The 144,179-nt window shown below is 46.1% G+C and overlaps 1 protein-coding gene across 1 annotated transcript; it reads right to left on the reverse strand.

Moving 5' to 3' along the window:
- Positions 1-26,194: 26,194 nt before the first annotated feature.
- Positions 26,195-116,767, reverse strand: PDIA5 (protein disulfide isomerase family A member 5). The gene is given in 20 exon segments (XM_030329931.1): positions 26,195-26,430; positions 26,803-26,903; positions 26,906-26,936; positions 33,235-33,305; positions 37,519-37,649; positions 41,756-41,916; positions 42,464-42,534; positions 54,266-54,402; positions 60,766-60,840; positions 60,929-61,023; positions 68,127-68,194; positions 74,692-74,704; positions 74,706-74,753; positions 79,119-79,165; positions 79,168-79,210; positions 83,224-83,269; positions 83,519-83,602; positions 91,850-91,937; positions 94,828-94,954; positions 116,623-116,767. Coding segments are annotated over 20 exon segments (1,566 nt in total). The 5' UTR covers positions 116,671-116,767; the 3' UTR covers positions 26,195-26,349.
- Between the last annotated feature and the right edge of the window lie 27,412 nt (positions 116,768-144,179).

Consider the following 144,179-nt stretch of genomic DNA (forward strand, 5'->3'; position numbering starts at 1 on the left):
TGTGTGCCAAATTTTTTAATTAAGAAAATGACCACACACACACACACACACACACACTCTGCATGCATGGAGGACATAATTCTACTTAAAAAAAATAGAATGCCATTGTATTCATGAACAGTGAGACAGTCCTTTCCAACAAGAACTTTTATGTCCAAATACATGGAAAATGGAATTCATAATCTTTGTGATCAGAGTGCCAGAGCCCAGAGTGTTGGGTCATCTTATAAGAAGTTTGGCTTTGGCCAAGGCAGCAGCTGGAGTGCGCTCCTTCCTGGAGAAGCAGAGGGAAATGAGCCATCTTTGAGCACCTACGAAGGGACCCTTGGATGTTACATAGAATTATATCCTTTAACTCTCACAGCCTTATTATTCAGTTACAGAAAGAATGTGAAGCTCCAAAAGGTTAACTAAACTGCTCAAGGTCACAAAACTAAGAACAAACATCAAATTTAGAGTCTGACTGGTTGCTGAGAATCAAAGTCAGGCCACTTTTCCTTGTGGGAACTCTGTCTCCCAAAGACCAACATCCTAACAGCCACCCATTACAGCCCCATCCTCCTTGGGCAGTGCAATGGTTAATATTATGTGTCGACCTGGCTGGGCCACAGTGTTTGGTGGTTGCTCAAACATTATTCTGGATGTTTCTGAGATGGTGTTTTTTGGATGAGATTTCATTTAAATCTGCAGACTTTTGAGAAAAACAACTTGTCCTGCATAATGTGAGTGAGACTCATCCAGATAGTAGAAGGTCTAAATAGAAGAAAGATACTGACCTCTCCCAAGCAAAAAGGAATTCTGCCAGCAGACAGCCTTCAGAATTGAACTGCAGCACTGGCTCTTCTTTGGGTCTCCAGCCTGCTGGCCCACCCTGCAGGTTTTAGCCTTATTAGCCTCTATAATCGTGTCAGCCAATTCCTTAAAATCAATCTCTCTCTCCCACTCTCTCTGTCTCTTTCTCTGTGCACACACACACACACACACACACACACATACACACACACACACACACACACATCCTCCTGCATCTCTAGACAACCCTGCTTATACAGGTAGTGATAGATAATTAATATTAGATTCTCTTTTTACTCTAGATAAGTTAGGGCTATTACTTCTAACATCTTAGGTTCATAGGAAAGCACACAAAACCACAAAACAGAATATGGTATAAAAACTCCCCTCCCTTGTATATTAAATCCCATTAGACTCCATTTTAGAGACTTACTTTCCTAACCTCGTCTTCAGATTCCAGCTTTAGCTCAGTGGGAATATATAAATTCACCAGGATATTACTTGTCATACTTTAACACCAGCAATAATAAGTACTGATTCTGGACCTATATTCTTCGGCACAATCACAAATCTCCGTAACCTCTATCCACACACAAATGTCATTGGTACCTGCAAGTGCCAGAGGGATGTTAATTTGAAAACTCTTACTGGCTGTAATTTGTTTGAAGATGGCGAACTGAATCACAAATCAACTAAAGGTGTGCTTCAATACTCTTCATTAGTATACAAAATTATCGGAAAGGTATGGGGACGGTGCATCAAAACTGAAACCTTTGATCATTCAGTCAATGACACATACGCTATTCTGAAACATTCTCCTCTTTCCAGGCAGCCAATGACTGTTTTACTGGGAAGAGCAAAGAGCAGATGGACAGTATTTATTAAAATTGTACTGTGAACCTTGTGCCAAATGGCAATTATATTATTTAGAGTATAAGAATGCCCATGTTGTAATAAGATAAAAATCATCATAATAAAAAATTACAGTTAAAAATTATATAAATTCCATGTTAAATTATATATTTAAAAATATAAATTTTATTTTTAAGTTATATAAAAATATATCCTATACATTTTGAAATAAAAGGCATACTTATAAATAACCCATGGGTTAAAGGAAAAATATTAATAGAAATTATGACTGTTAACATTGTACAACAATGGGGATACCTGGATGGCTCAGTCAGTTAAGTGTCCAACTCTTGATTTCGGCTCAGGTCATGATCTCACGGTTTATGGGTTTGAGCCCCACATCGGGCTCTGCACTGACAGCATGGAGCCTGCTTGAGATTCTCTCTCCCTCTCCCTCTGTCCCTCCCTTACTCACACATGTGTGCACTCTCTCTTTCAAAATAAATAAATAAACTTTAAAATAAAAAGATAAGCAGTAACAAGTGTTAGCCAGGATATGGAGAAAAAAGAACGCTTGTGGACTGTTTGTGGGAATGTAAATTGGTACAGCCAGTGTGGAAAACAGTATGAAGTTTCCTCAAACAATTAAAAATATGATACATATGATCCAGGAATGGATCATACCCACTAATGGGTATTTTCCCAAAGAAAATGAAAACACTAATTTGAAAAGATATATACACCCTATGTTTACTGCAGCATTATTTATAATAGCCAAGATATGGAAGCAGCCTGAGTGTCCATTGATAAATGAATAGATAAAGATGTGATACACACACACACACACACACACACACACACACACTGGAATATTACTCAGCTATAAAAAAGAATGAGATCTTGCCATTTGCATCAACATGGATAGATCTAGAGGATATTATGCTAGGTAAAATGTCAGACAGAGAAAGACAAATACTGTATCATTTCACTTATGTGTAGAATCTAAAACACAAGTGAATAAACAAAAAATGCAGAAACAGATCCATAAATACAGAGAACAAAAGGGTGCCGGAGGGGAGAAGTGAGGGTGGGTTGGGTAAAATGGGTGCAGGGGAACGGGAATACAGGCTTCCAGTTATGGAACAAACAAGTCACAGGAATAAAAAGCACAGACTGAGATGTATAGTCACTGGTGTTATGATAGCATCGTATGGTGACAGATGGTAACTGCACTATGGTGAGCAGAGCAGAACATACAGACTTGTCCAATCACTACATCATACACCTGAAACTAACATAACATTGTATGGAGACTATACTTCAATTAAAAAACAAAGTGTGTGGTTTCATGGAATTAAGTGATTTGGTGGTAGAGAGGTGCCCAGTGGTGAGGGTGAACAAAAGGAAAGAGAGAGGGTGATTGGGGCTGGTGGCAAAAGGGGCACTGGTGACAGAGAGGAGAAAGCTAGAGGGAGGCGGGTCTGGCAGTAGAGAGGATCCTGGTGGCAAAGATGAGAAAGCTAGGACAGGGGTGAAAAAAAGGTAAGTGAAAAATAAAATGAGCCTGGTGGCAAGGAGGGCTTTGAGGCAGAGGAAATAAGACATTGGTAGGAGGGGAGCAAAGGTTAGAGGATAGGGACCCAATGGCAAAGTGGTGGCAGGGAGGACAGTTCCAGGTGAAGGGAGTGAATGGAGTGTGAAGTCCAGATGAGGTGAGAGACGGGGAGAGACAGGGAGCGTTAAGAGGTCAGAGCCAAGGTCGGTACCTTGCCGGAAGCTGCTGATGGGCCACCATTACGAAGGACTCCTGCAGAGGGCTGCTAACTGCTCTCCCAGAGGGTATGGTGAGAGCCTGGATGCCAGAGTTAGAGAGGGTACAGCCACAGTCACTATGGAAGCCAAGTAGGACCAGAGGGAGCATCCCTTCCCACATACTCAGCCACCACTGATGAGTGGCTATCCTCATCAGAACACTTGCCCAGGTGGCTGCAAGACACAGAGGAGGGAGCTGCGTCAGAAGCCAGATGAGCAAGGAGGGCCAGGCAGGCTTGTCTGGTGCTCGGGGAAGGAGCACCAGAAGCTGTAACCCCCTCACTTCCAAGAATCCACTCTTGGAGAAGTTCCTTCGTGTACACAAGAGAACATGCTCAACAATGTTCACATCAGCATCATTTGTCATAGCAAAAATAAAGTTTAGTCATGCAAGAAAACAGGTGGCAATGGGATTGGAATGAATTAGAACCACACATATTAAGAAAACAAAAATCTCCAAAGAAGTTCAATAAAAAAGTAAGTTACAAAAGGATACTAAGAGTACAATATCATTTATATAAGATTTCAACTCTACCAAATAGTACTACTGTTTTGGATGCACATAGGAGTAGTAAACGCATAGACTTACATGGGAATCACAAACACAGAATTCAAGATAATGGTGATTTTAGAGGTGGAAGGATAGAGGGGAATTGGATCAGGAAGGTACTTTCAACTGTACTTGTAAGCTCTAAAGCTGAGGAATGGATACAGTGATGCTCTATATTCTTTTAGTGTCTTTTCTAAGTATCTGAAATAAATTAATTTTTAAAGAAGAAATTTGGAGGCACGTGGTTTATTATTCTCTCTACTTTTCTGGAATTTGAAGGGTTTTTCAAATCAATAAGATACCATATTTTAATATATACTCTACATGAATAACTCCCCCTCTCCTGTCACCTGTATTTTACCACTCAAATGAATTAACGGGAAGATGGAATGAGGTAGTGATATTATTATGAAAGTAGTGAGCCAAGGCCTTCTCTACTGAGAACCAGAACTTGAAATAAATTAAGTTTGGTTCAGTCTGGAGTATTAATAGGATTTAATTATTTATAAGCTAAGTGTCATAAGGGTCCATGATCCTTAAAAGAACTAATCACATTTCAAAGGGCATTGAAAACCGTATAAACGTAATAAAGTTGCATAGTCTAATCATCAGCTTGTTACCTGAAAGTCTGTGGAGGAAGGTACCTTACTTACTTACTTATATTCTAGAAACCAGCCTATACTTCCATCAGACTTTATAACAATGTTATTTAACATTTATGGAGAATAAACAAAGATTTTACACATAAACACACATACACACACACACACAAACGCACACACACTCACACCCAACCCATATTTTATAAGGATACATACATATTTAACAACATCAGATACATTGGGAGACGACTATCAGGGTGCATGGACTGATGATAATTTGCCATGCATCAAGGAGTAAGCTTAACTCAACTCTCAGCACTTGAGATTAAAAGCAAAAAAACAAACCAAACAAACAAAAACACAAACCTGGTCCCCTGACCTTATGGTGCTTATAAATTAGAGGGGAAAAGCAAATTTGTAATATGAATGTGATGGCTTGTAAAATGCTAAGAACTTCTGGATTCTTAGCAAAAGAGACAGTATGATAATCTCTCTAATGAATTAGTAATTTGGTTACCAATTTTTTTTTTCCAAGAGGGGAAAGAGCTATCATCTTGAGTTGAAAGGAAGGCATTTCATAGATGCACCCTTTGTCATGCTCTTAGTTCTCTTGAACTGTTGCACGTGGCTACAAGTGAAGAACCAAGAGAAGCCCATAGAGAGAAAAGAGAGCTCTGCTGAAGGATGTCGCATCCCCTGGCATGGGTAAACACAAGCCTTCTCTTATGTTGAAGTGAAAAGAACATAAAGGCAAATATCCAAGGGATGCCACGTGTAACATGTAAGGATACAGGCTTCGTGAACATCTGATCCTACTTCTATTACTAAAAGCAGAACCAAATATATACCAAAACTACTCACAGTTAGTATGATGTGACACCACCCCTGTGATGGGAGAATTCGGGGTTTTGGGTATTAAAAAGCAATTTGTTTTGATAAGACAGGATATAGGCTTAATACAGTAAAGGTTTTAGGGGCGCCTGGGTGGCTCAGTCGGTTAAGCGTCCAACTTCAGCTCAGGTCATGATCTTGCGGTTTGTGAGTTCAAGCCCCAAGTCGGGCTCTGTGCTGACAGCTCAGAGCCTGGAGCCTGCTTCAGATTCTGTGTCTCCTTCTCTCTCTGCCCCCTCCCCTGCTCATGCTCTGCCTCTCTCTGTCTCAAAAATAAATAAAACATTAAAAAATTTTTAAAAAATACAGTAAAGGTTTTTATTTACCGCTCACATCACCGTCTGGGGTAGCGTGGCTCCCTTGGCAGCTCCTCTCCAAAGAGGAAGTCAGGAATCTTGGTTCCTTCATCTCAAACACATGGAAAGTAGGGATGAGAGAGTTGGAGGATCACACAGGTCATTTTAAGACCAAACTGGGGGCACCTGTGTGGCTCAGTCGGTTAAGCATCCGACTTCAGCTCAGGTCATGGTCTCAAGGTTTGTGAGTTCAAGCCCCGCGTCAGGCTCTGTGCTGACAGCTCAGAGCCTGGAACCTGCTTCAGATTCTGTGTCTCCTCTCCTTCTGCCTCTCCCCCTACTCACGCTCTATCTCTCTCTCAAAAATAAGTAAACAGTAAAAGAAAAATTAAATGAAAAAGATGAAAAAAAAACAAAAAGAGCCAACTCAAGGTGGCTTACTTCACTCCCCTACATTTCATGGATAAAAGCAAAGCCTAGACTCCCGTACCTGCAAGGAACAGAATTTCTGAGGGCCCAAGAAAAGCAAACAGGATGAGAAAATGCATTGTGCTCCCTCTGCCAGAGGACTGGCTTAAGGAAAATTATTGAGGAAATAAAAAACTGCTAATTTTTGATTGCCTGTGACAATAGTATGTGGCCACTTATTTATAGAAACAACCAATCCTGACTTTTCACACTGATCTCAGCAGCAAATCTAAGCACAAAAAAGAGCAAAATAATCCATCCTACTCTCTCCCCAGTTGTGCAAAAGCTCAGTAAAACTGTAGAATTTATGCTGACAAGACAGGTCTGATAGTGATAAATAAACCTTCCATCCCATTAAGGTCCATTCCTTTATGTCTCTCAAAGTGTAGTTTTTTGAATCCTAGTTGAAAAAGAATTAAATTCAACCATTTATTGGATGTGAATTTCAAAAAGAAAAATGAAAGGGAACAAATTAATTGTACAGAGCAGCAAAAATAAATAAATATAAATATAAATATAAATATAAATATAAATATATACTCTGCCTCTGCCTGGCTTCCCTCTGGGATGCCAGAAACAAACAAAGCAAAACAAAGCTCAGAAACAAAACAAAACAAAAACAAAACAGTAGTAGGAATTCACATGCCCAGAAAAGCAAAAGAAGGCTTCTCTCAACATTTTCTGCAGAAACCCTGTGAGTTGCCTTCCTTGCCCTCCTCTCTTATAACAACTGACCAACCTGCAGAGAGAGGGCCTTACCACTGGAGGTGCCTGTACTTATCTCGTCTTTTCTGGCAATTCTGGGTCTCTTATCACTACTACCACCAGTACTCCTACCACTACTGTTATCCTGTGGTCACTCCTATCACTAACCTGCAGTTCGTGAGTTTGTCATAGGCCATGCACTGGGCTCTGTTGTTTCGCAACTTTCTGTTATTGCTTGAAACAACCCAGTATGAAGAAATAATCATGATGTCTTTTGTGCAAAAGAAGAAATTAAGGCACGGAGACATCAGGTAATGTTATCCAAGGTCGCACAAGTAGATGATAGCAGCCTGGAGCAAGGACTGTGACCTAAGTCCTAACTGAAGCATTTAGCACCTTTGCCTCACTGGCCCTCTGATAATATTTAACAGTAATTATTGATATTAATACTGACTAACACAAAAAAATGGCGGGGGGAGTCACCTGCCATTCTAGAGGCTACATTAAGAGGTAACAACTATTGGGGCGCCTGGGTAGCTCAGTCGGTTAAGCGGCCGACTTCAGCTCAGGTCACGATCTCGCGGTCCGTGAGTTCGAGCCCCGCGTCAGGCTCTGGGCTGATGGCCCAGAGCCTGGAGCCTGCTTCCGATTCTGTGTCTCCCTCTCTCTCTGCCCCTCCCCCATTCATGCTCTGTCTCTCTCTGTCTCAAAAATAAATAATAAAAAAAAAAAAGAGGTAACAACTATTAATTTATCGCTGTCTTTCCTTTAACACTTTTTTTTCACCCTTGGGTCAAAATAGAGGTGATGTTATTATTATTATTTATTATTATTATTATTATTATTATTTTAGAAATAGAGAGCAAGGGAGAGGGGTAGAGAGGGACAGAGAGAGAATCTTAAGCAGGCTCCATGCCCAGCATGGAGCCCAACATGGGGCTCAATCCTATGACCCTGGGCTCATGACCTGAGCCAAAATTAAGAGTCAGATGCTCAACCGGCTGAGCTCATTATTTCTTTTTTAACTGCTTTGTTGAAATATAATTCACATACCACATAATGACCACTTAAAGTACAGTGTATGGATTCATGGCTTCTAGTACCTGGAAAAAGTTGTGCCAACATCACTACCATCTAATTTTAGATTATTTTCATCACTCCAAAAAGAAGCTCCATATACACACCCCCACACTCTTACCTCCAACTCTGGGTAACCACTAATGTATTTTCTGTCCCTATAGGTGTGCCTACTCTGGACACTTCATATAAGTAGAATTATGCAACATACAACACGTGGTCTTTTTTGATGACTGGCTTCTTTCACTTAGCATGAAGCTTTCAAAGTTGATTCGTGCTGTAGCACTTATCAGAACTTCCTTCCGTTTGATAACATTCCATGGTATGTATATGCCACATTTCTTTATTCATCTGTTGATGGACATTTGGGTTATTTCTACTTTTGGGCTATTATATATAATATTGTTTTAAAGATTCACATATGAGTTTTTATATGGACACACATTTTCATTTTTCCTAGGAGTGGAATTGTTGGCTCACGTGGCAACCTGATGTTTTAATTTTTTTCTAAACTGTTCTTCAAAGTAGGTGCCCCACTACAGATTCCCATCACAGTGAATGAGAGTTTCTCTTGCTCCACATCCCGCCAACACTGGTCATCTTTTTGATTATAGCCATCCTAGTGAGGGTGAAGTTGTATCTCATTGTGCTTTTAATTTGCATTTCCCTAATGACTAGTGATGTTGCCCATCTTTCATGTGCTTCTTGGCCATTTGTATATCTTTGGAGAAATGTCTATTTAAATATTTTGTCCATTTGAAAAATTGGGTTACTTGTCTTTTTATTGTTATGAATTCCTTACATATTCTGGATATAAGTCCCTTATAAGATACCTGATTTGCAAATATTTTCTCCCACTCTACAGATTGTCTTTTCACTCTCCACTGGTGTCCTTTGAATCACAAAAGTTTTTAATTTTGATGAAATCCAACTTATCTATTTTTTCTTTTGTTGCTCGTTATTTTCATATCATATATAAGAAGGTCAAGGCTTATTTTTAATAAAAAATATTTAAAAATAAGAATCATATTAGATAAAACATTTTGTTCCCATATTTTTTTTCACATATTTCATCGTGAGCATTTTTACCTGTAATTTACCTAAAATTTTCCCCCAAAATTTTACTTTAAGGTTATACTATCTGGTTTATCAAGCCTTCAAAGAAATAGTAGAATTGGAGAAGATTCTGGGAAAACATTGCAAAAAAAAAAAAGTCCCCGACTAGCAAGTTAGCAAGTTCCCAACAAGAATTTAATAACCCATTCATTTCTATTTATTTATTCTTTAAACATATATTTATTTTTGAGAAGAAGTGCAAACAGGGGAAGGGCAGAGAGAAGGGGGTGTATGGAGGATCTGAAGTGGGCTCTGTGCTGACAGCAGCAAGCCCAATGCAGGGCTCGAGCTCACAAACTGCAAGATCATGACCTGAGCCAAGTCATACCCTCAACCAATGGAGCCACCCAAGCATCATCCATTTATTTTTAAAGTAATATAATCACATCACAAAATGCAGAAAGTAGAAAAAAGGTGTAAAGTGCCCACACTCTGATCACCCTGGTAGTCCCATCATTATCATCTTCATGTACTTACTTCTGGTACATTTTTTAGCTTATCTTTGCAGAATTGCAACCATACAGTATATATAAATTTGCATTCTACTGTTAAGTTTAACCCACCATAAGATTCTTGACATGTTTCTCCCTAGTTTTCATAACTAGCATTTTTACCAGCTGCAGGATATATCAAATGAATGTACTATAGTTTGCATAACTATTCTTTTATTCAATATTTGGCATTTTTTCCAGAAACTCTCGCCTTTTGTTTTGTTTCCTACTATGAGTAATGCATAGATGAACATTTTCTTGCTTATAGTGGCTGTTTCCACGCTTGGGATACATACCCAGAATTGTTAAACTGAAAGTTATAATTTTGTGTGTGTGCCTCTCAAGAGAGATTGCCAGATTACTTTCCAAAAGGTTTGATTTACTTCGAATTGCTGCTGGTGATGATTGATGATGATATTTTGGGCACGATCATTTAAAAAAATACTTCATTAATTTAAGTGAGAAAAAAAAGTTCCTTGTTTTAAGTTTCATTTCATTTTTTTTTTTTTTTTTTTAAGTAGGCTTCACACCCAGCACAGAGACCAACGCAGGGCTTGAACTCACAATCCTGAGATCAAGACCTGAGCTTAGATCAAGAGTAGAATGCTTAACTGACTGAGCCACTCAGGTGCCCCAAATTGGCATTTCATTTTATGACTACTTAAATTCAACATCCTTTGTAGGTAGGACATTCCAGTTTTATTTCTTCTAAATTAATTATCGTGATGAACATGGTCCGATCTGTCATGTATTATATATGTGGCTATCTACAGCTATAGATATATGAATTTGAATATATAGGTCTGGGGATCTATTACTTTCAAATGTTATTTCAATAGTAAATTTATGTTTATAACCTTGTCACAGAGATACAACTCCAGTAAATTTCTCCTATACCTGCTGAACCAGGGTCTGTATATAAGTAGATTTGGGTTTTTTTTTTTTCCTAGGCAGAAGGGCAAGTGAGGTGAACAGATAGATTAATAAAAAAAAAACATACTCATTTAGGTAAGGTATTATTATGTCTTGATATTGCTCAGGTTAACATTTTATAGCCAAGTTCCCATCATTTTGTAGACATCTTTTAGTATGTAATTATTTTAAATATAGCCTATTATTTTAATTATCTCTAATTAAAAGCACTTTCACAGATCAATGTGTATTCTAGTAAAAAGGAACTTTGAATTCTTCCCACTTTATAATACAGTCCCCTATTTCTCTCTTCAAAGTAATTTTATATGTAGGCAGTAAGTCCCAGGGAGCCCCTTTAGAGGAGCTATGAATTTTAAAACTAACCCACATTTTTATTTTATTGTGCTACAAAAATAATGTTACAGGATTTTTCACTAAGTGTTTTTGTGCCTTCACTAAGTACTTTCCTTTTATCTGATTATTCACATGCGGCTTTCCATGAATACCAACTACTTCTATTTGGCATTTTACTTCATAGTGAGAAGGTGGATTCACCTTATCTTAATTATCATTATTATTCCATCACCCAAGTAGTCTTTGGAGACCACAAGAATGTGTCCTGTTATTTGCAGTTATGGTCAGTCATCACCATTGGAATTAATGCACAATTAAGTCAAGTCATGAATACGTAGACTCAGGTGCCTCTCTTGAAAAACTGGAGTGAAGACTTTGGGGGGTAATTTCAATATGTATTTTTTTCTTCACTGCTTTTTAAAAGAGCCCATAAGAAGTTTACAAAATAATATCTATTTACTTCCCACTTAACTTTGGGACTTTTCCAAAATTTAGGATGTTCTGAGGTCAGGCATTTATCTGAATCAAATGAAGGAAAGTCCAACTTACTTAGTTTTAAGGCCGTTGTTCCACTTCTCCTTCTCCATTATTATATTCATCACTCCATGTGGTTGGTTTCTTCTTTCCCTATCACTATTTTATTTTAGTCTCATCAAGGGCCCCATTCCCATATTATTCCCTCCTTCTGGGTGCCCTTCTTTTTATCTTCTCCTGTTCTTTCTTTGAATACCACCAAATATCTGGCGGCATCTCTAGTTAAGGAGACCTCATTTTTTATAATTTCTGTTTTTTCATATTAATATTTGTCTTAATTTTCATAGGTAATCAAAGTAATTCATGCCCATTATAAAAACTGCAAAAGTACAACAAAGTAAGAAGGAATGAAAACTTCCTGTTATTCCAACTTCCAGAGGTAATCACTTTTAACTGATTGCTGTATTTCCTTCAAGTCTTTTTTTTTTTTTTAAGTTTACTTGCTTATTTTGAGAGAAAGAGAGAGACAGAGCATGCAAGCAGGGGAAGGGCAGAGAGAGAGGGAGAGAATCCCAGGCAAGCTCCATACTCAAACCCACAAACCATGAGCTCATGACCTAAGTCGCAGTCAAGAGTCGGACACTTAACTGACTGAGTCACCCAGATGTCCCAAGTCTTTTTTTTTTTTTTGTATACTAATACTAACACTAATACTAATACTAATACTAATACTAATACTAATACTAATACTAATACTAAACCTGAACAAATCAGGATCAGGATCTTATTAGATACATTTTGTAACTAGCTTTTCTCACTTTTGCTTCTAATTTATCTAAAATTTGTAATATGTCATTGAAAAGAAGTCAGAATATCTAGAAAGCAAGATAAAGAAAATGAAAATCAACCATAATTTTATCATCCAGAGATAATCACTTTTAATATTCTGACCTATATATTTCTGGTCTTTTTTCCTATGTATATTCCTATGCACATTATTGCGAAAATTGGATCATACTCTCTCTATATTTTGTAAAATATTCAAGTCTTTGTGAAAATTTCCAACATTTACTCAACACACTGCAAGCACTTACCATGTTCTTAGTGTTGGGGCAATATGGAAAAGCAGACAGAAAATTTCTTTGCTGTCCTAGACCTTATAGTCTAGTGAGGAAGAAAGACAATAAGCAAACAAATAATAATAAGACATCCAAAGAGACATGTGCTATGGAACAAAAGAAAGCAAGGTAAAGGTTAAAGACCAATGGAAATGGAGCTGCCTTTGCATGGGGAGGTGAGAGAAGGAGGGCTCCCTGGGGAGATGGTATTTGAGCAGATTCCAAACTAGCAAACAAACAGTATTATTTTCCTGGATTTTGTGGTATTTCTGGTATAGTGCATTTTTTAAGTGTTTTATTTGTGATTTCTCCTTTTCATTCTGAATAAATATTTGCCTTTGTCCCTAATTTTGTATTCCCTTTATTAAAGAGGGCCCCTAAATTGTGTAAGCATCAGTCCCCACTCATGATGGATCCATGGCTGGCAGCACTCTGTAAGGGAGGCTGGGAAATGGACCTCTTAACAATGATTTTGGGCATCAGTCCCTCATCTCTGTCAGGGGTGGGTGGTCACTGGCTCAGCAGATCAGAAGCCCAGCCTGGCAGTGGAAAAGCCCAGAAGCAGATTCATGTTACAGAATTCCGGGCAGGCTTAGGATTTGGGGGTCCCAAGTATACCCAAAAGTGAGGCTGAAAAAAAGAGGACAGGTATAATACATGCAGGGCAAAAGATACACTCCCAGATTCTACTGCCAACCTCCCTCCCCACCCTGGCCAATGGAGCTTGGTTTATTCCAATTCATTCTCTGAGTTCTTGCTATCATCAATTTACCTGCTTCAGACACCTCTTTATTTTCAACATGTCAAAGACTTCTGAAACCCAGTGTCTGCTTGCATTCAGATAAGCCCCTCTATGCTTCACATGTTAGTTTATTTCTTGATAGAAGAATTTTGAAACCCAGACCAATTTCTTTCCATGCTACAGAAAGTGGAAGGTTTGAAAGCAGTCAGATGATGACAGGAATTAAAGTCTTAGTCTGCTGAGGCTTTAACATCCTGTTAGAAGAGACATTTGCCTGGCAGACTCCCAGCCTAGATGCCAGGCTGATCACCCAGTGATGTGGCAGCATTTGAAATGTCATGTTCTGCGTGTCCTGCTCACTCTATGCTCTGCACAAATATAGTGGTGTTGTTACCATCACTTACTTGGCTGCTTTTGAGTCCTGGAGCCAAGATATTTTAGCTGCATGGATCCTGCATTGCATTGATAATGTGGACAGATTTATATATGTAGCTTCCTATTGAATGTTTCTGAAACAATTTTCAGAAGAGTTAAAGGTAGCAATAGATCACAGCAACTTAATCACTTAATCATAATGAAAAATTTCCACCTTTGGAGAATAATATTGGGAAAACATATTTCCCTTAATTTTTTTCAAATTCCTCTTGCCTTGCTTCCATCTGTATAAGTGAGCTCAGTATTGCACACTGGTGAAGACTGCAGGACTCAACCTGCTGGTTCTGAACTTCAGCAGCACATCAGAACAACCTGGGATCTTGTAATACATATCGATGCCAGGGATTCATTCCCTGAGATTCTGGTTCGGTGGTTTGGGGTGGGCCCCTGGCTCTGATTGTTTTTCAAGATCCCCAGGTGGTTAATCATGCAGCCAAGATTGAGAACCATTGTATCTGGGGAAAAACGGCAAAGAATGTCGATCTATTCCTTTCCCAAGGAGTGAAAGAGCAGAAAATCCTGGCAAGTGTACTGAATTCAGCCCTTAGGGCTAACAATTTCCAGTGACAAAATGCTGATGGCATCTCTTCCTTCCTTTTTCTCATTGTGAGGGACTTAGAGCTTGAGAGAGGAGGACATCTGGGCCCCATGGGGCATAACTCTGCGCTCAGGCTATAAGGTGCTGTGGTAGAAAGAACGCCTTCCCTCTAAGCTAAAATACTTGGAGTAGGAGATGTGATCCAAGAGGATGAAGAGGTTCTTGGAAATGTATTTTCTGACTTTACACTTGGAAGTGATCTTGGTGAAAAGAAAAGGAGGACACACAGAAAAAATATCCAGTGGAGACCAGCTCAGATGGGAAAGCAACAGGGAACAAGGAGGGCATATAAAGAGATCTGGAGGGTGTTCCTGGGAAACCCAATTGACTGAGGCTTGCAATGAAAAGCTATGGATGAGGGAAAGGGCCGCTGTAATGAAGTGAGAAGAGGTTCTTGGAAGGAGACATGGGCTCACTGCTTAAAGCCAACTACTTAATGTTGATGGATGATAAAAAAAAGTGAAATGCCATAACTGTTAATCTTTTTTTTTTTTACCATCTCTACATTATATTTAATTCGTTCAATCACTGCTTACCAAATCTTTTTTTTTATATAATCTATTGTCAAGTTAGCTAACATACAGTGTATACAGTGTGCTCTTGGTTTTGAGGGTAGATTCCTGTGATTCATCACTTACAACACCCAGTGCTCCTCCCAAGAAGTGCCCTCCTCAATGCCCATCACACATTTTCCCCTCTCTCCCACCCCCATCAACCCTCAGTTTGTTCTCTGTATTTAAGAGTCTCTTATGGCTTGCCTCCCTCCCTCGGTTTGTAACTATTTTTTCCCCTTTCCTTCCCCTATGTTCTGTTTACTCTGTCAAGGAGAATGATCACTGTACTGAAAAGTATAGAATGATCATTGATTATGAGGAACGGAGATCCAAGACAGAAAGTTTAACTAAAAAAAAATATGCAAAAACAGCCAGGGAAAATTCTAAAAATAAAAAAAAGTAGTTAGAATGGGATGTTTAAAAATAAAACGAAATGAAAATGGGTAAAGCAGTGGAACAGGGCAGGATGTACAGCACCCAAATAGATTTTGAAATTTGCTATGCAGTAATAGTGGCATTTCAGTGAGGAAAAAAAAGATAAATTATTCAAAATGTTGTTGGGGCAAGTGGCAAGCCATCTTAAAAAAAATCTGGATATTGATTCCTCAAATTGAAACAAATTTGAGAGGTATTTTAAATGCCAAGAAAAACACAAAGGAATGTATACAGTTGATCCCTGAACAACGTGGGTTTGAACTGTGCAAATCCATTTAATGTGGACTTTTTCAATAAATACAGTGCTGTGAATGTGTTTTCTCTTCTTTATGATTTTGAAAATGACATCTTTTCTAGCTTTTTTATAAGAATACAGCATATAATACATATAACATACAAAATGTTTGTTGATTGCGTTTTTAGTAATGCTTTTGGTCAACAGTAGGCTATTAGCAGTTAAGTTTTTGGGGAGTCAAAGTTATATGTAGAGTTTTGATTGCCTGGGAGAGGGAGGTTAGTGCCCCTCATTCCCATGTTGTCCAAGGGTCAACTATATTGTGGAAAAGAATTTTTTCTTTTTTTTTTTTTTTCAATATATGAAATTTATTGTCAAATTGGTTTCCATACAACACCCAGTGTTCATCCCAAAAGGTGCCCTCCTCAATACCCATCCCCCCCCCCTCCCCCCCCCCCCCCCCCCCCATCAACCCTCAGTTTGTTCTCAGTTTTTAAGAGGTCTCTTATGCTTTGGCTCTCTCCCACTCTAACTTCTGTTTTTTTTTTTCCCTCCCCCATGGTTTCTGTTAAGTTTCTCAGGATCCACATAAGAGTGAAAACCATATGGTGTCTGTCTTTCTCTGTATGGCTTATTTCACTTAGCATCACACTCTCCAGTTCCATCCACGTTGCTACAAAGGGCCATATTTCGTTCTTTCTCATTGCCACGTAGTACTCCATTGTATATATAACCACAATTTCTTTATCCATTCATCAATGATGGACATTTAGGCTCTTTCCATCATTTGGCTATTGTTGAGAGTGCTGCTATAAACGTTGGGGTACAAGTGCCCCTATGCATCAGTACTCCTGTATCCCTTGGGTAAATTCCTAGCAGTGCTATTGCTGGGCCATAGAGTAGGTCTATTTTAATTTTCTGAGGGAACCTCCACACTGTTTTTCCAGAGGGGCTACACCAGTTGCATTCCCACCAATAGTGCAAGAGGGTTCCCATTGCTCCACATCCTCTCTAGCATCTATAGTCCTCCGATTTGTTCATTTTGGCCACTCTGACTGCGTGAGTGAGGTGATATCTGAGTGTGGTTTTGATTTGTATTTCCTGATAAGGAGCGACGTTGAGCATCTTTTCATGTGCCTGTTGGCCATCCGGATGTCTCTTAGAGAAGTGTCTATTCATGTTTTCTGCCCATTTCTTCACTGGGTTCTTTGTTTTTTCGGGTGTGGAGTTTGGTGAGCTCTTTATAGATTTTGGATACTAGCCTTTTGGTCCGATATGTCATTGCAAATATCTTTTCTAAATCTGTGTATCTAAAAACACATGCATATATACATGTATACATACATATACACACAAACATACATACACACACAAAAGCATACTACATGTTTGTTCATAAACTAAAAGAAAGAAAAACAAAACAAATTCTTGGCAGGATGCACATCAAACTTGACAGCAGTTATTTCTGGGACATGAAACTAGAGACAATAAAGATAGTTTCTCTCTCTCTCTCTATATATATATAAATATATATTATTTGGTTATTAACTTAGTGTATATATATATTCTATATATAATATACATATACAGACATAAAACATATATGTATATGCATACATAAATATATGCATACTAAGTTAATAACTAATACATTATCTTATATATAATATAAATATCATATTACATATTTATGTATTAGCTAGGTATTAGTTGATTTAGTATTACAGAGAAGATATATAAAATAAAGACAAATTTGTAGAAAAACAGCATTGGGTTTAGAGTTTGAAGAAAGCACTTGCCTTGCTCTAAATAATTTCAAAATTTTTAGCTCAGAAAAATCTCCCCCCAGGGTCCTGAAAGAATGTGAGATGTGGCTGTGTCATAGCCCAGGAATGAAGATGTACTGAGCAGGCATTATGCTGGTTAGTTTCAGTCATGACTCATGGGGCTGGGGAGAGGAGGCAATGACCACTAGAAAGAAGCATCAGCAACTAAAAGTTCTGTTGGTCATGGAGGAGACAAAGGAACCCCTGTGTTGCATCTGGGGCTCAGCTACTCCCCAGCCCTGTGAACTTGGCCAACCTGCCTAACCTCACCTAACCTCCTAGAGCCTTGCCTCCCATCACACCACAGCTGGGTGGTGAGCACTGGCTGAAATGGAGCAGGCTAAAGATGCTTCCACACTGTAGGGGCTGTGCCAGCGTGAGGTGAAGCTTTAGTATTCTTTCACAGGGTTATAGATTGATTCAGCAGAGGAACATGATTAGATAAAGGATAGCCAGACCTCAACAAAACATCTGATAACATTTTTCATTGTATTCTTCAGCGAGGCTGGAAAATATGAGTTGGAGGCTGGGGCAACCGAATGGGTTAGGAACTTGCTGAATGACCGTGCCTCTGGATGCTGAACTAATTGACTGACAGGAAATTTCTGTTGGCCTGTCACAAACGTTCTAGGCTATACTCTATCTTTCACATTTTAATTCTTATCAAACTTGCAAAGCGACATGAAGTTAAAGATAGAAAGCTTGTCAGAGACAAAACAGAATCTAAAACACCCGTGTCAGGCTAAAACAAAGATGGATTTTTCAAGATAAAATGTAACTAAAATAATTTTGTCTCATAATTATATCAAAATATAATTTGCAAAGATCTTTAAAAATTATAAGTCCCAGAGTTAAAAAAAACAGGTAATCTCATATACTCTTGGTAAGAGTATAAATAGGTATAGCACAGAAGGAAAATTGACAGTAACTATCACATGCCTTAAAGTACGCAATTCTAGGGCTCCTGTGTGGTTCAGTTGGTTAAGCGTTGACTCTTGATTTCCTCTCAGGTCATGATCTCACGGTGGTGAGAGCGAGTCCCTCGTTGGGCTCCATGCTGGGCGTGCAGTCTGCTTAAGATTCTCTCTCTCTCCCTTTGCCCCTTCCCAGACCCACGCACATGGCACACACGCTCTCACTCTCACACAACAAAAGCTTATTTTTTGACACCAGAAAGCCGCTTCTGAAAATGTGTAAAATAGCAAAACCAAAGATATCCATCCCAGCATTACTTATGACCAAGAATAACTATAAATAACATACACATCTAATGATATAGATTTGTAAGTAAAAGGATGGTTTTCACATAGGATGAAGTACTATATAGCAGCAGTTCTCAACTGAGGGGTGATTTTGCCCCCCCAGGCGATTTTGGCAAAGTCTGGGAGTCTCTGGTTGTCACAACCTGTTGGGGAGGGGAGGTGGTACTGACATTAAGGGGGTACAGGCCAGAGATATTGCTAAAACTTTTCCAATGCACAGGAGAAAACGACAACAAAGAACGATCTGTCCCAAAATGTCAATAGTGCCAACAAATAGTGTTGAGAAACTCTGCTATATGATCTTTAAAATTATGTTGAGGAAGAATACCAGATGATACCAAAAAATATTTAAACATTTTAATAAAATTTTTTCAAAGTTATAAAATACTAAAAGATTTCATTTGTGTGATAAAAAAATTGAAAGACAATACACCACATACTGGATAATAACTGATGAGTAGCAAGTCTACAAGTGATTTAAATTTTCTTCTGCATGCTTTTCTGCAAAGTTTCTTATCACACCTTGAAGATCAGTGAAGAAAAAAATTCAATGAAGATGAACTATCAAGGGTTGGTCTTTTTCTGTAAACAGTGTGAAAAAGTTTTGATGGCTTTGGTTGACATTGGGCCTGCAGTCTTGGACTAGAGTTAGCCAAGATCTATCTTATAAGATCTGAAATGAGGGATTCATGGTCCTCTCCCACTGTGCTGTCCAGGTCTCACCTGGACTCTTGTGTTCAGTACTGGGCACTACATTTTATCAGAAAATGTAGGAGTTGTGTATTTACACGTGCCTATTTATCCAGAGAAAGATGCATGTGAGTGTGTTTTCCCATTAACTGATTTAGTAGAAGCAGTGATCTCAGTCTGACCCAATAACTGAAAATTCTCTTTAGGCAACTATAGGATGACTCCCTAGATAAATGCCCAGTCTTTCAGAACTCCCTTCCTCTACAAGGGAGAGGATTTAGATGCACAGCCAGGGAGGGACTTAGATGTACACCAGGTCCTGCAGGTCCTTGCACCCCCTGCTGGTCAACACTGCACGTGAAGTGGTGGCTGCTAAGGGCCAACTGGGTCTGCTCTGGGGTCTTCAGTGCCTGTCTGCCACTGAAACCAGGGGCTTCCTTCCTCCTTTAGTGCTGGCTGGGCACCACCTCATCCCTGCCGGTACCGCGGACCCCTGAGGTTGGCTGTGATCTCCCTGCCGTGATACCCCCTAGCAAACCCAGCCAGATTCGTCAACTTCCCTACCCTTCTGGGTGAGGGCACAGGAAAACTCTGGTTCCTGGCCACAATGGAAGCACGGCTGTCTAGAGAGAGGTTAAACTCAAGCCCTCCCTGCTAAACTGGGTCGCTGAGTTTATATATTGAGGGCAGGCTTTTTCTCCCCATAATAAAAATGTTTTTGTGGGAGATTGGAGGAAGGAAAGCACTTTTTATTTTGATGTAATTTTCAAACTTATAAAAAGTCATATATACCCTTTGCCTAAAATTCAGCATTTACATTTTGTGTATTTGGCTTTATCTTTCTCTCTGTGCGTATGCATGTGTATATAATGTATAATATACACATATATATATATATATATATATATATATAATATACAGAACTATCATACAGAAATATTTCTCCAGAATACAATATAAATGTATAAATAAATAAATACCATATATTTCTGTATATATACACGTATATGTGTACCTATATATTCTTTTCCTGAATCATCTGAAATGATGAAATCCCAGAAAAAATTTTGATATAGACAAGATTATTCTAAAATTTATGTGGAAAAGGAACTACAACAGCTAAAAACAATTTTGAAAAGAAAAGGTAATGGGAGAAATCAGTCTACTTGATTTGAAGACTTATAACAAGTACCTTATATAAGTATAATCTTATATAATCGTATATATCATGTATTATGTATCATATATATAATCAACAGAACAGAGAACCCAGAAATAGACCTCTGAAAGTACAGCCAACTGATTTTCTGCAAAGGCACAAAAACAATGCAGTGGAGGAAAGAGTCTACAACAAATGTTGCTGGAATAATTGGACATCCACGGGCCTGATCAAAGTTTCACACCTTGTACAAAAATTAACTCAAAATGTATCTTATGTTTAAATGTAAAACTTTAGAAAAAAAAACAGAAGAAAATCTTTAAGACCAAAGGCTTGGTCATGAGTTCTTAGATATGACACCAAAAGCATGATCCATGAAAAAAAAAAAAGTCGATATACTGGACTATGTCAAAATTAAAAATTTTTGCTCTGTAAAACACCCTACAGATGGGAGAAAATATTTACAAGCCATATATCTGACAAAGGACTAGTATCTAGAATAGATAAAGAACTTTTAAAATTCAACAATAAAATCTGAAAAATTAGAAAATGGGCAAAAGACATGAATAGACATTTCATTGAAGAGGATAAAGAGATGGCAAATAAACACATGAAAAAATATCCAACATCACTAATTGCTGGGGAAACATATGGTAAGACCATGATGATATCTTATTATATACCTATTAGAACAGCTAAAATTTATTTTTTTTATTTTATATATATGAAATTTATTGACAAATTGGTTTCCATACAACACCCAGTGCTCATCCCAAAAGGTGCCCTCCTCAATACCCATTCCCCCCCCTCCCCTCCCTCCCACCCCCCATCAACCCTCAGTTTGTTCTCAGTTTTTAACAGTTCTTATGCTTTGGCTCTCTCCCACTCTAACCTCTTTTTTTTTTTTTCCTTCCCCTCCCCCATGGGTTCCTGTTAAGTTTCTCAGGATCCACATAAGAGTGAAACCATATGGTATCTGTCTTTCTCTGTATGGCTTATTTCACTTAGCATCACACTCTCCAGTTCCATCCACGTTACTACAAAAGGCCATATTTCATTTTTTCTCATTGCCACGTAGTATTCCATTGTGTATATAAACCACAATTACCTTATCCATTCATCAGTTGATGGACATTTAGGTTCTTTCCATAATTTGGCTATTGTTGAGAGTGCTGCTATAAACATTGGGGTACAAGTGCCCCTATGCATCAGTACTCCTGTATCCCTTGGATAAATTCCTAGCAGTGCTATTGCTGGGTCATAGGGTAGGTCTATTTTTAATTTTCTGAGGAACCTCCACACTGCTTTCCAGAGCGGCTGCACCAATTTGCATTCCCACCAACAGTGCAAGAGGGTTCCCGTTTCTCCACATCCTCTCCAGCATCTATAGTCTCCTGATTTAGAACAGCTAAAATTTAAAAAATAATAATAATGACAATACCAAATGTCAGGAAGGATATGGAGAAACTGGATTTCTCATACATTGTTGGTGAGAAAGTAAATGATAAAGTCACTCTGGAAAAGTTTGGCAGTTTCCTTAAAAGCAAAATACACCCTTAACATATGATCCAGCATTTATATTCCTGGGTATTTAACCCAGAGCAATGAAAATTTACATCTAGATAAAAGGCCACTTTATTTGTAATGGCCCCAAACTGGAAACAACAAAAATGTTTCCTAATAGGTAAATAGTTAAACTGTGGTACTTCCATCTGTACCATGGAATACTGCTCAGCAATAAAAAGAAACAAAACATTGAACATAAATTCGGATGGATCTCAAGGACATTATGTAGAGTAAGAAAAGCCCATCTTAATAGATAACTTATTGTATGATTCCATTTATATAACATTCCCCAAATAAAAAAAGGATAGAGATGGAAAACAAGTTAGTGGTTGCCAGTGTTTGTGATCAGAGGGAGGGGAGAATAGGTGTGAACATAAAGGAACACAGCAGAAACCTTTAGAGTGATGGAGCAGTTCTACATTTTGATTGCAGGGTGGATTTTGCAAATTACACACGTGATTAATGGCATAGATGTGTGGAATTTTAAGGAACCCTGAATAGCCTAAATCATCTTTAAAAAGAATAGAGTTGGGGCACCTGGGCAGCTCAGTCGGTTGAGTGTCCAACTTCGGCTCAGGTCGTGATCTCACAGTCTGTGAGTTTGAGCCCCGCGTCGGGCTCTGTGCTGACAGCTCAGAGCCTGGAGCCTGTTTCGGATTCTGTGTCTCCCTCTCTCTCTGACCCTCCCGCGTTCATGCTCTGTCTCTCTCGGGCTCAAAAAAGTAAATAAAGGTTAAAAAAAAATTAAAAAGAATAGAGTTGGAGGAATCTCCCTTCTTGATTTCAAAATTTACTACAAATCTACAGTAATCCAAACAGTGTGGCACTGTCATAAAGACAGATAGACCAATGCCATAGAATAGAGAACCCAGAAATAACTCCTCACATCTATGGTCAAATGATTTTTGACTGTTCATTGAGGAAAGAACAGTCTTTTCCACAAATGGTGGTGGGGAAACTGGATAGCCATGTATAAAACAATAAAGCTGGACTCTTTACATTTAACTCAAAATGGATCAAAGTCCTAACATAAGACCTAAAGCTAGGGACACCTAGGTGGCTCAGTTGGTTAAGCATCGACTCTTGATTTTGGCTCAGGTCACGATCCCAGGGATATGGGATCAAGCCCCGTGTTGGTCTCTGTGCTGAGCATGGAGCCTGCTTGGGATTCTCTCTCCTCTCTCTCCCCCCTGCTCTCTCCCCCATCTGCTCCTCTCCCTCACTCATGTGCTCTCTCTTTCTCTAAAATAAAAAATAAAAGACCTAAAACTATAAAACTCTTAGATGGAAACATAGGACAAAAGCTTTGGATGTTGGGTTTGGTAATGATTTCTTGGATATCACACCAAAAGCACAGGCAACAAAAGAAAAAATACATAAACTAGACTTTATCAAAATTAAAAACTTTTGTGTATCAAAGCACATTATTAAGAAAGTGAAAAAGACAACCCACAGAATGGCAGAAAATATTTGCATATCATAGCTAAGGGATTAATATCTAGAAATATATAGAACTCCTATAAGACAGCAACAACGACAAAAAACAAACAACCCATTTGGCAAATGGGCAAGGACCTGAATAGGCATTTTTCCAAAGAAGATATAAAAATGTCCAAAAAGCAGTGAAAAGATGCTCAACAGCACTAATCACTAAGGAGATGCAAATCAAAACCACAAGGAGATACACCACAACCACACACACACACACCACACACACACTCATCATTCTTAAACCTAGAGCATCATCTTCCTGTACCTGGCACAGAGCTTTCTGGAAGCCAAGCACCTCTAGAAAGGGAGGCAGCAGCATGGGGAAGATGAGATGGGTTGGGGGGCTAGCTCTGAAAGCTCCAGTTAGGCAGTGATGGGAAATCACTGGTGTGTGAGAGGCATGGGGGGGGGGGTGCAGAGTAAGGTGGGAAACTAAGGCAAACCAGTGGGAGGGGTAAACAGAAACAGTAACCCAAAGGAGAGAAGCTGAGGTGAAGGTTATGTCAAAGCCTCAGAAAGAAGACTGGGAATCAGTTCTCTCCTATCACATATACTTCTGTAGAGACCTCAGTCTGCAAATGCAGGATCCAGAGGAATAGAGGCGGTGAGGTGACAGCAGGTCCTCAAGGGGTAGAGAGGGGTCTGCACGGAGGACCAAGGAACTCCAAATGAAACAAGTGTGGGCATGAGGAATGGAACTAACCAGATGCCATGGTACAGGCTCCATCTGCACAGAGCTCCAGAATTGAAGAATGAGGGTGAAGGGTGCAGAGACAGTGTACAAGCAGAGGGTGGGGGTGCGGAGTGGAGGAAAGGAGCTCTATCCACAGAGACCGTTGCCCAGAGCTGGGGTGAACTTGCTCAGGTCATGCCTGAAGTCATGGTAAACACTAGACATTCCAACAAAGCCTTTTAATGACAAAATCCTGCAAATAGAGAAGTGAAGAGGATGCCATTCCTTGGTGCTTTCAAGCCTTCACCAAGAAGCCAGACCAGGCAGATCTGACCTTGAGGCTATGAAATGGACAAAAAGAAAGCAAGCTCCATTGCCTTGAAGGTGGGTGCCAGTGGTCCCTCAGGCAGGAAGTGGCTCTTGGTCAGGTATTGTTCTAAAGATGCAGTTAAAAACAACTTTTTTTTTTTTTTTTAAGTAGGCTTTACATTCAGCACGGAGCCCAATGCGGGCCTTGAACTCAGAACCCTGAGATCAAAACTGAGCTGAGTTCAAGAGTCAGATGCTTAACTAACTGAACCACCCAGGTGCCTCAACAACTTTTTTTGAAGACACGAGCAAATCAGTTCCTCCACAAAGGCTCCACACCACCATTAAGGAAAAGCATGTCCATGTGCACACGTCCTCCCCAAATCCCCTTGTAGGAATGAGTATACTGCACAATGTCAGGATTACGTTGGCCCCTGTATGCCTGTGTACAGAACCCAGCAGGAGCTCAGTACATGTGTTTAAATGCATGCTTCTTTCTTTCATGCCCATTCACCTGGGGCAAGACCAGGGGCCACTGCTGAGAAAGTGCCTGCTTGGGATTAAAAAGGAAGGCTGAAGCGCAGGAGGTGGATTGGGAAGCTGGAACCCCCAATTTCCCCCCAGCAGAGCAGTGGCACCCGTCAGCACAGCCATGAGGAACTCTGTGGCTCTGTCTGCTCTGGTCCTCCTCTCAGCAGACTCGTCAGCAAGAAGGACAGAGGCCACAGGGCGGGGGCTGGTCTAGGAGACAAGAGTGTTTCCTGAAGGCCAAGCCACCAACAAAACCACCCTAGTAAGTAGCTAAGTGCTTAGGCAACCCCGCTTCTGAACTACCCAAATCTAAGGCTGGATGGCTGCAAGGCAGAGGGAGCAGGGCTGTTCTCCCCGTGGAAAAGTACCACTGGATGGACAAGACACGTCATAGGGTGCTTTGGCCCTGACAGCACCGCTGGGCAAACAGCTGGTGTTAGTCACCCAGCGATGCAGAAAGCATGACCAGCATGGGAAAGCCAGTCAGGAGAGAGACGTACGGAGGCAGGAGGCAGACTGAGATGTAGGGTAGAGCAGGGGCCTGGGTGGCGCCCATCTATGGAGAACACGGTCGGGGGAAGGTTTGGAGGTTACTATGGCAGGTGAGGGGATGCTGGACCCCAGCATCTGCATGCCTACAGAGAATATGCCACCCACGTCCCCTACCCTGCCCCTTCCTAGCCAGTGTGCAGAGCAAGCAGCAGCACAAAAGCACCTTCCCCACTCCATTCTAGATGGCCCTTTGAGCCCAGGCTTCACCACTATACTCGTCCCCGGAGACTTAGCTTTTCTGTAAAGGGGGAGCAGGGAGGGACTGCAGAGAGGAACAGAGAAGACAGAAATAGCTGAAGAAAGGGAAACATGTCAATGAGTTCCAGGAAAACGCACACACACTGAAACCACAATGATCCAGAAGAGGCTAGTACTTGGTTACCGTCAGCTTCAGCATCCCGTTTTCCCTGATTATCTTAATGCGTTTCCTGTCCGAAGCAGTCATTTCCAACAGGATATTCTGTGGTCTGATCTCCCTGTTCTGTTCTCCAATGGCTGATAGAGGCAGTGCCCTGCGCCACCCTCCACGTGCCCTATCCCCGCCCTCAAGAGTCTCTGCCCCGCTCCCAGAAGAGGACTTCACGAGTACCCACCTGTTACTACAGGCTCCGTGGAAACAACCCCACCACCAAACAATTGGTTTAATTTTATTTCAAAATTGTACAAAATGGCCATAAGCGGCTATAAAAAATTTTGTCTTCAGAACACGTGGAAATTCAGAAAGAACAACAAAACAGGTATTATTCACAGTGTAATGGAAAAGCTTTCTCTGAGGCAGAAATTACAACTCTTCCCTCTTCTTCCCTAGTCTCTCGTGGTCTCCTTCCCGGAGCGTTCGAATAAAATTGGTAAACCCCAATTCCTATAGGGAATGGGAAGAGAAAGAGAAAAAGGAAACTTTAACCCCTGATGCGGATGTGCACCCTCTCTCCCCCTTCCCTGATGCCCCACGTGCTCACTTCTCTGGACAGAGGAACGGCCAGTGGAAGCAACTGGCAATGCGGGGACGGTCTGCTGGCTACTGGGGAGCCCTTTCCGACACTCCGGAAACTGTCCCTGCTCCAGGAGCTGGACTCTGTTACAACCTCTTGGGGCACTCTTCCAGCCAGACTCACAGCCCTTGCTTCCCAGCAGAGTGCCAGCGCTGACCTCTGCCCTGCCCTGGAAGCCTCCCTTTGCTGCCCCCCTCGGTGGCTGTTTCCCTGCCCAGGGCAGATGCCTCTCCCCAGCTCACCGTGCGATCGCTGTCATACTTTTCTGCAAATTTCCCGTAGTGGTAGTAGTGGGAATGTGGGTAGGCCTTGATGGCCTCTTGCTGACACAGGTCCTGGTTTTGTCTCTGACGCAGTCAACAGCAGCACAGGCAATCTACAGGCCCAAAGAAAGGGTGGGTCAGCGCAGGAGGCCTCCCACGTGAGACCTGGGGCCTGGACCCTCTGCACACAGACGGCACTTCGGGCCTACGTCATGTGCTTTCTTTTTTTCTCCTCAATAGCAGGGATGAGCTGAACCAAACAGCCTCAGTCCAGAGCTCCACTGAGACTGGTGATGCCTGTTTCAATTCTCAAGGCAGCTGGGTAAGGTTAGGGGACTCAGCTTGCAGCACCCTCAGACTACCCTTTAAAATCAAGAGTATAATGGCCATAAAGGAAATTATGACTTGAAAGCATCTGTAAACACCACAGGTTTTGTGAGGCTCATTTCTATGAGGCATGGTAGGACTCATTCATTTATCAACTAACACTTCCTGAACATCTGTTTGCGGAGGGAGGATAGTACCAAGGTTAAGAACAAAAGCTTTGAAGTGAAGTTTCCCAAGTGCAAATCTTGGCTTGGTTGCATATTCAGACTTAAGGAAAATTACCTAGCCTCTAGCCTCAATTTCCTTATCTGTAAAATGGGGTAATAACAACATATAGGTTATCAGGAAATTATGAAGACTGAGTAAGAGAATTCAGGGGAGGTGAATCGGCCACAGGACCTGGCACATGGTTAGTGGTCAGTAATGTTAGCTGCTGTTATAGTCATGCCTACCGGCTCCAGACACAAGCCCTGTCTCCAGTAGGAGCTCAGCGTCGGGGTCAGGGGGAGTCAGATAAAGAGACAACTCCGAGGCACGATAGGGGGTGTGACGTGACGGAGGTGGTCCAGGGTGCCAAGGGAACTGGCACAAAGGTGCTCTGCCCTAGTTTGCCGTCTGAGTGGCGTCCTGAAGGAGGAGGAGAAAGAAGTTTCGGCCAGAGGAGCACATTCCAGGAACTGGAAGAGTTAGTTCAGCTGGACTACAGCAAACAGGGTTTTTGGTCAGAAGGAGGTTCCTAAATTGGCCACTGGCCTCTTCCTGCCCTTCTAACAAATTCCACATGCTGGGTAGTTTTTCCCAATTATTGTTCTTTCAAAATAAGAGGGTATCAAGCAGGCACGGGAGAACCTTTTTTTCTGTTGAGGGTCACAACGCAGAGAAGGGGGGAGAGGGTCGCTTAATGGGAATACACCATACACAAGCATTACAAAAGAAGGGAGGGCAGATTCTGAGGAAAGGCAGCATTTCACCCAAGTGCTGCTATGTGCCAAGCCTGTCCTAGATGTCAGGGGTACAGTGATGACCTTGAAAAAATCTAGTCATCAAGTGACTGCCATCCTTACTGCAGGAAAGCAGTTAACAGACACATAACAAGGGAGATCATTTTAGAGCCCAGGGAATGCTCTCAAGAAATTAAAAGAGGGTGATTCAAGAAAACGATAGCCGGAGGGGCTGCTTTCTGGCCAAGAAGGCCTTTCCGAGGAGGTAGCATTTGATCGGAGACCTGAGTCAGGAGGAAGCAGCAGGTGCACGAAGGCCTGAGCAGAGAGCACCCACCTAGAAACCAGCCCATGCCGGGACCAGGGAGAAAAATAAGCATGCTGCCTCAGAGAACCAGAGCCCATTAAGGCATTCAGACTGAACTCTTACCGTACTTGAAAGGAAGTTAAAATTGTTCAATAGCCACAATTCACATGGTTCTATGGCTACGGGTTATTCACATTGGGATGGGGGCCCCCTTTCCAGGCAGAAGAGCCCTGCAGGCCACCAACAGTCACATTTACTGGTCACTGACCTCGTGCCCGAGCGAGCAGGGCCACTGCTCTGGCAGGCAGCAGGACTGACAGAGTGAAGTGTGGCCTGCTCTCTCTCTGGTGACCAGCGTGCCACACTTGCCCCTCCCCCGCCTTCACGCTTCCCTCCCACTTCAGCTACATAACGTCTGTATAATAAGACTTCTCAGAGCAGAGTTTGCAAACTTGCTGCGCACAATCCATATCTGGCTTTCAGTCCTGTTCTATTTGGCCCACACAGAATAAAAAAAAATAAACCTGAATTAGCTGCCAACCTAGAAAAAGAGCCAGAAGATTTTATATAAAGTTTGGCTCTCCAGCTTCTCTTTAAAAGCCAGATTTGATGGCATTTGCCCTGCATTCCCACAGGCAACACGTGGCTGGAGCAGAGGGCAGCGGTCTCCTTCAGGTGGGTTCCCCCAGCCGTTTGCTGAGGTCTACACGGAGCCTGACTCGCCGGGCTAGCAGGTGGGCCCCTGCAGTCTCCTGAGAACCTCAGCTCACCCTGTAAAACACTTCCTGAATTATTTAGAAACACGAGGCAGGTGCTCCTCTGACTGTCCTCAGCATTCCACTTCTTGGGGCCCGGCCAGGGGAGCCCTCACACACCGGGCAGCCCTCTGCGTCCGGCCCTCAGTGAGCGGCCGATGCCCCTCTGCTACGCTGACAGAGTGTTTTGATGAGTGTTGCTCCAGGCTGCTGCTCTCCCCGCATCTGCTTTAAATTATGAATTAATTTGTATACATGCCCTGGAGCTGTGGGAAATATAGTTGTATGGTTTTATAAATTGACTAAATTAAAAATGTGTACTTATTTTGAATCCCCTCAACTAGCTGCCAGCCACGTACATAGAGTGCTACTTCTGTCTGCAAAGGCTCCTCTACCCTCCATTTCTACAGGAAGAGAGGAGTGAAGTGCGGCTCCTTCTAAAGGAAGTGGCTTAGGGGGCGCCTGGGTGGCTCAGTCTGTTAAGGGTCGACTTCGGCTCAGGTCATGATCTCACAGCTGTGAGTTCGAGCCCCACGTCAGGCTCTGTGCTGACAGCTCAGAGCCTGGAGCCTGCTTCAGATTCTGTGTCTCCCTCTCTCTCTCTGCCCTCCCCCTCTCATGCTCTGTCCCTCCTCTCTCTCTCTCAAAAATAACAGACATTAAAAAAAAATTTAAAGGAAGGGGCTTAGACTCTGGAAAAAAGACAGCAAATATTCCGCTTCTCATCTATCCCCATTTCTCCTGTCTAAATGCCTGCACCCCTTACACCTACTCCAGATTTGCACTGATCTGAACTACAGCACTGAATGTACACTATCACTTTGAGATCTGCTCCACAGTACTTGGTATCCTGCTGTGGCCCCTTGGCCAAATACTTGCTAACTGGCACCCATAACTCTTGGCTGCAGGGAACCACTGCGTAAAGCCAGTGATGGACGGGGCTTGAAAATGTGGTCCCCATGAGGTCTCCAGGGACTGAACCTAATCACCCATGCACTAATCTGCTCATCAACCCCCCTGCTCTGGCTCCTTCCCCACCTGCTCCCCGTTCCTCCATCCTTGAGGCTGTAGCCTAAGACCATCTCCCAAATAAACCCCCTACACACAAGGGCCAGAACCTGAGTTCACTTTGGGGAAACATCTGACAATGCCTGTTTATCTGGTTCTGAGATGCCCCTTTCCAGCTGGACAAGTTTGACAGAGTTTTTTTAACCTCTGTAAGATCCAATCTCCTCTTCTGTAAAATGGGAGATTAATAATATCTCCTTGGTTATGCTATGATGAGGACAACATGACATAATGCTCTCAAGTATCAGTGGAAGAGTTTTCAGAAAATATCAAATATATTATTGCTTCTTCATTCAGTCAACATTTACAGAGGCTTCAGGCATCAAGACTGGAGGGAATTCAAGGGCAAATGAGTCCCTGCCCTCAGGGAGCCTTCCTTTCTGAAGGACAGAGAGCCCTGTAAACACAAGGGACTAAACACACCAGGGCCAGGGTTCCATCAGCTCCTGCTGCCTAAGGGCACCTGTCCTGGGATGACCTTCACACCTCCCCAACAGCTGCCTTCAAGGCCAGCCCCACCCCCAGCCCCACACCTTGCCAGCCCAGTGGTCGCCTGACCCCTGCCTGCAATCCACCAGCCTTCCACCTCAGGTCCTTGTCCTCCATGGCCCCTTCCCTACGGTCATCTGTTCCAACATTAGCAGTATGCAGCCTTTTCTCCACCCAAGTGTGTCAACTGCTAAAGCTCCCTAGTAAGCTCCTGGGAGGGATGGAGGCTCCCCAGCTAAACTATGAGCTGCCTCATGCGGATTTATTGATTCAGTAAAATAAATCTCTGCAGGAGCTAATATTGACTTTGGCTATGAAAATGGAAGTGAACAACCAACTGCATATTGATTGGGGAAGGAACAGAGACTGGCTTCTGGGTAGAAAAAAATACAATTCCAGCTAAGAGGTGGCAGCATGGGTGTCCGGAAGAACTAGGAGTCAAGAGACTCTGTTCTGGCTGTCAGTGACCAGCCAGGTGTCCCTGGGCAAGAGACACGGTCCTCTCTGGGCCTTGATCCCTCATGAGTAGGAGAGGGCTGGATGGGCCACCACTCCCCAAATACCAGCCAGTAGCCAGTACAAGAGCTCTTAAAAATTATAAATTCCTGGAACAGTCTCTAGACCTCTGATGTGATAGTTCTAGGATGCACCCAGCAATCGTGGCACCAGTAACTTTAGTCCCCCAGGCCTGAGAGCGACACTTCCCTGGTGTACTGAGAGCCACCTCCAGGAACCCCAGGCCTGCCAACTGCCTGGCAGAGAGGGACAGAGAGAGTAAACATGTCCTGGAAATGAGCGAGGGTAATCTCTGTCTTAGAATAAGGGAAGCTGGAAGGACGAGAACAGAGGGAATGACACAGAGGAAATGACCCTGGAAAAGGCCAGTGACATTACTGGCTCAAGTTAAGACAATTAAGCAAGGGCATATCAGTGTCTCAGAGAAGGAGGGGGTCTCCATAGAAATGGCGTCCCTGTGCATCAGCAGATGGGAATGAGGAAGAGGAGGGCTGGCCCTCGGCTGCTCACTATGGGCATAGCCAGCCTGGCCCTGCTTGGACTGATGTGAATCCCTTCACAGATCATTGGAGCCATGGAGACCCGAGCAGCCGGAGGTCGGGGGGCAGGGGGTGCAGGGAGACCCCACACTTCAGCCACTCTTTTGTCTACCCAGAGTTCTCCCGGGTGAGGTGTGAAGGGAGTCAGTGTGGAGTGACTGACAGTCCTGGGCTGGCTCCAGGGAGTAAAGGCATCCCCACACCAACCAACCAACACCCAGATTGTGAGGGAGTCCTGCCGGGATGGACCTCCCCAGTCCCCCCAGGAGGAGCTCCTGTGTATGCACTGGCCCTGGGTGGCAGAAGGGGGCAGGTGGGGACAGAGATGAAGACGGGAAGCCCCTTCTTGCCACGCCCCTCTCAATGCAGGCCAAGTGGCAGGCAAAGGAGGAAAAGGAGAAGTGAGCCACAGGGGCACAGCCAGACCTTGTGGGTGATGACAGGACATCATGAGTCCAGGGAAGGGTCCTGGGGTCTGAGTCCTGAGTCTGCCCCCTCCCCACACACGTGCTCAGCCTGGCTCTGTCTGACCTGCTGGGCCCTGTATAGTTCTCACATGTCATCACAGGGCCAACCCCAGGAAATCCAGCCTGCCCTGGCTGCACCTGAGGAACTCACTCAAAAAAATGTAAGGCACCACAGCAGAGATGCGTGTGACTTTGAGTCTGGGTGTGTGTGAGCATGCTTCTGGGGCCTCTTGGGTGAAGAGAGTCCCAGGCTGGGAAGAGTCTTCGTGATCGTCTAGAGAAGCACCCCGATCTTAGAGAGAGGAGAATTCAAGGCCTGAAGAGCTGATGTGACTTCTCCAAGTCACACAGTTTAGCAGCAGCCAAAAGCTGCACCAGCCTGAGTTCCAGAGTCTTCTCTTGCCACACACCCTTTGGCCCCAAAGTCACACTTTGCTCTCACCTGGGAGGGACCCACACTGCCCTCACTGCTGGAGCTGCCTGGGGGACGTGCCTGGGGGGTCCCCTCTCCTCCCCTCTAATCCAATCCCGCAGCTCTAGCTTGTTAATTTTATGCTTCATCGGTTGGCAGCTACAGGAGCCTTTCCCTTAGGCAGGATGAGGCTCTGCACACAGCCTTGCTCTCCTCCACCTTGGCTGCCTCCAGTTGACTTTTGCTGATTTTTTTATTTGTAGTTTCAATTATATAAGTGATGCATGACTACAAATCCTACTGTAAAAAGATTGAAGCACTAAGAAAATATAAACAGATGACCCCTTTACCGCCCCCCTCTTCCAGTGAAGGGCTGTAACGGTTCAGTGTATCCCTTTTAGCTGACTTTACAGCAAACATTCAGCCTGCTCTATGCTGCCTTTATGAAAAGAATGTCCTGGTTCCCAGGAATCTCTGATCTCAGCAGAGCCTATTCAGGAAGGGGACCTGAACGGGAAGGGAGGAAGGTGTAGGAAATGGCGGCAGAGCAAAGTCAGAGGCAGGGCAAGAGACAAAGAGGGGTCTCTTACCTTTCGGTCATCTTTAAAGACGTTGGCAGTGGCCGTAAAGTGCGGGATGACCTTCTTACAGTGTGGGCACCCTGTGGGAAAGGAGGACAGAATGTTGCACGTGCAGGGAGGCTGCGGAGCCAGGTGTGCCTCCTGGAACTGATAGAAGAAACCTTTCCAGGAGCTTCCCTCCACCCAACAGACTGTGGTTGTGGTGGGGGGGGCGGGGTTCATCTGACTCCCACCCCTTGCACACCACACTGTCAGGGTCCTGTGTCAACTCTGCCCCTCAAACACTGCCCTGTGTTTTCTGCTGTCAGCACGAGGGCTTTGTAGGAGTCTGTGTGCAAACGTCAGGTCCGCTCCTGCCCAGGACCTCCCACCCCACATCCTCCTGCCATACACCGGGGTCTAACAGGCTGAGGGTGGAGGAGATGGTCACTGCAGTCTTGCTCTGCAAGCTCCTTCCACGGAGGGCTGCCTGGGAGCTATGGCACAGAGGGAGCTTTGGGCCTGGAAAAGGAGAACGTGTGCTCAGGACTCTCTGAGTCTGTTACAAAGCCCTGCTCTTGCCTTATGGACAATGATAAATCTGTCCATGTCACGACTGAGAAAACGGGACGGAGAAAGGTGGTGGCAGGAGCAACCGTCTGAGCCCCCACTGCTCATGTTTTGCTGCTAACGTCTACATTCCCAACAAATCCCCACCCCAGACCAAGCAGCCAGACCAGGCCCCAGGTCCTCATGCTATCCTTCTATCCTCTGCTCTACAATCAACCTGAGCCCTGGATCCAGGGACAGGAGACCCAAGGTCAGGTTAGGAGGAGAATAAGCCACTGGGTTATCAGGACCTGGGTTCCCGACTATGGAGAGAGGCCTATCACAATGGATGAGGACCCATAACTCCGGAGGCCCAGGGTGTGACAACAGTGCTAGTGTCAGCTGGGGTGACAGACCCCCTTTCTTGGCCCTTCCCTCAGCATGAGCAGATCCAAACCCAAGCCCACCTCTTTCTACCATTCCCCAGACACTGAACCACAACTGCCATGAGAACGGAACTGCTTTGAGGGAGGATTTCCTTGACTCTGGTAATTAATTCTGATCAAAGCACAGGTGGGAAAGGCCAAATGCCTATGGGGAGAGTTGGTGAACAGTCGGGCCGGCCAAGGCGAGGAACAGAAATGGCTCTGCCCATCTGCTTTCTCTCTTTTTTAAAATAAGATAATAACGACTGGCATTTCAAAGAGTTTTGTGAAACCAAATTAAAGCTGAGATACAACTTTAATGTGAATTTAGTGTTGGAGCCAGTTCCTGAGATGGGCAGGATCACCATATGGCCTGGCTGGTGGAGCTGCCAGCTGGCCCCAGAACAGTGTGGACAATGATGGGGAGGGGCAGGAAAAGGATTTTCCCAACATCCACTGCAGGTGTAGAGAAGAGAGCTGGGCTGGATGTGAGTTCTATCAGAACTGAATGCTGCAGAGTGCCTAACTTGTGGCAGATACTAACAGATGATTTTTTAACGGCCTCAATGGCAATTACAAGAACTCTTTACTAATCTGACCCAATGGAGGGAAGAATAGCTCAAATTCATGAAAATTTCACACTATAGAGGAATGATGGTTATAGATTCCAAAACATCTAGAGGGCACAATGTGCTGGTCGACAAGGCTCACCAGAGCAGCATCTTTGCAGCACCTAGCGGTCCCCTGTGAGCGGCACACGGATGCCCACTAATAGCATTAGGCTGGCTGGAAAGAAGTTATCCTCTCCCCCAAACCTGGTATCACTATTAATTTTTCCTTTCTAAGCTCTTTGCTTACTGAATGTATAAAGGTAATTGTCAGCCTAGTGCAAATTCCTATTACCATCAATTTAAAGTATCTAGATCTCAGATTAATCACCTTCTGGTGCATCTAATTTTATCATTATCCAAAGAAAGAGCATGGCAGATGAATAACTGGAGGGGAGGCTGTTTTAGGAAGGGCATGAAGATGTTCCCAAGAGGTGTCAGGTGGGCCAGAAGAGGCATGATCTTTTAATCTGGGCTCTTTAAAAAGGCACCACCTATGTGTAGCAAGGAAAGAAACTTCCCAGAGTGGGGAGACAGAAAGAAAGACCGAGGACAGGACAGAAAATTCCAATGCTAAAGACTCAGCATGCTGGCCTAAGAAGGGCAGTCACCATGACCAGACCACTGAGAGCAAAGTGGGGGCTTGGAACAGGAGAAAACAATGAAATAGCCAGAGGAAGATCTCTGTATAAACCGGGAGGAGGTGGGAGGAGGAGGTGGGAGGAGGAGGTGGGAGGTGGGGAACATAGGGAAGAAGTGGGAGGTGGGAGGGGGCAGGAGCTTGAGGACATGGGGGGAGCTGGGAAGTATGGGACATGTCGGGGAGGTGGGAAGTGGGTGGGAGACAGGAGGTGGGAGGTGGGGGACATGGGGGGAGGTGAGAAGCAGTAGAGATTGGGGAAGAATATGGGGATTGGCTTTTGCTTCTACTTTATACTTACCTTTATCAGGTGTGTGATCTTTCTTAGTATTAGGTTCTTTATATGTAAATAACCATAAGGATGTGTCATATACTATATATAAATAAGTATATATTATTTTCATAACTGAAAAATTTTTAAAGATTTGCCTTTGGATAGATCCACCTCCCTGATGAGCATCTCTGGAACAGGGTTCAGGCACAGGAACATGCAGTAGAGAAGGGAAACTCTAGGTGCCAGGCCCTTTGATGGAAGCCGAGTCGCCCAGTGGAGCAGCCCTGAACGGGCTGTTTCGAGTTGTTTCTTGCCAGCGTACATAGACTGTGAAGCCCTTGAGCTGTGGCAGGGACCATGCCTCCTCTGGTATCCTGGGCCCCAGATACCACCCAGCACACAGTGGTTCTGTGAGGGAGGTCGTTAGCACCCCAGTGGGGTAGGAGTCCTGACTCCAGAGGTCTGGGGGAAAGAGGGGAGCAATCCCAGGGGAAAGTTTGTAGTCTGGACTTTCTAAAGTCCACCCAGGGGTTGGTCAAGGACCTCTGCTTCTGTGGCCAGGGTTTCACTGCTGCTAAGAAAGCTCATACTCTCTGAATTATGTCTATGGCAGAAAGAGCACCAGCCCAGGCTGCAGGGAGGGCTCTGTCGCTTCAGTGCTCCGAAGCCTTGGGTAGGTCACACATCTTCTGGGTCTTAGTCCTGTGCCTGGCATTCTGCCCAGAAGGAAGACAACTTCTTAAAACCCACTCAGCCTTCTAGGCATATGCTAAGGACAGATGAGGACAGACAAAGACAGCGAGAGGCTCTGCAAGGAATGGAGAGAGCCCAAGTCCCGCTCTGACCTGGAGAAGAAAAGGCAAAAACAGAGGGACACTTTGCTGCCTGAGGGCAGGGGTCTGGGCTGGGAAAGGTGGGCAGGAGGCAAGCCCTCTCAGAAAGTGAGAGGGAGGAGTGACTTTACTGATTACTGACACTTGAAAAGTGGGGCAGGAGGGGAGGCAACAGGAGGGCTGGCTACAAGCAAGCAGGTTTATGACTAGATTGAGTTGCCTGGCTTCTCTGTAGAGCGAAGCTTTATTATCCCCACTCCATTAAGCTGAGCTGTAACCGGGGGGAGAGAGACAAGGGCAACAGAACAGTGGGAAATTCAAGAGCCTTCCCTTTTAAATATCAATTAACTTCAAGATGGAACAACACAAAATCCAAAGGTCACAATCACACATGTCACTTCCTCAACTTAAACTTTGATTAAAAGGGGGACAGAGGGGGAAGCTAGCTCAGAAAAATGTGGTGTGCTTTTCCCACAGATTCAAACCCGATGGCATCAAAGCCACGTGGAGGAGGTCAGGGAGGAGGACTGGGCTGGGGTACTCAGGAAGACCAGGAAAGCAGAGGCCAAATAGGTCGGCTAAATTCCAGGGTTTGAAGGTGAAGTCAGTGCTCGGTGGGACAGAAGGAGCCAAGGGGTAGGTGGAATTGGCAGGTGGGAAGCAAGCAGCCTAGAAGATTCCAGGGACATGAGGAGACTGAATAATTTTATGGCAGGCCCCTGCCACAAACAGAAGCAGAGGGCTTTACGACTGATGTGAGCAAGGCTCCCCAGAAACAGGGAGAGAGACCCTGACAGAGCTAACAGGAAGAGGCCTTGGATTTGGAAGGACCTCAGCCTGGGATGAAACTGAGGAGCCCTGACACAGCAGGGATGAGCCCAGGGTCCACCTGTGGCTGCACTGTTCCCTGGTGGAGGGATCTTCTTGGTTCAGTCTGGCCCACCCCTCCACCTTGCACCTTGGCGAGCACCCCCCAGCTACTTACAAGGGGCATAGAACATGACCAGGGTGTGCTTCTTCTTCTTCAGGGTCTCCCGGAAGTTGTCCCCTACGAGGTGCAACACGCTGGTCTGCTGCTCTTCCCACGTGGGCTCTGGGGGTGGAGGGGCCTCAGGGCTGCAGGAATGGCAGGGAGGGGAGACAGTCATAAAGGGAGGCCTGTGCAAGGGCATACACTTCCACCCCCACCTGCTCAGAGGAGCACCCAAGAAGAAATCACTTTGCATCCTTTCTAAAATTTGATTTAAAACCTGTGTTCCAACGTGAATAAATCTGTACCATCAACAAAGATGTTCTGATTTCCTCTGAGGAGCTTATTAAAAAGCCATTTTGTGATGGTGTGGAAGACCTGAACTCCTTTTAGGGCAGAGCAGTCTCTCCAGGTGTCAGCCATCATCTTGCCACGGGTACAGAAACTCCTTCGCCTGGGTTCCCCTCCCTCTCTCTCCCTCCCTCTTCCTACTGCCTCTTCTGGGATCCTGAAGGACCCTCCATTATGCTTTGCGCTGGTGGAGAGAGCATGGACCAAGGAGTGAGATGGGTCTGGATACAGATTGCTTATCACCTGTGTGAACTTAGGTAAATTACCAAGCCCCTCTGAGCTTCATTTTCTTTTCTGTTAAGTGAGTACAATGATACCTATTTCCTGGGATCCCTATGAAGAGCAGAGACAGTGTACCTAGGGCACCTAGTCAGGCCAGCAACTAACAGTTGCTAAGAGCCTATGTGCTCTAAGAAATACTAGGCATTCATTGTGTGTTTCTAATTTTTCAGTCTTTTTCTGTCCACTAGTTCCCTCCATTGTGCCTCACAAAAGGACAGATCTCAGCATGGCCCTGTGCAAGGATGACACACAAATTCATGAAACGTTCCGTATTTTTTCGTGATGAGCACTGGGTGTAATATATAAGTGATGAATCACTAAGTTCTACTCCTAAGCCAATATTATACTGTATGTTAACCAACTAGAATTTAAATAAAAACTTGAAAAAAAAACCCAGAAACAAAAAAGACAGATCTCAGGGTCTTTTAAAAGCCTTTGTTGCCTTGTCCCCCTTTCTACAACCACACTGCTCTGCTCCTTCTCTGAGAAGGGTCTCTGGGGAGTGGTCTACACCCAGTGCTGCCACATCATCCCCTGCATTCTCTCCTTCACCCATGCACCACTGGTTTCCACCCCTGGCCTCAGCCCTGGCCCCAGCCCCGAACCCAGCTGAGTGCAGCCCTGAGCCAGCCCAGGACCATTCCTCTTTCAAAAGTCCCCTCTATCGAGTGTTCACAGGGTCTCTCTCCTCTTCAGGTTCTATCTGAGCCCCTGCAATTCTCAAAAGATCCCATTCATCCACATGGCTTCCATAATTCCTGTGCCTGAGGAGGACCTGAGCCCAGACCTCTCAACAAGGCTCCCTAATTCCAGGTGTTTTTCAGATACTTCTGCTGGAAGGCCCCACTTGGAGGTCACCCCAATCCTAACAAAACAGAACAGATCACTCTTCCCCCTCCTCCACACCTCCCAAACCAGCTTTCCTCAGCTACCTCTCCATTTTGGTCAATGGCACTGCTGTTCCTGTGACCAAGACAGGCCCCTCCAGCCACCCTGTCTTCCTCCCTTTTCTTCCTCTAGGTCCTCTGCCCTAACCCTGGCTTGTGGCCGACACCTGACCTCCCTGCTCTACCTTATCCCTGAACCCTGCCTCCCCGGGCTGGCCTGCTGGTGGACCTGTCTCAGTCACTCACAGCACACTTGTGTACAAGCCTGGAAACACCATCGGCCTCACCCAAATTCCTCACCCTGCTCCTGCGTGACAGGCCTCGGTCCTTCATCTCAGAGCTATCTGCTGTTCATGCTCTGCCTGAGAATTCTTTCCGAGTTCCCAAAAGAACTACTATTTGTCTCTGGGCAAGGCCGCCAACCTCTCTGAACCTAAGTTCCTTCATCAAAGAAATAGGAATAAAAACTCTTGACCTCATAGGATCTGAGGATGAAATGGGCAACAGATACAAAAGCAATTGGCAAAGCCTGGGAAGGTATTGCCACTTATGTGGCAATACTGTCAGTTATAGATCCAAATAACAGCTGGCATCAATAATAAAAACAGCTTCCTTTCTCTGAGTATTGCCACACCACACACCGTGCTAAGCACAATAGTCTAATTTAATTCTCTAGATGAGTCTTTGGGAAAGTGTTGTCTCCGTTTTACAGATGGGAACAGGCTTAGTGAGGTCAAGTAAATGGCCCAGGGTCACAATCTAAGCACAGGTCTCTTAGACTCCAAAGTCCATGTTTTACCCTCAGTGCTTTTCAGGTGCTCAGCAGCAGAGAGACTCTGCAAAGAACAGACACAGCTCCTCTGTGCTCACTACCTGCAGCCAGGCCTCTCCTGATTCCCTCAGCTCTCCCACCACAAGTGTAAGCACCAAGAAACTGCCTGAACCCCACCCTGTTCAATCCTCCCAGGGTACCAGCTCTGGCACCGGAGGGAGGCTGGAGAGGCAGGTGTGAATGGCAACCTGCTTCTGATGCCAGAAAACCCAGAAGAGGGAGTACCTTGTCCCTTCTGGAAGTGAGCCACCACTCGCCTCTGATCCCTAAGAGGGAGGCCAGGCTATTCTGAGAACCTGCCCCCAGTGATGAGCAGGACAAAGTGGGAGAAGCTGAGACTAGGACCTCGCTAGTGCACCCACCTCTTCCCAGGGGTCTCTCCTGAACCTAGTGGAACCTTCGTTCCCATTCTATAAGTGGGTATTTCTCAAAACACTATGGCTGTGGGTTCCATTCCCACTTCCTGAATCAAAGCTTCAGGGACAGCAGCCCCAGGATCTGTACTTTAAACAAGCACCTCAATACAATGTGACACATATATACTCCTAAGTTTGAGCACAAATGTCCTAACAAAGTAACTCAATCTAGATGCTGGTATTTTGCTTGGTTCTCATGTCACATTTGACCCTAAAGTCTTGGTTTTCATATGGGAATATACTATGCTTTGTACCAGGGACCTCAGCAAAGGCTGGAATATGTCTTCTACTTTATCTCCCCTGCCTACCCAGTGCTGAAATGAGGAAATATTCCCAAATATTCAAGGGTGTGTGTGTGTGTGTGTGTGTGTGTATGCGTGCGCATCTTGGTGGAAGGGTGTAGATAGGAGAAAGTCTCCTTAACTACGTCCTAACAATTTCTGCCTCTCAAGCAAGGCCTGGGACTTCCTCCATTTCCCAGGGTACCTGTGTAATGGTTCTTCTTCCTCATAGGACAGGGAAATGCTAAGAACTGCAGGTTCCAAAGACCTTGGGTGAGGAGGAGGTCCTTGGGCTAGTAATTATGAGGCTACTCAGGTTCTCTGGACTTGCAGGCTGTTATGGGCTGAGTTGTGACCGTACCCACCCCTCAGCCCCCATTTACATGTTGAAGTCCCAGCCTCCAAGTACCTCAGAATGTGACTGTACTTGGAGATAGGGTCTTTAGAGAGACAATTAAGTTAAAATGAATTCACTGAGATGAGCCCTACCCTAATCTTACTGGTGCCCTTCCAAGAAGAGGAGATTAGGACACAGACATAGAGGGAAGACTGTGTGAAGACATGGAGAGGAAGAAGACAGTCAAGGAGAGAGGCCTCAGAAGAAACCAGCTCTGCTGACGTCTCATCTTGGACTTCTGGTCTGTGGAACTGCGAGAAAATAAACTTCTGCTGTTAAGCTCCCAAGTCTGTGTTACCTGTTGTGATAAATCAGCAAACTAATACATACACTGAGGGAGCTCTTCACAAACTGTATTGTCAGCCCCAGACCACCACAGGCTGCCTCGTGGACACATTACCGGAGGCCTGGTCAACCACCAGCAGACCTGGTCCTGAATGAGTTCAGCTCTGAGCGTGAAGAGCTATGTGTGTCCTCCAGCCATCAAAGCAGATGGAATAAAACGCCATGAGGAAGCCTGGGGCTAGGTCACGGGGAGAGGGGGTGGTCTAAGAAGACAGACATGCCACCCGCTGCACTGGTGCTGGTGAAACTGCATCCGGGAAGGCTACCAGTGACGTGCTGCGTGAGAACATGTGGCCAGCACCCCAGAGGTGGCTTTAGAATTGGAGAAATCCAGTCCGCCTTGGCTCTTGTGGCCCTCAGCCAGGGTTAGCAGCCTCTAAGGTTTATTCTGTCTCCTCCAGGCCTGTTCCAGTGGCCGCCAGCCAGGAGTCAGGATGTGCTACTGAGACCACAACACTTACTTTCGCATCCACTCAATAAAGTTCTTCTTTGTTCTGAGCGCAGGCACTGCATATTTCTCTCCGTTCTTAAAATACTTCAATGTAGGAAACTCGGAGATGTGGAATCTTTCTGCCAGGGCCTTGTTGACAGTGGCATCGACAGCTGCAAGGACACCAGAGCTCTGGGATGGGGGAGAGGCCAACCATGCATGACAGCCTCAGACACCGTGCTGGCAGAAGAGGAGCCCAGATGCCAGCCCCCAACCCGCCCGGGACCTGCCAGTGTTTCACAGGGAGTGGCTGTCTCCCTGGGCTCATATCTTCCAGGGAATGACTGCACACTAGAAAGTGCATTATTTCTCATTTGTGGGCTGAAATGAGACTTTTAAATCTGCCCTGCCAATTAGGCTGTGTAGACTGTGGCCGTTCCCAATAGCCAGGGTCCCAGAGCAAAGAGAGAGAACTTTGAGGCTTCACCCCAGAGCCATGACCTGGCGGAGGCCGCATGGACAGCGTGGGAACACGACCCCATCGTCTCTCTGCACCGCTCCATCCCTGCTACGGGCCCCACTGTCTACAACATGTGTACTCAGGGACAGTGACGTCCTGCAGACCTCAGGGATCAGGGAAGTGGCTGCGGAGCCTGCGCGGGAAAGTCACTGTGATGATTCAGGTCACTGATTCTTCAGAAGAAAATGGTGGTGGGGATGTTAAGAAAAGGAAGCTTACGTCTGCTTCTCCATGGAGGACTTCTGCTGCATTCTCAAACTCTGGCTTCATTTTCTTACAGTGACCACACCCTGTGGGAAGAAATCAAGAGAAAACATCCCCTTGGCATGGAGGCTCCAGTGATGCCCCTGCCTCTGTGCAACAGATGGGCCCTATTCACAGACACCAGGGGGACCTGAGAGAAAAGAAGCAGCACCAGCTCAGAGGCAAGAAATCTTTTCCCTAATCCACTTGGTAGAGAGGGGAAGGTGTGCAAGAGGCAAAAAATGAAGTCACTACATGAAAAAGACTGGCTATATGTATCTATAGGTCCTATACTGGATATATGCATATATAGGTCCTGTGTGCCAGGCACTGCTATAAGAGCTTTATATCCTCACAACAGCCCTGCAAGGTATAACCTGATTATCTCCATTTTATAGATGAGAAAACTAAGGCACCAAGAAGGTAGGGGACTGGCCAAGGCTACTTACACTGCCACAGGTCACAGAGCCAGGGTGCAAACCCAAGCAGTGTAGCTGGAGGCCACAGTCACAGGCAGTGTGTTCTTCCCAGCACCACTACCACTGCCATCCCCTTCCCCAGGGGCAAAGGGAGCCCGAGGCTTGAACCGGGAATAAGCATTCACAGAAGCAAAAATACATTCCAATTGTCCCCACAGGAGAGGATGTATGATATGACAGGCACAGGGATCAGGCCTGTCATTTCCAAATGCCTATTTCTTCATATAAAGATTGCTCTGCCCTCTCCTCCAACCACACACATGCAGTAACATCATGAATAATAAAATTTGATACATTAAAAAGTAAACAAACACTTTGATAGGTGATGTCAGGACATTTGTACATGGCTTTCATTTTAGTAGAGAGTACTTTCTGGCTTCTAACACTGCAGGGGCTGTGAAGCAAGGAGGTCCAGACTGGCTCAGGCTCGGGACAGCTGAAAGGTGAACCTGGCTGCGTGGGGGCCACGCTTGAAGCAGGCTAAGCAGAAGGCAGGGACAGAGCTCGGCCTTCTCGTGGGGGTACGGCTGTGTGGAAGCCAACAGCACTGCAATTCTGTAGCTAACTTGGGAGAAAGGGAGGCAGACAGACATACCAGTATTAGCAGAGGAGACCTCCCACAGCCTCCGGAAGCCACCAAGCCATGGGAAGGGCTTTCCTGCTTCCATCTGAGCACTTGGCTGGGGCAAAAGTTCCTGTCTTCTCCAAGGTCACTCCTGCAGAGCTCAGCCCCAGGGGGTACCAGAACACAAACATGTCCCCTCCACCCCTGTCTGTTCTCAGCTTCCTCAGTCCACGCTTACCCGTTCCTCCTAGGGACAAGGGGTTCCCACAAGGGGCTATGCTGCATCCCCCCCCCCCCCCCCACACACTGATAGTAGAAACTTTAAGTGATCATGCAGCATCCAGGCCAGAGCCATCAAGCCCCTCTTTGGACAGAGCACTCTGGGGAGCCATGAGATGACTCGGTGGATAGAACTGTCCCTGATGGAATTCAGCCCAGGGAGCAGCTACAATTCTCAGTGGCACCAGCATTTTGGTCTTTCTCAAATGGGCCCAAGGATAAGGGAAACCTGTGGGTTCATGGTCTGACTACAGCCCACTCAGGATGCCATGAACCATAGATCACCATGACATTGAAACATAAGAACATCATTTGCCAGAAATGAACATTTAGTGCTATCACAAGCCATTAGTCACTTTCTAAGCAATTAGGTTACAAAGGATTGTTTTGTTTTGTTTCGGTTAAGTTTATCTAGAACTGAAAACACGTTTTCCCCAAAGAAACAATTTCATACAGATTCTAGGCAGGTTCTCAGGAAAGACTATAAAAACCCATTTAACAGAATGTGCCTGAAGCATACAGAGCGTGCAGTGCTATTTCTACTTCACTGAACTGTCCCCCAGATGGAAAACACACGATCCAGCTCCGGACACCACACAGGCCTCTGCCTGCGGCGAGCAGCTACCCACAACAGCAAGAGAGAGCATCTTCCTCAGCTCAGGGTGGGACTCTGGGCCTTCTTGGGTCACTGAGACTCTTAAGAATTTAATAAAAGCTTCTCCTTCCCTTCTCCCAGACTGATGCGTATAAAGTCCAAATTTACGTATAACTTCATAGGGATCCGATCCCCTATCTGGCTCACAGTCCCCAGTTAAAAGCCAAGGCACACAAGGCCCAACTCCAAGGCATTCTCTCCCATGGGAGGTGGGGCAAAAGAGCACAGAGCTGTCCCTACAGGTGTCCAGGCTCAAGTGTCCATTCACACCAATCCATGTGTCAGGAGTAATGGAATATTCTGCAGAAGAGTCTACTGACTTGACGTGGAATATACTAAAATGAACTTTTTTTTCCTGGTTCTCACTAAGAGCAAAGGAGTAAGTCATTCTCTGGAGCTTATGGTCAGGATGAAGGGGTTCTAGAATTCTAAAAGTGGACCCCCACTCCTTCGGCCTGCCTCCAGGCTGACAGCTCCTGGCAGCCTGCCCCAAGGGATCACCCATTCTCCCATTCCCAGACTGGCCCTTCCTGACTGTGGTGGTGGCTCACCTTGCATGAAGAGAAGTCAGGAAAAGGAAGCTCAGAGGAACTCCTAATGCTGATCTGTCACCCAAGAATTCAGCCTGCCCTGGAGAAGAGGAAGTGAGTGGCCGGGGTCACCCACTCAGTCCAGTGGAGACCTGGGCTCAAGGCTCCAACTGGCCTCTAAAAAGGCAGGAGTGGCAGGGAGACTCACCCCTGACCACCCTCTCCCATAAACAAGATATGAATGGTATCGTCAGGCCAAGTGCCAGCAGGGCCCATGGTCAAGGTGGGCAGTGCGATGGACTGGGGACTGGGGGAGGGAAGACAAAGAAAAGCCAGCCATTGCCACTGACAGAAAACCACTATTTCTTTCCAAAATGTCCCAGTCAATGTGACAGGACCCCTGAAGATAAGAGAATTCACCTTCATACCTTTATCAAGTTCTGGCCCTTTGACGCCACTGTCCTGCTGGGGTAGCAAATAGACTTCCATATCACCTGCTAGCTTCTATCCGTGGTGGGCCAGAGATGGACTCTGAGCCTGAGAATTGGCTCACTGGGAGGAAGGGTCTATCACAGACATGGGAGGGACAAGTGGAAGATATGCCGGGAAATGTCCAGCCTCTTTAGTTTGCACTCATGCCTCTCTCCTGGACTTCTGGCCCGGTCTCCCAGGACTCTCCTTAAGATAATAAAAGTACTTGCTCACTGTACTGGGCTTTGCCAGCCCAATGAGACAGACGGGACAAGCTCATTAGAGCCAGAGATGGGCCCTGACATGGGATTGAGGTGGATCTTCTGGCTGGAGTTCCCATCACTGTGTCCACATGACACAAAATTCCCCCCAAATTCTTCTGTCCGTCAGCACCCACTCCTCATCACAGCCCCTGCCCTGATGGACCAGGCATCTCCACACAGTGCCTACCAGGCTCCGGCCCCTACCCTGAGTCTTTGGTTCATTCCATCCCCACCAAACCAACCATTTCTCTTCTACTCACAAAGTACTTATTCATATATTTCCATGGCATTTAATTTCGTACTGCCTTGTGACTGTTATATTGCTGTCTTCTGATATTTAGGAGCAGCCAGGACATCTTTTCAAGACATAAATCAGATCAAACTCTCTTGGTTATAACTTTGCAATGGCTGTCCATTACAGGTACATCAAAATCCAAACTCTACCATGGCCATAAACTGCACGCCATCTGACTCTCCCACCCACAGACCTCAGCTCCTGTCACCTCCCTCCTGTCCTCTGCTCTGCAACCTGTGGCCTTCTTTCTGTTCTATCAGACCAAGCTCACTTCTACTTCACGGGTCTTCATGTACTCTCACCTGGAACATGTCTTTTCCCCATGTCTGTGCACGGCTGACCACTTTCACATCATTCAGGTGTTAGCTCAGATGTCACTTCCACGGAGAAGTTCCCTGACCATCTAATCCAGAGGAGCCTCACACCATCATGTTCTCTTCCAATATCCTATTTATTTTCTTAACTGTACTCAAAACAACTGGAGTAATCAGGAGGTGCCTATGGTGGCTCAGCCAGTTAAGCATCTGAATCTTGATTTCGGCTTGGGTCACGATCTTGTAGTTTGTGAGTTCAAGCCCCGCTTCGTGCTTTGTGCTGACAGAGTGAAGCCTGCTTGGGATTCTCTCTCTCCCTCTCTCTGCGTCTCCCCCGCTCGTGCTCTCTCTCAAAATAAATAAATAAACTTTAGAAAAACAACAACTGGAGTCATCTTCTTACTTGAACCTGTCCATTCCAACTGGAATGCAAGCTCTGTACAGACTTGGCTGTGTGTCTAGCTCACCACCGTATCCCTGATACTGAGGATGGCAGTCAACACACATTTTGGATGAGTTAACTTCATGCCTATACTGTTCAGGTTTACACCTGTGCGCACAAGGTTTAACTGGACTAAATTCTTTTGGGGCAAGAGTCATGCTTGTATCCAAATAGTTGCTAGTTTGACTATTTAGTATAACTGGCAGCCAAGCCAGTTACTGGGTACATACCCACCCCCTGCCCACCATTTATTCACTTCTGCTCCTTACAAGGTCTGTAAAACATCTCTGGAAATCTCCAACATCTATAGATTTTGTTCTACAGCTTCTCCTTCATACCCTAGAGTACTCTTCCCCTTGCTTACAGCACCAGTTCCCTCTGCTTCCTGAACAAGATACGAAGGCTAGGCAATAAACCTCTGTAAAGAGAGTTATGACAAGGAGAATGACCAGGCCCCAAAGAAGAGAAAGGTCTGGCCAGACGAACATCTCCCTTGCTGGCACCCACCTGTTCTGGAGCTCTGTGGGTCCTGGGCAGTGCCTGCCTTGACCCCAGCCCCAGCCTTTTGGGCCTGGCCTTCAGGATGTCCTGGCCGTGGGGGCTGCGTGAGAGCCAGAGGAGGAGGTTACAGAGCAGAAGCAGGACTCCAGCCCACTGAGTTTTAGTGTCCTGATTGTGATTTGATAGGCCATTAAGTTTTACTGCCAAACTTCCTTGTTGGGTTTTTATCATCTGTGTAAGTGCACTTACGCTGATTTTCATGACCTGGCACAGGGGCTGCGTGTCAACTCCTCGAGCACATTCTTTTCTGGCTGTGGGAATGTTAGCCTCCCGTCAACCCCAAGCTTTCCAATTCCTCTGGATTACACCAACTTTAATTATACCTATGATTTTATTACAGATCAGCTATGGAGACTTCCCTGGATCCTGGAACCAGGATTTTCCAGGGGACCAGATTAATCTGGAAAGCTCCCATGTAACTGGGACCCTATAGGGAGCCTGGATTTTCCTATCCACATTCCTGCTGCCTTGCCTGGAACTTGGCTGAGAGCATGTTAGGGAAGTGGGGCTCCTACAGATGCTAGCAGACACACTCACATTTTAACACTGTGATGAGCTCCTCCAGGGACCGCAGGGCTCTTTCAAAGCTTCTAGCTGTATACACAACAAAGCTGACTCGTAGATACTCACAGACACTCTGGGGGCAGGCTCACACACTGACGGATGCCTCCATCCGTCACACAGCCCTCTTCTTGTGCAAAAAGAGAGTGGTTTTTTTTTTTTTTTCTCTTCCTTTACATTAGTGGAAAATGTAGATAACAAGCTTTTAAATTTTTTTCTTCCAGGCTTCTATCCTAAGGAAATAATCTGACATGTGGACAAATATTTATGCATGAAACTGTTCTCTGCAGTGTGATTTATCATGGGGAAATACGGTAAACAACTCGAACCTGCAACATTATGGTGCTGGCTAAGTAATTTATGGTGCCATTATACAATGGAATATTATGTGACCACAAAAAACATGTACAAAAAAGAATTTTTAATAACATAAGAAAACACAAGATAATTTTAAGAAAGATGTAAAGGAAAAACATGCATGGAAAAAAAGGACTTAAATAAAATTAAATCCTTTCTTCCCATCTGGTACAACAAGATGAAGAATACAGAGGAATTAAAGAACAAGATGAAAAAACAAAAATATTAGAACAAAATGCAGGGCACTGGTTTTATAACCTAGGGATGGATTTCCCAGGCAAGCCATGAATCCCAGAGGTCAAGATGGGGAAAGACAGGCTTGCAGAAGGCTCAGGGGTGCAGGTTTTAATCCTGGCTCTATCTTTTTGGCTAAGTGACCTTTGGCCAGTTTCTCAACCTTCTGGTGCCTTTCTGTCCCAACCTATAAATTAGGGATAATCATGATATCTACTTCTTAAGATCTGTTGTGAATATCAAATGAGTTAATAGATACAAACTGCTTAGAACAGGGGCGCCTGGGTGGCGCAGTCGGTTAAGCGTCCGACTTCAGCCAGGTCACGATCTCGCAGTCCGTGAGTTCGAGCCCCGCGTCAGGCTCTGGGCTGATGGCTCGGAGCCTGGAGCCTGTTTCGGATTCTGTGTCTCCCTCTCTCTCTGCCCCTCCCCCGTTCATGCTCTGTCTCTCTCTGTCCCAAAAATAAATAAACATTGAAAAAAAAAATTTAAAAAAAAAAATAAATAAATAAAAAATAAAAGTGATAGCATGAAGGACTTTTATGTCATGATAGTTACACAAATCCACACACGTCAGAAAAAAACTCTATTTACCTATATGTTGATTGAAAAAATTAAAAAAAAGGGGGGGGGATAAACTAGAAAGAATGACGCCAAAAAGTGACAAGTAGTTGCTTCTGGGTAACGGGATTGTAGGTGGTTTTTTTCCGCCTTGATCATTTATACTTCTCTGTACCTTCTAGATTTTATACGAAGATCATATTAATTGAGAATAAGACAGAAAGTAAGAAGCAGAAAATCTGGAGTCTGACAGGGCTCTGCTACCGAGCCGAGGGAGACAGCCCAGCTCCTGGAAGGCAGGCCAGGCCCAGCAGCCTCCAGCACACGTTTCCAAGAAAACCCCTGGACCTGTTGCCCAGGAATGCAGGTGGATGCGGCAGGGGTGCACGGGGGGGACAAGCTACTTCTCAGGGACACCCTCCCTGTGAGCCCTCCTTTGCTCCTTCTACCAGCCCCACGTAGGTGACGCTCCCTCAGGTAGTGTCCTTCCGTGGCCCAATGCAGGGCTGCAGGCACACAGACAGGGGGGAGCAGGTGGGTGTTCCTGCAGCCAAACACACAGTGACAAGAAGATGAGGACAATGCATTCTGACTTTTCTCCTTCAGGAAGTTGCAGAAAGAAACAAAAGGCTCCAGGAGCGGCAGTAGTCCGTGTTCGGCCACCACACCCTTTTTGGACACTGTCCTCTGTGGGGTCAGAGAGCTGGGCCTGGTGCTGCAGCCTCCCTCGTCCATGCCAGGCCCCACACTGAAGGCCAGATGGATGCAAAGGGGGAAGCGCTGAGCCATGGAGGGTTGCCCCAGGGCTACGAGTGAGGCCCCCACTCTATCCCTACACTGCACAGCACACACCCTCCTCTCAGAGCCCACTGCTCACACTCAGACTGTCCTCCCCAGGAGGCTCATCCCAATTCCGGAAGGCGAGGTCCACGGAGCAAACCTGCTTGTAAATCTCAGCCCCTGTCGTTCCCTCGGTGTGATCTGGGCCAGGACTGGAGCTAACGTACGTGGAGGGCCCTGCACTGTGCTGAGCCTGTGCTTATTTGCTCAGTGATGACTCAGGCATCAGATGTAGAGGCTGCAGAAGGATCTGTGTGAGGTTTCTAACCCACTCCAGCTAGAAGGCAAGGGTGAGGGAAAGAAGGTAATAAGGCAAGAGGAGAGGCTGAGGTGGAAAGTAAGTGGCAAGGAAGCTGGAAAAGACAGTAAAGAAGCAGGAGGCCACTGGAGGTTTGATAATAGGCAACAACAGGGGCTTTTCCTGCCAACAATCCAGGGGGTCAGCTCCATAGGTACCCTGTGAAAGTTCAAGCACAGAACCAAGTGATTTGCTTCTGGAACGTACAGATGCCAGGGAGCACCCACCTGGGGCAGGCATCAGTCAGGTGGAAAGCTGAAGATCCTTTCTCTTCCTGGCCTTTCAGAGTGGAACCGGGAAGCATCTGACATTGAGCAAGCACATACTCTCTGCATAGAAATAACACTGCAAAGAGGGACCATGACTCTTTCTGGGAGTCAGTGTCAGGAATGTTAATTTTCTTCTCTATATTTTCCTATATTATCCCTTTATAAAATGTACATGCGTCCCTTTTTAATTACCAGAAAGTCAGAAAAACAAATTCAGCTTTTTAGTTTGAGCCCTATTTCAGACTATTGGCATCTTTAAAAATCTTAAATGCAATTGTTCAGTATTTTAGCTAGCTATCCTTTTTCCAGCTCTAACCCTTGCAGATTTAGAAGTATGCCTTGTTTTTTAGAGTGTTAACAAAACTGTTGAATAAAAAACAAGTACCACCCTCTAGACAGAGCCAGGCCTGACTCACATTCATTCAGCACCAAGGAGGTGCTCCTGTCAGGGCGGCCCCATCCCGCCCCTCTTATCCATACAGTCCTAAGAGACAAATCAAGCACATCCAGCAATCCTTAGTAGAAACTATGGTCTCCTGTGTTGAAAGATCCCAACTTGTTCTTCTAAGCCTCCAAACGGTCTGCTTCTAAACCACTTCCTGTTTGCTCTGGGATGGAAGCCTGTAATACTACTGATTTCCAGCATTCACCTTTTATGCACTTGGGAAAACTAGGACAGCACTGCCAGTCTCTGGCCTCCTGCCGTTTGCCCTTTTCCCCAGGTCAAATGCCACAAAAGTGGTTTCCCAAGCACTGCAGGTTATGGGGAGCACTCCAGCATCAGACGCACAGCTAGGCAGCCAAAAGTTCGGTGCTTGCGGCTCTCCCCTCTTGGGTTCCGAATTCCCTCAAAACTGCGTGCATTCCCTCCCTTCTCAGATGACAGACCATGCTCCTGGATACGGAAGTACCGTGCAGAGAGATTATCCAATGGGAAGCCATTCCCCTCTGACGGGAACAGTAACAGGCAGCTCATCAGGAAGTTTCCCCTCATGCTATTGCCCTGATCCCTATCACTGCTGGTCCAGCAGAAATAAACCCACACATGTACACACGTGCACAGCCAGGGGGCTAGCAGGTACTTCGTCTGGGAACGCAGGGGCCCTCACAGGCAGACACCCACCAGCAGAAGCCGCAGACGTCTCCTGTTTGCTAAGTTTGAAATCAGAGCCCCCTCAACAGGGCTCTACACAGAGCGGGGTGGCTTTCAAAATATTTATTAATAACAATGACTAATGGGGAAAACAAGAGCCATCTGGTTTCTGGCTCTCTTTCTCTAATTTAGCTCTAAACAACTTTATTAGTTTGTTTTCTCATTCTTTAAGCCCTTATTCCATGCCCACAGATGACCTTGGGTGGGGGAGGGGTGAAGTAATGAACAAGATCCTTCTGGTTCAGGGAGGGAAGAGGGTAAGGGACAGACAGGTTCCAGGCCCCAGACCCTATAAGCATCAGCTACTACAATAGACTGCTCACAACCAAAGACTACAAGAAAGAACACAGACAAAAATTACCCAGTGTGCAACCCAGGTTCTTAAAAAGAAACGGCTTAATAAACAATTATTAAACAATTCCAATATGGGGCGCCTGTGAGGCTCAGTGGGTTAAGCACCTGACTTCGGCTCAGGTCATGATCTCGTGGTTCGTGAGCTCAAGCCCTGCTTCAGGTGAGCCCCGCTTCTTTCTCTCTCCCCCTCTCTCTGCCCCTCACTCACTTGTACCCCCCTTCTCAAAAAAAAAAAACAAACAAAACAATTCCAATGTATCTGGTACATATTGTTTTGGAATAAAATACAGGATTCATCAAAGGGGTCCATACTCTTCACGCTGAGATGCATAAACCACAAATCACTGCTCACACCATTCTGTACTGTGTCAGGAGCTGGGTAGGCTCTCTTGATGCAGGCTGCAAGGACCGACATGCAGGGGTGACATTCCCAGGGAGGAACTGATCACAGTCAGCCAGTACTGCTGGGACAGGGATGCAGGCGGGGTGATCCCAATTCTAGACGCAATGTAACTTGCTGCCAGACTGGCTTCCATCAGCAGCTCTGACATGGGTGGGGAGAGCACATCTCAGCCAGGAAGACGCTGCAGGGCCCACTGGCAGGCAGCTTTTCTGTTCCTGCCAACCACAGGGACACGCTCACTAAGGCCCTGGCAGGGCTGGGGGTGAAGTGCTCCCAAGGCCCCATCATCACCCTTAAGCAGGAAGCTCTTTGAAACTTAGTTGTTTGCGTGTTTTGTCAGTTTTCTAGAAATTCAGAAAAAAGGGTATAGGAATACTTTCCTTTGGATTCTCTTAAAAATCTGGCACTTATTAGAAAGAAAGGAGCTGAAGAAATCCCCAATGGTGATCTGCTTGTGAACAGCTCCCAACTAATCAAACCCATGCGATACAGCAGAGAAAGGGGAGAGTGGGGAGACCAGGGCTCAGCAGTATAGGACTTATACAGCAATGTACAATTTGTGCCATTTCTCTGTGAGACAGTCTCCTTGTCTGTAAAATGGGCTAATCATACTTGCCTTTTGGCGCTGTGGGTAAGGTGAAAGGTGACCCTAGGGGGAGCCACTTTATCACCACAGGGTGATACACAGCTGTTAGCATAAAGATCCCTACACATGCGATGATTAATACTGCATTCTCCTCACTGAATATACCTCTATGGACAGGACGGTTTATGGCACTGATCTACAAAGTAGTTATTTATAGGGGTGTCTGGGTGGCTCAGTCGGTGAAGCATCCAACCCTTGGTTTTGGCTCACGTCATGATCTCATGGTTTCGTGGGTTCGAGCCCCATGTCAGGCTCCATGCTGATAGTACGGAGGCTGCTTGGGATTCTCTGTCTCCCTCTCTCTCTGCCCCTCCCCTGCTCGTGCTGTCTCTCTCAAAATAAACAAATAAACTTTAAAAACTAAAATAAAATAAACCCAAAGTGGTTATTTCTTGCTTGTTTTTCTTCACAATCTCTTTCCTGCCATCACTGGACCAAAGAGCTGGCAAGAAGCTCTAAGAGAAGAGCATGCCCCGCCTCCCATCTGTCCCAGGGTGCCGAGGACCCTGGGCACCCATGGCAGTGGGCCTGACTTTCCTAGGAACTCTGTGTCCCAGGGCTGTCATCCCCTTGCTCACCCCTCCAGGTGCAACCTTCTCCCTCTTGGGAACAAATTATAGTCAATTTCTCCATTCTCCAAGAGGATGGGGAGGACACTCGCCTAGAAAACTCCTGAGGCCTCCCAGTCATTATTGCAGACACCTTTTACAGCACTCACACATTTCCCTTCCTTGATCCACTGTGGCCACTTCAGGGCATGAAACTTTCAGGTGAAGCAGAAGGAAGGCATTTTACATGCTGGGGGATCTGAGGCTCCAGACCTGGCCTCGCTGGGCCGTCTCAGCTGCTGGGCAAGATACAGGCTCTGTTGGGGCCTCAATTTCCCCCACCTAGATTAGAGGTGATTACTGTTCTAGGTAGAATCTCAGGACCCCTCCAGTCCTAATTCCTCCAATTCTGGGAAATTTATTTGCATTTCCCAACTTATGCTGACTTAGGGGAACGTACTCAGGCCCACTAGGTTGAGGTGAGGAACACCGGGGCCCGATGAGGACATGGGTACTGTTCCAATGGTGATGCAGGGTGGGCTGTGTGTGCCGTGGGGGCGGGGAACCTTGCCTGGCACCAGTGCATCCTGGCATAGAGGAGGCATCCAACAGGCCAGTGCTCACTGGACTTGTGTCCCAGAGCAGTGCCTGTCCTACGCTGAGAGAGGAAAGGCTGTGGCAGGAGCAAGGTTCCACTCACATGGGGCGTGGAACATGACGAGAACAGAGGAGTGTTCCTTCACAAACTGGTCAAAGTCTTCGTCGGTCAGGTGATAAACGGAGCCGCCCTCATCTGCCCAGGGAGTCTCGGGGACCTGGGGCTGTGGCGGCTGTGGACTGGAAGACCAAAAACAGGCAGAGCTCAGAGCAAGCCCGGGGCCTGAGCAGCCCTTACGAAATCCAGCCCCCTGGTGAAAGCTCCCACTGACTCATATGGCCTGCTGCAAGGGCTCACCAGAAACCCCTCAGTGGAGAAGCCAGGGGTGAGCGATCTGGCCCTGCCCACCCTGCCTTCCCCTCAGAGCCCCAGAAGTGTAGAGCTGATGTCTTCTTATAAATAGTGGCTTTCACCTAGAGCTCCCTAGGCAATTCAAGAAACCCCACTTCCTCCCAAGAATCTGGGGGTTTGATAGCATCTCAAGCTCTTTCAAACTTTCAGCAAACTGGCAAGAATAAATAGCAACAAAAAAGTGACCTTTGGAAAAGCTCTCTGTTGTGCTTGGTAGCTCCCCACAGGAAGGGCAGAGAGTGGGGAAAGGAAAGAATGGGGGGGCAGGGTATGTGCAGTGGTATGGAGGAAAGAGAGAGGCCAAGTGTATGAGAAAGACCAAATTTGGGCTGGGGAAGGGGCTGGGAAAGGGAGGTTGCCACATGGGTGGTGCGAGGTGTTCACTGACCAGCATGGGAGGAAGGTTGTGATGAGGAAGAATGAGGCCAAGGGGAACAAGATCAGGGACACCCTAACCTTGACAGCATCTACACTATATCACTAATCCTTCCTAGAAACAACTGGATAACTGGAAGGAAGTTATCTAGTTCTCTCAGAGGCAGAGCGCTGGAGCAGGAAGTCAGGCTTGGAGGTCAGTCCAGATCCCTCCTCCCCACCTGCTAGCTGAAAACCTGGGGAAGCTGTCTAACCTCCCAGGAGCCTGCTTCCACCTGGGATGACCACATGCTGGTATCTGCATCACCAGATGTTCTGGGGAGAGGCTGCAGGAGCCCTCTGTTGCTCCAGAGTTGAAGACAAGACTGCTGGTGACACAGAGCTCCGGCTGCTTTGCTGCCACACGCACCTTTGCCAGAGCACCTTAATTGCCGCTTGAAAAAAACCCTTTAGGATGACAAATATGAAAAGACAACCATCGTTTCCTGCCTTTGAGGGCCTACAGTAGAGAAAAGGTGTACGGTTCCAGCAGCCAGAACTAGAGATAATGAGAGAAAATGTGGCTGACACAATGGGATCTGCCGACCCCGCCGTGTGACTAGCAGAGCGGAACCTGCCACTCCCAACCCACAGAGGGCCTGGGTTTGATGTCACCTTCAGAAGCCCTCCCTTCTGGCCTCAGCCACCCTGAACCCAAGCAATGGGAAATAGCAGTAAGAGGGCAAACCACTTCCAGCCCATGCACGGCCAGTGTCAGATGCGGCTGGTGGCAAAATCAAGCTTTAGAATGAGTCACTAGCCAGATGATGGTCCTAGACCGACACCAGGAGACCTAGGCTCCCATACTTGGACTCAAAATACCACTAATTCCACTTTAGGGAATTTATCTTTCCAGTACACCTGCACACATGCAAAACTATGTATGTTTGAGGTATTTGTTGTAGGAGGATCTGTCATGGCAAAGACTAGAAACAACCTGTGTTAGTTGGTAGGAAATGGTTACATAAACTGCAGTCCGTCCACACTATGGGGGTTCAGCATGATGAAGAACAAAAAGCTCTCTATGCATGGACATGGATAGACCACGGGGACATACCGAACAGGCCATAACATACTAATTTTTGCATAAAATAGGGAGAGATAAAAAAAATTAGTAATCCGCATTTGCTTGTATCTGCATAAAGAAACTAATCAAAGTCGTTGCCTCTAGGGGGTTGGGGGGTGGGGAACAGGATGAAGGAAACACATGGAAGCAAGACCTGTCAATGTAGGATTTTTAAGTATCTTTTTAAAGAATCATTTTTATTACGTGAATGGAATCTATTCAAAATGAAAATAACTTTTAAACATCTTGTGACAGTACAGAATGGAGAAGCCATGGCTTAGCTGCTGTACAAATGTATGAAAGTGCCTGAGAAACTTCTAGTTAAGCACAGAGAACACACTCTAAAACCACCACAGTAATAGTACAAGACTTAAAAAGAAGAAAGTAAGAACCCACAGAAGCAAAAAGAACAGGAAAGAATACAACGGCGAAGATAGAAAAAGAGGTCAGTGCAATTTTAGAAGCTAGGAAACGGACCTAGCAAAACAGAAGGCAGAGACCTGAGGTGCTGGGTGCAGTCAGGGGGCGGGGGACAACCACACCCATAGCAAAGGTGCTTAAGGACCCCGAGGCACCACCCCTTGAAGCAGAGCTGTGGCTGGGGCTAGAAACAAGGGCACATGGAAAGCCTGAAAGCCAGGCCCTCAGATCCTGGCCCTCAGACTAGCAGCCAGGTGAACACCCCTCTCCCACCCAGTAGACAACAGCTGACTCTCTGGAGAGGATTGCCAGAGCTGGGCACAGTGGCAAGAGTACTCACTAGACAGAGAAGGATTGAGCAGAAGTCTGAGGCCAAACACAATGGCTGAATTATGCCTTTTACATCTCTCTCCTTGAAGACTGGGGCTCCCACTTACCACTGTACCTCCCACACCTAATGATGCACACACCCAGGAGATGCGTTTTGAATAAATGATGGAATTAGAGAAGAATGGTTGAAGGAACTGTGTGTTTAATATGGAGAGGACGTGGGGAACACAATAGCTATCTTCAAATATTTCACACTGCATCAGAAAGAGAAAGTAACATTTATTTTCTATGGCTCCGAAGGGGAAAACCAACAAGTAGAAGCTCCAGAGAAAGAACCTTCAGTCAACAGAAGAACCTTCTACCTACAAGAGATGGGAGGGAAAGAGAGCCATGCTGGGAGCCAGAAGAGCTGCGTTTGAGTCCTATTTCCTCCATTTACCAGCTCTGCAGCTTAAGCCACCAACCTGACCTCAGACACCTACAAGACAAAGTATTTGGAGGCCTCTCCTTACCTCTCAGGTACATCTAGACAGATAATGTTCCAGAGTAAGATATTTTATAAATTTATAAAGTACTACCCAAATATAGAAATCATTCAAACATGAGTGGGCGACCTCAACATGAGGCAAGGCCCTGTTCCCTGAGGTGTTCGAGTGGGACTGAGGTAGGTAACCATATCTGTTCTAGAGGTAATACAAACATTACAAGGGAAACTCTAGGGGCAGATTCACTGATGTTTCTATTCCCTTCCCATCCTGCGACTCTGATTTCCTGGGCTCTCCAGCTGGGAAATTCACACAAATCAGATCCTTATCTGAGGTAGGTGCCCATGCCACAGGTGAGAAGATGCAATAAGCATCAGAAGTCAAGAAAACTTTGTGATTACTTTCAGTTCACTGCTGGTTGGGATAAAAATACACAGGCAGAAACAGGTGGCTAAGTCAAAATGGACTGCCATGTATATACCCTCTATGTGCCAACCCACTCAGCAGCATGAAACCTACACAGAGGAGAATGAGAAACATAGCCAGTGGAGGCCCAAAGGGGTCCCACCTGCCATGATAAACACACCCACGCTGGGGCCCTTGCACACTCAGACCCCAAGGTCTTCACCTGGCCTCACTCAGTGCCCAGTGGCTAGCCACTCGTTGGGGGCGGTGGGAAGGAGATCTGGATTCCTCTCTCCTGGTCTTCTGAAAGTCATCCAGAGAATTAACAAGGCCAGATCAATTCTCATTCTTCTACACTTGGCCACACATAAGCCCTGAGCAACCAACAGGGAGGCCCAGGGAAGAGGTGCAAGGAAGCAGGAAATGTGAGAACACTGCTATCCACCAAGACGTAGGACAAAAACCGGTAAAGACATGAAACACCTGGCACGGCAGGGGGAGGGGGGCACACCTGGGTGGCTCAGTCAGTTAAGTGTCCGACTTCAGCCCAGGTCATGATCTTGTAGTCTGTGACTTCAAGTCCCATGTCAGGCTCCATGCTGACAGCTCAGAGCCTGGAGCCTGCTTCGGATTCTGTGTCTCCCTCTCTCTCTGCCCTTCTCCCACTCACACTCTGTCTCTCTGTCTCTCTCTCAAAAATAAATAAAACATTAAAAAATTTAAGAAAAATAACATCTGGCACAGGGAAAAATCACACACAGACCTGGGTACCTGTAGGGGGAAATCTGGAAGGAAATTCACAAAACATCACAACACATAATCTTACAGTGGGGTGATGGAAGGGCCTTCCTTTCCTTTTGTTTAAATATATTTTTAAGTTTTTCTATAATAACGTGTCTCACTTGGAGAGTCCTAAAATCAGGAAACATTTTAAAAAATTAAAAAACAGTGATATCGCTAGCTTGTGCTGGGGTGTGAGAGGAGGCAGCTCACTGCGGGGTCCTTTAGGACCTACCCTTGCTATGCTGGGGTGGGGTGGGCTACAGCCATGCCTTCGGAGGAGCTGCCCCCATGAGTGCCCCTGACACAGTGATCATGGGGGTTGGGCAGCTGGGCAGGGCTGCTCAGGGAGACCCCGATGCTGCACACCCCCTCCCTGGAGTCACCCTACTAACCTTCTCAAAGAGCCTGGAGACCAGGGCTGGACCAGGGGCTGCTAACAAGGTTTCCTTCCCAAGTTCCCATGTGGGGTGAGGAGAGGGAGGAAGGAGGAGATGGGAAGTGGGGAGGCACCAGCCCAGGACTGCCTCCAGGTCTCTGTCCAGAGCACAGTGTGGTGGAGGAGGTGGGATGGCGGTGGGCAGAGGGGGGTGGGGTGGGGAACAAACTGCCAGGCTCCAGTGGGGACCTAATCACCTGTCTCAGAAATTCCACTGACGTGCTCCCCTTGTGCAGGGTTAGCAAGCAAGTCTGAACACTATTTAAAAGAAACTAAACCTTATCCTTCCAAAAAGATAGGAGTATATTTTGAAACCAGAAAAGGTTAGAGAAGGGGGAGGGAAGCAGACAGATTTTATGCTCTGGTGACAAAAGAGATGGCTATTTGTTGAAACCTTCTCCCAAAGCAGAGTGAGATGTGTCTGGCTGGAAGAGAGGACATGCTTATTATCAAATGAGAAAAGAAACCAGGGGAGTGAAGGCCCAGGTTAAGACAATGAATACACAAGAATGGGGAGCCACCTTCCCGGGCAGGGGCTGGAAATGAGTGATAGATGAGGACAGACATGTGGAAATGCTTCCAAAAAACAAAAGATGCTATGCAAACATGGTGCTTCCGCTGTGTTTTATCTCCTGGGGACTGACAACAGAAGACAGAGATTCAACCGTTAGAATCTGACAGTTTGTTGTTTTCTGGCGGGGGAGGGTACAAAATTCATCCTCCTTTCCCATTCTGAAAATACACATTTTCAACCTCCGTATCTTCGGATAACTAATTATTTAACCTTTTGCCCCTCAGGGAAGGATGTCAATGAAGACCCACCATGCTGGCAACTGGGGAAGGGGTAGAGGGCTCCAGCCAAAACTCAGGGGAGCTGCTGTTGCCCAGGGGCAAGCCTGGCCCTGCTACCTGTCACCTGCAGGAGCCTGGACAAGCTCTTTATGGCTTTGCACTGCTACCTTTTTCATTAAATAAGGCTAACAATAATGTCGTCCTTACAAGGCTGTTCTGAGGATTACATGAGAATCCATAGGAAGTCTTTAGAACAGGGTCAGTCACAAAGTAGAGCCCAAAAAATGTTAGCTGGTTATTATTCCAAGAATTATGCACAAAGAGCCATACATCGGCAGTGACTGGTAAGTGCCAGACTGATAACAGGTAGAGCCAGAGCAAGCAGGGTAAGTGCTCAGCTGGGGATGGCCCGAGGAGGCTGCCAGGAGAGGCGACCCCCTCCCCTGCTCCCGTGACGGGAAGGGTGGGGGGGACAGACTCCCCATTCAACACACCAGTCAAGGTCATGCCCAAGCCACACGCCTAGTACGATGGGGGTCCAGGTGAGGGATACTTTGGGTTGTAAGGATCTATCACGTTACAAATAGGCACATAAGGTCGCCAAGAAGCAGCGTCTGTGAATGGCAGAGCACTCTGCAAATCTAAGCTATGAGAGTATTTCCTAGCAGCTTCACAGCACCGAACACAGAATTATGTTTGAAATAAGTGTTCAGTTGACAATTCAATTTTCAGAGAGACCTGCAGTGGGGCCTCTCTCAAAACTGACATCCAAAGCGAGAAATACCCTTAACCAGCAGATAGACAGTAAGGGGGAAACGCTATTTAAAATGCTGTCTCCATGGCCACAGTCACACCAAGTCCTCCTGGCTCCCATATCCTAACCCCACAAAGACCCCATCTTCACCTAGAAGCAACCCAGAAACCACAGTGTGGCAGCACAAAGGGCCCTTTGCCTTCCTGCTTCTCTTCCCCAGATCCAGCCACAGCCCTGTGACCAGGGACCGCCCTGGGGAAGGGGTACCCTCCCTCCAGGCACACACCCCTGAGCCAACCGCCCCACTTACTTTTCAGCCATTCCACAATGTCCTCAGCTGTGGACCCATAGTTGTCATACTGGAACAGAAACCGTCCTTTCCTGTGAAATGTGGACAGACAATGTCGGCTCAGCCAGGATGCAAATGCCACCATGGAGGGGAGCGAGCGTCAGAAGGGAGGCAGGAGACTTACTCGAATAGCAGATGGTGGGGTAGCCTCGCACATTATACTCCTCCTTGACGTTTTCAAATTCCGAGGGGTAGACGTTCATCCCAGCCAGCACCTAGGAGCAAAGGGAGAACAGGCCTATTGGCCCTCTGCCCCGCAGACAACATCCCCACCTTGCCAAACACAGCTTATCTGTCTATCCCACCAGAAACAGATGAAGGGGACAAAGCCTCACAAACTGACGTGCAGCCCTGGGCAGCGGGGGGAGCATGGGAAGCTAATGCAGATGGGAATGAGGGCTGAGAGCTCTGGAAGACATGGGGCCTGGGTCAGGTGGCACCCTCTGTACAGGCATTCCCTTTACTTGCCTGCGGGGTGGCTATCCCAGAGTGAAACCCAAGTTCTGAGGGCTGAGGAAGACAGGTGGCTTTGCCACCAAGTTCAAGCAGGTCCTAGAGTGGGGCTGCTGCCATCCAAAAAAAACATTATGCCTCCTCCCTGCCCCTGTCAACTAAGGTTTCACTCCTCTCTTAAGTTACAGTCACTGCTCAGCCACCCCACAACATCCTCATGGCCTGTCCTCAGTCTGTCCACCCAGGCTTTGTGTGCAATGTTCTTGGACCTCACAGCTTGTACGTGGCCAGGGAGAGAGTGTGGTTCTTGTACAATCCATCTGCCTGACTCTCCTCCCTCCAGACTCCCAGATTCCCCACCTCTCTCCTCCTGTTTGTAAGCATCGCCTACAGCCTGATTGTACCATCTCCAAAGTTTGAACATTTTTTGGTTGCAGGGGTCCCCATATCCAACACTTCTAACTGGGAAAGGAGAATTTTAGTAGCTGTGTTACTGACAACAGGGCTAAATACTAAGAACAACCCAGAGTCCTCTAAAACTCCTTCCCTGAAGCAGTAATCTTTTCTAGGGCAGGATCAGGTGCCTGGAAAGGACTTTGAATCTGTTCTTCTAGGAGAATGAAGATAGAGTGGCCAGATACAGGAAGGCTGTTCCACAAAGCAGGGCAGCATGGAGGAAAAGGGAAAGGGACTTCAAAAGCCAGGAGCAGTTATAGAGGCAGAGAGAAGAAACACGGGAAGCTCATTTTGCTGAACAATATAGAAGGAAACATAGGATGGGAGGGGGATGGGCTAAATGGGTAAGGGGCACTAAGGAATCTACTCCTGAAATCATTGTTGCACTAGATGCTAACTAACTTGGATGTAAATTAAAAAAATAAAATTAGGGGCGCCTGGGTGGCGCAGTCGGTTAAGCGTCCGACTTCAGCCAGGTCACGATCTCGCGGTCCGGGAGTTCGAGCCCGCGTCAGGCTCTGGGCTGATGGCTCAGAGCCTGGAGCCTGTTTCCGATTCTGTGTCTCCCTCTCTCTCTGCCCCTCCCCCGTTCATGCTCTGTCTCTCTCTGTCCCAAAAATAAATAAACGTTGAAAAAAAAATAAAATTAAATTAAATTAAATTAAAAAACAAAGAAGGAAGCATAGGACAAGAAAAAGGACAATAGTCTCAGTGGACAAGAAACTTGATTCAGAAGACTGTGTCCACTTAAAATCATGTGGCCTTGGGCAAGGTCACTTACCCTCACTGAGGCTCCTTGTGTGGAAGACATGGGCGATGGGAATATCACAGGGCTCTTAAGAGAACTGAACCAGGTGACCCAGGTCAAAGGTTCAGCACAGGACTGATGTTGAACAATCGTCAAGTTCTTGACTTCCTACCAAATCCTCCTGGTGATGAAAGCCTCTGGCAGCACCATCCCTAGAGGCATCTAACAAGTCTTTCTGGGGCGCCTGGGTGATTCAGTCTGTTGAGTGTCCAGCTCTTGATTTCGGCTCAGGACATGATCTCACGGTTGTGGGATCAAGCCCTGACTCGGGCTCTGCACTGAGCGTGGAGCCTACTTGGGATTCTCTCCCCCTCTCCCTCTGCACATGCATATATGTGTGCTTGCACGCTCTCTCTCTCTCTCTCTCTCTCAATAAATAAAAAACATTAACCATGTCTTCCAACTGTTTTAGGTACCTAGCACAATGCCTGGCATACAGTAGGCACACAATGTTTACTAAATCACCAATTTCCACACCCCCCCCCCCCAGCTCATTTGTGGGATGTTGCAAGGAATACAGGGAGAATTAGTCTGAAATAGAACTTACTAGAAGACCTGGAACCCTCTAAAAGCCATTCTGTTCATTTCCCCAGACTGATTCAGCAGCCTGTTCCAGTAATAATTGTCTACTTTAAAGTTCTTTTTTTATTCTAATTGATCTCCCTAGTGTCAGTGCACATCCACCATGAGATTAATCTTCCACATCCTCCTCTTTCATTACATCACTTCCCTGCACAAAACCTTTCAATTCCACTAAATATGAGCTAGAATCTAACTGCACGCTCAAAGATCATACAGTCCCTATCTCATTTCTGAATTCTTCTTTCTTACAAAACCCTTAATTGTACACCTGCTAGAGTCTAGGTTTATGATTCTCCCAGGAATTGGAAAGTCTGAGATCTCTGCACAGGGAGGAAGTTGGACCGATCTCCGTCTAAGGCACCTTGCAGATGGGTAATATACCACAGTGGCCAGGAGCCTAGGCTCAGGTGTCATGATGTTGGGTCCAAACTCCTCACTTAGTAGACACATTTCTTTGAATAAGTCAGATGCCTCTGTGCCAGTTTCCTCATCTGTAACCACCTCTTATGACTGCTGTGAAGACTGAATGAGATAGTACAAGTAGAGTAACTACAGCACTCAGAACATGCTAGCTGTTTTCATCAATACTACGAAGCAGCTCTGAACTCTGCACATGCTGTGCTCCCCTGGCCCTGACATTTTGTCTTCTTGTCCCTCTGCTTAGGATGCCCACGTCCCATCTCTCAGTTAGTACCGAAGATTTATTCATCCTGTAAGGCAAATCCAATCCCACCTTCCCGGACAGCCTTTCCACACCACCTTTGCTTGTGATGAACTTCAACTCTCTGGGTTTTTGTAGCACTCTTGTACCACTTGGGGGCATTTATTATGAGATAAATATTTTTTGAACAACTACGTACACTTTTTGGAGTCTGGAAAGCCAACTGAGGCAAAACTGGCCTCGGCTTAAAAGTTACAGCCACAACACCTGACCCTGAGCCACATGTGCTGGTGCCGTTCGGTTAGCGCGACCCGTTCTGCCTCATGTTCAGCCCGTGTTCTGACAGGAACAATCATGGATGCTTCACAGAACAGACAACACATGAGCTGGTGCTCAAGGGAGAGTGAGATTTCCACAGACGTTCCAGAAAGAGAACGTGGAAGCAAGACAAAACAAGATGCAGCCGAAGAGGTAAGGAATATATGCTGGTTTAACTGGACTGTAGGAAACAGAACGGGGCAGGAAGAGAAGGCTGGACAGGTTCAGTGAACTCACTCTGGAAAAGGCTTTAGTGCCTAAGAAACCAGGACTTTGTTCAAGAGGTGCTGGAGGGTTTTCCAGCTGCATTCTTTTCTTTTTTAAAAAAAATATTAACAGGTCAAGCTGTAAGGGGCGAGTCGTGGGTCAGGGAGAGAAATCAGCAGCCTTTGGCAACCACTCTGTGTGGGCTAACCAGGGCCTGACCCAGGATGGTAGGCAGGGAGAGGACAGGGTGTGAGGAAGAGAGATGTGTGATGATGCCCTGGCAGAAAAGCACGTTGTCAGCGGAGCCTGGGGTACTTGGGAAGAGTCATGAAAGAAAGCTGCCAGTCTGCTGGATGGAAAGGTACTAAATTTTATTTTAGACATTCTGCATTTGGGACACAGGGAGAAAAGTCCAGACCAAGATGTCAAGCAGGGAATCTGATACATGATACTGGAGCTCAGGGTCTCAGGCTCCATGGAGCTACATTTTGTTGAAATTATGGATGTAGATAAAATCACTGAGGGAGAGGCCATCACAACAAGGAAAGCACGGTGCCAAGCCCTTGGTCCTAATAAGAAAGAAGCTGAAAAAGCAGAATCTTGGGAGCACCCTCATTTAGTGAGTGGAGGAATGGGAAGTACAAATAGGAAGTGTGTCTATGAAGTGTCTGTAGCTCACAGAGCTGTTTCCACACACCAGCCACTTGCTCTTCACAACAACCTAGTGAGGTGGGCAGGGTTTGCGTTATCATCTCATTTTGCAGATAGGGAAACAGAGACTCCGAGCCTATTTGCCCAAGATCTCCTCGCCGGTTAGTAAGAGCCAGATCCAGAGTCTGAAGTGCACAGGTCTATCACCATGACCACCCCATGTCATGGTGTTTACATCTAGATGGCCCATCATGGCCAAGAGAAACAAAAGACTCAGCGTGGACCTCAGTAACTAGCAAAGCTGGGAAGAGGAAGCAGATGGGGACAGGCTCGCTCTGACAGCTGCTCTGAGACAGGGAGCAGCAACGGCTGCTGACGAGGATGGCAATTAGCAGGGATAGGTGGGACAGACACCGATGATTCACCAGACATTAATGACAGCAAAAGAGAGGCAGAACTGAGTTTGGAAAATGGCAAAGGCTGAGCATTCCCTGATCTGGCCTGGCTTACATCTTCATGACATCATCAAGTTGGACACCTCCCAAGAAATCTGTAGAGGAGGAAGGTTTCTGACCCTTGCCACAGACATGGGCTAGCCAGAAAGGGTTCGTGGACGACAGAGATGAAGAGGAGACGAGGTGCCAGTCCAGCTAGGTCTCAGCAGTGGAGAGGGGTAGGCTTTAGATTTCCAGGGGCAGCCCACCTCTGCCCTGCGTGTGCGGACGGAAAGGAATCATGCTTCCAGTCACCCTCTCTGGGGAGCTGTGGCTGCACCATGAGCCCTGGCCTCCAGAGGCCTCTCACAGAAGGTGGTGTCTATATGGCCAGACCTTTCCCTATTTATGGAGTGGGGAAAGGGTGAGAACTTTCAAAAGGTGCTTTCCTAAGAAACAGAACAAAACATACCCCAAGCAAGAAAATACAGAAGGAAATGAATGTGTTCATACAAACAGATGCCTTAGGCCAAGGTAACTAACACCTGGCAAAGCTGGGCTTGACCAGCCAGGCTCTCCAGGTACTCAGACGATCCCACTGAGTTTTCTGTAACGTTGTCTAGGGAACTGGGAGGGGTCACTTTTATGTTCTTGACCTGGGTGCAGGCAGGAAAGGCAGGCACTGCTGTTGTTGTTGTTTCCTTTTTGGAACCAACTACCCTTAACACAAATAATCTTCAGGGATAATCTTGAGAAAGAGCATAGTATGAGCCCAGGGCCAAGGGGCAAGCCCTCAGAGCTCACAAACATCCTTCCCACTTTGTCTCTGTCCTTAATAACTGATGCTCTGAATTCCTTCAAAAAGAGAAACATTTTTAATGTAAATACCGAGCTTAAAATAAAATGTGCTCAAGAGTGATAAGCCACACATTCATTCATTCACTTATCCGTATGTATGGGGTACCACAAGCTTGGCCCTGTGCTCTGTGGTTGAAGAAACAGATGTGAACCAAAGAGTGTCCCAGTGCTCAAGAAGCTCACACTACAGTGAGAAAATCATACTATAATTAGTAGCAACTGGTGAAGGAAGTGATCTGGAATACAAGCAAAGATGAGCAGACCTGGCTATGCACGGCAAGGACAAACTCTATGGGAGCATGGAAGGGGACTGGAACACTGAGTTTAGCAGGTAGATGCAGCATTGGCTGGGAACCTTCCAGAAGGTGCACAAGAATAGCACCAAGACCTATCTGCTTTGGTGGGGCTGGCCAGATATTTGTGATGTGACTGGGGCTGGAGCTATTTAACTTCCACCACACCACAGAGTTAGGAAGTTGAGTGGAGAAGTTTTCTAAGGGTATGCGAGTTATGAGTAGGGAGAACACTGGATAATTAAGTCTTTTCTCCAGGCGAAATAATCGTCATATATGCTATCTATTAAGGCCCCAAATGCGAAGTGAAACTTCCCCCAAGTGATGTATGTGTGCCCCGAGGCCAAACATCTCAGGTGAGTTGCTAAAATTCATTAGTGATAAACAAGCAGGACCTTGGTATTGCCCCAGATGAGGTCAAAAGAGAAAGCACTGGTTCTTTACAACCCAGGCTTGTAGCAGGCTAGGCTAGCAGGGCTGTGTCACCATGCCCATGTAACTTTTTAAATTGACTCTGAACTAATCACCAACTTCATTTGATCTGTAAAGATCATGATTCAGTTTTAAGAAATCAGAACTCCCTTAGTGGGACTTTGGCCAGCCCCACCATGGTGATGGCTCTCCTCCCCACAACCTTCATGAAAAGCATATGGATTTTTCCATGCTCCCTAGAGGGGCCAACAGTTATTTTTCTGTTACCACCAACAAAAACGAAACAAAAACCCTCGGTATTTGTGTGGCTCAGGGAATGAGCAAAAACTAGAGAGACACCGTGGCACAGAAGAGACAGGCTGGCAGGTGGAGGCTGCCCAGAGATGACTGGGACCATCAGTGAGTGGTCCTCAGCCTGGTGAGGTCTGACTGTCCAGTCTCCCCTGCCCTTGCTGCACCATCCTGGTTGTTCTTCCTTCCCGAGGCTCGTTTCCTCAGGGGCTCCTCTTCCCCCTCCTGTCCCTGAAAGATGGGCATTCCTGACACAACCCTGCCTCCTGTCTGCTTCACCCCCCACCCCCCACACAACACACTGCACACTCTCCTTCAGAGAGCGCCTGCGCGTTCGGGTGTCCGACTCCCCACCTGGACTGCCTCTTTCTGCTGTCGTTTCCACGGCTCCTCCAGCCCCACATAAAACAGATCCCTGATAAGCCTGGCAGGAACTTCCCCGTGAATCTGCTTGTGCTTTGGGCCCACCACTGGTCACCATGCCCCCTTTGCCGCCACTGGGCTGCCCAGCACCAGGAGCCTTGGCCTGCTTTGGAGCCCAGCCCCAGTAATTCTGGAGCCCTGATGCTCTGCTGATGGCCCCTGGCCACCCAGCAATACCACCTGGGCTTCTTGCTGGTTTCCTGGTTATTTCATCACTGGCCTTGCTTGGACAAGCACTGAACTCTCCTGGTCCCAGCAACTCTGGGGAGTTCTTGCCATCCACCAAGAACAGGTCTGAGTCACATGCCCAGGGCAGCGGTAGGGTGACTCCTGAGATTTGCAGACCTGCCCTCTCCCTGCACCCTAGGCCCCTTCCTCCCACTGCCTCTCCAGGTGAGAGGGAGAAGTCTGGGAGCCGGCCAGCCCTGCCAGGCCCATGGGCCTCACTCACAACGTGGCCTCGCAGCTGGGTCGCGGCCTTCTGGAAATGTGGCATTATCCTCTTGCACACGCTGCACCCTGGTCACAGATAGAAGAGAAACAAACTCGGTTACGGTGGGTGCTGGACCCCTATGCCCTGGCTTCCCTCCCCTCAGGCTAATCTCTGCCAGCAAACATTTATTCAGCCTGCAGAAGAGCAGGACTGCTGCTGACCCTGAGGACACAGAAGGAATAGAGGCCCTGCCCTCCAAAGAGCTTACAATCTTGATAGTGTAGATCACGACACAGCCGGCAGTCCCTCGATAAATGTGGGACTGACTAAGCAAATGTGACACAGCTGGAGAAGGTCAAAGCGTGAATAGCTTAGGGCTGATCATGAGTTCAACGGAATACAGGGAACCCGAACAGGTGACAGGAAAGCACAGTCAGGGACTGTAAATGAACCTGAATCAGATGCCATTAGGAAGAAAAAATGTGCAACCACGGGTACAATGACTCTTGGGATTTCCATGCCCCTTTCTTAAGCAACAAGAATAACTGGGCAGTGAGTGGAGACGGGCTGGGTGTGAAATACTGACTCTGGCCTTGCAGGAGGCGCACCAGGCCAGGATTGGCACACCTGAGGGCCTGTCTTCCCTGGATGCACTGCATGGTGGCCCTGGACATGGCTCTCTGGGTGATGGCTCCTTCTGGCAAATGAGGAGGGTTTGAGCAGACAACCTCAGGCCCCTTCCAGCTCTGACATGGAGGATTCTTGATGTCTCTGGCTCAACCCTCTGTGGGGTTCTGTGGTCACTCTTCTCCTGGGATGATGAAGGCCCCCAAGCCTTGGGGGACACAGGGCCAAGACAGCCAGGCCCCAAACATCCACTACTACTTCAGAGCAACCTTGCTTTAAAAACCTCTCCGCCCACCCCGCCCCCCCGCATCGATCAGAGCAGGCCACATTCCATAGTGATCCCACAGGACACATGTACCAGTTTCTTCAGACATAAGGAATTCAGACATGTCAGGATGTTACTCTTTCTGACAGCCGCTCTGCTGCAAAAAGGCTTTGAGATGCACTTAAAGGCTGTAGACACCAAAGCTGACCAGACCCCTGTGTCAGGCTGGATCTCATCTCAACATGACAGTGGGGACAGGGCCAAGCAGCAGTAGGTGGACAAGCTCTAATCCGTGTTTAGCTAACACCTTGGCAGACTTGGGCAGAGTAATACAGATCAGAGAGGTGCCTCTCACCCACAGGGCCAGACAGATACAGACACTGGAGAACTGTGAGCAGGTCCAAGGTTCCACAGAACCTCCCCAGCACAAGTCCGCTGGACCAAATGTGATGCAGGGGGTTTTGACATGGAACTCCCCAAATGCCCATGGTCCTCCTGTGACATTCCTGCCCAGCAGACAGACGGACACACACTGTACACACACCAGCCTGGGCTTAGGTTCATGCCATTAGTTCAGGCTCAGACTCAGGGGACTCAGGAGTGTGGGAGTGGTTGCAAGGACAGCCCGCAGCATCTGTCCTCAGAAGACAAGATGCACCTTTCTCCATCAGCTCTCCACACACAGCCCCATCCCCACAAGTGTCATGAAGAAAAGAACGTGACATTTGTCAGGGGACACTGTTCCCATGGTGGGACACTCCCAGAGGAGGGAAACAGGGACAACAAGGCCGACCCAGCCAGGTGCCCATGCTCCATGGGGATGACACACAGCAGGGACAACGGGGGGCACACAGCAAAACAAGATGCTCAGCTCTGGGGAGCATGAGACCCAGGTCTCCCCTTGACTGTCTGCTGCCTGTGCTAAGACTGAGCGAGTAGTCTGAGCCTCAGCTTTCCCATCTATGGAGTGGACACAGAGTCTCCCCTGGAGGCTGAGGGGCAGAGCCAACACTTGGGAGGACAGAGCCGGACGCTCAGCAAGGACAGGCACTGTCAATACACGACCTGAGTGTCTGCACCTGCTAGGTCTGCAGTGGGCGAACACTCCACAGGGGACAGAGGATGTCACTCCCAGGAGGGAAAATAAGGTCGGGGGCAGGGGGGGGAGTGCAACTGGGAGTCATCTACTCTTATTCAGTGCTTGATGAGATGGTGGGAGTCTGACGCCCACTGGGCCACATCAGTCAGGGGCTTAAATTTATGAACTACTCCCACAGGGGGTGGCGTCTCTTTTCCCTGCTCTGCCCGTCTGCAGCCTGCAGCAACATTACCATCATGTCCCCCCCAAATCCCCATGGGTGGAGCCCAGCAGCTCTGGAGAAGAAGTTAGTGAGGTGAAGAGGTGAGGGAAGAGTAATAGGAAGCTACAAGACCAAGCCAGTTTCCATTTAACTTGACCAAAAATAGAGCTGGTACCATGATCCCTATCTGAATCTCTCTTTCAATGGATTCAACCAGGAGGCACAGGAAGAGATAAGACTAATTGTCACTCTCAAACCCTGAAAGTTAGAGTGGTCACCCTTTTATTTTCTCACTAATTCTGTCAACATTGACTGAATAAACAATAGGTCCCAGGGACCCAGATTCCTTGTCACAAGTAAAGCCTCCCACTGCCTTTGGGTTCATTCACCCCAAACATGATCAAAGGATCAGAGTCCTAAAAGACTTCCCAGTTAGGGAACTGGTGTGTTCCAGGAATAAGCTGAATTATGAGGCCATGAAGGCTTGAGTGGACTAGTATAATAAAAAGCACACGTCTGTTTCAACAAAAACAACAACAAAGAGTCCTGAGGTTACCTGGGACCCAGGAGGCCATCCAGTCTGACCCCTTCACAATTTGAACTTAACGGCTTCAAGTTTTCATCCTCCCTTCTCAACTACTAACTGCTCTGTGACACCAACAAGGGACCTAACTTCTATCCCACTTTCCATATATAAAGGTAATAACTATGCATGCCTCTCTGCCTGCTATGGGGAGGAGGATGGGCACCCTCCCAGACAGCCTGGGAAAAGGGGTGGGGGAGATGGCACACACATTCCAGCGCAAACTGCTAGGGAACCACCTTTGTAAGTGATGGACTAGTGTCATTTAATGAACCCCACACGACTATACCATGATCCTGCCTGTGACACGAACTATTACAGACATACACTCGGTTTTAATCTCATCTAGCCCATACATTGAATCCTGAAAGGTTCTGAGATAAACCAAAGGGGCCCTCTCCTCAAGTGGCTGGGTAGGCAGGACAATTCCTGAAGCAACTCACAGCTAAGCAGTTAATAAGATCCCTCCAAGGAAAAACAAAAAGGCGTGAAACCAACCAGTGAACATTAAAGAGAGAATGACCCAAGGTTAAAGTGCATGACCATTCTGAGCAAAGCCTGATCTAACTAGAAGTAGGACACCAGGGCCTCCTTTCTATAGGCAAGCACACCCTTAAGGCCAGCAAGGTATCTGAGAGGAGGCTGGGTTAGGGGATACCCATCAATCAACAGGGGCTGGGGACAGGCTATTGTTATGGTGACTAACCACAGAACCACCAGAACCTCATAAAAGGGCAGCCATCTTGGGAGGCATGATCATTCAGGTGGAAATGGGAGGGGTCTTTGTCCAAAGAACTTCTCAAGAAAAGGGATTCAAGGCAGGCTTACAAGAGTAAATAGAACTGAAATGAGAAGTTACAACTCACATCATAGAAATACAAAGGATCCTAAGAGACTAGTATGGACCAATTAGTCACCAAAAAAAATTGGATAATTTAGAAGAAATATGCAAATTCCTAGAACCTATAATCTTCTAGGACTAAATCAGTAAGAAACAGAAAACCTGAATAGACCAATTACTAGCAATGAGATTGAATCAGTAATCCAAAAACCTGCCAAAACAAAAGTCCAGGACCAGACAGCTTCACTGATAAATTCTTTCAAACATTCAAAGATTCATATCTGTTCTCCTCTAACTCTTTCAAAACACTGAAAAGGAGGGGAATACTCCAAATACATTTTATGAGGCCAGTTACTCTGATACCAAAACCAGACAAGAACACCACAAAAAGAGAAAATTATAGGCCAATATCCTTGATGAACATAGACGTGAAAATCCTCATCAAAATATTAGTAAACCGAATTCAACAATACATTAAAGGATCATTCAACACAATCAAGTGAGCCACAGACACATGAAAAGAGTGTCACATCACTCATCAGGGAAATGCAAATCAAACCACAATGATATATCATTGTGTGCCACGCCTTTCAGAAGGGATTTTATCAAAAGAAATAGCAAGTGTTTGGCAAAGATGTGGAGAAATAGGAACCCTTGTACACTGTTGGTAGGAAACGTACGTTGGTAAACTACTATGAAAACAGTATGGAGATTCCTCAAAAAATTAAGAATACAACTCCCGTATGATCCAGCTGTTTCCACTACTGGAACAGTATTTATCTGAAGAATATAAAAACATTAATTTGAAAAGATACATGCACTCTATGTTTATTGCGGATTATTTACAATAACCAATATATATATATATAGTATATATATAGTGTATATAGTATATATACACATACACATACACATACACATATATACACAACAGAATTACTACTCAGCCATAAAAAATAATGAACTCTTGCCCCCTGCAACAACAAGGATGGATGCTGAGGGCATTATGCTAGTGAAATAAGTCAGAAGGAGAAAGACAAAAACCTTATCATTTTACTTCCATGTGAAATCTAAAAACTAAACAAAACAAAACAAAACAAAAACAAACTCATAGTTCAGTGGTTACCAGAGGGGAAAGGGGCCTGGGGTGTGTGAAGGAAGTCCACTGTGGGGTGATGGATGACAGCCACTGATACTCCTCCAAGCCACGGACAGGCCAGGGCACACCTACATCCCACCACACATGGCCCCTCTCTCTCCAGTCTTTAGTTTTCTGAAGGGCATTATGCAGATCACAGAGCCACAGCTCTAGGGGCCTTACATAGGCTGTATTCCAGGGTTTTTCAATCTGTGGGTTGGGACCTGTTAGACTCCAGGGTGGCCCAGGCAGAATATTTGAGGCTTTGTAGAACATACTATCAACTAATTAACTCTGCTTAGCTTTTGAAAGCAGCCACAATCTATAAACAAATGAATATGTCTATTCCAACAAAAATTAACTTACCAAAAAAGATGGACAGCCCACGGGCCATAGTTTGCAGACCCTCTAATAGAGGGTTATAGGAAAAACCAGTAACTTCTGAATAAAACAAAATAGACTGGGGTGCATGGGTTAGCTCAGTTGGTTAAAGCATCCGACTTCAGCTCAGGTCATGATCTCATGGCTTATGAGTTTGGGCCCCGCCATCGGTCTCTGTGCTGACAGCTAGGAGTCTGGAGCCTGCTTCAGGTTCTGGTTTCCCTCTCTCTCTGCCCCTCCCGGCTTGTGCTCTGGTCTCTCTCTCAAATATAAACAAACAAACATACATACATAAAACAAAATAGAAAAACGAAATAGTGCATACTATATCTGGCAGAGTAGATGGCAAGTAGTAAGGGTAAGTATGGTTTTGTAAAACTGTGGTTTCAGCTTATTTACTTAGTCAACTTATTTACTATAAGTATATATAAGTTACATGTATACTTATAGCACCAGGTTGCCATGAAAAGTATTTTTAAATTAATACTAGGAAATACAGTCAAAAAGTCTGAAAGCCACTGCTCTGATACACTCTCTTTTCATATAGAAATGGAAACTGAGGGGGGTGGGGGCACCTGAGTAGCTCAGTTGGTTAAGCATCCGATTTTGGCTCAGGTCATGATCTCATGGCTCCTGAGTTCGAGCCCCATGTCGGGCTCTGTGCTGACAGCTTGGAGCGTGGTATCTGCTTCAGATTCTGTGTCTCTCTCTCTGCCTCTTCCCTGCTCACGCTCTCTCTCCTCCTCAAAAATAAGTAAATATTAAAAAAAAATTTTTAAAAGCAATGGAAACTGAGGGGCAGAGACGGTGAAGGATTTGAGATGAAGATTTGAAGGCAAAGGATTTGACCAAGGTCACCCAGTTCGATTGTTGGCATAGCTGGAATTAGAACCTGGGTCTTCTGGTTGTCATCTCAATGATCTTTCTGCTGTTCCTATGGCTTTGTGCCTCATCTAGAGAATGAACCAAAATATGAGGCCCTTTTTCTCCCTGGTCCTGATTCCCCCACACCTCCCAGGTGATACCAGCACAGGTGTGCAGGAGCCAGAGCTGGGCAAATGCTGCCTTGGGGGGCTGGCCAGGCTCTGGCTGGTGAGCAGCAGTGGACCTAGAGGGTGAGGCATGGCTCCAATCGGCACATAGCTCCACCAGGCACACAGCTGGTGGGAAAGGAATACCTGGAGAGACCTGTGTTGTTGCTAGATAGAGCTTGTGCAAGGAGGGCAGAAGGATGCAGATTCTAGTGAGAGAAAAACTGATGTAGAGCAGTAGGAGGGGAGGAGCCAAATGAAAAGGCAAAGAGGCAGACGGAGAGATGGGGTGAGGGACGCACTTCACATTCTAAAGAGAGTTGGGGCTAGTTCCCAGTCCCCCGCCTCCCAACCCCCAGCTGCCCCTCCAAGAGGCTGAACAATGAACTCTGGCCCAAAGGAGAAAGGTCACTCACAGGGGGCATAAAAACATCATCAGGAGGGGCTTCTCTTCCTTCTTCAGGAGCCGTCTGAAGTCCTGAGGCACAAAGAGAGAACACGGCAGGTCACACACACAATAACACAACAGGGAGGCGACATGCCCCTCGCTCTGGAGGGTGGGGCACCACCATGGTGGGAAGGAGCTGTCCAGCATTTTCAGATGTCCCATGGTCTGACATGGGGTTTGGGCATGCAGCCAGAGTTTCAGGCCTGTCAGGAGCTGGACGATCGAGACAATCTGTACTACCCCTGCAGTATTACAGATGAGGAAACTGAGGCCCCAAGGGGGCACATGGCTTTCCCAAGGCCACCTGGTATGATGAAGTAGTCAGGACACGGCTACCAGCTTTACTTGCAGCTCCACCTGAATGATTAAAAACCTGCAAGGAACTATTTATGTTCCTGTGAGGCTCAACCAGCCTGCCCCCTCAAGTGATTTATGGAGTGGTTGTGGTTGTAGGGGGTTGGTTGTTTTCATGTGGCCCAACTTGGCTAGACGGAGATCTGCTGGTTAAGGTCACACAGGGCTAACCCAAACCCACTGTCTCTTTCCCCAGCCCTACCGCCACCATCCATGTGCCCAGGAGCCCATTGTGTGCACAGGAACACACAGATGAGGCATGCCCTCCTGCCCCCATGGGGTACAGATCATCTGTATTTGTAAAACCCTCCAAACGGTGCCTGGCACATTATTATGCAATAAATAATTATTGTTAAATAATACAATAAATGCAAAAAAAAGACATTTTTATATTTCATAACAGTGCTAATGGAGAGACTTCAGTGTAAAGCAGGGTCAAAGACCTTTCTTCCAACGAAAGTCAACGATGTTCCGGAAAAAGCAAATCTATCAAGGACTGCAGAGAAACGCAATGACAAAGCATGTTTTGATTAAAATAATTTGCTTCTCTAACCAGTTTCCATAGAAGAAAATTAGAGGTTTTTCTCTTTGAATAATAAGGAAAGTAAAAGGAGATTGCAAAATGCAGCTTTCTGGCAGCAACAAGGCATTAGGTAAATAGATGAGGGTACATCCCGCTCTATGGAATACTACTGCATCATTAAAAACGATGAGAGGAATATTAATGTCACAATAAGATATGCCTGTTACGTTAAGTGGGGGGAAGAAAGCAAGTTAGAAAGCAGCATATAAAATGTAATGACACTTTTGTGAGTAAAAATATGTATGCATTATGTTGAAAGCCTGGAAGGCTACAGAAAATACCAGCAGTGGGTACTTCTCAATGGGAAGGGATAAAGTAACTTGTTTTTCTTTTTAAACTTAAGCTGTATTTTCTAAATTTTCAACAATGAATACGCATTGCTTATAATTTTTCAGTTAGATAAAAAATATTACAAATATTTTGTAGGAATTTAAACATTTTATAATAAATTCTGAAAATGTTCACCCTTGTTTACATAACTAGAATTATATAATTTTACAAAACAGAATTAGCAACTAAGATCTTGACCCTGACTATGGGTAGAAAATGCAAACGCTTGAAAATGATCTTCTGAAATCCCTGGAGAAAAAACCTGGAGATCTGAGAAGAAAAGGGGTTTTCTGAGCCTGTAGCCATTTGGTTTCATACCCTGGGTAGTAACAATCATTACATTACATTCAAAAGATGCTTAATTACCTTCAACAGTGCAGAATACTAACCTCACAAATACAATTGGCAATTAACTTGAATTGGGAACTTTTAGTTATTTTATGTGGAGATCTATCAGCAGAAGGCAGCTGTACCTTAAACTTCTACAGAAGAGAAAAACAGCACCAAGTATAACAAGAGGATTGCCTACAGGTGTGAAAACATTTTTTTTTCTCCTTAATATTTCTAGTTACAGAAGAGCGATCTTAGGAGTTTCAGGACATGATCATCTCAGGGGAAGGGAGACAGCAGGCAATCACTGTCCAGAAAGGCGTAGAAACATGCATTATCACAAAATCTTCCCACGAGCAACAGTGAGTTTAGGCTGCTTGTTTTCCTCATAACTACGGGCACAGATGCCACCACCTCCTGACATTGCCCCTCTTCCCCTGCCGCAACATACTTTTTACCTTCTGATGATACTGGCATTTTCTATCCCAGAGAAATGCTGATGGCCAGCCCCTTAATTCAAATTGCCCAGCCCGTAACGATCACACATGATCCCTCCTCCAGAAAGTATAAATGGCATCCTTTTCTTCTGGATTAACAAGCATTAAGGGTCAATAATTTTAAATGAAAAGGGAGGGGAGGCAGAGGAATATAAAAGTAACATTTCATGTTATCAAGATAGAACAACATTTCTCCAGTTCCTATCACAAAAACAAATGACAAGTGTTAGCGAGGATGCACTCTGGTGGAATATAAACTGGTGCAGTCACTATGCAGAGTATGAGGTTCACCCAAAATTGAGAGTAGAAATCCCATATAGACCCAGTAAATTCCCACTAGCGGTATTTACCCAAAGAAATAAAACACTAACTTGAAAAGATATACATGTCCTATGTTTACTGAAGCATTATTTTACAACAGCCAAGATACAGAAGCAACCCAAGTGTTCATCAACTGATAAATGGATAAAGAAGACGTGGTATGTATGTATGTGTATATATATGGTGTGTGTGTATATACACATACATATATACATATACACACACACACACAACAAACAATGGAATATTACTCAGCCATAAAAAAAAAATGAGATCTTACCATCTGCAGCAACATGGATGGATCTAGAGAGTAATGCTAAGTGAAATAATTCAGAGAAAGACAAATACCATATGATTTCACTTATATGTGGAATCTAAGAAACAAAATAAACAAACAAAACCAAACAAATAAAAACAGACTGATAAAACCAGAGAAAAACTGGTGGTTGCCAGAGCGAAGGGAGTGGGGGCATAAGTGAAACAGGTGAAGGGATTAAGAGGTATAAACATCCAGAAGTGCCTGGGTGGTTCAGTCAGTTTAGTGTCCGACTTCATCTCAGGTCAGGATCTCACAGTCTGTGGGTTCCAGCCCCACATTGAGCTCTGTGCTGACACCTCAGAGCATGGAGCCTGCTTGGATTCCGTATCTCCCTCTTTCTCTGGCCCATCCCCTGCTTGCATTCTCTCTCTCTCTCTCTCTCTCTCTCTCAAAAATAAAACATTAAAAAAAAATTTTTAAAAGAGGTATAAATGTCTAATTATAAGAGAAATAAGTCACAGAGATGAAAAGTACAACAAAGGGAACAGAGTCAGTAATACTGCCATAACTTTGTATCATGACAGATGGTAACCACACTTCTCATGGGTGAGCACTCTGTAATATGTAGAACTGTCGAATCACTATGTATATATCTGAAACTAATATAGCACTGTATGTCAACAGTATTTCATAGATTTTTAAAAAAAGGACATTCTCCTTCCATCTACAAAATAGCACTGCCTGCCTCACAGACCATCTGGAATATAACAAGACATTCTTGCCCATCCTTAGGTGAAGACACAGCCAAACAAATGAGGTATGCACGTGTCACAATACATGGATAAAGATGTACATTCAGGTCGGGTGGGGCAGGCTTAGAAAGGAAGGGTCCGGTGACGCCTGGGTGGCGCAGTCGGTTAAGCGTTCCGACTTCAGCCAGGTCACGATCTCGCGGTCCGTGAGTTCGAGCCCCGCGTCAGGCTCTGGGCTGATGGCTCGGAGCCTGGAGCCTGTTTCCGATTCTGTGTCTCCCTCTCTCTCTGCCCCTCCCCCGTTCATGCTCTGTCTCTCTCTGTCCCAAAAAATAAATAAACGTTGAAAAAAAAAATTAAAAAAAAAAAAAAAAAAAAATAAAGGAGGGTCAGGTTGTATGGAGACTATAAATCAGAACCACTGTTCTACTCCCTAACTCCCTAGCCAGCCAAATCCAGAAATTAAAACTAAGAGGGTAAATAATTTGCTCAAATTTACATGACTTAGAAGTATAGAGATCTGACCCAAGTCTCTGGAACTCCAACCCAAACCTCTGAGATTATTCTTAAAGAAAACAAAAAACAAAACTTACTTTTAAACACACACACACACACACCACACACAGAGCCAATCCCAGCAATGACTGGGTTACATAATAAGGAAAGGCTTTTTAAATGGATATTTCTCTGAGAAAAATCTAAACACATTAAAATACATTAAATAAGGCAGTGAAGAATGGGAAGGTCTCAGGCAAGGTCTCAGGCAGCCAGTCTGTGATCTCCTGTGGGTTCCGTCATGGAGCTGGGAAGGAGAACAAATATTAGGGGCCTAGGGGCCCGGCTCCCTTGGAGGAAAAGTACAACTGGTCTCTGAAAAGTCCCATTCCTCATTTCTTTGGGCATCCCTCCTAGGAGACCCTGGTTGGGGGAAGCTTCCAGTGTCCACCAGAATCGATGCAAATAAGTTACCTTTTCACTGTCAATGTGGACAACGTCTTTGGCTCCAGGATCTTCCTCCACAGTGGAGGCCCTTTTGGATCCTTCAGAAAGGCCACTATAGACTGAGGAAAAGAACAAAGAAGGGAAAAGTCGTTTTAGCCAGGAAAAGAGGGAGGTGGGGAATCAGGAACCTGCCCCATCCTCTCTGCCCAGAGACCCACGTGCCTGGAGAGGGTCTGCATGTCGCACGTGGGCAACCCCGTGGGGGCAGGGGTGCCATTCCATTGCCCACTGACTTCACTGCTGAGGGCCCTAAAAAATGCACCCCCACCGCCTCCACCAAAATTTTTCAGCCACGTGAACACCTTAATCTGGTCAGCTGATCCATACCTACTGTGCTTCTTCATGGACATCAAAGAGGAGATTTGAGACAATTCATTGGCTTAGTCAAACCAGAGACAGGCTCATGCTTCTAAGTCTCATCTCCTCCAGGAAGCCTTTCTGATCAACTTGAATAAAGGTCTCCAGTCCTGTCCAAGGATTCCACATTTGTGCAGCCTCCAAAACTGCCGACCACACAAGCAGGTAAGCACACCTAATTGCCACCTGCTCAATATTTTGTGATCTAAACTGGTTTGAGAGTGCGTTAAATCTTGATCATCCCTGAGGAGCTCAAGCCGGGAAGCCCCCAGGGGCAGGGTGCTCATCTCTGTGACTGCCTACTTGCCTGAATACCCTCCCTCTACATGCCCAGGATGAAGATTCTGACAAGGACCTTCCAGGATAAAGGACTTACCTAGCCTTTGTCATGTGGACAATGACTCAAATCTCACTCCCTCTGGGAAAGACACAATCTTCCCATGTGGAGGCCGCCGTCCCTCTACTACTGCTCTCTATCTCTGCCACACTTCACTGGTCCAGGACCAGAAGCAGCCTTCCCTCAGACAGCCACTCTGGGAAATGGTGCTCAAAGTCTATGAGAGCCAGGAACGAATACCAGAACCAGCCAACCCTCCATCCCTTCAACCCTGGAGGGGAGTTGCTGGCTTCCATGCCAACAGACAGAGCCTTCAGCGTCCCCAATTGATGCAAGATTTTGTGACTTCTGTCCACTTCGATCAAGTCCCAAAGAGCAGATGACAACCTGAATGTGTCCACAAGTGTGGTGGGAGGGAGGAGGGCTGAGGTGAGAAAAGGAAACACGTTCTTAGGGAGGCTGTGCATTCAGCCATCCACTGGTCACGCACACAGGACCTCTGTGAGCTTATTATTTGGGAAGAGCTACTATGGAAAAAATGGTGAAGACAGCTAAGATTTCGTAGAATTTCATTCAGGTAATGCTCCCTTGCTGTTCCAAATGGGGCTGTGAAACGCCTTCTGGCAAGAAGAGAGGGCCATTTCCACATGGCAAAGGCAGGTCTGCCTCCTCTGTCCCTGTCAAAGCTTCCCTGTGACAGTATAAGCCAGAATGGAACTGGAGGGCCTCCTGAAACCCATATTCACCCACAGCTGCACAGGCACCTGCCCACCTGGGCCATGTGAGAAAGATGCTTACAGCTGCCCACCTGTTTCAGAAAATGCCTGGTGCAGGGGTTCTCAATCTTGGGTACACAGGCAGCCTTCAGGGGTCTGTGAAACCCCAGCCTCACATGAAAGCATTACTCTTTATGTTACTTTACTTAACATTTACATTTACTCACACGACAACATTTTACATTTACTTCATGCAAACACACTGTTTCTAGGGAGAAGATCCATGCCTTTCAGTCGATTCTCAGTGGGACAAGGAACCCCAAAATCGGTTAGGAACTATTGCTCTCAGGGGCCTCCTGTCCACGCACCAGCACAAGCAGAGTTAAAGGGTTAGCACCATCTCCCATTCCCCGACTCCCACCCCTGCCTCAGCATCAAGGAGAAAGACAAAAGTGGATGCAAAGAGGAAGGAGCCACCTCTTCTAACGTAAGAACTGAAATAATCATACTAGCAATCTTTTGCTTTTCAGGTGAGATTATTCTTGTTTAACTGAAGTTGAGTGATTCCATCCATAGGTTGTCTCCAAAGCACTGTAACCGATGAGATCTTGGGTGGAAAAATCTGCAGGGAGCCGCATGGGGAACACCCCACTCCCTCAGCCATCCTGTCCTGGGTGCTCTGAATGCCAGGGAAATGGCCCACACCCACACTTGGTTTCAGGACATCTTCACGTCTGGGAAACCACACTCATAGCTACATGGTCTTGGGAGAAGGTTGTCAGAGGGTCCTCTGAATCCTGGCTTCCAGCATCTCCAGTCCTCACCACTGACACATAATAAGGATTTTGCAGGACAGACTCCTGACCAGCAAAAGGCCACTTATACAGGAAGTTCCCCTCTTTGAGCTTCCTGCTCTTTAACCCTCACTTGTCTGGTCTCTGGCTTCTTTAGGGCCACAGTCGTGGTGCCTGTGACTGGGCCCCCCCAGAACCACACAGGACGACAGCAACAATAGTCAGAGCATGAACCTGCAACTGGACACCCAACCCTGGCAGGGACTCCTCTGTCTCTCTGGAGATGGAGGCCCAGGAGGAAACTTGAGAAGAAAACCAACCTGTGACCAAGGAGAGCACTGGTCTCAGCTGCTCCTGCTCAATGATGAGCAGAAGCCATCAGGCAGTTATGGGAAACAATATGCTGCTTACCCTTGCCCTGAGAACTCCAGGGACCCTACCCCAGTCCCTGATGACCCTGTGGGCTTTGGGAACCTTTGAACTAAGGATGCCCTCTCTCCACTAAAGACTCTGACCCTGTCCAACGCTCAGCCTGCTTCTCCAACTTATTGATGCAGAAATACTAGGAAGGATGAAGAGTGAGCAAATGCCACACACCTGGTCTTTGTAAGGGGTGGACAGAGGACAGGACTCAGCCTCCTGACCTAGGCAAGTTCAGACCACTTGGGCTCCTTGCTCCTTCAGTAGCTCCTTGCTACTACAGTTCCTGAGCAGCTGCTATTCCTGCTCCATGATCCCAGGACAGACTGCTCAGAGGGAGCCGCTAAATGTAAACTGAACACAGCCTCCAAAGACAAAACTAAAAGCCCCCGGCACCCCCTTCCATCACTGCATAGCACTTCCCCTGCCCTGCCCGGCTACACGTTGTTCCTGGGGAGTGTTGTTTCTCTCTGAGGGCTTCAGCTGACATCTTAACACAGAACAAGAGGTTAAGAAACTCTAGGTGGTAGAATTTTCTCTAAGTGTCTAAGTGGGTGTTAAGATGAGTAATCAGCTGAATCTGTATAAGGTAAAGCTGTAGCAACTTAAAAAAGAACGAGTGCTGGTAGTAAAGCAAGAAGTGCCAGGGAGCCGAGGAAGAGCGGTAGAAGAGTGGGACACTGACAGCTTGCACGGATGGATGAACAGGAAGAATGGAAGGAGATGGAGAAAGAGAGACAGAAAGAGGAGCGCAAAGCAGGAGAGTCTGAAAAAAATAAGTTCAGTCTATGTTGAGAACAGAAGAAATACAGGCCCCAGACGGGGCAGAGGCATGCCGCCCGGACCAGAGATAGGAGAAGACTTGTCTGAGGGAAGAGAATGGTAGCTAAAGGAGGGAATCCAAAGGCAATCGAAGACTCAGGGCGGCGGGTCAAAGACCTTCCACACCTATTTTCACTGATGCTTTTCCATCCACTGCTAAATCGGACTTGTAGCAGGGGAATGACTCAGTGACATCGGCGTGTCATCGAATGAAGTGCATCAGCCAACAGGTGCCAACCTGCCCGTGTCCTGCACCCTGTGCTAAGTGCCCCCCAGACTCTGGATAGCCAGTATGGACACTACCGTGGAGATGAAGGAGCGCTTCAAGCCACAGCAAAAGGAAACCCAGGCCTCTGGAGGAGAGAGGCGTAACGTCACATGTCTCACCCACATGCCTCTGCTGATAGATTCACACACTTATCTACAAGGCTGGCCATCCCCATTGTGCTAACGGTTACAACTTTTCCAGATATTCTGCTGACATGTGCTCTAGAGATAAGAATCCCTCAGGTCATTTGAAAGAGCTATCTGTGCAATCTGCCCTTCCTTCTCTCAGAGAAAACCTGCCAGGCCTTTGGCATTTGTTCAGACTCTACCTCTGCTGAGAATGAGGGAGGTAAATTTACCTTAAATGTCACAGCTCGGTTATATTCAGTATGAAATGCACCATCCCTGTCGAATGAGGAGAAAAAGGTGTTAACTTTAAGAATGGTTATGAAGATACATACCTTTGGTTTCCTGCAGCATCTTAATAACATTCAGCCATTGAACACAGTTCAAGATTTTTTTTAAAAAAAGAACTGTAAACGCAGAAGAAAACACTGAAATAAAATTAACCTAACTCAAAACTGTTTCACTGGGAATACCACTGAAAGCTTTCTAGCACTTACTTGGAAATTGGAAATGCCCACATGTACTTACTGGTAATGGAATAATTCAACCTTTTTGTCCTTTGGGCTCAGGTCAACTTTCATCTTCTTGCACAATTTTCTACTCTCAGCGTCACTGAAAAGACACAAATGTCCGAAACCATTTGTTACCTGAGGTCCTCACAAAGGTGTTGACAGAGTAAAATCTGCTCGTGGCCTAAAAAAAGCCTGGTACCTTGAAATTCTCAATAGCAGGAAAGGCCCTGACTATAGGTGGGCTCTCAGAGAACTGGAGGAAGCAGAGAAACTAAAAGGATATGGGCTGATCAAGAAAGACAGAGATAAGCAGAGAGGCAACATGGACAGCTCTGGACAAAGCAAGTCCCCAGGAGTACAGCCCATTCTAAGAAGAAAAAACCAACTACAGTATAGATCTGTGGCTCCCAGTCCTGGCTGCTCATCAGCACCACCTGGGAAATTTAAAGAATACAGATTAACGTGGCCCTTCCCAGACCATTACTTCAGACTCTCTGCCTAAGGCCCAAGCAAGCTTTTGTTTTTAAGCTCAAATGTGTACCATATCCCACCTACTATATACCATCTGACCAGGATAAGAGGAGAATGTCCTACAAGGCTGAAGAAGTTACGAATCTGAGCAGGTACTGACAGAAGCCACAGGGAGAGAGGAGAACGCTTCAGCGAGGTGCAGCTCCTGCAATATCACACTCTCACACTTCTGATAAGAAACGTCTGTCTGGTGCACTCAGCGTTTACAGAGTGCTCATGCCTGATCTCATCTCCGGTTTCCTTCCTGTGAGATCAACGGACCTCAAATGTGGTCCTTGGACCAGCGGCATCATCACCACCCAGGAACCTGTTAGAAATGGCCCCATCCCAAATCTGCTGAATCAAAACTCTGCGGGTACTTGAGCAACTATGTCCTTAAGTGAGCCTTCCAGGTGATCCTGATGCACACCACTGTCCCTCTTCTGGCTCTTCCTCCTTTCCCTCATCTTTCCAAAGTTTGGCCTCCCCTATGACTCCCACCAGCCCCTCAGAGACCCCATCTGTCTCATAGCTTTCCCCATAACCTCACCACACTCAGCCAAGTCTGCCCAATGGCCAGCCAAAGGCAGCCAGCTACCCCACCCATGCAGGGCCCTCTCTCCAGAGCCACATGGACTTAGTGAGGGTATCTTGACTACCCAAGTCCACTGGTTCCCACTGACCACACTGCATGAGAAACTTTGTTCTGCCAGGTATGACAGCCACCTGAGGGAAGTCCCTTCATCTCTCACCTGTTTACATACCTCACTACCTTCTACAGCCATCAGCTTCACACAGCTGTGCACCAGCCCCAATACAGACAGACTAATTCAACCATTCAGCTCAATTCTAAAAGCAACATTCATCAGTGGACAAGCAAAATGTGGACCCTCGTTTTAAGCGTAGAACACACTTTGCAATTCAAGAAGCATGTCTTACTAGAGAGATGTGTGTAGGTCCAGAGAGGGGGCCGCCCTCCTGCCCCCACCCCAACCCAGGCCCAGGCTTTTCCCTCCCTATTTAGTCTTGCCTGTGGTAGTCAACACCACAGCCACTGACCTGGCAAACAGTGGGGACTCAAAAGAAATGCATGATAAATTCCAAAGGAAAGGCTAATGACAATACAGTGGCTGCTCCCCCAAGGTGGCAAGGGCATTTAGAGACAGGGAATCCAGAGAGAAGGTAGATAAGCAGAGATGGGGAGGAGATCCAGATGGGCTGAGGGTTATACATCAGAAAGCTCCTGGAAGGGCAGCCCACGGAATCCAATTGCTAGAAACTCGTCCCCTAAAGCCCCATGGGGATGCCATACACGCCTCCAAGTGACAAGGGCTATTACAGTTTGGGTTTGCCCTGCCCACAGGGGCTCTGTGGTGAAGCCCTTCTATTACAGGTGGTAGATTTGTTTGCAAACAACTGCATCTAAGGTGCCCTTTCCCTGCCTGAGTTAATTCCCCAGGAGAGGACTCCACTTGGGATGTTTACAACCATTCACTTGGCACTTGCCTTGTCCAGCTTTGTTCTGCCGATCTCAACTGTTTCTGGGTGACCACCTGCCATTCACCCAACTGCAACAACAATCTCAAGCACCTCAGGCCTCCCTCAGCCCCATCCTGGCATCCAGCAGGGGCACCCAATGGGCCTGCCCACTCTGCCGCACCTGAGGTGGCCGCTCAGACTTTGCAAGGCACCCAACCGGAGGGGAGAAGCGCCACCCCACGCTGGCTCTCTTCCCTCAAGCCTGGCTGGCAGCCTCTTCCCGTGACTTTCATAAAGTAGAGAGAGGAGGGACAGGGCTCAGAATCATTCTAACCCCAATCCCTGCCTGCTCTGCCAGAACCCACGCCAAAGAAAAGTCTTGCTGCTGCAGCAGTAGGGTCCCCGGGGAGCTCAGACCAGGCTTAGGGGAACCAGGGGAACCAACAAGGCTGAGTGGAGCCGGGGAGGGGGAGCACAGAGGTTCTCCCGCCTGTTCCTCAGAGTGGACCCCTGGCTGCGGGTCCGGCCCTGCCTTCGGCCTGTGGCCCCCCCACTCCAGTTAAGTGAGTCACAGCTGTCCCTGCCACAGGATTCCATGTTGCAGACTTGGTGCAACCCACTTCCCTCTTTGGATTATGACACTCCCCCCAGGATTCTCTCTTCTCCCCTGCTCCCTACAGACAGACAGACACACACACATACACACACACACATACACACACACACACACACACACACACACAAATGCGCACAACACGCGTGCTCGCAATAATGCACAGTTCTCAGGGGGGTCACGGGGGAGGTGGCTTCCTGGCCTATTTGAGCACCTCTGTCACAGATCTCAGAGCCTCAGCCAAGCACCTCCCACATTCCCACACTCCCTTCCCTGCAGTCTTTCTCTTCACAGAGCACAGCTCCACATCTGACCGTGTCCACTGTCACCCCCATCATAAATGTTTGCTCCATGAAGGTGAGGGCTTTGTTTGATTCCCCAGAGTTACAACAGCAGCTGGCACCTAGCAGACACTCTCTAAATAGCCTGAGCGAAGGAGTGAATGAATGAATGATGCTGTCTTTTCACTGTCGGGATGAGGCCCTGCACTTCTGGCTCTCTGGGCTCTGTCTACTGAGCTCCAGTAAGTGATGTTAAATATGCTTACACATGAAGAAGAAAATGCTAAATTCAAATAATTTTTAGAAGAAAACATAAGACTTCAAAATATGTTATGCCTGCCCTGGAAGGCCCCAAGTCTTGATCTGGAAGCCAGCACTGCTCTGGGGAAACTAAAGCAGATGGGAGAAAGAGAAGGGAGAAGAAGGAAAATGTGGCTATAGGTAATGACCTTAAACCTTCAGGAAAAGAAAGCAGTGAGCTCCCGATATGCAGCCTCAGCCCAGTGAGAATCGGCCCCAGGAATTAGCATACCAGGCACAGCTCCCGCCTGCTGGCTCCGGCTCAGCTGCCCTGACAGCAGCACTCCGTGCCAAGGCCGAGCCCAATGCCAGGCTGCAGGGCACGAGGGGAATACCAACTCCCTAGCACACAACCCGCTTAACAGCCGGACAACCACCACCAGCCAACCCGAGCGTGCCTGCTGAGGTCTGAGCCAGGAGGTGGAGGGAGGGGAAGGGACAGCTAACAAACCCCTGGATAGAATCCAGACACCCTACAGACACCTCACAGCCACAAGCTACCAGGCCTGGGACCTGGGAGAAAACCAGCATAGGTGGGGGTGGGGGTGGGGGTGGGGGGTGCCTTCAGCCATACAGGCAAGGGTAGGGAGTGGAGAGCCAGGAAATTGAGAATAAGGGGAAAAGAAATACCCATATAAAGAAGAGCAGAGGAAAAAGACCAAACAAATGGGGAGGCAGGGACCCAGAGGTGGGAAGAGGCGACAGAAACCAGCAAGGAAGAGGGAACAAAGCGGGAGAGGAGGACAGAGGCTTTGAGGAAAAAACAGGAGAGACCTAAGAAGCAGACGCCCAGAATGGGGGGAGACACAGAAAGACCCCCCAAAAGACTGGAGGACACTTAGGTACATACACACTACACACAAAGCCTGGCAGCTTCCAGGATTTTCTGAACCAGGCTATTTAGGGATGAGAGCAAACTGGAAGATTCAACTCCATGGTTCACACAAGTATAAACTGAAGCCCAGAGGGGGCAGCGACTTGCCAAAGATCCCACAGCTATTAGCTGTCAGAGTCTGGACTTAAAACCAAGCCCCAGGACCCGCAGTCCTGTAAGTCCCAATGCACTCCAGACTTCTTAAGGGTCACAGCAAATCATCCTGAACACTGGGGCTGACTGTGATGCCCAGGACTTTGTTCAGGGGCATCCTCTCAACAACCAAGCGATCCTCACCCAAGAAAGAGCCATTGAACAATGCATGCACCACTTCTCCCCATCAGCTTCTGGGAATGCTCTGAAACAATCCTGCCCAGATGAAAAATAACAGTAAAATGGGATCTCACATTTATATTCTAGAAAAAGCTCATTTACTGGGACCTGGAAAGAAGGCAGAATATGCACTATTGTCCCATTTTACAGATGAGTAAACAGACCTGTCCAAGGTCACAGGGCTAGTAAGTAGCAGAACAGAACCTTCAACCCAGGCCTCTGCCCTTATTAGGCACATCTTCAAAGACACTTCACACCAGAGCACTGTCTTCTCTTGCCCTAGAATGTCCCCTGTTCCCTTCACCTGTCCTTTATTTTTTTTTTTTTTTAAGTTTTATTTATTTTGAGAGGCAAAGGAGGGGCAGAGAGAGGGAGAGAGAATCCCAGGCAGTGCAGAGCCTGATGCGGGACTTGAATCCATGAACCATGAGATCATGACCTGAGCCGAAGCCTGATGCTTAACTGACTGAGCCTCCCCTACATGAGGGGAGGCACACTCTGGCTGACCACCTGCTATTTAGTAGCCGCTAGGATAAAAAGCGAGCAGACATTGGCTCTGTTCCACATGCTCACTCCACTGCAGACAGCAAGAGAAAGCGTTCTCGAAAGCACTTCTGCCCATCCCTGGAGCGTCTCACTCAGACTCATAAACACAGACTGAATGCACTTAGGACACGGTGAGAGCTTTCATCACTGGGCCACGGGGTTAACGTGGTAGGCTCCCCTAATGGTTTACGGGACACATTCTGAAGGCCAGGAGCAGGTGTGGCCAAGCAGGAGGGCAGACGCATCACCCTTGGGGAACTCCTTATGTAATGGTGATCCGTGAGAACTGCCACCCACCCCCCCCCACCCGTAGCCTCTGTGGACTAGAGCCCCAAGTTCTGTCCCTTGGGCTGCCCTGGGAAGATTTCAGTACACCCTACCTATGATTTCCAATTTGGACCCAGATACCCCCCTCTTCTAACACAATCCATTAGAGCTCCATAATCCATCTACTTATCTAAACTATTTTAAAAGCTATTTAACATTTCAGTTTATACTTCTTAGAGGAATGAATTGAGTGGCAACTACACAGAACAATCTATCCTTTTGTCTTAAGGTTACCTCTTTAGGCTCTAAGATGCCTCCCTAGATTTCCATTTTAGCACATCAAAAGTCATAGGATTATTTCTCCCATTGGCACTTTTATTGACTCCAGACATCATGTCTCCAAACGAGTCCTGAATTCTAATGTTCTTAGTCTGTCTTCACACATTAACCCTGGCCCCATTTAGTCCTGCCTGTGCATGGAGCAGAGCAGGACTGCCACCTCTACACCCATCGGCAGATGGCCCAGGCAGTCCTCGGGGCCCATACCACAGGGAGCTGCCTGCAGGGAAAGCCAGGGCACTTTAAAGACCTGGTACTCAAAGGTCTTTGCATCACACTGGAACTCCACCTACTCTGTGAAGCTTTCTCAGGCAGAATTTTACAGGCAGAATAAAGTGAAACCCCTCTCATATATAGCCTCCACTCACTACACTTCTCACATGGATTATAATCACCTGGTTCGATGTCTGCTTCCTCCTTGCACACTGAGCTCCTGAGGACACTACTGTCCATCTGTGTACCTCAAGGCACATAGTAAATGCTTGGGAATGTTGCAGGGGAATGCAGCAACTAAATCAAAGCTCTTCTGCCCATTTCTGCCACCTGCAAGCCTAAGAACTTCCTGTGATAAGGCTCCATCGGCTGGCGTGGCAGAACCGGTGTCATCCTCAGATATGGAGATTCCAAAGTGTCCTGTCCCCTCTAATACTGACAAAGGCTATGTACCAGTCACGTAGCACACTCTTGGTAAAATGTGGGAGACTGAGACATACTTACAAGACAAGAACACTTTTAGACCAACTATGCACTAGAATTAACCAATGGCCAAGATCTTATCAAATGTCTGGGAAGCAGTCTCTTCCAGTAAATTGATGTCTGAATAAATCAGGAGGTGTGAGGCCAGACAGGAGCATGAACCCACGCACATACACCCCTACAGCAAACACCACTCAGCTAAGACTCCTTCTCCTGGTCTCATTCAGTGCTTTGTCAAAACATAAATCTCCTTCAATTCTCCTCAATCATGGGCAAGACAAACTTGAGGCCATCAACTTATAAATCAGTTGTGTGCCAGAAGTTCATTCACAAAACAGCTGTTTAGGGGCACCTGGTGGGCTCAGGCAGTGTCCAACTCTTGGTTTTGGCTCATAGTTTGTGAGATCAAGCCCCACATGGGGCTCTGTGCTGACAGCACAGGGTCTGCTGGAGATTCTCTCTCACACTCTCTCTCTCTCTCTCTAAATAAAAATAAACTTTAAAAAACAAATTTTAAAAAACCCAGAAATTTATTTTTATTAAAAAAAAAATTTTTTTTAATGTTTATTTATTTTTGAGAGATAGAGACAGAGCATGAGCAGGGGAGGGGCAGAGAGAGGGGCAGACACAAAATCCAAAGCAGGCTCCAGGCTCTGAGCTGTCAGCACAGAGCCCAACACGGGGCTTGAACTCACGAACCACGAGATCATGACCTGAGCTGACGTCAGATGCTCAACGGACTGAGCCACCCGAGCGCCCCTAAAAAACCAGAAATTTAGAACTCAGATTGAAGAGGAAGAAGGCTATACTGCAGTACAGCCCTAAAGCTCATTTAACCCACAGGGTTAAATGTGGTAGCCAGGCTGTAGCTCAGGCAAGAACAGCCACAATAAAAGTGAAGGTTAAAAAGCCCTTTTCCCAGCAGAGACCCACCTCTTTCCCGTACTTGCAAGAGTGCAATAGTCTCCTTTCCCCTCCTCTTCCCAGGCTCATACTCCCGACAAACCCTAAGTCCAGGTGAGAAGTGGCTGGACACAGTGACTCCGGAAACTCTTCCTGTCCGAAGTCACAAGGGCGTATAACGCTGGTATCCAGGTCAAGTGCAACATAGACCTTTGCATACAATAGGTGTTCAAACATGCAAAGGACAAACCTGCTCTTAGTTACCTCTCCTCCTAAGTTCCTTCACTATCTAAGTGCCTTTTATGCATTTATGCCAATCTAGGCCAAATTGGGAGCTAATTATATAACAAGAGGGGGTGTGGGTGTGTGTGCATTGCATGCACAATGCACTGACCACAGAGAGATGTGGAAATTATTCCTAATGATTGAAAAGAAAGGGAAGCTGAGTACACCCTGGACTCAAACTCCCACACTAGGAAGAATCAGAGGAATTCCATCAAGAGCCCCCTTCCCCACACTAAGAAGTAGCCCCCCTTCCTACAGACTCCCTCCTGTGGGCTGGTGTTTGATCCTGCCGCCTTAACACAGACAAGAAAGTCTCTGGGAGGAGGGAGGTCAGGAAGGAGGAGAAAGAGAAGGAGAAGGAGCTGGGAGCACCAGCACTAGGACAGGCAGTGGCAGGCAGGGAGACAAAGGTCAGAAGAGAGCGCTAGAAGGACAAAGCCACTGACACATCTAATGGAGCCACCTCGGAAGGCAAGGTGGCTGATTCCACCACCTTTGCACCGAGGGCAGTGGAGACCTCTATTAATGCCCTGGGCTGGAGATGAAGCCCATGATTCTTGCTGCAGACCCCCCTCACGAGCAAGCCCACTGGGTGCCTCTGAAAAGAACCTTGTCTCTCTGGCCATCAAGGCCCCCTCTCTCACCTGCTGGGAAGAAAAAAGTCAAGCCACACAGGACAACAGAGTAAAAAGGGAGGAAGAATGCTGGGGCTGGAAAGAACAAGTGGGAGAGCCAAAACTGCCCCTTCTCCAGTCCACATGTGACCCTCAAGTAGGGTTAGGGAAGCTTTTCTACAGCAATCTCTCCGATCACAGCCTCTTTCCCAAAGAGTTAATCAAGGACAACTCCCTACCCCACCCTCCAGATCCCCCAAGGACGCCCCGTCCTCCAGCCACCACGCCCCATGTCCCCAGGACATACCCACAGTCTACCCAGCAGATGGTGCCTTGTCCTTTCACTGCCTGGGCCACAGTGGACAATAACCTGAGATGACTTTCCGCTGCAGCCTCTGTAAAAAAATAAAAAATTAAACATCTGTGCCCAAGTCCACGAGGGTCACCCCTGCCATCTTCCTTTAAGGGCAAGGAAGAATGGGGGGCCATCCTTGAGGTGAGATCCTGAGCGCCACTAAAACACTGACCCTGTAATCAATAGTTCGGGGAGAACTCTTCTCAGAAACCCCTGCTCCTGCCAGGCTCTGGACTCCTCCCCACAGACGCCGAGACCCCAACTCACACCTCTGTTACGCTACATCTCATGCCTCACTGTTCCAAGGATCTCGCAGTCAGATCCTCCACTCTGACTCATTACTTTTCTGGGACAAACTGTGAAAATTCTATAACCAAACAATTACAGTTCTATAACTAATATAGGGAACAAGGTTGCCAATTCCACACTCATCTGCCCTGGAGCTCAAACCGCGAGCTGACAAGAGCAGGGACCAGATACTTCCTTTACTTGTGCATCACATCTTCATCTTGGTAGGGGCTCAGCAACCTGGTGGCTAAATGAGGATTATATGGGACACTGGTCCCAGATGGACCAATGTCAAGTGTACCCAAGTCACATTTCACAGCCCATTTCCCCAGAAGCGACAGAAGGGCCAGCCCTGGCAGTACCTCAGGGGTTAGCTATAAAAACATGACTATACCTTGAGGCAAGGTAGGGTGAACACAAGAAAGGAAGTTTTTCATTTGTCCAGGTACCGGGGCAAAGCATTGGGAACTACTGTAGGAGGGCAGGTACTTGGGGATGAAGCCTCTGTGGCCAGGATTTCAACATTGACAACTTGCAAGGGTCTGCTGCAGAGTGGCTGTGGCCAGTGTGTCCCCTTCCCCCATCACATCTGTGAGCTCACTTGAAGGGCCCGCCACACAGACACTGGTAGCAAGAGCAGGTCTGCTGCCTCCCTCACCAAAAACCCTAAGATACATTCCAAAGCCAAGCAAAACTGATGTCTGAATTATTCACCTCCACAGATCCCCTTTTCTAGTGTGGATAATGGTAGCTGTTTGTGAATACAAAGCATGTTGAGCCTTTCATGCAAGTGAACAAAAAGCATCTTTCTAGAGACGCACAGGGAGCCACCCGAGGGAGGCACTCCCAAGAACCCCCACAAGGACAGGTGGAGGAGGGAGCGTGGCAGAGGTGGGAAAGGCCATGGCCCCACCACTCCTCTGGGCTCAGCCTGAGCTTGGTGAGGCAGGGGAAAGGTACACACTGCTTGAGAGGGTGGAAGTGGAGAAAATCCAGTTATTGTGCTGCTCCAAAAACCCACTGAGGGTCACATGTGTCGCAGCAGGCCTGGGCAAGGAGGCAGGAAGGTAGTCACCTGGGTCCTGCTATCCCAGCAGTAGGAGGCAGGGAGGGGTCTAGTAAGCAGGAAGCACCGGAAGTCCCAGTGCCAACAAGGGTTGGCTGAGGGCAGAAGAGAAAAGAAGTGCGGTCCTCGCCCTGCCCCCTGCCCCACAAGCCCCTATCAAGAGACCTCACATTCCCACTCTCTAACTTACCATAACCATTTAGTGATCTCCAGAGCCCTTCCGTCCCAGCAGGATTAATATTGTTTCTTCCGACCCTCCAGCAGAGGAAGCACAGAGAACAGCTCCACCATCTACCGGCTGCTAGACCTCAGATGAGTTGGCTATTCTCCCTCTGCTTCAATTTCCTCACTTGTACACTGGACATTATCTGACAACCTGCACCGCCTCCCTCAAGGAGGCAAAGGAGCAAACAGGAGCATGTCGCAGAAGGTCCTTGCAGTCCTTGTCAGATGATGAGCTTATGTGACGGGACCTACCCAGAGAAGGAACTGAGCATGGTCCAGCACTGGCAACTGCCCAGCTCCAAGAGCATCCAAGGGGATGAGCCATGCTTACTCAGGGCCCTATGCTCCAGGCCTCAGGAGCAATTCTGCTCCTCCCTTGCCTCAATTTCCCCCTACTCCTGACAACAGAGATGCTAGACACATTCTGGGCTCCCAACAACAACCTCAGGAAGTGTGTGCCAGGCCCTCAAAAGGGCAAGAAGTAGCATGTGCCAGGGTGCTTAGAGGATGCAGGGTTCAGGAGAGACACACATCCAAAACATCCATCAGCCCCTAGTGCCAATGAGTGTCAAGGATGAGCTGCCAGGGAGAACTGTGCCCAGGAACTGGCCCAGCCACTGGCTGTTGCTTCTCCAGGGCACAGAAAACTTGGCATCCTTAGGAGCAGTGAAAACACTTAACTCTGCTGGAACAACACCAACAGTCAGATGTTCAAAGTCGCAGCCAAGAGCTGAGCAAACCTCTCTCCATCCACTATGCCCTTGCCAGCCTCAAGGTCAGAAGAGGCAAACAAGCCACAGTCCCACCCTCCACTGAAACTGCTCTGTTGGAGCCCACCGCAAACTCAGTCTCACTCATGTTCTGACCCCCAAGCAGGACAGATGGGGGCCAGGCAGGGCCAGGGCTGCGAACCTGGGTGCGTGCTCCCAAGCCTGGGACCAATTCAGCTGGTGACAGGCCGACCCAGCCAGCTAATCAACAGCTCTGGCTGTGTCCTGTGATGGCCAGTCCGTGCCTGTCCAGGAAGCCACAACATCCACCCCACTGACCACCATCCTCTGTCTCCCTTCACACACATCCTCTCCCTCCTGAGGTAGTGAGGACTCCAGAGGCTCTTCCCAAGAAAGACTGATTATAGGGAACTGAAACAACCTCTCAGGATGCAAAAGAAACAGAACTCACACCCCTCTGTGCTTCTGCCTCATCTCTTGGGGAAAGTGGACAAGCCCGATGACCCTTGGACCCTCCCTGAGTGGCTCCTGGTCCTGAGGTCTCTGCCTCCCACTGGTGCCCCAAACCCAAACCATCCCATCGCTGATGGATGACCCCCAAGGCCAGGTTGGGCACTCACCAGATTTGGAGTAAAGCACCAGCACATTATTCCGGGTCCTGAGAAGTTTTTTCAAGTCCTTGGGGTCAGAAATTCTCTCGATGAGTGAGGAGACCTTTGTACAGGACAGCCACGTTGGCAGGACGACCTGGGGATCAAGGAGCCAAGGACCATGAGCCCCAGCTTCCCGCCAAGCCCAAGGAAGAATGGGTGCCCGCAGAAGTGTTGCCTAGAACACATTTTACTTCAGAAGGATAAGGGCACACCGACCCTTCTCAGGACTACATCAACCTTTCCACATCATCCCTTTTCCAAATTACCAACACCTCTCCCCCAAGACACTTCCCAGACCATTCCCAGTCTCCAACTCCCCCCTCATCTTCAGGCACATTTGTCAAGTTGTAGGGGCTGCATACTACACAAGAATGCTGCATGGACACACTTGCCACCCACTCAATCAAGACCTCTGAGGTGGACATCTGTACTCCGCACGGCACTCCAACACCACACACCAGAGCAACGTGAAAATGCCACCCACCTAGAAGCACGGATGCACAAATCCACAGAGAAGTAACATCACTTCTCATATTCAGGATGGGAATGGAAGGTTTTCAGCTTTTCCCACTCAGCCAATGATCTCAGGAGGCCAGCCAACAAGAAATGAGCCAATTCTTCCCAGAGAACCCTGAGAACTCTGAGCACTGGAGGCACCAGGCACCTCTGCAGGCACAAGGAGGGGTGGCCAGAAGCAGAGGCTGGGGGAGGAGGTGTGTTAAAAGTCCAAATAAGGAACAGTCATACAGCAGATCCCCTCACCCAGCCTACATACCTGGCTCCTTGCCTAGCTGTCAGAAAACACAGGGCTACTATATGGAGAGACTAAGAAAAGCTCTCCTGGGAGATACCAGGCAGGGAGTAGAAGTATGGCCCTGAGAGAAAACGAGGGGATTTAAGGGAAAGTCTATACACGGAACCTTGAGATCACTGATCCTCAAGCCCCAACTCCCCCCACATCTCCCTTCCCTTTTCCAGAATGTTGTCAGTCTTATTCCCCTAGGCAGGACATTAGAGAATGTTTCTCTAAGGAAACTGAGAAGCATAAGAAAAATAACCTAAAGATGGTGATTTGGAGATCCTCCAATGAAACAACTAACTTCCCACTGAAATACCCACTGTGAGGCCCTCTCAGTAAACAAATGCCCTTCACCTCCTCCTCACACTCACAGAGTCTCCAACGCCCATGCCAGTGCCTTGCTATTCAATACAGATAACTCAAGTTCACCAGATATTTGAGGAAAGCCCTTAACACAAAAGACAGGGATGAAAACAAACTAAAAGAAAGATGATACTTAGAAGAAAAGAAAAACAACAGAAGAAAACAGCAAAACTATAATTATTATTCTCAGAGAAACAAAATACTGCATCCATAAAACAAGAATTGAATGCTATGAGACAGGAATAGTCAAAGAGAATCAGGAAAAACTCTTACAAAAAACTCTCACAGAAATAAAAAATTTCAAAAGAGTTGAAAGTAGAATTAAAAAAAAAAACTCCTAGAAAATAAAACACAAAAATAAAAGATAAAAAATAGAAGAAAAGATAAGAAAAATAAGATGGATCCATTAAGTGCAAGTACCAAATTAAACTACAGTAAAACCCTGGATTGTGAGTACTTGTTCTGCAAGTGTTCTGCAAGGCTAGCAAATATTTCTAATAAATTTTAACTTGATAAATGAGCAATGTCTTGCAATATGAGTAGTACATGATGCCAAACATCACATGATCACAACTGAGCCAATGGTCTCTCTCTCTCTCTCTCTTGCTTTAGGATTATGGGTGACCAGCTCCCACACTCAGATGCTCAGCCTCAGGCTGTGGCATTTGACAGAAATCAGTGATTTTTCAGAACACTGGAAGGTACCCACAACTGGCACTAGTGCATTTTTTGTCACTTCAAAGCACCTATGGACAGTCTTTTGCTTTTCCATACAAGTAAGCTAATGAATACTTTGCTTCTTCATTCTGGGTCAGGCTGCCTACAGATATAGATCCCTTTCCTCTGTTGCCTTACTGCCAGTTACATTAAATATAGTATATGACAAGAGTTTATTAATACTGCACTATAGCCAACATCTATGTGAGTGTATACAATGGCCCCCATGCAAAAAAAGATTCCATGGAGCCAACAGATAGCAGTGATTCCATTAGCAATAGTGAAAGTCATCCTACACAATAACCCTCTTCTTTCATCTCCCTCACACCAGTAACGAAGGCTTTAAAAGTTTAACTGCAGGTTGTTTATTTTTCTTTATATTTTTTATTTTATTTATTATTTTGTATTATATTACAGTATCATAATAATTTTTATATGAATATTTTTGGGTTGCGGAATGAATCATGTGAGTTTCCATTATTTCTTTTTTTAATTAAAAAAAATTTTTTGGGGGGTGTGCGCCTGGGTGGCTCAGTCGGTTGAGCGTCCGACTTCAGCTCAGGTCATGATCTCACAGCTAGCGAGTTCGAGCTCCGCATCGGGCTCTGTGCTGACAGCTCAGAGCCTGGAGCCTGCTTCAGATTCTGTGTCTCTCTCTCTCTCTCTCTGCCCCTAACCCACTCGCATTCTGTCTCTGTCTCTCTTAAAAATAAATAAACATTAAAAAAAAATTAATGTTTATTTTTGAGAGAGAGAGAGAAAGCACAAGGGGGAGGGGCAGAGAGGGAGACACAGAATCTGAAGCAGGCTCCAGGTTCTGAGCTGTCAGCACAGAGCCCAACACGGGGCCTGAACCCACAAGCCATAAGATCATGACCTGAGCTGAAGTCAGATGCTTAACTGACTGAGCCACCTAGAAGCCCCTCTTTTTTTTTTTAATTTTTAATGTTTATTTATTTTTGAGAGACACAGAGAGACAGAGCTTGAGTGGGGAAGGGGCAGAGAGAGAGAGGGAGACACAAAATCCGAAGCAGGCTCCAGGCTCTGAGCTGTGAGCACAGAGCCTGATGCAGGGCTCAAACCCACCAACTGTGAGATCATGACCTGAGCTGAAGTCCGAGACTTAACCAACTGAGATACCCAGGTGCCCCTCCATTATTTCTTACAGGGAAATTTGCTTTAATATGCAAGTGCTCTGGATTACAAGCATGTTTCTGGAACAAATTATGTTCACAAACCAAGGTTTTACTGTAACTCCAGGAAAAGAAGTAAACAGAGGAAAAGAAATTATTAAAAAAAAAAATCATTCAAGAAAATATCCCAGAATTGAAGAATATAAGTTTCCAGTCAAGAGAGCCCTGCACGAGTTAAAAAAAAAACAAAACGAAACCAAAAAAACAAAGTCTCACCAAAGTACATCACTGAAAACTTTCAGAAAACTGCTGACAAAGAGGAGATTCCGAAAATTTCAAAGAAAAAAAAAATCCCACCATATACAAAAGATCAGGAGTCAGAATTGGCATAAGACTGCTCATTAGCACACCACAGAATAATGAAGCCTTGCCTTCATGACTCTCATGCAACATGATCTCCAACTGGAATTTTATACCCAGCCAAACTATCTGTCAATAGTGAGTACAGACTTACTTACACTTAAGAGCTGAGATGTGAAAAACTTACCACCAATACACCCTTTCTCAGGAAGGTACTGGAACTCATGCTCTACCAAAACAACAAGTGAATAAAAAATGAGAAAAAACATGGAACCTAGGAAACAAAGGATCCCACAGACAGAGGGAAGGAAAATTACCATGTTGACAGTGAAGAGGAGTCCAGGACAAATATCCTGTAGTCTATAAAGCAATGAGCCCATAATGGAGCAAAGACAAAAGGTTATGGATGAATGAGACAATTGTAGATTATCTGATATGCTTGATTATACTGATCAGTTAAATAATCTGACCAAAGTTACATAGTTAATGAGTAACAGGACCAGAACCTGAACCTAGTCTCTCTACTTAACCTGATACCCTGCCAATCCACTGCCTCTTTGCAGCCAGAAGTCTTGAGCTGCCTCTGAGCTCTACTACTTAGTACCTAAGATGCCTAGCCAACATCACTCAAACTTCTACAGCTTAGTGCCTTGCATCTGACATGGAGATAATGATACCTCCCTAGTGGGACTGCTGTGAGGATGAAATGGGGTAACTTACTGAACATGCTTTATAAATCATAAAGCACTTCAACAGTATCAGTTACCATAATATATAATACAAATTTCCATCTCAGCAGAATATAAGATAGAAATGTGGCCATATTCTAGTGTTTCTAAATATAATCTGCCATTGGCATTCAAAGTTTCCTTCTCCCTAGGGTAAAACTATCCAGGAGGAAGAGTTGAGGAATTATTTCACCCTCATTCTGCCCTCCCAGAGCTGTGTATAATGCCTAAGGACCCACTGCCCTTGCACAGCCCACCTTGAGAGCTCGCCAAAAAGGTCATTCCATTATGTTATTACATGTTATTCTAGTGCTCCCAGGGAGCTAATGGACTTCAGACTAAAAAGTCCATAGCTCAATGCACATGATTAAAGGAAAAAAAGAAAAGAATCTGTTGGAAAACCACATTGATGCTGCTCTGTGTTTAATCCCCAGATAATATTATCAGTCAGGAAAAACAACTACCCTTGCCCAGTGCCTCAGCACTTTGACCTGTAGACCAGCACTCCTGAGACTGGCAGGCACCTACGCTTCTGGAACTGGTGAGAAGGAAAGGGGAAAGGAGGGAGGATGGGTCCAGAGCCCACTTGCCCAGGCAGCACAGTGGCATGCTGGTGGGCCACAGTGACAGCAAAGTGTGTACAGCAGAAGCCTCAAGAGTCAAGTCTTATGGCATACCCACAGCTTCCTTTCTAAACAAACCCAGTGAACCCCTCAGATCATCTAACCAATAGCCACCCTCAAAGTAAAACCACTTTCTAGCCAGCTACCAAAGGCTCTGACCTAACGTTCACTCTCACACAGCAGGGAACTTAAGCTCAATAAGAAATACACTGAGCAAATTGACTTTGCTTGAATACTATCACCCAGTAGGATGCTAGGACTTAAACTGGGCACTGCCCATAGCCAGCCTAGTTTAGAACTCTCTATGGAGGTGTCTCCTCTCCACCTCCCCCAATCCCTATTCCACCCCTAGACTAAGAGCTCCGGAGGGCTGGGCCCAGCAGAGTGCCTGGCCCCTTGAAAGCCCGCAGGAAATATCTGCCCAGCAACATAAACCTGACAAATCACACTGGTTACCACACTCCTGACCTCTACAGAGATCACACACTAGGAAGATGTTATAAAGTGAAGGCATAATAGCTCTTGGGAGACATGGAAGGGGCCACCCAAAGCAGACAAACCACAGCACAGTGAAGGTCCGGGAGAGAGTGGGTAGGACCATGCCCCACCTCAAGAAAGCCTGGCTCAAGAGCCTCATCTGGCCATGACCTCAGACTGGGAAGCCATCAGGGAGGCTGGAGGTGGAAGGACCAACGAGGTGGCTGCCCAAGAAATGGGTCTATCCAAGAGCCTCGGGGGAAAACAACAGAACTCAGTGACTATTCCTATGTAAGCAAGGAGGGTACAGAGAAGAGGCTAAAGTGACTCCAAGGATCTGGGCTAGGAGTGTGGAACAACAGCCAAGATGGAAGACGGGAGCAGTGGCAGAAGAGGCTCTGGTCTTCTGTTGAGGGAGGTGATAGATAATATGCTCAGGCATGGACATGTGGACACACAGGCTTTCTTCAGGCTGGAGAGCGAGCCCTGAGGCCGGTGAAGGCTCCAGGGTCAGGTTCAGAGGGAGATGACAAGGGAAATCCTCAGTTGAGGAGAGGAGGAAGGACCAGGAGGAAGATCAGGAAGGATAAAGTGGAAGTCCCGCGTCAACACAGACCAGGGAGGAGACACACAGGAAAGGGGGTGATCAATCTGCAGGCAAAGACCATGGCAAAGTCCCCAGGGACATAACAAGCAAACCTTAACAGCAGAGAGGCGGGGGGAAGGCAGCCGGAAGTTAGGCTGCTGAGAAGGGAAAGCACACCCCAGTGTGGGAGCCGGGGTGACGAGGGGAAGCCACGCAGGTAGTCTAGTGGGTCAGGAGAAGGATGGGCTGTCTCCACTGTGGACAAGTGTGGGCACAGGAGAAAAGAACTGGCCTAGAGAGGCAGGATTTGGAGATTTGGGGGCAAGAGAGGAAAAAGAGTCAGGATACCCAGATCCGAGAGAACCAGAAGACTTGGTTACTAAGAGCTAAGATGCCATGCTTAGTATCTTTGAGAGGGGGGGAAGATGAAAGGTCCCTGGGTGCCAGGCCTCAGACTGACCATCATGTCAGCTCACAACCACGGAGCAGTCAGGAGGACTGCCCTTGCCTCCCTCCCCAAGAGGTTTCTCCTCCAGCCACTTAACATTCTCCTTTCTCCTCCGCTTCCGTCTATTTTAACCTTTGCAGTGTGCACGCTCCTTCCTTTCCTGAAGATGCAGCTCCAGTGAGCCTTGAATCGCCTTGCCAAGAGCCTTCCTGCAGACTTCATAAGTCACAACCCACAAACCCTGATAACAACAATAATAACAACATTAATGATGCACAAACTCTCTGCTTTGTCAAGCCCTCAGGGGGGAGAGGGCAGTGTCTGAGAAGTGCTTCAGCAGCCAGCCACCTTCCCAGACAGCCATAGAACTGTTCCCGGGTATGGCAGCTCTTTACATTCTAAGTCACTGGCTTCGGATCGTTCTGCTCACCAACCCTCAGCTTTAACAGTATTTACACTAGGGCCTGGGCTCAGACCCATAAAACGTTCCCCCAGTGCAGGGCAGAACACTGCTGGGAAGGCCAGCTGCCTCTGTTCCTGCTGCTGGGGAATCCTGGAGCCCCACATGTCAGCGTCCCCTGTCAAAGTATATACCCCCTCTTAGAACACCATGCCCCTCCATCACGGTAACAGCAGCCTCCACCCCCACTCAGAGCACAGGTCCCCTTCAGGGCCCAGCAGCACCCCGGCTGCTGGGCGCAGAAGCCCTCACTCCACCTCCACCACAGCTGGAGGCATGAGCCTTCTCATCTTCCAGACGCCCTGAGTGCTCTCCTGCCCGTATCAGGGCCAGCCTACAGGCCCACTCTCATCTTCTCCCTTTGAGGGATCCCCACCCCTCAGACAGCACAGAGAGAGCACTGCTTCGGGAGCCAAACAGACCTGGGTCAAACACGGGCACCGTCATTTAGAGCAACATGACCTCTCAGAGCACCATTTCCCCACCTGTAAAGTGGAAAGGATAATACTGATACCTCCTTTGCGGGCATGGCTGAGGATTAAATGAAGGGGGGAAAAAGCACATAGAGAACCTAACATAATGCTTGGCACACAGAAGTACATAATAATCATAATTATCTTATTAGTACTATTAGTGAGACAAATCACAGAGCAAGAACAACAGTGAAACGGGAACCACCTCTTCCTCTCCAGGGCCCTGGCTACAATGAGGCAAAACAGCACATCCAGGCAGGAAGGAGCATGCACGTACACAACATTCAGGATATAACCTGAAACCTGCAATAATCACCCATCTGCATGGCAACCCAGACCAAGAGGCCACGCGGTACATGTAGAATGCTCCTTCCAGATTCTGTGCCCGTTTGCTCCTCACAAAACCTAACAAGTGGGTGCTGGCCTCATCTCACAGATGAGGAAACTGAGGCTCAGAGAGGTTAAATTGCTTACCAAGTCACACAACAGGTAAGCAGCAGAGCAAGGACTAGAGCTCAGGTCTCCCAGCTCCTGCCCAGAGATGGTCTATTATTCTCAACCCCACAAGCTCCCTGGACCCAAGCAGAAAAAGAGCACCTCCTTCCCTTCAGAGCAGCCAGGAAAAGCCCCAAACTTCCAAAATACCATGGCAAGAAGGGATTTATAACCCTCTGCAGTACCCTGTTCTCAGGGCCCTGGATCAATGAGCCCAGATGTGCTGTTCTTAGAAGTTGTGTACAGGAGTCTGAGCCCCTTTCCAGCTCGCTCTCTCCCTCTCTAACACACAGCACACTTAAACTGCTCTCTCTTCACTTAACCTCACCCACCATCCCCACCAGACTAAGGAGATAAAGAGTGGTACAATTTTGGAAAATAATAGGGAGAACACTCCTTGCCACACTATACCCTCTGTTGGAAAAAGTTCCAGATCTCTGGGGTGCGTGCCAGCACCCTCATGTTCTCTGTAGCCGGGGAGGCTGGCTGTCATTACAGATTCACTATTCAATGTGGATCATGAAGCCAGGGGTATTCAATTATGTAAAAGCAGCTTGCTAAAGGAGGGTGATTTGAAGACAGAAATTTTAGCATTTAGGAAAAGGGGTGGAGGTGGAACTTGACCTTTTTTGCTCTGTCACCTGAAAAAAGATACCCTTCCTATGTTGGGAGCTGTGAAGAAACCGGTTTTAATTTAGTGTAACCCACATTTTGCTCAAAATAGTTTTCAAATGTCAGAATCTAAAAGTCTAGACTCTAAAGAAGCTGGTGGTAAAGGGATCCAGGAAAAATGTTAAAAACAGATGACCTGAACCCAAGGTCAGAGAATTCGAGCTGACTGAGAATTTAGAGCTGGAGGTTTGGTGGAAAGAGCCAGAAACCCAAGTTTTGCACTGGCTTTACCTTTTGGTCGTGTGACCTTGGGCAAGTCTCTCTTTTCTAAGTCTCTGTAAAATGAAGGGACTTAAAATAATTTCCAAAGTCCCTGCCAATTGTGACATTTTGATAAATCTATCCTCATGATCACTACCAGAGAAGTACTGTAAGGTAATTATACCTTGTGACAAAAACTGCTGAGTTTCTCTGGATCTGTGGCCACCCACATTAAAAAGGGACACTCCTCTGTGTCCCTTGCAGCAAGTGTGGCTGGCTGTGCAACCAAACTCTGGCCCCTCAAATATAAGCAGAAGTGTTTGGAACTGTTCCTAATAGACATTTGGGTCTTCTTAGTCTCCTCCTCCTCCTGCCAGATGGAATTTAGACAAGATGGCTAGAACTCAAGCAGCCACCTTGAGACAATGAGGAGAAAGGACTTGTTACAGAGGTGTAGTAGTAAGATAAAAGGTACCTGGGTCCCTGACCCACAGGAGTATGTACTGGCCCTAGAACACCCCTTCCTAGGCTTCAACATGAGTGAATTACATGACCTCTGTAAGGTACTCATTCTGGGTTTTCTGGCAGACATACAAATGGATATTGAGTCCCTACTGAAACAAAAGCCTAAATTGGAAAGAAATATTAACATTTGCTCCAGTTGGGATATTTCAAAGAGTCTAAGGCACTAAATCATGTATTATACTTCAGATAAATTGTTGTAAGGAAGGAGACAGAGGGACTATCAAAGATTTGGTTCACTGTGTTCCTTCTAAATTACCCAAGTTTCACCATGCCTGTTCCCGTCAGGTATCTTGGTCACTTGGTGACAACTACCCACAAATGAAAGGAAAGTCAGCTAGTAGCTCTCCAGTTTCCCTGCAACCTCGGCCCTTTATGACTAAGAGGACCACTGCAGGAGACCAGAAGGCCTTGCAGTTCACAGGCTTGAGCTGGGCTGGCTGGTTTCCCCAACACAGCATTCCTCACATGCCATCTCAGGCCTCCAGGTAGCCCTCCAGAGCCAAGGACTCAAAATTCCTGAGGCTGTGCCACACAGTGGGCCCACAGGGCTGAGAGAACGAAATATTTACAAGTCCATGTCCTCCACCCTACCATTTCATCTTAGATAGCTTATCATCAGAAAGCTCAAATTCCTCCCTCTCCCATGCCTATCAGCCTATTGCACTCTGAAAAGAGCAAACACATTCCTTCTTAGGATCCTAGAGGTGAAATACCCTAGCTCCTCACATGTGCCCTCAAATCCCTCACCATCCTGAATGATCTACCTTAGACACAGACATGTTCATGATTCTCAGAGCTATCCCCATAGCTGGCAGCAGAGTGTTAGAGCTTAAAAAGAATAATGTGCTATATTACTAGAATTTATTTGGGGAAATAAATATTGATGCTTTCATAATTCAAAATAGAGGAAATTAGTCTCAACACAAATCTTGACTGGTGGGTCACAGTTAAAAAAAAATTGAGAAACATCATTAACGAATCTCTTAAAACATGGCGCCCAAATGTCACAAAGTGCTGGCAAAAGTACAATTCTTTTCAAAGTTATTTGGCACAATTCACCAAGTATCTCAAAAAAAGTATTTATGCTTCTTGACTTGGTAATTCCACTTTTGGGAATCTGTCCTGAGGAAATTAGCAGGGGTTCTGACAGATGACTCACACGGTCCTACTCGTAAGAGTCAAAAATTGTAAACAACCTAAATATTCAAGAGCAGGGGAATGGTCATTTAGAGGAAACCATTCAACAGAATAATACAGCCATTTAGATGATGTTTTCGAAGACTGTGCAATGAAGAAATATTTGCTTTAGTGTTAAGTTTCAAAAAATGGAGTTCAAATGTACATGGCATGATTATAACTACACACAAAGTTATGCTCAGAAAAAGACTGGAAGAAAAAAATGCACCAAAGTAAAACTTCATCCTTAGATAGATTTCATTCTTCCCCTTTGTTTTTCTCAGTCACCATAATAGGCATGTCCAATTTAAATCTTTAAAGAAAAAAAAAATTATCGCCACTTGGCCACCATCAAGGAAATAATTAACAATCTCTAAGTATCACCCCACAAGCAAATGTAACTTCACAGCAGAGAAGCCTGGCAGAGACCTCCTTAACTAAGGGGTCAGCATTAGCACCACCAATAATGGGTAAAATTAGCACCATATGCCTCCGGATATAACGCACTGAACAGAAACATCATCAAAAACCCAGCTGAAGGACATTCTTCAAAATTATCAAGGTCACAAAAGACAAAGCCTGGGAAACTGGTCCGGATTAAAGGAGACTAAAGAGATGATGACAATTCAGCGTGCCATTCTGAACTGGGTTCTGAGCCAAATGCTACATTCCTGATTTTGATCATTGTACTGTGGTTATGTAAGGGAATATCCTTGCCTTTTAGGAAATATTTAGGGGGCAAAGGTGCATCACGTCTGTGAACTTTATAAACGGTGAGGGAGAATGTGATAAAACAAATGTGGTAAAATGTTAATATGTGTGGAATCTGGGTAAAGAGCAGATGGGAATCCTTTGTATTCTTCTTGCAACTCCTCTGTAAGTCTGAAATTAGTTAGAAAAAAAAATTTTTTTTTTTAACCTAAAAAAAGACAGGGGAAAAAAAAAAAAGATGCCCAGAAAACAACCAAATACTGCCCCCACCTCTTCCACAGGACTTCCAAAACCCTCGGCCAGCCGGCCGGCCGGCCAGCGCTCACTAGTACTTTCCCATGTAAGAGGAGAGCTCATCTGCCATTCTTCACTTCCAGCTACCTGTCTGCTCCTCTGCTCACCTAGCACCACGTAGTTTTTTATAGGAACTATTATACGAAATCTGCAAAGCACTGTGCATGCAACACATACCCAGAACGTCTTTGATGAGAGACAGAGAAAGAGAAATACAAAAGAACATTAATTTTTAAATATGGGTAATTTACATCCCTTAATAAAGGCAAATTTTAAGCATCTGTCACCAACCACCATGGCTAAACAGCACTCTTCACCAGGAATGAAGACCTAGCCTCAAACCAAGTTTGGGAATTTCACCACTGGTACTTCCCAACATGCAAATGTCTACCCTACAGCCTCCGAAATAAAGGCAAGCACCATGAGTCCCTGAATGGGGTGTGTGGGTATGTGGGTGTAAGACAGACAGACAGGGCCTGGCTGAGATATGGACCCCTGACTATCTGCAGCAAGGAGCTAAATGTGCTTTTTAAGAGAGAGAGATGGGAAAGCACTTGGCAAGGAATAGAACCCAAGAGAGAATTCTTCAGTTCCAAAATTCAAGGCCTAGGGATTAGCCCATAATAATGATAATAGCTCCATGTACAGAGTGCTTACTGTGTGATCAGGAGCAGCTGAGCAGCTCACATGCCTATCTAATTTAATTATCTTGGCAAGAGACTTCAGTAGGTACTTGCAGTACATCTATTATATAGGTGAGGAAACTGAAACTAAGGAGAGCCAAGAAACCTGCTCAACATCACACAGCAAGAAGGTGAGAGAGCTGTGACTCAGACCCCCATCGCTGGTGCCCCAGTTGGAGCACAAAGACCACAGATTCCTGGAGCCACCCACATCTCATTGTTTGTTCTTCCAAATACAAAGCTAGCTGCATTTCTTATATGTTGCTTCCTTTAAAAACCATACCTTACATGTGGTCTACACAGTACAGTTTTCCTCCCCTCTCTTCCCCCGCAACATGTGGCTGTCAACAAGGGACAATTCAGGGGCAGGACAACTGATCCGAGAGCTTCTAAAAACAGGTTTTCTTATCCTGAAATTGCAACCGCAGTGCATTTAACCAGGACTTAAGTCCCTAAAGCTTTTAATGTTTTGAAAAACCTCTCCTAACGCCAAGAGGGCTTTGGGTCACTGCCAGCCTGGTGTGCCAGGCCTGCTAACAAGAGCTGGTAGAGGGAATAGTGAATTAGGCAGCAGAGAAGGGGGAAGAGCAGGTAAATTCCCACTCCAGAAATCGAACTCTGGCTCAAAGCTCAGTTAATTGATAAGAAAATAACAATTCAAGTGCTCATGACCCATGGTGTACATCCATGCTTTTACACACATTATCTCGCTCAATCCTCTAAAGCTGAGGGTTTAAGCCAGTGTTTTCCACCCTTCAGGACTCAACCCAAGAGCTGAGTCACAAATCAATTCAGTGGATTACCACCAACATTTTTTAAGTGACATCAAATAGAAAACATCAGTATGTATCATAAATAACAAGACTACGTATTCAGCAAAACATTTATATCTGTTACATATACTTGGCTATAATGTAAAACGTACAGTTGTGCTTGCAGGAGTTGCAGCAAAAATATCTGAAAAATGTCACAATCTGTGTGGGAGGTGGTGCTATCCCCACTTTAGAGATACGACCACTGAGGCTCACAGAAGTGAACAAACGCCCCTCAGGTGAAGCCCAGGACTCAGCCCAGACCTTCTGAGCACAGTGAGTCAAGGTGAACGCTCCCCACTGGTGCCCCTCAAGCCCTCTCCACTCACTAGAGCTCCACCCAATACAAGACCGGAGAGGCCGGCAAATCTGCCTCCCCTTCCAACACAGCCATTAAGCACAACCAACTGGAAAAAGCCACAGTGACAGCCTGACCCATCTTTTCCCTGCTCCCTGCTTGCCTGCAGTTCTCTACACGCCTTCAGGGAAAAGCAAAGCAGTGTGTGTTCAAGCCAAGTGCCACCTCACACTGTGCCCGGTGTACATGGATCATGACCTGGGCAGAACCTGGGCCACACCACCCAGCCCAGAGCAGCAGCCCTGGCTGGCAAAATACTATCCACCACACAAAATTAATGTTGTTTACTTGTAAATCTGCCTGGTTTGCACGCACACCAGTTCTAAGTCTAGGCTTTTTAGAAATAGATTCCTGGGCCTTATCCTTAAAGAATAGCATCTCACAGATCTGGGGAGGCCAGGAATCCAACTGTATACACAGACCCTTATGGTGATTTGGATCCACAGCCTGGTAGGAAAAACCTCTATCACTGACCCATCTTTGGAGCCCACATCACTCCCCTCTCAGATAGAGAGGCTCTCTGAGGACTCGCAACAACTTCCACATGGATAACGTTACAGATACCTCCAATTCTCCTTTGCCTCAACCTCTTGAACCCCAGCAGGACACTCTTGGCCTCCCTTCTACCTCTCCAGCCACCCTTCCTATCTTCTTTGTAATCCCTCGTCCCCCCAACCTCCAAACGTTGAAGTTCCTCAGGGCTTGCTTGTTCTACCTTCTCTTCCTTCTCTACATTCTCCATGGGGATCTCACCCACCTCCTGAGCAGCACCCCTAAATTAACATGTCCAGCCCAGATCTCTCTCTTCAGAGCCACATCCTCACATACTGCTCACTCTGGTTCCTAAACTGGGGTCACATAGAATTCTCAAATGTTAAGAACCTAAATCTCATACAAATAGCATATTTCGAAGGGTTACTGAACTCGGTTTTGTTTTAAGTTTATTTTGAGAGAGAGAAAGAGAGAGCAGGAGAGGGACAGAGGGAGAGGAAGAGAGACAGAATCCCAAGCAGGCTGTATGCTGTCAGCACAGAGCTTTACGCAGGACTCAAATTCATGAACCATGAGATCATGACACTCAACCGACTGAGCCACTCAGATGCCCCAGGGTTACTGACCTCTTAATAAGTGACCCACTAAAAAAGTTACATCAAAAAAGGATATAAGGGAAAAAAGGTTTAAAGAAGATCTCAAAAAAAAAAAAAAGTTATAAGAAACTAATATGCATATGGTTCACGAAAAAAAAAAAAAAAAAGAATCCTGTTGTAAGACTGCTAAATTAGGTATCAAACTGGTTAAAGTCCTGCAGGGCAATCACCTCTGGGTCTCTCTTCTCTACCAAACAGAAATCATTTGCATCTTATCTACCTTTAAAATATGGGTCCTAGAGGAGTCTGGGTGGCTCAGTCGGTTAAGCGTCCGACTTCAGCTCAGGTCACGATCTCGAGGTCCGTGAGTTCGAGCCCTGCGTCGGGCTCTGGGCTGATGGCTCGGAGCCTGGAGCCTGCTTCCAATTCTATGTCTCCCTCTCTCTCTCTGCCCCTCCCCCATTCATGTTCTGTCTCTGTCTCAAAAATAAATAAACGTTAAATAAATAAATAAAATAAAATAAAATAAAATAAGGGTCCTAAAGAATAATACGGTTATATTCCCTAGAGTACTGGATGGCCCTTAGGTGTCCTTCTTAGACAATGCTCTAATATGACATTAAAGAGACACTAAAGCATCTTTTATTTCCATGGTTTTGGATAACTTTTTTAAATACTTATTTATTTTGAAAGAGAGTGAGAAAGAGCACACGTTGGGGGTGGGGGGGGTGGGGGGGAGGGGAGATTGGGAGGGGAGATTGGGAGGGAATCCCAAGCAGGCTCCAGGCTGTCAGCACAGAGGAGCCTGGCATAGGGCTCCACCTCATGAACTGCAAGATCATGACCTGAACCGAAATCAAAAGTCAGACACTTAATCGACTGAGCCACCCAGGCGCCCCTGGATAATTCTTCTTTACACTGGGGCCTATGAACTTGAGTGAGGAAAAATAGTATCTTTATTTTCACTAACCTCTAACTGAAATTTAGCCTTACTTTTATCATGAGTGTAGGCAACAAATTATAGTAGCACCAGCAGTGTCTGTGACTTTGCCACCAACAGAAATCATATATTTTTTAGCCCTTACCCCCAGAAACCACACTTTTCATATTACAACAGGCGTAGATATCCTGAAACACTGTTGATGCTCATCACTAAATATTACCAAAAATATCAAACCTGCCATTAGATCTTCCTAAATGAAACATTATAATAAATACAAATATTTTATCACATATTTGTTATAGAATTTGGGAACTATATTTCAGTATCATTGGTTTCCTTTGTTGTACTATGCATTGTTTTATACACTTAAAAACATGATTCTAAGAAAGTCCTCTGAAAAGCCTTTCCTGACTTGCTGCATTAGGTTAGGGACCAATGTTACACATTCTCTTATCACCTTGTATTTCCTCTTTCCGGCACTTTACCACCTGAATTAAGTAATAAGTTAGTGGCTCTCCCACTAAGCAACAGGAGGAAGGGATGGTGGCCATCTTATTTATCATTATGTCCCTAATGCCTTAGCATGGTATGTCTGACTCATAAAAGACTGTCAAGAAGTATCTGTTTAAAGAAAAAAGAAAAAATAGGGCACCTGGATGGCTCAGTTGGTTGAGCATCTGACTCTTGATTTTGGCTCAGGTCATGATCCCAGAGCCATGGGATTGAGACCTGCATCGGGCTCCATGCTGAGTATGGAGCCTGCTTAAGATTCTCCCTCTCTCTCCCTCTACCCCTCTCCCCAACTTGCGCTCTCTCTCTAAAGTAAAACAATTAAAATTAAAACTAAATACATAAAAAAGACCTATGGGATGAATGAACATCTGGGACACGGGTAGCATGCAGGTGCTGGTCTACATTCCTTGGAAATAAGGAGCAGGTACCATACTCTGCCCAGGACCTAGCAAAGTCAGACCCTTTGACAAAAGTAAACCCACTTATTCTTCACAAGCCTGCCCTACTTGGCCCAACAACAGAACTTTCCAGCCAACCCCACTTCTCAGCTCAGATACTAGACCACCTATGTGTTTCAGCCCCAGCGTAGGGCTCTCAACCTAGATCTCTGTTAATACCTTCCAAAGCAAGGATTAAAGCATCTGCTCATGAGTTAATGACATCTACTCATGCCAAAGGGTTGGGGGAATAGTAGGATTCTCTGGGGGGTCAGAAGATGGACATTCTACTCCAATCCCAGCCAGCTGCAATGAAGCCAGGCACAGCCTCACCATCAGACCATCTGGGAACAGAGTACACATCAAACTGGGGGCTCAGGATGCCCTTGGAGAATAAAAAGACACCAAAGGCTATGCTAACCCCTCAGTCCATCTGAGTATTTAACCCCCCACTGCATGATTGCAAAGCTAATTATTTAGAAGTGGTTTCACCAAAATGAAATACGTGGGAATGCTTTGCAAACTCCAAAGCGCTCTATAGATATGCCAACTGTTTTATAATTCTCATCAACAGATCACCTGGGTAGCCAGAGGCTCCAGCCAGTACTGTAGCATGGGCCAGGCAGCCCAGCAATGGGTGGGCATCCCTGCTCCTCCCCTCTCCCACTGGGATCTAAGATGCTAGATGTGAAAAAAAAGGAAGGAGGAATGGGAGTGTGGGGCCAAAGAAACCGTGGAAGTCCTGGTAACATGAGCACTTAGGTTCCTTACACCCCATGCATCACTCTCTGACTCACTGTCACTTAGCCACCACCACCAGTTGAGACACAAGAGCCCCACTGAGCAAAACCGCAAAGCTGAAGCAAACCCGTCAGGGAGGCGGTGTGGTTGGTATCATCATTCTCAAAAGAGTATCCACTTTCAGAAGGGGAGAGAAACATAAATCTTTATACCCTCTGCAGCCCCCTCTACTTCCTCAGAGGCTCTGCAAGGGCCCACTGGGGAGTGGCAAGGAGCGAGTCAAGAGCCCAGCTCAGAGGAACTGTGATGGGGAGAATCCCAGCAGCACAGCCCCCCAACTCACAGCCTGCAGTCTCTGCTCACACCCTCTCTGGCCTCCTAACCGGCTTCCCCAGCACCTCTCCTTCCCAACTTGAGATAACTGCCCTGGCTCCTATTTATTGTGCCTGCTCCCCCCCCCCCCGCCCCCATATGCCAAGCACTGTGCTGGGTGCTTCCTGTATTATTTCTGATGCTTTCAACTCTGCAAATGGGTATTATTACCACCACTGACAAACAAGAAAACTGAGGCAGGGCCCAAGGTCACACAGCTCTTCAGTGCCCAGCTGGCTAAAAACCCATGTTCTACCCATTACATCACACTTTGATTTTACCTTATAGATACAAGAGAAGAGAGAGGAAGAAAGTGTTGTTTTGGGAAAATTAATCCAGTCTCTTCCATTCCAACCCCACAGTGTGGACTGACTGATCTTATTATTAAAAGGGCAGCTTTCATCACGTCTCTCCATCACCTACAGAACCAAGTCCCAAAAGCTTTGCCAGGCATTTAACATTCATCACAATCCATTTTTCCAATGTGATTTCCCCCTCCCGAGACTCAAATCTCTCCTTCCATCCAGACCGGCCCATAACTCCTCATTGTCTGTACTTCTACCCCAGATGGTTTCCTTCCTTTGCCTGCAAAACTAGTTCCTCTGGCCAACCATGGACTGGGGAGGACTGCATGCCAGGTCCTGGGCTAGGTGCTGGGAACACAACAGGCAGAACAGGGAAGATCCCCATCGTCACAGAGCCTGGAGTCGGCCCTCGTGAGGCGTGAGCTAGAACCCTTCTCTAGTGACTGGGGGCCCTCGGCCTGACCCTTGCCCAAACGCACAGCACTCAGCATTTGCCACCCACACGGAGCTCAGCTATTCCTCCCATTGATGTGCCAGTTCTGTTTTAAAATTTCCTCTGTAATGTGTTTGTTTCTGTGGGAAAAGTGCACTCCAGGTTCCAAACAGCATTATAAATGGCAAGTAGGTCCCCAGGCCAGCCCACAAAAGCCTATTAAATATATAATGGTGTAGAACCTAAATATGTATACATTAAAAGCTCTGCAGGAGAGACCAGGGACAAACATCTCCTGCTTCCTGCACCTCCACCCACTGTCCCACCAGGTTCTGAGCATCAAGCCAGCGTCAAGCCACCGTCAAGGGCAGAGGCCCTAGCAGTGGCTTGGGAGGAAGGAAGCAGGTGGAAGATGGGGGGCTGGGATGGCAGAGATGGAGCAGGAAGAAATCTGATCTATAATTCAGGAGACTGGCACCAATCCCAGCTCTGTCTTTACAAACCCAGCAGCCTTGAGACCCTTCCCTCTCAAAGCCCCACTTCTCTAAAATCAAAGAGCTGAGTTATATCAGGAGTTCTCAGACCTCTGAATCTCAGGGATTGGCAAAATATATTTTTCAAAATGTATTTTATATATTTTTAAAAACATTTTAAAATATATAACATGTTTAAAATATATAATGTATATTATACATTTAAAAATAAGTTTTATCTAGAAAAGACTTTCTTAAAAAAAAATCAATATACCATCACTACTTAATTTTTTCTAAAGGACACTGAAAACCGCCCCTTCCCTCCAATATGGACATCATGTCAGAAAAATGGACAAGTTTTTAAACTGAAAGTATCTGGATTCGTGGAAAAACCATTCACCATTATTACTTTTCCAGTGTGTCTATGGACCAGTGAAAATTGTCACAGCCCAGTTCCAATCCTTGGCCTGATGCTGGAACCACTTGAGCCGGATGACTTCACGTCCCCTCCAGCTCCGACATGTCTCCATTCTGAGGACTGGATGTCGACTACACCACAATCAGCATGGATGGCCTGGGGAAGGGGCCACCACAGGGAGGAGCTGAGAAGGGCAGCAGGAAGGGGCAGTCAGCTGCAGGGGTGGGGCCAGGACAGCACAGCCTCCCCAGACAGGGCAGAGATACCTAGCCAGGAGGGAAGGGCTAGAACCAACCTGTCCCAAGTGCTGACTGTGACTCTTCATCCCAGTATTCTTCTGGAAGGCTGAGAGGCCCCAAAGGAACCTTTTTCGTTAATTAACTTTTCTGATCAAAAAACAAATACACATCCATATAGAAAACTTGGGGAAATAGAAAAAAGCATAAACAAAGAAATAAACAAAAGTCACCCAGAGCTGTGCCTTCTAGAACAATTGCTGTTAACATTCTGATGCACTGCTAATTCCTCAATCACATATGAAGCTATCTTCAGCCACCCTGGGATTCGTTCTGTACCTTGCTTTACCCCTAATTATGAAGCACTTTTCCATGTCCCTAGATATTCTTCATAAGCATATAAAATATTTTGATAGTCAACATGGCATTCTAATAAATATAAATATTCTTTATAAACATCACTTTCTATGGCATGGACAGGACCCAAAATCATTTAACTATGCTGTTATTGTTGAGCATTTAAGCCGTTTCTATATTTTTACTATTGTAAAAAACGTGGTAGGTATATATCCCTGTCCGTGAATCTCTATAGATTCCTTTATACTGCTTCATGTCCCTTGGGTCACAGTCCAGTGCTCTGCACATATCAGCTCTCAGTAAATATTGAGCAAACGAGGAAACCCAATACACTCCTAGGACCTTGGGAGCCCTTATTGGACATACATAGAGTTTAAATTTACAGAGGCCCACCCTGGTGTCCACCAGCCACTCAGCACTGGCCCTGCACCATTGACACCTGCTGAGCCAAGCTAGGGCATGGGGAAAGGAGCAGGTCAATTTCATGCTGCAGACTCCCAGGTTCTAGTGCTCTCAGCAAACCTACCCATCCTTCCACACCTGGAGATGGAGAGCACCAGCAGACCTTAACTGCCTCACTGACTCCCCCCACCCCCACTTCGTCCAGACTGCACAACCCACTGCCTCAGGAAAGCCATGGCTGACCTCTGACCTTCCCACCAAATTAATGAGGAGACTGCCAGCACCTCGGGTATTAGTGCTCACTGCCCTGTCTTTATTTGCTCACAGGACTGACTCCGTTGCCCAAGCCAGGGCGGCACCGGAGGTCAGGGATAATCTGTGCTTTGCTCTCCATCCAAAATCCAATCCAGCGCCAAACATCGTTGATAAATAAATGATTGCCGAAAGAAACTTGTTTCCAGTCAGATTCCCAAGCCCTCTATTTTTATAGAAGGGAGACGAAAAAAGAATAGAGGAAAGCAGGACCCCCTAAAACAGCCCAAATGCAAAGACCTGATAGGGGCTCCCGCTGGAGCTGGCCCCCTCTGCACAGTCCTGCGGTATCTCCTGGCCCAGAGACCTGCCCAAGCCAGCTGGCTCCAGAAAACAGAATGCAAACAGATCATCCACAGGTAGACGAAGGTAAAGGGACACTGTCCCATTCCAGACTAGTTCTATCCCAGAGGGAGAACGGTCAGATCTAGGGAACAGGAAGCAGCCTTTCCCACAGACTTCCAGACAACCAGAAAATACAGGGCCACTCCTCCTTGGTGATGCCCCAAAGGCAGGATATCAAAAGATGAAATTGTTTAAAGCAACTAAATCCACACTCCAGTTTTTCTCCTCCTGTTGCCCAGCATTCTTGTCACACCCAACAGAAAAAAAAAAACGAAAAATCTGGGTTGGAGAGGGTACCCACAGCAGAAAGTTTCTGGGAACTTCATGGGGAAAAAAGGAGCCAAGATCGTCCTAAAAGAAGGGAGACCGACCAGAAGTTATGGAGTGATGTGGAAAGAGGCCACATTATCCCATCACACACCCACAGTAACACCGAAGCCAAACCTGGAGAGCCCTGGGCACTGTGGACAAATACATACATTTTGGCCTCTTCTAGGGATTTCCTGGAGCCACCCCCGCCCGCCCCTGCCCCTTTCAATTGTAAGCAAACTCCTCTCAGCGAGCCCACCACTCCCAGCACGCTGGCTCACCCCTACTCCACTCCTGCATGATTTTGCAGTTCACAGAACTTCCTCCATCCGACCCGCACCCGACGGCTTTGGGGGGGGGGGGGGTTTACCGTCCCCACTTCATGGATGAGGAGACTAAGTCGCAAGTGTCACAAACTAGAAAGTGGCTGAGGTTCGGGCCAGGGCACTTGGGTGTAGAAGCAAGAACTCCTCCGCGGACCCCACCCAGCCCTGCCTGCAGGCAGGGTACCAGGTGGAGACCGGCACTTTCTCTGCTGCTCAGGGTGGAAACCAAGAACAAGGTGGCCCTAAAGCAAGGTTTCCAGCAGTACAGATATAAAACACCCTTTTCCCACCCCGCACTCACACAGGTGCAGGGCCCAGAGTATGGGCGCGGCGCACCCTCCAACCCGCCTGTGTCCCGCCCCAGCCGCCGGCTGCCCCCCCCCGACTTGCACCCCCGCAAAGTTGTGCCCGCGGCGCAAGCCCACTGCGTGGCTCCCTCGGACCCTGCGCCCTGGAGGGCTCCGCGGGGAGGGCACGGGGACTGCCCCACTGCCTCCCCGGCGGCCACCGGGTCCACGCCTGCCCGGCACGCATGCCCCCACCCCGGGGTTTGGAGGCAGCTCCCCGCACGTCCCGCGAGGGCCGGGAGCAGGGAGCGCGGACCCCAGCGTGGGGCGCACGTGCCGCCCCCTCCCGGACCCCAGCGCCACAGCCTCACCCAGACTGCCAGCAGCAGCAGCAGCCATGCCGGCCCGACCCGCGCCATCCCCGCCGCCGCTGCCTACGGCTGGCTCCGTTCTCCACTCAGGCTCCCGCGCCCGCAGCTCCGCCGGGTCCAACAGACACGGCCACTTCCCAGCCGCTCCCCGCCTCCGAGTTCCCGGTGCCACGTCTGCCAAAGCATGCGCACGAGGCTGAAAGAGGCGGCCTGGAAGAGGTGCTTGCTGGGAGTCGTAGTTTGCGGCAAGGCTGGGCTGGGGGCCTCCCGGCATGGACTTGGCCCCAGAGGCACAGAGGCGCATGAGTGGAGTGCTAAACGGCGAGGTCAGCCAGTAAGGGAAGGCAGTTAATTTGCGGGGCTTACTCTGTGCCTGGAGTTTCAGATCAAGATTTCATTCAGCTTACAGAGATAAGTTTTCTTTTCCCTACTTTGAGGATGGAGAGGCAGCCAGAGAATTCAAGTAATTTGACCCAGACCACGGTTTGCAAAAGGCTGAGTCCAGCACTGTTTGTGAAGGGTAGGAAAAGCCCTCATTCCCTTCCTCCCAGGCTCCCACTTACCTTGTCTTTTGTTCATTCAGAAAAACTTTATTTAGCTAATGGGAAACAGTTACAGCTGACTCTTGTTTCCCGCTCAGGTCATGATCTCAAGGTTTGTGGAATAGAGCCCCACATTGGGCTCTATGCTGACAGCATAGATCCTGCTTGGGATTCTCTGTTTCCCTCTCTCTCTGCCCCTCCTGCACTCTCTCTCTCTTTCCCAAAATAAATAAACTTAAAAAAAAAAAGTTAAATATAGATTACCATACAATCTAGCAATTCCACTTCTAGCATATACCTAAAAGAGTTGAAAATAAGTACTGAAACATGTTTGTATACAAATGGTCCTAGCGCTTTTATTCACAAGAGTTGGAAACAATGCAAATGTCCACTGAGGGATTAATGGTTAACAAAATATGGCACAAGTGAAGAAATGTGCAGAAGACACGAATAGACACTTTTCCAAAGAAGACATCCAAATGGCTAACAGATAAATGAAAAGATGCTTGACATCACTAGTCATCAGGAAAATACAAATCAAAACTACATTGAGATACCACCTCCCACTGGTCAGAGTGGCTGAAATTAACAACTCAGGAAACAACAGATGTGGGCAAGGATGTAGAGAAAGAGGAACCCTCTCACATTGTTGGTAAGAATGCAAACTGGTGCAGCCAGTCTGGAAAACAGTGTGGAGTTTCCTCAAAAAATTAAAAATAGAATTACCCTGTGACCCAGTAATAGCACTACTGGGGATACAGGAGTGCTGATTCGTAGGGGCACATGTACCTCAATGTTTATAGCAGCACTATCAACAATAGCCAAATTATGGAAAGAGCCCAAATGTCCATCAACTGATAAATGGATAAAGAAGATGTTATATATAGAGAGGGGGGGGGGGAGGGAGAGAGAGAGAGAGAGAGAGGGAGAGAGAGAATGGAATACTACTCAGCAATTAAAAATAATTAAATTTTGCCATTTGCAAGATGGAACTGGAGGGTATTATGCGAAGTGAAATAAGTCAGTCAGAAAAAGACAGATATCACATGTTTTTACTCATATGTGGAATTTGAGAAGCTTAACAGAAGACCATAGGGGAAGGGAAGGAAAAATAAGTAAAAACAGAGGGAGGCAAACCATAAGAGACTCTTAAATACAGAGAACAAACTGAGGGTTGATGGGAATAGGGGGTTGGGGGGATGGGGAAATGGGAGATGGGCATTGAGGAGGGCACTTGCTGGGATGAGCACTGGGTGTTGTATGTAAGTGATGAATCATGTGAACCTACTCCCAAAGCCAAGACTACACGGTATATACTGTATATTAGCTAAGCTGACAATAAATTATTTAAATATATATATATATACATACATATGTATATATATGTATTATATATAGTACATCCATATAGTGAAATATTATTCAGCCATAGAAAGGGAAGAAATACTGATATATGCTATAATGTGGATGAACCTAGAAAATATTATCTATTGAAATATTGTGCAAAAAAAAAGCCAGACACAAATGATTGCATTTTGTATGATTACATTTATATAGAATATCCAGAAATAGGTAAATCCATAGGAACAGAAAGCAGATTAGTGGTTGTCTGGGACTAGTGGGCAGGAGGGTTTGTGGAATGAATGCTCAGTGGGTATAGGATCTCCTTTGGGGGTGATGAAAATATTTTGGAAAGAGATAATGGTTACACAACATTGTGAATATACTAAATGCCATTGAATTGTCCATTTTAAAATAGTTGCTTTTATGGTAATGTGAATTTTACCTCAATAAAAAATGTTTAAGAAACCTTTACTGAACTCATTCCATGTGCTAAAACATTCTTGCATGTAGTTATTCATTCAAACATGTTTAGGGGCGTCTGGGTGACTCAGTCAGTTGGGTCCAGCTTCAGCTCAGGTCATGATCTCACACTTCATGAGTTTGAGCCCGACTTTGGGCTCTGTACTGACAGCTCAGAGCCTGGAGCCTGCTTTGGATTCTGTCTCCATCTCTCGCTGCCCCTCCCCCACTTGTGTTCTCTCTCTCTCTCTCTCTCTCTCTCTCTCAAATATAAATAAACTTTAGAATTTGTTTTAATGTTTATTGAACACTTACTACATCCTGAGGCCCGAGATATACAGTAGCGTGATGTACAAGGAAGTGCACAGACTGGGTTTGGTAGGTTATAAGTGAAAGATCTTTGCTCACTGTCTGGAGGCCCATCCAACCTATCATCATGTCCTGTCATTTCTACCTTCACAATCTATCTCTTCTGCCACCTCCTGAGTCTAAGTCACTGACATGTCTCACCTAAGCAGGGGTAAAATCTCTGGATGCATTTTCCTGCATACCCCCTATAATGCATTGGATCTTGCCTGTCACTTGCCTGAAAACCTCCAGTAGCTTCCCATTGCCCTTCGAATGAAATTCAGACTCCTTCTCAGGACCTGTAAACCTGGCACGGTCTGGTCCCAGCCCTCTAGACCTCATCTCCTGCCTTGTCCACTTGGCTCCAGTTACTCAGATCATCATTTTCCTTCTCCCACCCTTAACAGCTATTCCCACTTCAGGGCTGGTACTCTTCCTGTTCCCTCTGCCTCAACACTTACCCCGGCCCTTTGTCTGATTGGCTCCATCCAATCCTTCATGGCTCTCCCCGTCTACGGGAGATTTTACCCTCTCCACTCCCAAACCCCTTATTCTCTAGCTTGGGTTCTGTTTGTTCTTTGCTGTTGGGTGCTTACCACAGTCTGCAAGTACTTACCTAGTTGGTGTGTTCCTTGTCTGTTGCTACAACTGAGATGTAAGTTTCACATCTCTCTTGTTGGCCAGCTAAGTTTAAACCTACCACAGGACCTGAGCCTCTGGTGGTTCTTGGAGTTGTTCCTGATGAAAGACTGAATGATTAAATGAAGTGATATGGTGGGGAGTTTCAGAAATTCCTGAAGCAGGCTGGGGGACAGGGCTTCCTCTGCATGCTTGCTCTGCAACGTCAAGCTCGTGACCTGTATGTGGAAAAGTGGGCCTCACAGCTCCATGGGTCTCTAGTTCTCATCTGTAAGATGAAGCAGCTGGTAAGGATGTTAGAACAACAGTACTCTCTCATACATTGCTAATGGGAGTGAACACTGGTTCAACAACTTTGGGCAACAGTACATGTACAAAATATGTAGAAAGTGTTCATAATTTTTTTAAATTTCATGTTTATTTTTGAGAGAGAGAGAGAGACAAAGCAAAAGCAGGGGAAGGGCAGAGAGAGAGGGAGGCACAGAATCCAAAGCAGGCTCCAGGCTCTGAGCTGTCAGCACGGAGCCCGACGCAGGGCTGAACCACAAACCGCAAGACCATGACCTGAGCCAAAGTCTGACACTTAACTGATTGAGCCACCCAGGCGCCCCATAACAGTGTTTTCATAGTACCTGTTGTGAGCTAAATTGTGTCCCCCAAAGTTCATATATTGAAGCCCTTAAACCCCAGTACGTTAAATATGACTATTTGGAGGAAGGCCTTTAAAGAAGTAACTAAGGTTAAGTGAGGTCATTGGATGGACCCTTATCCAATATGACTGGTACCCTTATAAAAATGGGACATTAAGACCTATACACAGGGGGCGCCTGGGTGGCTCAGTTGGTTAAGTGCTGACTTCAGCTCAGGCCATGATCTCACAGTTCATGAATTCAAACCTCACGTTGGGCTCTGTGCTGACAGCTCAGAGCCTGGAGCCTGCTTCGGATTCTGTGTCTCCCTCTCTCTCCCTGCCCCTCCTCTGCTAGTGCTCTGTCTCTCTCTCTCTCTCTCTCTCAAAAATAAAATAAACTTCAAAAATTAAAAAAAAAAAAGACCTACACGCAGAAGGGAAGACTATGTGAAGACAGAGATAGACAGCCATCTACAAACCAAGGAGAGAAATCCTCAGGAGAAACCAACCCTGTGGAGAAAAAGGAACCCTTGTGCACTGTTGATGGGAATATAAATTGATGCAGCCACTGTGGAAAACAGTATGGAGGGTCCTCAAAAAATTAAAAATAGAACTACCACACAATCAAGTAATTCTGTTGCTGGGCATTTACCCAAAGAAAATGAAGTCACTAATTTGAGAAGATATATGTGCCCCTATGTTTAGTGCAGAATTATTTAACAATAGCCAAGGTATGGAAGCAATCTAAATGCCCATTGATAGATGAATGGATAAAGAAGATGTACACACACACACACACACACACACACACACACACAATATACAATGGAACATTACTCAGCCATAAAAAAAAGAATAAGATTTTGCCATTTGTGGCAACATGAATGGATCTAAAGAGTATTACCTTAAATGAAATAAGACAAAAAAAAAAAAAGACAAATACCCTGTGATTTTACTTACATGTGGAACCTAAAAAACAAAACAAACAAAAACATAAATACATAGAACATAAATATAGAGAACAAACCGGTGGTTGCCAGAGGGAAGGGAAGGTAAAATAGATGAAGGGGATTCAGAGGCACAAACTTCCAGTTATAAAACAGATAAGTCATAGGAAATACAGGCAAAATAGGTGAAGGGGATTAAGATATACAAACTTCCAGCTATAAAATAAGACACGAGGATGAACAGTACAGCATAGCAAATATAGTCAATAATATTGTGATAACTTTGTATGGTGACAGATGGTAATTACACTTCTCATGGTGAGCATTGTGTCATGTTTGGAATTATAGAATCACCGGAAACTAATATAACATTGTATGTCAACTATACTTCAATAAAAAAATAAATAGGGGTGCCTGGGTGGTTCAGTTGGCTGAGTGTCCAGAGTCTTGATTTCAGCACAGGTAATGATCCCAGGGTCATGGGACTGAGCCCCACGTTGGGCTCCACACTGAGCATGAAACCTGCTTAGGATTCTCTCTCTCTTCCCCTCTGCCCCTCTACCCTGTTTCTGCTCTCTCTATTATATATAGAGAGCTTTCTCTCTAACATATATATACACACACACACACACACACACACACACACACACACACATGGGGGTGCCTGGGTGGGTCAGTCGATTGAGCATCCAATTCTTGATTTTGGCTCAGGTCATGGGATTGAGCCCTGCATCAGGCTCCAGGCTGAGCATGGAACCTGCTTACAGGTCTCTCTTTCTCTCTCTCTCTCTCTCTCTCTCTCTCTCTCTCTCTCTCCCTTTCCCTCTGCTTCTCTCCCTCACCCACACTCTCTCTCTCAAAAAATAAATAATAAATAAATAAATAAATAAATAAATAAATATTCTTCTCTCACTCAAAAAAAAGAAGCCAGCCCAGCTTCTTGACCTTGGACTTCTAGCCTCCAGAATTGTGAGAATGCAAATTTCTGTTGTTTAAGCAATCCTGTCTGTGATGCTTTGTTATGGGAACTCTAACAAACTAATATGGGAGCCCAAACAGGAAATAATCCAAATGTCCTTGAAAAATAGATGAATAAATGATAGCATATTCTGCAATAAAAAAGAACGAGCTATGGATATACAACATGGATGAATCGCAAAACCATGATTTTGAGTGAAAGTAGCCAGACAAAAAGGACATACTGTATGCTTCCATTTATCAGAAGTTCAAGAAGAGGCAAGTGTGATCTATTGTGATAATAGAAAAATAGGACTTACCAATGGGGGGGAGGGGGAGGGGGAGGAGGAGAGGTCAACTGCGAAAAACCATAAGCAAACTTTCTGGGTGCTATAAATGTTCTGTATCTTTCAACGTGTATTTATTTTTGGGACAGAGAGAGACATAGCATGAACGGGGGAGGGGCAGAGAGAGAGGGAGACACAGAATCAGAAACAGGCTCCAGGCTCTGAGCCATCAGCCCAGAGCCCGACGCGGGGCTCGAACTCACGGACCGCGAGACCGTGACCTGGCTGAAGTCGGACGCTTAACCGACTGCGCCACCCAGGTGCCCCAAAATGTTCTGTATCTTGATTATAGTTACAATAATAGTAAATAATAGTTACACAATAGTCTACATATGTAAAAACTAACTTATTAATTGAGCTTATTATTGGAGCTATATTCTAAGATTTGTACACTTTATGTAAATCATGCTCGATTTTCTAAAAGTCAAAAAAAAATGAAGGGTAGGATAAATCTGCTAATCTCTATTATCCCTTATAACTCTTACATCTCAAGAGTCCAAGGCTGTCTAAAAGCTCCTGGGTTGGGAGGAGGGCTGAACTCTGCAGCAATGTAACTGCCAAAAGGGAAAGAGTCTGGGAGAGGAAGGAAGGAAGGAAGTCATGAGCCTGTGAGCCAGAGAACCAGAGGTCAAGGGACTGAAAGGGAAAAATAAAAATTGCCAAGAAAACAGGCCATTTAATTCTGCAATTGAAACTAACTAAAATGAGATTTATGGCCCTTCTGGGAATGTTTAACAATTCTAAGCTCCACTCTCTTTGAAATATTAGGAGACCAGCACAGGGCAAGTGTTGTCCCTCCTCCATTACAGCCCTCAACGGGAACCATCCATTTTCCAGCAGCAGCCCCGCAGGGCCAGGCCAGAGAAACTTCTTGTCCTATGGTTTATTGTGAATTGTGACACTACCTTATATTTGTGTAGCCAGTTCCTCTCCATCATCTCGACTGGGATGAGAGCTAGCACAATGACACTCAAGCGAGGATGTGAATTGGCCAGAACGGAATAGGAGGAATGTTGGGCCAAAAAAGCCAGACACAAACAGTATATTCTGTATAATGTCAGTTATACAATGTACAAAAAGGGCAGGGAAGTGTGTGGGGAATCTCTGGAAGGGGTCTCTTGGGTTGGGTTCTGTTACTCTGTCTGAGTACAGGGCACCTAGGTATGCTGACTCTGTGAAAATTCATCACACCCATTCATGGATTATGCTGTACATATGTTATATTTCATTAAGTCTACGATTTAAAAAGAGGAGGAATGAGACGGAGGGAAAGAAAAGTCAGCTCTGAAAAGGGAAGGTGAAAATCAGGGGAGAGAATCCAAAGAAGAGATAGCTTGGAAGTCATTCAGCGATCCATACATCTGGGGGAACAGCTAGTCCCACCAAGGAGAGATTGAACATGAAGATTCCTAGCGCCCAGGGCACCCTGTGCTGTTTATGAGCCTTTGCCTCTGCTCATCATGTCTGCTGATGTGTCACTCCACCCATACTCCCTTGCTCGGCTGGTACCCACCCACGTTGGGCAGCCCCTCCTCTGAAGACCCTCAACAGTCTCCCACCAACCCCCCCCCCCCAACCAAGTCTGGGCCTAAATGTCCCTTCTCTGTGCTCTCACAATTTCCCGTGTGAAATGTGGTCCTTAAGAGCATGGACTATGACAAATTCATAGACAAAAAAAAAAGTAGAACAGTAGTTTCCAGGAGCTGAAGGGAGAGGGGAATGAGGAGTTTTTGTTTAATGGGTACAGAATTTCAGTCAGATGATGAAAAAGTTCTGGAGACAGATAGTGAGGATGTTTGCCCTGCAGTGTGAATGTGCTTAATATGGCTGAACGGAATACTTAAAAATGGTTAAAAATAGAGGATAGTCTTTTCAACAAATGGTATTGGGAAAACTGGATATCCATATGCAAAAGGATGAAGTTGGAGCCTCACTTACACCATGTACAAAAATTAACTCAAAATGGATCAGAGACCTAAATGAAAAAACAAACTATAAAACACTTAGAAGAAAACATATGGGGAAAACTTCATGACATCGGATTTGGCAATGATATCTTAAATACGAAACCAAAAGCACAAGCAACAAAAGTAAAAATAGATAAATTGGACTACATCAAAATTTAAAACTTTAATTTTACATCAAAGGACACAATTAACAGAGTAAAAAGGCAAGCTACAGAATGGGAGAAAATATTCACAAATCATATATTCGATAAAAGGCATTAAAGAAAAACCAGAACAGAGGCCACAGTCTGAATATACCCCTAGACCCAACAGTCAGAGTCACATAACCAAAACTTAACACTGGTCTGATTTTCTCGTTATACTGACTCCACCCTTAAGACTTAAGCTTTCTTCAGATCCGTATGATCTTATAGCTTCCCGGCCAATCAGCTGCAAACAAGGACGCTTTTTTTTTTTTATACAATTTTATTTTTAAGTAATCTCTATACCCAACTTGGGAGCTCGAACCCACAATTCCAAGGTCAAGAGTCACATGCTCTCCCAACTGAGCCAGCCAGGCAACCACAAACAAGCCATTTTATGCAATGAAAAGAAATGTAAGATTCTAGTAATCAGTCACAATAGAAAATAAGGTGTTCCCTCATTCATGCTTTATAAACTGAGCTGTAACTGCTGAAAGCAAGCTTCCAACCACTTTGGGTTTGAAGTCTCCCTGTTTTTAAGCAGTTTTTTCTTGCTCAATAAAATATTCATACCAAGTAAAGCTTTCTGAATGTTTCTTTTGAGAGGAGTAAATATCCAGAATATTTAAAGAACTTCTACAACTCAGTAACAACAACAACAAAAAAACTAACTCAAAAATAAGCAAAGAGGGGCGTTTGGGTGGCTCAGTCAGTTGGGCGGCCAACTTTGGCTCAGATCATGGTCTCACGGTTTGAACCTCGCTCTGGCTCTGTGCTGACAGCTCAGAGTCCGGAACCTGCTTCAGATTCTATGTCTCCATCTCTCTCGACCCTCTCCCGTTCTTGCTGTGTGTGTCGCTTTTTCAAAAATAAATAAACATTAAAAAAATTTTCTTTAAATAAGCCAAGAACTTGAATAGACAGTTCTCCAAAAAGATATACAAATGGCCAAAAAGCACATGAAAACACACTCAACATTACTAATCATTAGAGAAATGCAAATCGAAATTACAGTGAGTTACCTCCTCCCACCCATTAGAATGGCTACTATAAAAAAACAACAACAGGGGTTCCTGGGTGGCTCAGTCAGTTAAGCGTTCGACTTCAACTCAGGTCAAGATCTCACGGTCCGTGAGTTCGAGTCCCGAGTCAGGCTCTGTGCTGACAGCTCGGAGCCTGGAGCCTGCTTCGGATTCTGTGTCTCCCTCTCTCTCTGCCCCTCCCTAGCTCACGCTTGCTCTCCCTCTGTGTCAAAAATAAATAAACTTTAAAATAAATAAATAAATAAATAAATAATGAAAAAATAAAAAAACAACAACAGTAAATAATAAGTGTTGGCAAGGATGTGGAGAATTTGAAATCCTACTGTTGGTGGAAATGTAAAATGTTGCAGCAGCTATATAATAGTACGGTGATTCCTCAAAAATTAAAACTAGAATTACCATATGATCCAGCAATTCCACTTCTGGGTATACCCCCAAAAGAATTGAAAGTAGGGTCTCAAAGAGATATTTGTCCACTCCTGTTCATAGCAGCACAATAACCAGGTGGAAGCAATCCAGGTGTCCATCAACAGATGAGTGGATAAATAAAATGTGGTCTATAGAGTTGATCCTTGAATAACACGGGTTTGAACTCACATGTGCATTTTCTACTGTACAGTAATATCAATGTGTTTTCTCTTCCCTATGATTTTCTTAATAACATTTTCTTTTCTCTAGCTTACTTTGTTGTAAGAACACAACGTACAGTACATATACAAAAACACGTGTTAATTGACTATGTTATCAGTAAGGCCTCCAGTCAACAATAGTAATAATATGTACACTTTTGACTGTGCAGAAGTGCCCTGAATTCCTGTGTTGTTCAAGACTCAAGTGTACATACAATGGAATATGACTCAACCTTAAAAAAGGAAGGAAATTATACGTGCAACAACATGGATGAAGCGTGAGGACATTACGCTAAGTGAAATAAACCAGTGAGTCCATTTATACGAGGTACCCAGAGTAGTCAAATTTTTAGAAACAGAAAGTAGAGTGGTAATTTTCAGGGGTTGGGGGAAGAGGGCGAATTGGGCAGTTGTTCAGTAGGTACAGAGTTTCAGTTTTACAAGGTGAAAAGTTTTCTGGAGATAGGTTGCACAACAATGTAAGCATACTTATCACCATGAAAAGTACACTTAAAAATGGTGAAGATGGTAAATTTTATATTATTTATATTTTACTCTGATTTTTTAAAAATCAAAAGTATAAAAAACTGAAATGTGAAAATTTCAAAATAAGTAAAAGAAAAAAGACTCTTCAGTTTTTGTGTTTTTTTAACGTTTATTTATTTTTGAGACAGAGAGAGACAGAGCATGAACAGGGGAGGAGCAGAGAGAGAGGGAGACACAGAATCTGAAACCGGCTCCAGGCTCTGAGGTGTCAGCACAGAGCCCGACACAGGGCTCGAACTCACGGACTGTGAGATCATGACCTGAGCCGAAGTCGGACGATTAACCGACCAAGCCACCCAGGCGCCCCTCTTCAGTTTTTTTTAAAACGGGTGGTTAAATGGTAAATTCTATGTTGTGTATATTTTACCCCAATTTAAAAATATATACGAACTGTGACCTTAGAAAGGCATGGGTTTGCATCCTGTCTTTGCCATTTACTAGCTGTGTGACCTTAGAGAAGTCACGTGATTTCAGATCCTCATTCTGTAAAATGGGGATAATAGTACTTTCCTCAGAGGGCTATACTGAGGATTAAGTGAGGTTATACATACAAAATATCTAGCTAGCATTTCTACTGTATGAATATTTATCTCTTATTTGATAGCCTTCTTTACAGTGTATTATATTTCCTGGAGTGTCCAGTTTCTCAACCGCCCTGACACCCATACCCCAACACACACATGCGCTTTGATGTGATCTCTTGAGGACAAAGACTACATCTGATCTACCTTGTTTACCTCAGTCCCCCGTGGTCAGGCCAGTGTCTGGCACATAGTAGGAGCTCATTAAATGTTTGAAGTGAAGTTTAGCAGGAGTGTTTGACAACACAGGAAAGGAAAGTTTCTCAACATTAATTTGGACAAACAGAACAGGTTAGTCAAGTAATTTTAAGACCAAAAAAGAATCCTCACAAGTCTGGGTTAAAGTATGTCCTCCTAAAACAGGGGTATCTAGGGGATGGCTTCAGGATCTCTGTCGGCCCCTTGTTTCCATGGCAGGCCTGGAAAAAGTGTGATTATTCATTGATAATAATTAGTAACTCATTATTGGACATTGACTGAACATTCATCATAGACTCATTTGCAGGGTCTCTCCCTCTGACATTCCATTAAGAAAATATCACATTAGGGGCGCCTGGGTGGCACAGTCGGTTAAGCGTCCGACTTCAGCCAGGTCACGATCTCGCGGTCCGTGAGTTCGAGCCCCGCGTCAGGCTCTGGGCTGATGGCTCGGAGCCTGGAGCCTGTTTCCGATTCTGTGTCTCCCTCTCTCTCTGCCCCTCCCCCGTTCATGCTCTGTCTCTCTCTGTCCCAAAAATAAATAAACGTTGAAAAAAAAATTTTTTTTAAAAAAAAGAAAAAAAAAAAAGAAAAGAAAATATCACATTAAAAAACCCGGTTCTCAGGCTGGTAAGAGCACTTTTCTGCTTGTCCTCTCAGAGATTGATCTCTCTCTCCTGACTGCGTCACCCCTCCTTTCCACCCACGGGTCCTGGCTACAGCTTGTGGGCTGTTTAAACCCTCGGCCTCTCAAGCTGACGAGCCGGCCTTGTTGGAACAGTCATCCTTCCCTTGTGACCATCTCCCGCCCTGTGCTTTTAGGCCTTTTTAGAAGCCTGGACCTTGGGTAAGACCACAGTACCCTGACATTGTGCATCCTGACTCCTTTGTCCTGGTCAGAAGATGTCCTAGAGGGTTGTGTCCCTGACCTCTCTCTTTTTCATTTTCTACTTTCCTCTTATAACTTAGCTCTCTAACTGGCTTCACTACAGGGCCTCAGGCTCTAGCTCACTAAAAAAAAAAAAAAAAAAGAAAAAATCTTTGGCTTGTTAAAACTAAAATCCAGAATTGACCTTAGATGATACCATTTTCTTCCTTAGCAATGGTCTTCACATTACTGAAGACTTCAAGTTTACATTTAAAGCCCAGTGTCAAAAGCCAGGATGCCCTCATATCCTCCCTTGTGGGATCACCCTTCTGTTAATAGTTACATTTACATGACTCAAAACCTCATCCCACATATGGTGGGAAACCCAAGACCTTTCCCAACAAGTAGATCTGAGGTTTTGGGGACGATCAGGTGGGATTCTGAGAAGTCTCAGGGATGAGAACTCAAATCCAGTCTCCAGGGAAGCATTTGAATCTCTTTGGCACTTTGGTTTCTCCCCACCCTGTGCCTGCACAAAGAGGATGCAGCCTCTTTTTCCCTTGACTCTCTGAGGCTAGCATAAACACAAAGATGCAGCAGGTTTATTGAAGGCTTTACGGACTATGGAGGAGGGTTGCATTATGCAGCTAAGGGAGAACACCACAAACAGCAAATGACCTAAATGGAATAAATAATAAAAGCCTGTGTCATTCTGTCCCAAGGAACTCCTCACTGGCTGGGGATTACCCCCACTTCCCCCCTTCCCCCCCCTCCCCATCGCTATGTTGCTACCTCACCTCTCTCTGGAGCTGTGGTTTAATCAAAATATATTTGGTCTCTGTTCCTGGTTCCTGGCACGGAGCTTCTGAAACTCTTGGGATTTCCCAAGGGGTGACAGGACTGTCTTTTGTTATTCATAAAGAGCTTCTTTTGACAACACTTGGATTTATGGTAAAGAGTGACTCAGGATGGGGCCCCTAGGTAGCTTCTGGCTGGGACCTGTCACCAAAAAAGACCCAACACCTGATTAGAAGGTGGGAATTTACAACCACCACCCTAACCTCCAAGGAGTAGGGAGCTGGAGATTGAGATATAATAAACAGTCTCTGACAATAGCATTTGGAGAGCTTCTGGGTTGGTGAACCTATTGATGTTCTGGGAAGGTAGTGCACCTGGACAGGGAATGGAAGCTCTGTGTGCCTTACCCCCATATACCTTGCTCAGTTCGCCGTTTCTGAGTGATAACTCTTATAATAAGACCGTAAACACAAGTAAAGTGTTCTCCTGTGTTCTGCGTGTCATTCTAGCAAGTTATCAAACCCAAGAGGAATTGTGGGAACCCCAAATTTGAAGTGAGCTGGGCAGAAGCATGGATCATCTGGGGATTCCATTTATGGCTTGCATCTGAAGTGGGGGCAGTCTTAGAAGAATAAGCCCTTACTTAACACGTGAGGTCTATGCTAACTCCGGGAGTGTCAGAATTAAACGATTGGACACGCTTGGGAGAATCAGACAGGAGTCCTTCTGTGATGCACATTGCTCTGTTGGGGGGGGGAGGTTTGGGGGGGATCTGCACAATGTAGATCTTAGAGGAGTCAAGATCCTGTCTCATGTTATAGAAGCCCCGAAGGCCATATTGCTAGGTGGGATGTGGGTACCATGGTCCAACTCAGCCAATCAGCTCTTTAAGCCAGTGATTTTATCTTTGGAGCAAGTGCTACAAAAAAAGCAGGGAATGTTTACAAGAGGAACACCCATGCCTGAGCAGCAGGGCCCACAGCATCTACTCGTCTACCGTCAACTGCTAACAAGCTGTTGCTTGGTGTAACCCAGGCTGAGCTACTGGATATCCAGCTTCCAGCCTGTTTTTCCAGTTCTCCAACTTTTCCTGGAATGGGTTTCACTTAAAATATGTCAACAAATTCTTTGGTACCCCTCTCTTCAAAAGCTGGGGCTTAATTCCCCTCCCACTGAGGCTGAGCTAGGTTTTGTGACTTACTTCTCATGGATAGAATATGGTGGAAGTGACAATGTGTGACTTGTAAGACTTGGTCATAAAAAGCATCGCAGCTTTCTGCTCACACTCTCTTAGAACACTTGTTCTGGAAGAGGCTAGCTACCATAGGGACACTGAGGCAGCCTTATGGAGAGACCCTTATGCAAAGGAGAAGAGCCTCCTGCTAAGAGCCAACGAAGTATTGAGGTTTCCTGCCAACATTCAAGTGAGTGAGCCAATTTGGAAATAGCTCCTTCAGCTCTAGTCAAACTTAGATGACTGAAGCCCCTCGCCCCCGACATCTTGACTGTAATGCACTAAGAGGCCCCAAACCTGAACCACCCAACTAAGCTGCTCTTGAATGAATGACTCCAGAAGCCATGAGATAATAAATTGTGCATTGTTTTTAGCGTCTAACTTTTGGAATCATTTTGTTATATAGCATAAATAGCTAGTGCACTTCTAGATTCTGTGAGCCACCAAAATACCTTCCAGTAAATTATTTTTCTGTGTCACTTAGCTGGGGTTCATTTCTGTTGTTTGCAACCAAGAGCGCTGGCTGGTACCACTTCTTCAAATCTTCTCCCTCTACCCCCAAGCCACAGCCCCAGCCTCTTGCCCCTGCTCCTTTATCAGGCAGGATAGTTCAGGCTCAGCTTTCTCATGACATCACCGGCATATCCAGGTTATGTCCCGAATGCTTCACTTTCACACTCAAGCAGGCTGCCCAGGTATCTTCCCAGCTGTAAAATCAGCCCCACACCTCCCTGAGAAGGCACAAGCAGTTGCCTGCAGACTGCTGTGGCATTAAATTACCTGTAGCCCAACCCTCCCCAATACCTTGCCATCTGTCTTCCACACTCATCACTGCCTCGCTGCTCCCTGGGGGTTCCCATACTCTCCTCCTCATGAGTTAAATCACCCGGTCTCCCACCCCTGAGAACTGTCCTTTTGCGGCCTCTCTGCAGTTTTGAATGCCGCTCACCGAGATCCCCTTCTGGAAACTGTCTCCTTCCTCCATTCCTTCCACATTGCACGTGCTGTGCTCCTGCTCTGCGGGCTCCAGCTCTCAGCTGAGGGTGACCCTAAGTCTCTGCTTCTACTGCTGACCCCTCTCCCGAATGCCAGGACACATTTCTTTCTGGTCAGTTGCTTCAGTTAGCTCTGTCCCTGGAAGCTGAGATAGTCAGCATGTGAAAGCCCGCTCATCTTCTCGCCTGCCTCCCTCTTTCTATTCACGGCACCGTCCTTCCTTCTGGAAACCAGGCTCCAATTCCCTGTCCTCTCTGCCTTTCCTTCTCCTTTCCCCTCACCGCTCCTCAGTTACTGAGTGCCACCGCATCCTTCCCTCAGCACCCCCCACATCTGTCTCCGGTTACTCAGGTCCAGCTCCCCTCTCACACTGGCCTCCACGGGCACCTCTTCTCTGCTCCCCCTGCTCCCCCATCCTTGCTCCCCCAAGTAATCTCTCCCATACACAGTCTCCAGAGTGAGATATCTGAGGAAGAGCCCCTATCCTACTCACTTAAAGACCTTCAAATATAATCAAACTATTGGGTTCCTACGGTATGTGCATTATTTATGATGGTTTGCACACAGCCTACTGAAGCCATTGTGTGACAGCTTCAACCAAAAACAGGAGTTGATTCCTCCAAAATAGGGGAGACCTCCTAGAACCCAAGGACAGGAATGCAGCCAAGCCTCAGAACCGGAAAATTCTCGGGACTCCACAGGGTTCTCTCTCTATCCCCTCTCTGTCTTTCTGGGCATCTGCTTCTCCATCTCCCCCACAGACCGAGCTCTCTCTGGTACTCAGCCCCTTGCAGAAGGATGGTGCCTCACGGGAGCCAAGGTTTATTTTTATCCCCACCACTCAAGAGACCACTCCCCAGTTGGGAACGGTGCCTCTCAGTCTCCGTTTCCAATTTGCAGGTGTGCGAGTCAGGAATCTTCTGCTCGCAAATGAGGGACACTCAACATAACTAGTGTGGACAAAAGCATAACTTAGGGCTCTGATGAACAAGCTTCAGGAAGGGCAGAGCTGAGGCTAGGTCTCCTGGACAGAGGGTAACCAGGACTGGCTGTCATTCATCTCTCCACTGCTCATCCCTGCCTAGGAGTATCCTTTCCTTAATGTAAGCCTTCTACATGTTAAAGGACACTAGTGGCACCTGATAAATCTTGGCTCCCGAGAAGGTTGCCTCTTCTCCACAAAATCTGATTTAAGAAAATCCTGAGAGTGTACTCTAATTGATCCAGTCTGGGGCATGCCTTGTCACTCCTGGTCTACGTGGGATGGGTGCCAGACAAGGGTAGAGGATAGAATACAGACTCTGGAGTCAGACTACCTGGATTAAAATCCTGGCTCTGCCATTAATTAGCAGAGTGATGGGGCACCTGGGTGGCTCATTTGGTTAAGTGTCTGACTTGGCTCAGGTCATGATCTCACGGTCCGAGAGTTCGAGCCCCAAGTCGGGCTCTGTGCTGACAGCTCAGAGCCTGGAGCCTGCTTTGGGTTCTGTCTCCCTCTCTATGCCCCTTCCCTGCTCATGCTCTCTCTCTCTCTCTCAAAGATAAATACACATTTTTTAAAAATTTAAAAATTAGCAGCATGACACCTGGCACTTAAGCTCTCTATTCCTCAGTTTCCTTATCTGTAAAATAAGGTAACAACAGGACCTACCTCACAGATTGTTATTAAGATTACATTTAGAGTGCTTAGGATAATGCCCACCACAAAGTAAGGCTCCATAAGTATTACTGATGACAGTGACAGGTGACAGTGACAGCCATGAGGAGGGAGAAGGAGACAGTAAACTTTCCTTGAGCCTCATGCTTGAGAGGGAAGGAGCAGGTCACCAAAAGGAGTGTGTATGACTTTTGTATGGCTGCCGTAACAAAGTACCACAAACTGGGTGGCTTGGAACAGGAATTTGTTGTCTCAGTTCTGGATTGTGGAAAGCTGAAGTGAAGATGTGGGCAGGGTGGTTCTTCTGAGGGCTGTGACAGAGAAACTGTTCCAGGCCTCCCCCTGCCCCCCCTCCGAATGGTGGCCTCAGACATCCCCCCATCCTCATCCCCCAGGACTCCAGATTTAGTGGGTAGAGGTGAAAAGGGTGCAGCATGGAAGCCAGGTGCACAAATGACCTTTAAAAGATTCTCTCTGCAGGTGTGGTGTTTTATGGGGCTCTGACAGAGTTTGAGCTATTTTCTGTCTCTGTCTCTGTCTCTTTCCTCTTCTGTCTCTCTGTCTCTGTCTCTCTCTCACCCTGTCTCTCTCTCCTACTCTGAAGGGCTCTGCCCCAGGCCTGGGAGAATTCAGGCCCAGACTCAGGTGGTGAGTTAACCATTTCCTGCCAGGTCGGCCGGGTCTTGGCTGCCTGAAGTTCTACTAGTGAGTTTCAGGCTGCGTGTTGCATTGTCAGTAGTCAATGATGGCATTTCCTCCTCTCCCCCAACACAGTTCCAGCCAGTTCATCCTCCCACTGCCTCTCTTCTCAGTTCAACCCACATGCTGGGAGGCAGAGGAGTCGTGTAACAGCAGACCCTCCAGGAGAGGGTCCTGTTTGCCTCTTAGACCTCTCTGCCATTGACAGAGCTACCTAAGCTCTGGAAGGTGAGCTACCTAAAACTTCACCTCCCACCTCGTCTGGGATCCAGGTCCTTGACACCCTTTGATGCCACCCAGGGCATCACTCCATGTGTACGGGGTGGGGACAGGAAAAGCTGTAGCCAAGGAAAATTAGTGTTTCCTGGGACATTAGAATCCTGCCCCTCTGGAATTTACTTCTAAAGTATGGAATTGTAAACAGAATGCTGGGGTCAGAAGCTAGAAGTCTGGAGCCTTGAACTCTAGCCCACTTCTTGCTGGTCCCGATGCTTTCGCTATTTCTTTACTTCTTTGAGTTTCAGTTTCTTTGTCTATAAAACAGGAAAAATACTGACCCAACTCATCTCAAAAGAGATAGTGGTAGCACTTTTAGAGCTGTAATGTGCTATGAAGAAGGTATAAGATTATTATTACTATTGTCTCTCCTGCCCTTCAGTTATTGGAAAACCTTATTATAGGTTCTTTTTTTTTATTTTTTAATGTTTTATTTATTTTTGAGAGAGAGAGAGAGAGAGAGACAGAGACAGAGACAGAGACAGAGACAGAGTGCAAGTTGGGGAGGGGCAGAGAGAGAGAGGGAGACTCAGAATCTGAAGCAGGCTCCGAGCTGTCAGCACAGAGCCTGACATGGGACTCAAACCCACGAACCTCAAGATCATGACCTGAGCGGAAGTCTGACACTTAACAGACTGAGCCACCCAGGCACCCTGTAGGTTCTTAAAAACACAATTAAAAGCACACATGCTTAAGACACAATACAAGCAGGGCCTGATAGGAATAGCTCAACTCCCCTTCATTCATGTTACGCCTCCATTCCCCTTCTAATGAACTCCTGTTCATTTCGTACATAGCTCTTTAGACACCTTCTATGCCCGTGCGACTGGTGCACAATGGGTTCTTTTTATCTCCGAATCAGAGCACTCTGTATGTCCCTTTTGTATCTGATTATTTTCATTCAGTATTTTGAAGAACCTTTTGTTTTAGCACAGATAAACTCTGTAATGGTTGTATGACACTTCACAATGAGAATGTACTATGATGTGTTTACTGATTACTCAAAGCTGGACATTCCCATTCTTTTAAGGCCCCTCAGGCTGGCAGTTTGGAGACTTCACAATTGTCCTGACATTATGCTCTTCTGCATTTCTTGATCACTGGAATCCCTGGGCCTCTAAAATCAGGATGTGGGAGCTGGATGCAGCAGACACATCCGGCCTCAGGATGGGAGGAGCGGTGGGAGACTTTTTGGCACCCATGTGTTGAGGCCTCCCTAGGGCACAGGAAGCAGAGAGGGAAGTAGGTCTGGGGACATCACTCAGGGTCTTTGCTTCTATTGATCTCTTCTGCCTCCCTGCCTGCCTCTAAGTCCATGCAGGGAGCATGCTTGCCCATTATAGTCACCTGGGGAACTTCTACAATCTCAGAGCTGTATCACCCCACCCCCTGCCCCCCGCCCCCCCACCCCCTGGCCAATTAAACCAGAATCTCTGGAGACCAGCCCAGCACATTATTAGCAGTTTGGTAAGTATTTTAGGTGATTGTCTATTGTACAGCCCACAAGAACTACAGCCGAGACGCCTGGAGATACTAATGGCATGATGAACCCAAAGGCCTTTACTTTCTTCCTCTCTTTCAACTCTATGAGAGAGAGGATTATCCCACAGCATGCAACCCAGAATGCATTTACCCAGCATGCATACATGATGTATACATGAGGTGGTTTTTATTGAATTCCTTATTAAATTTTTATTTGGTCACCTTCTTCACTCTTCTTCAAAATTGTTTATGTAAATTGGTAAGACGCTTTTAGCAGGCAATTTGGCAATATGTATCAAGAGCCATAAAACTCTTTAGAGTTTAGAATCATTGGCCTAACTATTCCACTTTTGGAACCTATCCTAGAGAAATAACATAAATATGGAGGGGGGGAATGCTATATGCATAAGACGCTCGTTGCAATATTATTTATATTAATGGAAAACTGGAGAAACCGAAATGTCCAATGTTACAGGAACGGGTAAGCAAACGGTGGCACATCTATTTGGTAAAATATTAAGTAATCATTAAAATCATTAAATGGTTATGAAGACAAAGGAATAACATGGAAAAAGCTTGTGCCATAAAGTTAACTGAAAACGCAGGATACAAGATTGTGCAGATACACTATAATCACAACTGCATGCAGGGAAAACTAAATGTAAAGGAAAAGAATCAGAAAGGAAAAAAACAAAATGCTAACATAGATTGTGTTAGGATGATGGGACTAATTTTTTTTCTTCCCTACTCCCCATGATTTTATAATATGATTGCATTACTACTTAGAAGGATGGGGAGCCTGGATGGCTCAGTTGGTTGAGCATCGGACTTTGGCTCAGGTCATGATCTCGTGGTTCATGGGTTTGAGCTCCCCATCAGGCTCAGAGCCCTGAGCCTGCTTCAGATTCTGTGTCTCCCTCTCTCTCTCTGCCCCTCTCCCACTCACACTCTGTCTTTCTCTGTCACTCAAAAATAAATCTAAAAAAATTTTTTAGTAAATAAAAATTGATGGAAATAAATAGTAAGAAAATTCTGCCTTGTGTGTATTTTCATGTCTGTCCAAGACTGGCAACACCCTGATGATGAAGTCACTATACACCATGCTGAGGCCACTGAACAACACCCAGTGCTTTAGGCTTCACCCAGCACTTCACCCAGAGCAAAAGTCCAAATAACAATGGGTCAGAAGTCAAAGGATCTGGTTTTTAGTCCCTGCCCCCATTTTACAGTATGACCTTGAGCAAATCGTTCCTCCCTTCTGAACCTCAGTTCTCACATCTGTGAAACAATGGGTTTATCTTGGAGAGTGCCCAAGAAACGTCCTGTGCTGAAAGGTGACAATGCAGATGGTGCTAATGACCCGCAAGTGCATTCCAATTCATTGAACGGGAGAGTAAGAGGCAGAAAAGTGTCTCCCCGAAAATGTCTGCAGACCAGATGCCTTTGCTCCTTATTTCTACATTCAGAATGGCTCTCCCTCCCTGTCCTGTATTGAAATCCTTAAAAGCATAACTGAATAAATGTAAGGCAAATCACACACCTCTATTCAATATTTGGTAATTTCTCTCCACATCACTCACATGCAGTCCTGATGGCTTGTAAATATAAGTGCTTCTGGAATATGCAGGAGAGTGCATGGAGCCAAACAGGAAATCATGCTCCACCCCCACCCCTGACTTTTCATCTTGATAAAGTGATTTCCCTCAACAGGCAGAGGACAGGGAATCATAAATCAGTGACAGCAGAGCTCCTTGGGGTCTGCGCAGCCCTCTGCTGGGGAGAGATGGCTCTCTTATAAGATGTGGATGCACCAGCCTGGGGCTACAGAAAGAGGGAGAAAGGTCTGGGGTTGTTAAAAAGCAGAAGCATTCTGATGGGAAGGGAAATTGAAACCCCAGGATTTAAAGAGAGCAATAAAGGTGATGATGGGAAACGGAAGTCCTCACTCATCTGGCAGGAGGGGATAAGCCGTTAGGATTAGTACATTTTCCACCTGACTGATGTTTAACTGTTGAAGTGCCAGGACTTGACCTTTAACCCCATTAAGATGTTTCTCCATCTTATGAGTGTCTGTGTGGGGCATAATTTAGCCTTTTTCTAATAGCACAAGGGAAGGGAACCAGGGGTATATCACGTATCTGTCTGAGTGGTTGTCTGTGAATGGCCATGTTCCCCACTCAACTGTGAGTTCCATGAAGTCCGGAACCCTACATTCAGTTCCTAAAGACATTCCTGGCACAGAGTGGGCACAGAGACGTATTTGTTGAAAGAGTGAGACCCCACTCTTGTATAATATGCTGTATTATGAAGGACTTGTTGCTGCTATCAGAAAATGGCTGTTGATGGGGCGCCTGGGTGGCGCAGTCGGTTAAGCGTCCGACTTCAGCCAGGTCACGATCTCGCGGTCCATGAGTTCGAGCCCCGCGTCGGGCTCTGGGCTGATGGCTCAGAGCCTGGAGCCTGTTTCCGATTCTGTGTCTCCCTCTCTCTCTGCCCCTCCCCCGTTCATGCTCTGTCTCTCTCTGTCCCAAAAATAAATAAACGTTGAAAAAAAAAAAATTAAAAAAAAAAAAAAAGAAAATGGCTGTTGCTAAGCTAGGCAAAAATGAAGATGATCTGAGGGATTTATGGGGTCTCTAATTGCAGCCTGAGCAGCAGGAATTGACCGGCACCAGGCTGGAGCCCTGCCCGGGGAAGAGCGGGTGAGGAGGGACCCAGGGGAAATTCCTTATTCTCATCTCTGCTTATCTTTGGGCTTCTCCTTCCTTATTCTCTCTCGTTGTTGACCACGTTTTTCTGCTGTACAGAATACGGCTACCTTCTTTTCAGTTTATTGGTTCTCATTTTCAGAATGAGATTAGCCTCTCTTTCTGGGTTGTTTCAGTTCCTAAACCTCAATTCGGTTCATGCGTATCTCAGGCCAGTCAACTGTGGCATGGGTCGGGGCGGGGTGGTCCTGTCACCAATAAGATGAACGCTCTGGAAACCTTGCAGGTGGAGGAGGGTGTGTCCTCAAGCAAAGGGGTATGGATCTTCAAAACAATAGCTTCCACTACATTCATATTATCTCCTTGAATCTTTATAATAAACTTCTCAGGCAGGCAAGCCTGTCATCTGTTCTTCACAAGAGGAAAAAATAAGATTGAGAAAGAATAAAGAGTTTGCCTGAGATCACACAGCTGGGGATGGGGAGGCTGGAGGCAGGAGTGGTAGGAGGTAGGTGGCATAAAAGCTTGGGGTGTTCCCCCACGCCACGCAGTCTCCCATCAACCTCCCAAACACTGCCCATCACTTTGCACTGTGGTAATTGTGGCAGACAGGGTGGCCAGAGGGCTAAATGTTCACTGACCCCAGAAAACCCTGCAAATTGCTCTCTTGGAAAACCCCAAAGTCAGCTTGCTTTTGGCTATTTGTTTCTCTCTCATAAAGCTAGGTGAAGGTTGTATCCTGCCTGCTCCTGGGGGCAACGTACTGCAAAGTTGCCTTTCCTAAAAATTAATTGGTGAATCAAAGGGCAGAGCTGCTTTCTCCCCAGTGACTGTTTGGTCCTCCAGAATAGCTTTTTTCCCTTCACCGTGGCCATCCGTGTCTTTTAACCCTCTGGCAGCCATGAAAACCATATCATTTATTCTCTACCCTGTGAACTACACTGGGACCTACTATGCCTTCACGTGTGGGAGGTTTACATTTGAATGTGTGGGAAGATTGTATTTTGCCATTGCCAAGAAGTTGTGCAAGAGTGTTTTGACACCAATTTATTCAAAATATCGTTGATATTATCATCCTCTTTCTCATCAGGTGACACTTTTCTCCCAATATGCCACTGATCATGATTTCCTCAAGTTCTTTTTAATGTTTGACTTTTGACAGACTCTCAGGCAGAAGCAATATGAAAGGCATATCTTTAATATTGTCACAAGACAGAAGAAATCCTCTATGGTGTCTACATGGTAAAGCAGCTTGCTCGTGACATTTGTTTTGTAATAATATTTCATATTCAGCATATCCCCTGGTCCATGGGCCAGATCAGGGAAGTAACATGGAGTGTGAGGGTGATGGGGGAGGGCAGGAAGCTGGTAAAAATATTATCAGATTGTAACCTCAGGGAGCATTTTATAATTATCTAGTAATAGGATAGCTTTGCTTACCTAGGGAGTTCTGTGGTTCTCAAGTAATCTTTCATATAAGATTCAAAAGGATGTTAGTACCAGTTAAGAAAAATATCTTTGTCTGACAGGAACTGCAAAAATTTTAAAAGAGATTATAAAATCCTCAAGGAAAAAGGCTTTCAAATACAGAAAGCAAATCCAAATGACTGAAAAAAATAAAAGATTTACCATTAATTCACATAGTAAGAAGTCTAAAGGAGGGGCACCTGGATGGCTCAGTCAGTTGGGGGTCCAACTTCGGCTCAGGACATGATCTGACGGTTCATGAGTGAGACCCCCGCGTTGGGCTCTATGCTGTCATTGTGGAGCCCGCTTCGGATCCTCTGTCCTCCTTTCTCTCTGTCCCTCCCCTGCTTATGCTCTCTCTCTCTCTCAAAACTAAATAAACATTTTTTAAAACAGAAGCCTAAAGGTAAGACAATTTTAGAGATGGTGAATTAATTTGCTTAACATTATCAGTGATCCAAGTTCTATCTATCTTTCCTGTTGTTCAAGTATGTTAGCTAGCTTTCCTCATAGGCACAAGATAGCTGCACCATCTCTAGGCGTTACATCCTCACATACCACCATCCGGAGGCAGAATAGGGGCAATCTCTTTCTTGTGCCTTTGTTTAAGACTAAGATCTCTCGGGGCGCCTGGGTGGCGCAGTCGGTTGGGCGTCCGACTTCAGCCAGGTCACGATCTCGCGGTCCGGGAGTTCGAGCCCCGCGTCAGGCTCTGGGCTGATGGCTCAGAGCCTGGAGCCTGTTTCCGATTCTGTGTCTCCCTCTCTCTCTGCCCCTCCCCCGTTCATGCTCTGTCTCTCTGTGTCCCCAAAAAATAAATAAACGTTGAAAAAAAAATAAAAAATAAAAAAAAAAAAATAAAAGACTAAGATCTCTCTTGAAATGTTCTACCCAGAAAATGGATATGAATACTAATATCCTTCTGAACAGATTCAGTCAAAGAACAGAATTGTCCTTTTCAAAGCCGATCACTAGCAAAATAAATAGAATTATTTTGAAGGACTGAAGACTGAGGTGACATATCCCTGAAATACATGACTGCCTGGCATCTGAACTGTGCACATATTCTATTAGCAAAGAAGTGGTGGGAGGGGGGATAGCTCTCAGGCAGGGCACAACGATGGCTGCTATAGGGCTCGATACACATTTCTTGATTTTAATCCATTTTATTCTGCTTAAACCTCAGGACATTTGATTCACTGACACCTACTGGGATAGAGATCATTAAGCCTCACATAATAACAAACCAGTTTCCGAAACACTATAAAACCACTCAAGAGAGACTGTATTCAGAAAACAGTTTCTTGAAAAAGCCACAAAATTGGGCTACAGTTTCGTGACGAAGTGATTACTTTTCACTAACTTGGTATAACCTTCTGATTATGAGTCTCATTTTGAAATGCCAAAGCAGCCCTTCAGAAAATACATGACTCCATCAACCACACTTGCTCGTTCAAATCCGTATGTCATTTCCATTAGTACTAGGCTAGAGGGATGGCCATATGATATAGGAAATAAAAACTTTATCCACATCTATCTATACGTCTGGCTATCTACCTACCTACCTGCCTGCCACCTTTTATAACTGTCCACAATCCGCAAAAGCTGAGATGTGCTCTGTGACATTTTCTTTAGAGGAACTAGGAAATCCCCCTTATCAGAGGACACTGGTCACATCACCAGTTCTGTTCTGAAACCACGTATGGTTTCTCTACAGCTTGGCCCACAGAGTGAGGGAAATTTCCAGAGATCTGGGTAGAGGAACTAATCAGAGTGGTGGGGATGAAATAATTCCAGCATGCCAGTCCCGTCTTCAAGGTCCAAGAGTCTGAAGAGAAAGTCTAATTGGCTTAGCTTGGGTACGTGCCCTTCTCTTAGGCAGAGTGAGGGGACACCTTGATTAACACGTCTACCGAAACCACTGCCTGGAGGAAGTCATTCCCCACAGGGAAATCAGGGAGCTGTTACCAGAGGGGGTGGATGCCAGGCAGGCAAACAGCCATCCACAGCAACCTCGAAGCACTGCCTGAAAATACACCATCGGTAAACAGGATTCGTAGGATGTAATAACAAAACAACTTTTTTTCTGCTTCCCACGTCTCTTTAATCCTGCTTAGTGAAGGCAATCGACTTTCTGTCCCTGAATGTAGAAACCTTACTCATTTTTAAAACGTGAAACAGCCTGTGATCACTCGAAGATGCAAACACAATCTTAAATTCAGTAATAGAATGTTAATGCTATTAGCACTTTAATCTTCATTCAGAGATAAGGCTTCTCCGCCATTCCCCAACTGGGATCAGTTGCAGGCAAGCTGTCTGCCTTTGGCAATGAGAGTGGTCAGCCTATATTGTCTTCCTCTCGCTACCTGCTGCTTCTCATTCCCTCCGTGGTCACAGCCGGGGAAGAAGGAGTGGGAAGGAGGAAAAGAAAGATTCTGTTTAACTGGGATTGTCGTAAAATGTTCTTGTGCTCCTCATGGCACAGTGAATATTTAAAGCTGACTCTCTGATGGGCATTTTCATGTGTCTTTTTGAGGCTTCCTTGCTGTGTGTCTTTGACTGCAACTCTCTTGCTCTCAATCTCTGTGCAGCCCATCCAGCTCTCTTGCCCTCTAGGTTCATGGGAACAGACGTTGGACTCCTGCACTCCCCTCTTCCAACTGTAGGGGTCACATATCTAGTTTTCTGAGTGGTTCTCCTGGATCCCCCATTCACTAGGCTTGTGTTGATGGATAAGCACTGGCATCACATGCTTAGTGGGGTGTGTGTGTGTGTGTGTGATTCTCAGAACAACACTCTCCAAGAAATCTTTTTGAAATAATTCTTTCCTCCCAATTGCCATCCCCTGTACTTCATTTATATCTTCATAGAATGTGAAGGGTTCAAGAATTATAATTTTTTTTTATTTTTTTTTCAACATTTTTTATTTATTTTTGGGACAGAGAGAGACAGAGCATGAACGGGGGAGGGGCAGAGAGAGAGGGAGACACAGAATCGGAAACAGGCTCCAGGCTCCGAGCCATCAGCCCAGAGCCTGACCCGGGGCTCGAACTCACGGACCGCGAGATCGTGACCTGGCTGAAGTCGGACGCTTAACCGACTGCGCCACCCAGGCGCCCCATAATTTTTTAAAATAATCTTTGCCAACAGATGACAATGGCATTGTTTTCATTTGTATTTCTTTAATTGTTAATGACTACCCATTTTTCACACACCCCGTGGATGTGTCTAACAATCAAAATAATTAAGAGAGCTCTTACTATATGCCAGCTACTTTGCTGATGCTAACTCATTTAATCTTCACTGGACCCTATGCAGTCAGTCCTATTATAATTCCCATTTGGCAGATGAGGTCCGAATGATGAATTAACTTGGCCAAGGTCACACAGCTAGTGGGTCTCACTCTGGAGTGCTCTTGCCTGACTTTTCCTGTTTCTTGTTCTGTTCATTCTGCTCTGATTCCTCTTCTCCTTCCTCTTTGTCTTCTCCTCCTCTCCTTATCCTTCTTGCATTCTTCATTTTCCTAGGGAGCATTCTGACTTTACTAGCTATAGTCAACCTGTTCAGTTCAGTTCCAGCCCGTACACAGTGGGCATTTAGCCATGCCGAGCACTGTATCAGGGGCTGATACAGGCAAACACGATGGCCAGTGTGAGCTGAACTCATCTTCTAATAGGGAGAGTACACACTGCTCATGTATAGCTCGTGACAGTTTCCCAAGTGCGTTCACAATTCTCCCACTGCAGTTCTCGGTTTCAGAGAGGTTAGATGACTTATCCAAGGTCACACAACTAAGAAGTGGTGCAAGAGAGACAAGAGAGGCTTCTGGCATGCAAATCAGCCATCTTAGTATGAGTTCTTCACACCTTTCCTACTTTTACCATTTTGTTGTCACTCCACATCTGGGGACATTTGTCATTAGAACAACTTTAATCTCCACTTTGGGGCTATGCCTGAAGTTTAAAGCCTGGAAGGCTGCTCTCTGGTTAATTGAAGTGTTACTATAGCAACA

This window comes from Lynx canadensis, chromosome C2 (genome assembly GCF_007474595.2).
Source record: "Lynx canadensis isolate LIC74 chromosome C2, mLynCan4.pri.v2, whole genome shotgun sequence".
NCBI classification, from domain to species: Eukaryota; Metazoa; Chordata; class Mammalia; order Carnivora; family Felidae; genus Lynx; species Lynx canadensis.